At 44.2% G+C, this 144,179-nt stretch overlaps 1 pseudogene; it reads right to left on the reverse strand.

Annotated features, from left to right (window-relative positions):
- Positions 1-15,287: 15,287 nt before the first annotated feature.
- On the reverse strand, positions 15,288-61,862 carry LOC134342814 (RNA-binding protein 25-like; annotated as a pseudogene).
- Positions 61,863-144,179: the final 82,317 nt, after the last annotated feature.

A 144,179-nucleotide genomic window follows, 5' to 3' on the forward strand; every position in this document is an offset into this window, starting at 1 on the left:
CACCTGTCAATGTACTTTCCACTATACATCTATGGAAGTTTATCGATGTTCTAGATGTCATGTCAAATCTCTGCAAGCACCTAAGGAAGTAGAGGCGCTGCCATGCTGTATTCTGAAATAATAACATCTCAGAATTTAAAGTTGCTAATCCTCTCCACCTCTGATCCTCCAATGTCAACTGGCTGATAAACCTCTGGTTCCCTTCTCCTGAAGTCTATAATCAGTTCTTTGGTCTTGCTAACATTATTGTTGTTATGACACCACTCAGCCAGATTTCCAGTCTCCCTCCTATATGCTGATTTGTCACCACCTTTGATTGGGCCTACAACAGTGGTGTCATCAGCAAACTTGAATATGGCATTGGAGCTGTGCTTAGCCTCACAGTCATTAGTGTAAACCAAGAAGAACAGGGGGATAAACACACAGCCTCGTGGCGCACCTGTGCTGATGGAGGTTGTGGAGGGGATGTTGTTGCCAATCCAAACTGACTTTGATCTGCAAGTGAGGAAATCCAGGATCCAACTGCACAGGAGATTTTGAGGCCAATGTCCTGCAGCTTATTGATTAGTTTTAAGGGGATGACGGTATTGAATGCTGAACTGTAGTCAATAAAGAGTATCCTAATGTATGTATCTTTGCTGTCCAGATGTTCCAGAGTTGAAGAGCCAATGTGATAGCATGTTCGCAAAACACTTCATCACTGTGGATGTAAGTTCTGGTCTATAGTGCTTGGATTTTAATTTACAGCCCCTCTTAAAGAAGAACCCATCACTGACAATGATGCATATGTCTCAGCCAGGGGTCCCACAATTTCTGCTGTAACTTCCCATAACGTCTTCGATGTACCAGATAGGGTCCTAGAGTTTCATCTACCTTTGAATACAGTGGGTCCGATCTCACATAGCAATGAGTCTGAGTACAGGAAGGAGGGAGTCTAGTGGCATAGTGTCAAGACAGAAACCTCTCTCTCAATGTTAGCAAAAGGAAGGAATTCACTGACTTCAGAAAGTGGGGTAGGGTACACACTCCTGTCATTGGCAGTAGTGCTGAGTTCCCAGAGTTAAATATCGCCAACAGTTCATCCTGTTCCAGTCATGTTGTCACTGTAGCCAAGAAAGCACCTCTACATCCTCAGAATGCTAAAGAAATTTGGCATGTCGCCAATGATTCTTAGCAATGTGCCTCAGAAAACATCCTAACCAGATGCATTACAGCTTGGTACAGCACTGTGAACAAAGCCCAGGAAATTGTGCAAGCCAACCATTGACTCTGTCTACACTTCCTGCTGCCTCAAAAAAGGAGCCAGTCGTTCTCACCTCTCCCGTCAGAGAGAAAGTACAAAAATTTGAAAGCTGGTACCACCAGACTCAAGGACAGCTTCTAACCTACTGTTCATAGACTGTTGAATAATCCTCTCATATACACTTAAATATAAATTCTTGATTTCCTAATCATGATGCTTGCCTTTATTTGTTTACCAACACTGCAGTTTCTCTTTAGTTACTACATCATATTCTGCTTTCTTATTACAATCCTGATGGAAAAAGAAAACAGTTAGTGAAAAGGATTGCAAGGGGTTACTGGAAGATTGGCGGATAGCTAATGTTGCTCTGCTGTTTAAGGCTCTAAAAATAAATCAAGAAATTATGGGCCAGTGAATCTGACATCAGTAGTGGAAAAGTTATTGGAAGGTATTCTCAGGGGCCGGTTATGTGAGTACTTGTATAGACATGGACTGATTAGGGAAAGTTAGCAAAGCTTTGTGTGTGGTAGGTCATGTCTAACTACCTATAGAGTTTACCAAGGAAGTTGCCATGAAAGTTGATGAAGACAAGGCAGTTTATTTTGTCTACATGGACCTTAGCAAGGCTTTTGATGAGGTCCCGCATAGGATGTTGGTCAGGAAGGTTCAGTTGCTCGACATTCAGGATAAGGTAATAAATGGGATTAGACATTTGCTTTGTGGGAGAAGCCAGAGATTGGGAGTAGATGGTGCCTCTCTGACTGGAAGCCTGTGACTAGTAGACTGCAACAGGGATCGGTGCTGGTTCCTTTCTTGTTTGTCATCTATATCAACGATCTGGATGAAAATGTGGTTAATTGGATCAGCAAATCTGCAGAATACACCAAGACAGGGAGTTTAGTGGTCAGTCAGGAAGACTATCAGAGCTTGCAGCAGGATCTGAACCAGTTGAAAAAATGGGCTGAAAAATGGCAGATGGAATTTAATACAGACGAGTGTGAGGTCTTTTACCAACCAGGACCAAGGTGGATCTTACACAGTGAGTGTTAGGGCACTGAGGAGTATGGTAGGACGAAGGGGTCTGGGGATGTAGGTCCATAATTCATTGATAGTGGTGGCACACATAGATAGGGTTGTAAAGAAATCTTTTAGCACATTGGTCTTCATAAATCAATGTATTGTGTACTGGAGATGGGATGTTATACTGAAGTTGCATAAGATGTTGGTGAGGCCTAATTTGGAATATTGTGTACAGTTTTGGTCAACTGCCTACTGGAAAGATATAAATAAAGTTGAAAAAGAGAAGATTTACAAGGATGTTGCCAAGTCAGCAAGGCCTGAGTCATAAGGAAAGATTGAGTAGGTTAGGACTTTATTCCTTGGAACATAGAAAACTGAGGGGAGATTTGATTGAGGTATAAAAATTTATGAGGGGTACTGATAATGTAAATGCAAGCAGACTTTTTTCACTGAGTTAGGGTGGGACTACAGCTAGATGTCACGGGTTAAGGGTGAGAGGTAAAAGGTTTAAGGGAACATGAGGGGAAACTTCTTCACAGGGGTCGTGAGAGTGTGTAAATGATGCGTGTGAGTTTGACTTCATCAGTTAAGAGAAATTTGGATAGGTACATGATGGAGGGCTGTGGTCTGGCTGCAGGTTGATGTAGTCCCATTAAATGGTTTGGCACAGACTAGATGGGCTGAAGGGCTTGTTTCTGTTCTGTGCTTTTCTATGGCTCTCTCTACCTGCATCTGGACAGACGGCAGTTGATTCAAGGTAGTCAGTGTTGCTTCATGCATGGGAGAACCCTTACAAATAACTGACTTTATTGATTTAATAAGGCCTTTAATGAGGTGTCACGTGGTATGCTGCTCTGGAAGGTTAGATCACATGGGATTCAGGGAGAGCTGGTGAATTAGACGCACAAATGGCTTGATGGTAGGGAGCGGTTTCTCAGACTGTAGGCCCCTGACTAGTGCGATGCCTCAGGTTGATACTGGGCCCATTGTTATCTGTATCAATGATTTGATTAAGAATGTACACAGCGTGGTTGGTGAGTTTGCAGATGACACTAAAGTAGGTGGTATAGTGGACAATGAAGAAAGTTATCAGAAATTATAGAGGGATCTTGATCAGCTGATGAAGTGGGCTGAGGAATAGCAAATGGAGTTTAATACGGATTTGCAAAGTATGGCATTTTGGAAAGTTAAATCCGTGTAGGAATTTCACTCAGGTTGGTGGAGAGTTTTGTACAAAAGAATGACTTTGGAGTACAAGTACATGGTTCCCTGAAAGTGGAGTCATAAGGTAGACAGAAAGCTTTTGGCATGTTGGCCTTCATAAGTCAGGTCATTGAGTGTAAAAGTGATGGAGTCATTGCATTGTGTGGTTGTACAGGAAGCTGGTGAGACTCTGCTTGGAGTATTGTATTCAATTCTGGTCACTCTGCGATAGGAATGATGTTATTAAACAGAAAAAGTAAAGAAAAGATTTACAATGATGTTTTCAGCACTTGAGGGGACTGAATTATATGGAGAGGTTGGACACACGAGGACTTTTTCCCTTAGAACGTAGCCATTGCTCAGGTCAGAGAAGGAGAAGTCGGTGTTGGGGTCGGAGAAGGAGATGCTGTCACTGGGGTCGGAGTAGGAGACGCTTTCACTGTGGTCGGAGAAGGAGACGCTGTTACTGGGGTCGGAGAAGGAGAAGCTGATGGACAGGTTGGAGAAGGTGAAGCCATTGGATGAGCCGGAGAGTGTTGAGAGGAGCTGACATGAGTGCAGACCATGTTTCTGCTGCCAGCTACTCGGAGTCATTGGAGTTGGGGCACAAAGGCAATGTGCAGTGTAACCATGAGTGACTGTCTTGTATGTTTCTCTTGTGATCACAAGACCCTTTTGGATATTGATAATGTAAGATTCCACAGGTCCAATTCCCTTGTTTGGCAGTGAGACAGGCGATGAGGCAGCAGCAAGGACTAATCCTCAAGCCGCGGGCTTGCCAGCTGCTGTGCTCCAGGTGAGATGACATTGGAGTCAGTGTAGCGGGAAGTCCACACTCGGCTGCCATTAGCGCTGCCCTCCAAAGTTCAATCAGTAGAATGAGAGGGTGGATTCCCAGGAGCTGTACCATCAATTTGCATGTTGTTCAGGGACTTGGACCTGTTGTTTTCTTGCATACCGACGTGTGTTGTTTTTCTCTCTGAATGTTATGCACCTTGGCCCCAGAGAAATACCGTCTCATTCGACTGTATCCATGTACGGTTTGAATGATAATTAGACATGATTTGATTTTGATTTGAAAGTGAGAAGTGATCTTGTAGAGGTGTATAAAGTGCTGAGGGAGGGGCATAGATGGAATGAATGAATTCAGTCTTTTTCCCAGGATTGTACTAGAGGGCATAGGTTTAAAGTGAGAGAGGAAAGATTTAATAGAAACTTCAGGAGCAATTTTTAAATAAAATATATGAAATGAGCTGCCACAGGAAGCAATTGAAACAGGTATAATAACAACTTCCTAATGACAGTTGGACAGGTACCTATATAGGAAAAGTTTAGAAGGTTATAGGCCACATGCTGGCAAATGGGACTATCTTGGATGGGGAATTGTGGTTGGGAAGGAGCAGATGCACCAAAAGATGGGCCATGCTGTCTAGCTCTGAATTCTGAACTCAGTGAATTCTGTATGGCATGATCTTTCAGGCTGGCACACAAAATAAAAGCTTTTAACTATATTTCAGTATACAAATCAATAGTATACCAGCACCACTAGCATGAATTAAATATGGGTTTACAGACTGAAAACAGGAGGAGGAATAAATGTGTCCACATCAGGTTGTCAGACTGCTGTTAGTGGGGTACCAATGGCATTGGTGCATGGACCCCAGTTATACAAAATCTATGTTATGATTTGGCTGAGGGCACCAAATTAAGATTTTGAAGGTTGCTGACAACATAAAACCGAGTGGGCATATGATCAGTAAAGAGGCTGCAAAGGCTGTTAGAAGTTTATAGACTGAATGTATATATCTAAACTTTACAATGTGGAAAACACGTTATCCATTTTGGTTGTAATGCTAGGAATATTTTATGGGAAATATAGATGAGAATTGGATGTCCTCATACACAAGTGTGAAAACATGCAGTTTCAGCAGACAATAAGGTGAACTGTATGTTTGCTTTCATTCCTTGTAGATTTGAGTACAAGAGAAAATATGTCTTAATTCAATTGTACAGGGCTTGGTGAGACTACACCTAGTGTACTGTGTATAACTTCCTGCCTTCAAACCTCAAAAAAGGCATAAAATAAAAGTGTGGATCTTCACTGGACGCTTCTTTAGGTCAGTCATGTGGGAGCGATTGAGTAGGCTAACCTTCATTGTCTAGAGTTTAGAAGAATAAAAGGTGACTTCATTGAAACTTGCAAACTTCCTAGAGGATTTGCCAGGGCAAATACTGGGAAAACCTGCTAGCAGAATCTAGAATGGCAGAGATGTTGGGACGGCGGTGGTCACAGTCTCAAAATCAGGCTTGAACCATCTTACACTGAAATGAGAGCTTCCTTCCCTCAGCAAAGTGGTGAATCGTTGGGTTCTCCACCCAAAGGGCTCTGCAGGCATATATTTCACAACATAATTTTCTTCATAGTGAAGGAATTGAGGACATGGGGATAGTCAGAAACATTGTGCTTATGATACAATATCAGCGACAATCTTGTTGAATGGCTCAATGGTGTCGAATGACCTAGCACGGCTGCTGTTTCTGATGTTCTTTTGTTGTCCTGAGATGGAGAGTCTATTGGAGAAAAAAATGTGATAGGGGATTGCTGATGTGCAATCTGTGAGGAGGAACCTATTGGATCTTGTATGAAGGTAAATCTCTACTGCCTAATAGTGTTGGAAATATGTAATGGAGTAATTAATACCAGGAATCTGTGCCATGACATCTGCAAATGGTAATTCATTATATGGAATCTATAGTAGGGATTATATGAAGGGGAATCTATGATGGGTAATTTGGTATGAAACGTCTGTGATGCTAGTTCCACCATGGGGAGACTCAATGCAAAAGCTTTGGTTGGGAGCTTGTTATTTGGAGTATATATTATTGTGTCTGTGGTCAAAGATTTGTATTAGGGGAAGTCCAGAACGAGGGGCCACAGTTTGAGGATAGAGGGGAAGCCTTTTAGGACCGAGATTAGGAAAAACTTCTTCACACAGAGAGTGGTGAATCTGTGGAATTCTCTGCCACAGGAAACAGTTGAGGCCAGTTCATTGGCTATATTTAAGAGGGAGTTAGATACGGCCCTTGTGGCTACGGGGGTCAGGGGGTATGGAGGGAAGGCTGGGGTAGGGTTCTGAGTTGGATGATCAGCCATGATCATAATAAATGGCGGTGCAGGCTCGAAGGGCCGAATGGCCTACTCCTGCACCTATTTTCTATGATTTTTTTCTATGTTTAGGCAATTGGGAGTGGCTTCTTTGCTCTAGAATTTGTGATGTGGTGTGAAAGTCTAGAAATTGAATTTATAAAATTGAATCATTGCTGTTGAGTGTGTTTAATGTCTGATGATGAAAAGGGAATGGGAACATGCCTTGGATAAGCAATGATGCGAGATCTGAGAGATATTCGCCATGAGGTAGCCATATTTGAGAATTTGTGACCTAAGTCTGCGGAAGATTTCCATACTAGAGGTAATCATTGTGTGGGGGGTGTGGCGAAAAACAAAATGAAACTATGAATGTGATCTCCAGGGCTTTCAGGATGTTTGCTTATTTATAGAGATCTGCAGAGGTTGTGGTTTAATCCTTGCAACTAACTGCAAATTGGCAAAAGAGGTTTCAGTGGTTCCTATAGCGGTCAGTTTCAGTAAATTGGCTGAAGATGGTAATCTACTAAAAAGTTGCCAAAAAAAAGCTTGTAGACAAACTGCAGAAACAAAATATTTTAATAGATTAGCCATTGCTCTGCAAAATGGTGCCACAGCCTCAGAAAATGCTATGAAGGTAATTTAGTGATTATATTATCCCCTGAAATCAGAACAACTTCGTCTGTAATATAAATCTGCACTTGTGTATTTGCTGCTTTCTAAAATAAATTCAGTAAGTCTATTTTAAAATCTCCTCCATCAACTGCCCATCCCATGCAGCTTGCATCTTTAGTTTGCTGAGTGCTGGTATCCGGAGGCTGTGCTGCCAAGCTGCCAGTCTGCAGCGTCACACCTTACTGCCTTTAAAGATTGCCCTGCAGAGACAGAGGAAAATGGCAATTTTTACATGATGCAGTCTGGCAACCCCTGAGATTTAAAGTCAGAACTGGTGCCAAGGATTACCCTGGAGAATGAAAGATGGAAAGCAGAGGCCCACATTTCAGTGGAAAGTGTGAGCTCACTCTAACTTAATTTCAGGATGATAAACAAGAGTGGCATAATTTTAAAATATTCAGCTTCGCTTTTAATTTTTATTTTAAATTTTTGATAACAAGTTGAGCAAATTTTTTGAGGCTTTTGCCAGAAATTGCAGTAGATTGTGAAATGTAAATGAGATGGTTATTACACCAATGTTCATCAAGCTGAGCTGGAAAGACTTCAATAGCCTGATGAATATGCATGTGAATTTGTTAATTAAGTTAATTATTCTGCTGAAAATTCATTTGTCTTCCAAGGACATTTTCAAAATGATTTTAACATGCTTGTGCCATTAGTCATGCCTATGCTATTTAAAATCATCTTTGTCCACCCATGTAACTGCAACTTCACAAACATAGTAATGTATGAATTTTGTCTTTATTTTTGTAAATTTTTTACAATTCACGAATATCTTTGCATTGTTACGTTCTTCTATGAATTTAGTGATGAATGTTTTCCTTTGTAACTGTTGCAAGTTCTCAGGGGTTATTGATTTTCACAACAAAATAGGCCTTTGTCGCACAAGAATCACTAAAGCTTTGGCTTCAGTTTGCAGCAGATTAACTTCTGAGAATGCCAAAGGGGATCATTGTGTGCAGTGACAAGCAACGCAATGCTAACGTCCCGCCCTGTGCAAGAAAAATTCAGCTCGAAGCCAACATTGGAAAAACTTGATCAAATAGCAATCTGCTTTGAACATCAAGTATTTTCTTTTGCAATGCTTGTCAATAAAAAACCTCTAAAATCAGTATTGCAGGTTCAGATATAATGACAAAGCTTGGATTTACCTATCTAATCCTATTGAATAACGACCTTGTACAGCCCAGCATCCAATCCCCTAATGTGTTTTATGTCGAATTTTGTTAAATTTCTGTAACTTTCAAAAGGAAGCCAGCATTAAGGATCAGTGAGATATCTTGCCTTTATATCAAGCAGCTGGATGACTGAACAAGGAATCAAGGACTCAGATGGCATTCAGTCACAAATGAATGACACTGTCGGCAACAAAATATGATGTATGATTTTCTTTCAGCTTCCCAGTGACTGTCAGTGCAAAATTGCAGCACAGTAGGTTTTTTATCTCAGCCCTTTTCTCAATATATATTTCTTCTCTCCTCAGCTTGTACTACCTCTGCCTCCCACACACCCACCACTACTACCACCACCTTTAATGGAACATCATTCCCGTTCCAATTCATTTTCTCCCACATATTTTCGTTTTGTTTTGGCATCTTTAAATATCGCAGTGCAGAATAGGTGTTAGGCCAATGTCTCCCTCAATACGTGCTTTCCCAGTACGTCTAATTCGCCATATAAAGTTTATAACAGCCAAGGTCTGATTAGCAACAGCCAGGCTGCTCCTGGCTGCATTTCCTTATTTACAACCGGGTCTTGTTTGTTCCCCATCCCCCAAATAACTTGAATCTGCATAAACATGTTTATATTGTTTGGCAAGAAAACATATATCCAGAATAAGAATTATCTTTTGATTACAATTTCTTCAGAAGGAATAATAAACATATAGCTGATTCACAGTAATTATATTTTTGCCAGTTAATACAGAAATAACAAATAAAGTCATCAATATTCTGAATATGTTGAAAATTTTACATGAATTACCATATTTTTTTTAAAAGTGATGAATTCAGATAAATGTCTTGTTCCATTCTGCCAAATGTCTGAAAGCTATTCTGCTGATGTTGCCATCCAACTTGTCAAATCCGCACCACCACAGAGACGTTGATACTGTAAATTACTGTGCGTTTTTCATAGTAACCATCTCACAATGTTTTACAACCATACACATCCATGCCCAAAGCCAAGATCCCATGGGATCAGGGTAATTTGACAGATTAGATCAAAATTGGCTTAGAGGTAGGAGGCAGAGCGTGAGGGTCAACTGTAGTTTTTGTGATTGAATTCTGTGACCAGCAGCATACCACGGGGATCAGTGCTGGGACCCTTGATGTTTGTTTATGTACATGAACAATTTGGATGTGAATAAGGGAGATATTATTAGGAGGTCTGATAGTAGATAAAATGGGCAGATAGAATATAATATTGAAAAATGTTGGAGGTTTGATAAGACTAGGATATACATTGTAAATGGTAAGATCCTAAGGAGTACTGAGAAACAGAGGGTCCTTGGTGTGCATGTCCGAGGATGCCCATAAAAAGCAGCACAGGAGGATAAGCACTTCATAAACATGAGAAAGTCTGCATACACTGGAAATCCAAAGAAACACACACAAAATGCTGGGGGAACTCAGCAGGTCAGGCAGCATCTATGGAAATGAATAATCAGTTGATGTTTCAGCCCAAGACCCTTCTTCAGGACTGAAAAAGAAGGGAGAAGATGCCTGACTAAAAGAGTGGGGGAGAGGAAGGTGGATAGCAAAAAGGTGATAGGTGAAACTGGGAGGTGGGAGAGGTAAAGGGCTAGAGAAGGTGGCCTCACTTTGGCACAAGAGGAGGCCATGGAACAGGAACGGAAATCAGAATTAAAGTGATCGGCCACCAGGAAGTTCCGCTTTTGGTGAATGAGGCAGAGGTGCTCAATGAAGCAGACCCCCAATTTACGACAGATCTCACCAATGTCAAGGAAGCCGGATTGGGAGCACCGGACACAATAGATAACCCCAGTAGATTCACTGGTGAAGCGTTGTCTCACTTGGATAAGGTGTTAAAATTGTATACTTGCCTTCATTGACCAGGGAATAGAATCTAAATGCAGGAAGGTTATGACACAACAATATAAAAAAAGTAGAATGTGCAGTACCAGTTGCCAAAATATAGAATGGATCTGATTGCACTGGAGAGAGTGCAGAGGAAATTCACCAGGATGTTGCTTGAGAAGGAGAATTTAACTTTGAGGAGAGGCTAGATGTCTTTTTTTGTTCTTTTGTTTGAAGCAAAGGAGGCTTTTGGGGAAATCAATAGAAGGATACAAATTTATGAGGAGCATGAAGCAGAGGGGGAACAATTTTAAGATAGGAGATTGATTATAATCATATAACTAACAATTACAGCACGGAAACAGGCCATGTCGGCCCTTCTAGTTCATGCCAAACTCCTACTCTCACCTAGTCCCACTGACCTGCACTCGGTCCATAACACTCCATTCCCTTCCTGTCCATATATCTATCCAATTTAACTTTAAACGACAACATCGAACCTGCCTCAACCACTTCTGCTGGAAGCTCGTTCCACACAGCCACAACTCTCTGAGTAAAGAAGTTCCCCCTCATGTTACCCCTAAACTTTTGCCCTTTAACTCTCATCTCATGTCCTCTTGTTTGAATCTCCCCCACTCTCAATGGAAAAAGCCTATCCACGCCAACTCTGTTGATCCCCCTCATAATTTTAAACACCTCTATCAAGTCCCCTCTCAACCTTCTACGCTCCAAATATAAAGACCTAACTTGTTCAACGTTTCTCTGTAACTTAGGATCTGAAACCCAGGCAACATTTTAGTAAACCTCCTCTGTACTCTCTCAATTTTATCGACATCCTTCCTATAATTTGGCGACCAGACCTGTACACAATACTCCAAATTTGGCCTTACCAATGCCTTATACAATTTCAACATTACATCCCAACTCCTATACTCAATGCTCTGATTTATAAAGGCCAGCATACCAAAAGCTTTCTTCACCACCCTATCCACATGAGATTCCACCTTCAGGGAACTATGCACCATTATTCCTAGATCCCTCTGTTCTACAGCATTCTTCAATGCCCTACCATTTACCATGTATGTCCTATTTTGATTAGTCCTACCAAGATGTAGCACCTCACATTTTTCAGCATTAAACTCCATCTGCCATCTTTCAGCCCACTCTTCCAACTGGCCTAAATCTCTCTGCAAGCTTTGAAAACCTACTTCGTTATCCACAACGCCGCCTACCTTAGTATCATCTGCATACTTACTCATCCAATTTACCACCCCATCATCCAGATCATTAATATATATGACAAACAACATTGGACCCAGTACAGATCCCTGAGGCACACCGCTACACACCGTTCTCCAATCTGACAAACAGTTATCCACCACTACTCTCTGGCATCTCCCATCCAGCCACTGCTGAATCCATTTTACTACTTCGATATTAATGCCTAACGATTGAACATTTCTATGTAACCTTCCGTGTGGAATCTTGTCAAAGGCCTTACTGAAGTCCATATAGACAACATCCACTGCTTTACCTTCGTCAACTTTCCTAGTAACCTCATTAAAAAATTCAATAAGATCAAACATCACCTTTCACGCACAAATCCATGTTGACTGTTCCTAATCAGACCCTGTCTATCCAGATAATTATATATACCATCTCTAAGAATACTTTCCATCAATTTACCCACCACTGACGTCAACCTCACAGTCCGATAATTGCTATGTTTACTCTTAGAACCCTTTTTAAACAATGGAACCACATGAGCAATACGCCAATCCTCCGGCACCATCCCCATTTCTAATGACATTTGAAATATTTCTGTCAGAGCCCCTGCTATTTCCACACTAACTTCCCTCAAGGTCCTAGGGAATATCCTGTCACGACCCGGAGACTTATCCACTTTTATATTCTTTAAAAGCGCCAGTACTTCCTCTTCTTTAATCGTCATACTTTCCATAACCACCCTTCTTGTTTCCTTTAACTTACTCTGGAATGCATTGCCTTGCGAGCATGATGTAGACTATTTAAGAATTATATAGATAAACACTTGAAAGGCCATGCAGTAGAAGACCACAAAAATGAATTAGTATAGACAGACATTTTGTTTAACTCCAAAATATAAAACTAATTGCAAGAAGAAGGCGAGAGCCCGGGATATAGTTCATGTGCACTTTGTTTTTACTTTAAGCAAGATGCGCACGTATCTCATGGTAGCATCATACCATAAGACCATAAGACAAAGGAGCAGAAGTAGGCCATTCGGCCCATCGAGTCTGCTCCGCCATTTTATCATGAGCTGATCCATTTTATCCTATTTAGTCCCACTGCCCCGCCTTCTCACCATAACCTTTGATGCCCTGGCTACTCAGATACCTATCAATCTCTGCCTTAAATACACCCAATGACTTGGCCTCCACTGCTGCCCATGGCAACAAATTCCATAGATTCACCACCCTCTGACTAAAAAAATTTTTTCGCATTTCTGTTCTGAAAGGGCGCCCTTCAATCCTGAAGTCATGCCCTCTCGTACTAGACTCCCTCATCATGGGAAACAACTTTGCCACATCCACTCTGTCCATGCCTTTTAACATTCAAAATGTTTCTATGAGGTCTCCCCTCATTCTTCTAAACTCCAAGGAATACAGTCCAAGAGCGGACAAACGTTCCTCATATGTCAACCCTCTCATTCCTGGAATCATTCTAGTGAATCTTCTCTGTACCCTCTCCAACGTCAGCACATCCTTTCTTAAATAAGGAGACCAAAACTGCCCACAGTACTCCAAGTGAGGTCTCACCAGCGCCTTATAGAGCCTCAACATCACATCCCTGCTCCTATACTCTATTCCTCTAGAAATGAATGCCAACATTGCATTCGCCTTCTTCACTACTGACTCAACCTGGAGGTTAACTTTAAGGGAATCCTGTACGAGGACTCCCAAGTCCCGTTGCATCTCCGAACTTTGAATTCTTTCCCCATTTAAATAATAGTCTGCCCGTTTATTTTTTCTGCCAAAGTGCATAACCATACACTCTCCAACATTGTACTTCATTTGCCACCTCTCTGCCCATTCTTCCAATCTATCCAAGTCTCTCTGCAGGTTCTCCGTTTCCTCAGCACTACCGGCCCCTCCACCTATCTTCGTATCATCAGCAAACTTAGCCACAAAGCCATCTATTCCATAATCCAAATCGTTGATGTACAATGTAAAAAGAAGCAGCCCCAACACTGATCCCTGTGGAACACCACTGGTAACCGGCAGCCAACCAGAATAGGATCCCTTTATTCCCACTCTCTGTTTCCTGCCAATCAGCCAACGCTCTATCCACATACGTAACTTTCCTGTAATTCCATGGGCTCTTATTTTGTTAAGCAGCCTCATGTGTGGCACCTTGTCAAAGGCCTTCTGAAAATCCAAATATACAACATCCACTGCATCTCCCTTGTCTAGCCTACTGGTAATTTCCTCAAAAAATTGTAATAGGTTTGTCAGGCAGGATTTTCCTTTAAGGAATCCATGCTGAGTTCTGCCTATCTTGTCATATGCCTCCAGGTACTCTGTAACCTCATGCTTGACAATCGACTCCAACAACTTCCCAACCACCGACGTTAAGCTAACAGGTCTATAATTTCCTTTTTGCTTCCTTGCCCCCTTCTTAAATAGCGGAGTGACATTTGCAATCTTCCAGTCTTCCGGAACCATGCCAGAATCTATCGACTTTTGAAAGATCATCGCTAATGCCTCCGCAATCTCCACAGCTACTTCCTTCAGAACACAAGGGTGCATTCCATCTGGTCCAGGAGATTTATCGACCTTTAGCCTATTCAGCTTCCTGCGTACTTTCTCTGTCGTAAATGTGACTGCGCACACTTCTCTTCCCTGCCACCCTTGAGTGTCCGGTATACTGCTGTCTTCCTCAGTGAAGACTGATGCAAAATACTTGTTCAGTTCCTCTGCCATCTCCTCACCTCCCATTACAATTTCTCCATCATGATGTACACAATTCATGTATTTTTACATAAAACCCGTAATGAATCATTTAACCAAATAAAGAATGTTTACTTAAACAACATATTTACAATATTACTCAAATATTAGTGAAATATTAAATACACAACACTCCTCCCTGTTTAGCTATAAAGTCCAATTCAAAATATAGAATGCATTTCAACCAGATACACAGCATACTTTATAAGAATTCCACAGCAGGGTAAATTCTAAACTGTCCCATTCTGGACTAAAGATTTAATCACTGTGAAGGCTTTCTTACTCTTGCACAAAATCAGGCCCTTCAGCCCATCTATTCAATGCTGAACCATTTAAACTGCCTAGTTCCATCAACCTGCACCCAGACCATATCCTTCCATACCTCTACCCTCCATGTTCCTGCCCAAACTTTTCTTAAAGGTTGAAATCAATTTGCATTCACCACTTGCACTGGCAACAAGTTCCACACTCTCACCACCCACTGAGTGAAGAAGTTACCCCCGTGTTCCCCTTAAGCATTTCACCTTTCACCCTTAACCCATGACCTCTAGTTGTAGTCTCACTCAAACCTCAGTGGAAAAATACCTGCTTGCATTTACCTTATCTGTACCCCTCATAGGTTTGTATACTTCTATCAAATCTCCTCTCAATCTTCTATGTTCTATGGAATAAAGTTCTAACCTATTCAACCTTTCCTTTTAACTCAGGTTCCCCAGTCCTGGCAACATCCTTGTAAATTTTCTCTTTGCTGTTTCAATCTTATTTGCATCTTTCTTGTCGATAGGTGAGAAAACTGCACAAAATACTCCAAATTAGGGCTCACCCATGTCATATCCAATTTCAACAGACCATCACAACTCCTGTACTCAGTACTTTGATCTATGAAGGCCAATGTGCCTAAAGTTTTCTTTAAGACCCTGTCTAACTGTGTTGCCACTTCAATGAATTATGAACCTGTGTACTTTGTCTAGTTTCTAGTGAGTATCTCTGAATTTGCTAATTTCTCGAGAAATTAGTGCTCATTTAATCTCTTCCATTTCCATAGCACTTATGTCATCCTCATTTTTTTTCCTTTTTCCTCTTTCAAGTTTGTGCATCTTGATCTTGGGAAGGTGCGTCTCTTATTGGAGAATCTTTTATAAATGCTTCTATTTCTCCCTCTATGATCTCAGCTCTCCTCTAGGTTTCCTCATCCACAGCATCACCTGACAAATCCTCTGTTTTAGTATCTCCATTGACTCCTTGCTTTTTGACCTTCCATTCACCCAGTTGGGCTTTGGTCTTTGCATCCGCTTTTACAAGCAACTTTCTGTCTCCTACTTGAAATTCATACAATAACCTTAATGCACGCAGAATAGATTCTGGTCCTTTATACTCAAGAAAACCGAATGCTTGCAACTTTCCAGAAGCTATTTGAGGTCTCTTCCAACTTAAAACCAAGCCACATTATACTGCCTGTTTAATATATCAGAATCTTTCTCAGATTTGTTGCCGATAAAACCTGTTTTTTTTCTCCAAAAATACTTTATTCAGAAGTATTACAAAATAAAGTTATATACATATAAAAAAAAATTTGTTGACCCTGAGTCCTAAAAAACCTGTTGTAGTCAGATCACTGCTTTCGTCACTTTCACACTTGTTCTGAGCAGCGTGGTCCTTCCTTGGTCCAACCAGAGACACAGGTGGCACCAACACCTGTTTGTCCTCTGCTGGGCAACAATTTGTGGTGTTCAACATGGAGATGGTTGTGACATCATCCAGTATCTTTATTAATTCACACTCAGTTGACTATTACAGGAGATGTGGCATGCAAATGGTGAATCAATTTGTAGTTGTCTCAGCCAATCACGCCCCCGCAATGCTAGCCCTCCTGCTTTTACCTCATACAAGGCTAATGTGCCATGTTGGTTGTTGTATTTCACTGTTACAAAAATAATTCCCACAAGACTTATTATTTCTCCAGTAGAAGCTCATAATTGGGCATCTGCAGGTTTCAGTTTAGTGTGTTTGAAATGCCAGTCAAACTCATTTTGTGCAATGACTGAAACAGCTGAGCCAGTGTTCAATTCCATTTTAATTAATTTGCCATTCACTTCTAGTGTAAGCTATATTGCTTGTCTAGTATTAGTTTTCACATTGTAAATTTCAAAGCTATCCAGTTCTTTGTCATTGTCATCATTATCAGATCTTCCATCAACAGCTTGCAGAGTTATTTTTGAAACTGCCACTTGACTTTTATTTTTTCCTCTTCCCTGTGCAATCTATTTATTTTTTCTGCCTGAAATAGTCTTCATATGTGTCCTACTTTGTTGCATTTTTTGCAAGTTTCAACTTTAAATCTGCATTTGTTTGGTGTTTGTGAGCCCCTGCCACAACAGTGACGCAATTTGCTTGGCCAGGCCGAGTTCTGTTTAAACACTGCTATTTTTTTCATGTTCACTTTCATTGTCAATAATGTCTTTATATGTGTTTCCATTGATACAACTATTTCAACTACTCTTTTAAATGTGAGTTGTGTTTCAGTTAGGAGCCATTTTAGAATGATTTCTTGTAAGGTTACACAAACTAAATGATCTCTCAGTGTATCATTAAGTCCATCACTGAACTGACAATTCTCTGGCAAATTCTTCTATTCAGCCACCTACTCTGAAATAGAATCCGCTTCTTTTTGGTTCTGCTTAAGAAACCTAAAGCTATCTGCAATCAGCAATAGTTTCAGCTCCTAATGTTACTGTATTACTTTCATGATATCAGCAAAACTCATTTTGTCTGGTTTGGTTGGAACAATCAAATTTCAAAGCAAACTGTAGGCTTTTAAACCCAAAATACTCAGCAAAATTGTTACTTGTTTCTCATTGCCTTTTCCATTTGCTTTAAAATACTGCTCAATCCATTCAGTTTATTGTATCTAGTTATCTGTAGTGTAATCAAATGTGCCAGTCTTTCCAACGTAGCAGCCATTTCTGCCTTTTTTTATTATTACACCTTTTACTCAACGTTTATGAACACATGCATTCTTCCATTTTCTGCTGCTTCTTTCAACTTGATTGCTCTTCCCTTCTGAAGAATACATGCTGCACTGCTTTTTGTTTTAACTCAAACATCTCCCTGTGCTTCAACAGGTAGGTAGTCGTCTTTGGTTCATTTTAAAAATACCTAATCACCACTGTTATGTTTTGGAACTCTAAAACATAAAACTAATTGTGAGGAAAAGACTGAAGCCCAGCAGATAACTCAGGGGTATTTTGTTTTTACTGTAGCGAGACACACATGTATCATGTGGTAGTGTCATGACGTATGCAATTCATGTATTTTACATATAACCAGTAATTAATTATTTAACCAAATAAAGAATGCTTACTCAAACAATATATTTACAATATTACTCAAATATTACTAAACAATTAAATACATACCATACTTAATGGCTGGCAAGGATGCAGCGCATCAAAGGGGTTGTTACTGTATGGGTATATGATTCTACAACATTGTAAGGATGTAAACCATGATATTGCTCACAGTAAACGAAATGGTAAATGCAGGAATATTATGCTGCATGACATCTTTGCCAAATTGGAGGACATTCATTTCAAAGCACAAGTCAAACTGTTAAGCAAACAGCTTCAGAATGCAGAGTTTGTTTGTTACCGGACTCAAGTGGCACTGAACAGAAATCCAACAAATTCTTCCATATTTTTAAAGCATTTTTCTAGCTGGTACTACTACTACTTCTGATCATGATGGTGATTAATTCATTCATAGCATTCATTAATGATTGGACACAATACATATAGAAACATAGAAACATAGAAAATAGGTGCAGGAGTAGGCCATTCGGCCCTTCGAGCCTGCACCGCCATTTATTATGGTCATGGCTGATAGTTTGAGTGATTATTCAAAGAAATAGAAAATCTATAACAAGCTCATGTAGAGATATACAGCAAGTGTCACTACAGAAAATGGGCAATCCTCTCCTGTGGACAGTTCCTTTATAACACCATAAGATATAGGAACAGAATTAGGCCATTTGGCCCATTGAGTCTGCTCTGACATTTCATCATGGCTGATCCATTTTCTCTCTCAGCCTCAATCTTCTGCCTTCTCCCATATTCCCCCATGCCCCGACTAATCAAAAATTTATCAACCTTTGCCTTAGATATACCGAGTGACTTAGCCTCCACATCTGTGAATTCCAGATTCACCATTCTCTGGCTGAAGAAATTCCTCCTCTCCTCTGTTCTAAAAGGATGTCCCTCTATTCCTCCCACCATTGGAAATATCCTTTTCACACCCACTTTACTGAGATCTTTCATCATTTCAATAGGTCTCAATGAAGTCTCCCCTCATTATTCTGAATTTCAGTGAGTCCAGGCCCAGAGATGTCAAACGCTCTTCATATAATAAACCTTTCAATCCCAGAATCATTTTCATGAACCTCCTTTGAACAATCTCCAATGTCAGCACATCCTTCCTCAGTTAAGGGGCCTAGCTGTACCAAAACAGATTAGGTTTAAGTTGAGAAGGGAGGTTTAAAGGGTATCTGAGGGGCATTTTTTTCACACAAAATAATTGGTATCTGGAATGTGCTACCAGAAGAGAGTCTGAGGCAGGAACATTTCCGGACAGGTACTTGAATGAGCAAAGCCAAGAGGGATATGGAATTAATGAAGGCTGGTGGGTTAGTACTGATGGGCAATATAGTCAGCGATGATGTGGTGGGCCAAAGGTCCTGTTTATATTCTGTACAACTATGATTCTAAAATGATTTGTTGTGTTACAATCCTATAAGGTGGTAGATAAATAAAGGGATACAGAAAAATAGTTTATATTTTAGTTACTTCACAAAATTTATTACTTGAGTAAGAACATAAAATGTTCAAATTACACCGCAGGTCAGGTCAGACATTATCTGCAGTTAATACTTCAGATGAATGAGCATTTATTAGGTATGGAAAAGAGAGTGAAAAGCGATTGAGTGAACAAAGGAAATGTCTATGATAGTGTGGCGAACGAAGGTGTGTCTGGGTGGCACAGTGCTTTTGGATCCACCTAGTTAATAGGTGAATTAGAGCAGTTTGAGAACACAGAAAAGAGGATATGCTGAAACTGAGATGCAGAGGAGGGCATTTGCTGGAAATGTGAAACTAACGAGCATGCTGGGAGTACCCAGCAGATCAGGCACATTAGCAGTGAAAGAGAAATGGAAATAATGCTACTGGATTAGATGACTTTATGCAAGTAATATTGAGTTCAGACACAAACAGGATAGCTTGTAATCTGAAATTGTTGAATTCATTTTCATTTTAATTCTTCATTCCACAGCCACTCTGACCAAATGTTAAAAGGCCTAAATGGATTACATATGACAAAGTTATTTCCCATGGTAGGGGAGTCTAGGACAAGAGGGCACAACTTCAGGATTGGAGGATGTCCATTTAAAACAGAGACGCGGAAAAATTACTTTAGTCAGAGGGTGGTAAATCTGTGGAATTTGTTGCCCCGAATGGCTGTGGAGGCCAAGTCATTGGATGTATTTAAGGCAGAGATAGATAGGTTCTTGATTAGCCAGGGTATCAAAGGGTATGGGGAGAAGGCATGGAGTGGGGATGACTGGAAGAATTGGATCAGCCCATGATTGAGTTGCAGAGGAGACTCGATGGGCAGAATGGCCTACTTCTGCTCCTATATGGTTTGGCCTTATTCCAACAAAGCCCAAAATACTGTCGGCTTGAGTAAAAGCACGTTGTCTATCCTCTCAGCATGTTGCAGCCATAAAGGCCCAAAGTCGATTTCAACAGTTTATGATAATCAGCCTTTCCTTTTGTATAAGAACTGGGCAGTTCAGGTGTAATGACATCCATCTGTAATGTCTCATTCTCTCCATAGATACGACCTGATCTAGTGTGTATTTTCAATTCTCACTTGTTTTAGATTTCCTGCAGCTAGTCTGTTCCACCTCTTGTAATTCTGGCATCTCCTTCTTAATTTTTTCATTCATCTTTACCGAGATGGTTCCAAAAGCTGTTGTTACAATCTGGACAACACTGGTTTCATCCCTAGCATAGACATTCACTTTTAATTATTGGTCTACCTGTGAGTTAGGAACAAGTTCAAATCTAACAAAAAAAAAACAAGTTTTTTGAATGCCACATGCATTAGTTAGCAACATTTATTTCATCTTTAGATTAAAAAATGGAAAAAAGGTACATTTTTAAATATTCAGAATACATGAATGTCTCAATGTAACAGAACAAAATTGCTGTGTTTTTACTGAACATGGTAATGTGGGGCAGCATGGTAGCGTAGTGGTTAGCGCACTGATTTACAGTAGCGGAAACCCAGGTTCATTTACTACTGCTGCCTGAGAGGAAATCTGTCCATGGGTGCTCCCGTTTCCTCCCACAGTCCATAATACTTATTGTAATTTCTATCAATCCCAATATGGGTGAAGCCGTACAGGAATAGTGTGAAATTCAAAGCAGCACACACAGAATACTGGAGGAACTCAGCAGGCAAGGCAGCATCTATGGAAAAGAGTAAACATCTTGGGCTGAGTTTTGTGGCAGGGACTCAGCCCGAAACATGGACTGTGTACTCTTGTCCGTAGGTGCTGCATCAAAACTCAAGGCTATTGATGGCCTTGAACACTGAAGGAAGTATTAATTGGAGAGCTGAGACACAATCTGACATTGACTGGACTGTATGACTGTCTGGACCACTGCTGAGTACTTTGCTCTCCCAATTTCCTCCTATACTACATCCTTCCCAGACTTCCTCTTGGAACAACTCAGCCCAACAAGCCCCATTCCCAGTCAGTGCTCAACGTGTTTCCTCCATGATCTTCATGTTCTGCATGTAAACAACAGAAAAGGAAATTTGCTTGATAATGTCTACTTAATTTATTTTGTTTAGAGCTGCAGCACAGAACAGGCCCTTCTGGCTCAACCCAGCAACCCACCTACTTAACCCCAACCCAATCACAGGACAACTTACAATGAGCGAATAACCAGCTAATGGGTACATCTTTGGAAACGGAGCACTCAGAGGAAACACATGTGCTCACGGGGAGGTCTTACAAACCTCATAGATGCAGCAGTTGTACAGTTTCCTTTACTCTGACCTGCTTAGGCCTTTGATATCTGGTGTTAGTCTGATCTACCCAGTGGGAACTGAATGTATTCAGGTCACACACTGATATTACATCTTATTTAACTTTGTACTACTGAAGTACTGCAACATGAAGTACCGTAGAGTAGAATTTATGCACTTGTCCTGACCATATTCATATTCCTTATGATATAGTCAGCTCCATCTTGGGTACTAGCCTACAAAGTACCCAGGACATCTTCAGGGAGCGGTGTCTCAGAAAGGCAGCATCCATTATTAAGGACCCCCTGCAACCAGGGCATGCCCTTTTCTCACTGTTACCATCAGGTACGAGGTACAGAAGCCTGAAGGCACACACTCAGTGATTCAGGAACAGCTTCTTCTCCTCTGTCATCTGTTTACTAAATGGACATTGAATCTTGGGACACTACCTCACTTTTACAGTACAGGTGTCCCCCGCTTTTCAAACGTTCACTTTACGAAACCTCACTGTTACGAAAGACCTACATTAGTTCTCTGTTTTCACTAACAGAAGGTGTTTTCACTGTTACGAAGAAAAGCAGTGCACAATAAAAAAAGGCAGCACGAAAAAAATCAGCACACCGCACGCCCCGAGCAGCCACTTTCCCCTGGATTCGGAACGGCATTCTTGTCGGCATTGCTTTAACACATGCCTGTGAGCAGCCATTTGCAAGATGAGTTCTAAGGTATCGGAAAAGCCTAAAAGAGCTCATAAGTGTGTTACACTTAACGTAAAACTAGACGTAATTAAGCATTTTGATCGTGGTGAACGAAGTAAGGACAAAGTGAGTTTGGCTTGTGGAAGTTGACGAAGATGATGTTGAAGAGGTTTTGGCATCCCATGAACAAGAACTGATAGATGAAGAGCTGATGCAATTGGAAGAGGAAAGGATAACAATCGAAACCGAAAGAGTAATGATAAAGTACGACTTTAATTTTGAAAGAGTACGTCGGTTTAGGGCATATTTGCAAGATGGTTTGAGTCCTTACAAAGAACTGTATGATAGGAAAAATGCGCGAGGCTAGCAGTCAAGCAAGCCTTCCGCATCAGCCACAGCAGACATCAAACCTCGACCTTCGACATCGAGGCAAGCAGAGGTAGGAGAAGATGACCTGCCTGCCCTAATGGAAACAGATGACGATGAGATGACACCCCAGTGTCCCACCACCCCAACCCCCAGGCCGCAGATAGACAGCCGATTCGCGGAGAATGCAGTGGTAGCCAGGAGCCACACAGCACATCTTTAAGAAAAAAGCCGAAATAAACATGCTAATTAATTAGGTGCCGCCCGGCACGTAATTGTCGACCCAGATCAGAGGCGATTGCCGATTGCAGGATTAATGTGTTATTTGGCATGATTTGGTATGTTATTTTTGGGTCTGCGAACGCTCACAAAATTTTCCCATATAAATAAATGGTAATTGCTTCTTCGCTTTACGGTATTCCGGTTTACGAGCCGTTTCATAGGACCGCTCTACATTCGGATGGCGGGGGAAACCTGTATTTCTGTTTTTGCACGTTTTTTTAAAATCTATTCAATATACGTAATTGATTTATATGTTTATTTTTATTTATTTATTTATTTTTCTCTGCTGGATTATGTATTGCATTGAACTGCTGCTGCTCAGTTAACAAATTTCACATCACATGCCAGTGATAATAAACCTGGTTCTGATTCTGATTCTGATATAGATGGAGGTTGCTCAGCCCATCATGTCAGAGTAATCCTATATTTCATTCTCCCCTGCCAGGTTTCTTGTTGTTGGGGTGTATTCTGGAGTTAGGGGATAAAGCAAATATTAATTTCAGCAGCAACCGGTCTTCAGATTTAAATATGCATTCTGGACTGAGTTTAAAACACAGCTCTGATCAATGACCTAACTGGAGCTGCAGACTGGTGTTGATTGCAAACCAGGAAACACTCTTCACCTGCGATGTCTGCATATGCATGAATGCAGCCAGAGAGGCAATGGTGATTAACATTCAATCTAGGGTATCTGGAGTGTTGGTGTGAAGATTTAGGTGTTTGAAAATTATGTGTAACTCAAGTGAAGCATTGTCAACCCAAAGTATTGAAGTAAACAATATCACTGTAAGCACTGAAACTGTATGGAGTTACCATTGATCTTAAGGGTATAAAAAATGTGATATACTTTGAGATTAGAAGGTCTCTTCTTCCAAAAGTGTCTCCAGTATGATTAGGAAAAACTTCTTCACACAGAGTGTGGTGAATCTGTGGAATTCTCTGCCACAGGAAACAGTTAAGGCCAGTTCATTGGCTATATTTAAGAGGGAGTTAGATATGGCCCCTGTGGCTAGGGGGATCGGGGTTATGGAGGGAAGGCTGGTACAGGGTTCTGAGTTGGATGATCAGTCATGATCATAATAAATGGCGGTGCAGGCTCAAAGGGCCAAATGGCCTACTCCTGCACCTATTTTCTATGTTTCTATGTTTCTATCTCTGCTTGTGTGCTGAATAAAGACTTCTATACCCACTAGCTTTGGTGTCTTTATTCACAGTCACAACACTGCAATGTATTTACATGCCCATCAACTTGATCTGAATTGACCTACCACCCAACTACGTGTGTACACAACAGCAAATTTACAGTCTCCAATTAACCAACCAACTAGCATGCCTTTGCAGTGTAAGAGGAAACTGAGGTGTGTGGTGGTGGAATTGGGGGGGGAGGGGTGGATTAGAACATTGAACTACACCAATAACTGTGTGAGATCACGCCCTGAAAATGTCATTGTCCTTGACTGAGGTGAAGGGAAGATACAGTCATTGCCAGCACTTAAAATATATTAACACTAATACGAATTCAAATGAAAAATATTCAGATTCATCAAAATCTGTGTAAAATCTTTGTGGCTTCACAAGTCTGTCCTAAAGATTTTGGCTGAAATATTGATAACAAAAGCTACGAAGTAAGCTTATTTACAGGGAGATGGACATTTCAGAAATTGTCAAACTGACCAACCTTAACTATTTAGGTATTCCAAGCACATCGAAAGCATGATGAATTTCTCTAACACATTCATTTCAATTGAACCAAGCACATGAACATTCACTGAATGCCATAGTTTGCCTTTCTAAAATATCTCAAAGGGCTCCACGTGAATCATCGGTTATTTTGTAATCGAGCAGTTGTTATCTTCTACATAGCAAGATCCCAGAAGGAGTGTGATCATGCCATTAATTCATGTCTGCTTATAATTTAGAACATGTTTTACGCTGACTGACAGAGAATTGATAATCTTGTTGATCTTTCTGCTATTTTAATAGGTAGTTTAATTTTATAGGGATGCTGACCTAGCTAAATTAACAAGGAAGTCTCGCATGTGTGCCTGCACACTCATTTTTACATCAGGTCATTTTAAAATTCTGTGTATTTTTGTGGAGAAAGAAAATTAAAGATACCAAATATGCTGGAGGATATTGTTCCATTCACATCTTCATGATAATATTTTCTTTTTGAATTCCTCTCATTGTTTTGCATTTTTGTATGTTCCTCATGCCAGAAGGAGAAAACAAACTCCTACCTTTCCAATGATTAAGAGGAAAAGATGAACAAAATGCCTGCTCCAGCTCTCAGTAAGGCAGAACACGCAGAGTGTTTAGAGCAAGAGCGGGCAGAGCTTCTGGGAGATGTACAGACAGCATGTTTCAGATATGCAGAGTCGAATTCTTGGCATTCATCAAAGCTCGCAGCAAGAGTACCAGATTGTGCCTGTGTCCTCTTCTATATACTTGTTACAATATCAAGTAATTAAGTGAAATAAAATTATGATGCAGTTTGTTGATGGTCTAAATCTTATATTACCACCCAATAGTTCTGGTGAACACTTTAGTAACCTTGATAAAGATTCTTTGGGGATCTAAAGTTTCTGGTTAATGCAAGGAAAGAATTACGTGGATAGTAATTGTCAAATTCAAATTATAAGTTAGTTTATCTATAGAACATTTAAAGTGAACCTCATCGACTTTTATACTCCGGTTGCATCAAAGGCATGGATTACTTCACACATTCTGTTACAATGCTGATGCCACCAATCCGCATGTAGAATTAATGGGATTCATTCCTGTTAATGAAATGTCAATATATATACAATACCAACCAAAGATTATTTCATAACTAATGGCAATAGCATTAGATCTGTCATTTTAATGCCCAGTATATGATCAAAAATTCCTTGACTATTCCTCGGTCATTCTATATTTGGTTTTATCACTACAGATTTGTTGAGCTGAATTACAGTTAGCCAGGATTGATCATGGCATTCAAACAGAAATGCTATTTAAATATTGACCAGTGATAAATTTGAAGCTGTAGCTATAATATTCTGCAATTCTTTTGGTGCCCAGGATGGATGCATAATACATAATTTTCAGGATAGTCCAAAAGAAATTCTTAGGCACATATCTCATGTGCTCCATGACACAACTCTTGGTTAATCTTCAGACTTAAAAGTATTGTGTGACATTTATAACTGCAATGTTTTTGTCAGAGGGGCTATTCTGAGAACCGCTTGCTAAGGGAGACTGTAGGACTCTAACACAGTAAAGCCAATTCTTTGGTTGTGGCTCCCAAGTGCAAGGTTGCATGCCAGAATACAACCACATAATATCACCCCTAGCAATATAACAGGAGAAGTGGCAATCTGCCCATTATTCCTTTAATTTATTTTAATGAATTACCTGAAACAAAGCAAGACATCTTCTACATGTTTATAGTAAAGGAATGAAAACCCAGAGGCATTTAAGATATGGAACATAAAATGGAGAACATATGGTTTTCTTCCAGCTTAGAATCTGCATTTTTAATTTTAATTTATACTCACAACTAGATTTCCAGCACCAAGTGAAATTCACTGAATGCAGAAGCATTAACTTCTTCATTTGGAAATTTTTTGTTTAACAAAAAACAATCCATTATATTGATGTTTTCACTTTGTGTAAGAATAAGCTTATTTCGCTGATGTTTATAATTATTCTGAGTATTATAGCTCAAATGATCTGCAGGGATGATTTTTTTTTTGTGAGAAGCAACACATCAACCACAATAGCTCTCAAGTCTGCCCCAAGAATTCTGCCAAGCTGTCAGAGGACTCCAAGGAGAAGGCCTGACTGGCATCATCCTTCAGCTGCATAAAGGAAAATGCCTGGCTTCAGACCAGCGTAGTTACTAGATTGACAACAGAGCCAACCTGCTCAAAAAACCATAGCCAGCCAACTAGATTAGTGTGATTCACTAAAACAGACTGTATGCTATCCAAGAATTGTCAGAACCCCGAGCCTTTAGAGCCTTCATTTGTAGTGGGCTGTCTCAAAGTGTGCTATGGCTTCTGGCCCTTTCACTAATGGGCCAGAATTATATTTCACTAAAATATAATCATATTCTTTTTTATGTGCTGTACTGTAATGAAAATAAGTCTTTGAACAATCCTCATGGGACAAAGAAAGATCAGCAAGGCCATGCATATTTTCATCAGTGAAAGCAGTGCAAAGAAGATGCATCCCATGCTGCAGAGGTGCAACCTAGGGTTGCAATGTTGCTTCTTTGAAGTCTTGCATGAATAGCGTTTGTCTAAACCTGCCAAAGTGCATCTTGTAACCCATTAGCTGTAAATTATATTTTTGTTTATCAAATGATATAATATAGTAAGTTCTTCACAACAATCTGGCAGGGGTATCCCATTCTAGAGTAAACAGATGCGTGTAGGAATTCTTGCCTCTCTTTGTCTATCTTCCATAATCTTTACCATATTGCATTATTTGACATTATTGTCAAAGTAAAATTTATTATAAAAATTTATTACCTTAAGATTCATTTTCTTGCAGGAATTTTCAGGAAAAGAAATACAATCTAATTTACAAAAATGTACATAAACCAAGACTAACAAACGATTAATGAGCAAAAGAAGACTAATAGTGCAAATAAAAAATAATACTGAGGTGTAGGATCCATTCAGAATAGTGGTGAGTGAAGTTATCCATGCCGGTTCAGGTGCCTGACGGCTGTAGAATAATAACATCTTCGAGGAGCAATGCCTCAACAAGGTGGCGACCATCATTAAAGACCCCATAACCCAGGACATGCCTTCTTCTCATTGCTACCATCAGGAAGGAGGTACAGAATCCTAAAGGCATGCACTCAGGAATTCTGAAACAGCTCTGCCATCCAATTTCTGAATGGACATTGAACCCATGAATGCTACCTCGCTAGCTTTTTATTTCTATTTTTGCACAATTAATTGAATATACCACCCTATAATTCACATTTTTCTGTTATTATGTATTGTTGCTGCAAAGCCACAGATTTCACAACCTATACTGGTGATACATAACCTGATTCTGTTTCTGATAACTGTTCCCGAAATTGGTGGTGTGTTGTATTTGTATTGTATCATTTTTGATATTTAGAAAGTTTATTCTGTGGGATTTTGTTTTTCCTGCCCTCTGATGTTAGGAAGCTCATATTATGAGGTGCGTCTTCTCCTAGCTTTTGTTTATCTATGGACTTAGTTTTAGAGAAATTCCTCCTTTCATTCTGACTTGTGCCTGTGGCATTTTATTTCAGCAACTGTGCTACTCAACCAAGAAACTGTCAAGCCACTGCTCCCTCTGTTGGAATTACTGTGTGACTACATGGCCATTCACAATATACTGTACTGATAAAACACTAAAGATTCTGCAGATGCTGGAAATCCAGAGACACACAAAATGCTTGTGGAACTCAACAGGTCAGGCAGCATCTATAGGGAGGAATTAAAAAGTCCGCATTTCGAGCTGAGATCCTTCCTCAGAGTTGAGTTCCTCCAGTACATAGTGTGTGTTCTCTTTTATTCACAGCAGCTTGGAAATGGCAAAAGCCATTTTCAGCCAAACATATAGTTAATAGGGAATTTATCTTTCATGATATTTGAGCAACACTGGTAAGACTATATATCTTGCACAAGCCTAATTTTTCTATTATTTCTATATGACCTATCTTTAATTTAAGCATTTCAAGTTTTTTTTCAATTTCCCTTTGTCAGAATCAGGTTTAATATCACCAGCATATGTCATGAGATTTGTTTGTTTAAGTGGCAGCAGTACAATACAATACATAATAATAAAAGGACTGTGATTTACAGTAGATATATATAGTTAAATTAAATAAGTAGTGTATTGTTCATGGGTTCATGGATTCAATGTCCATTCAGAAATCTGAAGCCTATAGACCCATGTACCTCCTTCCTGATGGTAGCAATGAGAACAGGGCATGTCCTGGGTGATGGGGGTCCTTAATGATGGATGCCGCCTTTCTGAGACATCGCTCCTTGAAGATATCCTAGATGCTACAGAGGCTAGTGCCCATGATTTGAGCTGACTGAATTCACAACTCTCTGCAGCTTACTTTGATGCAGTACAGTAGCCCCCAGCATCCCCACCCCCCCCGCCCCGTACCAGACAGTGACACAGACAATTAGAATGCTGTCCATGGTACATCTGTAAAGCTTTGCGAGTATCATTGGTGACATACCAAATTTCCTCAAACTACTAATGAAATTGAATTGAATTGACTTTATTTCTTATATCATTCTCATACATGAGGAGTAAAAACCTTTACATTACGTCTCCATCTAAATGTGCAATGTGCAATCATAGTAATTTATAAAAATTTATAATAAATAGAACAGTTAATGTAACGCAGAAATACACTCAGATCAGTGTGAGTTCATCAGTCTGATGGCCTGGTGGAAGAAGCTGTCCCAGAGCCTGTTGGTCCTGGCTTTTACGCTGCGGTATCGTTTGCCGGATGTAACAGCTGGAACAGTTTGTGGTTGGGGTGACTCGGGTCCCCAATGATCCTTCGGGCCCTTTTCTCACACCTGTCTTTGTAAGTGTCCTGAATCATGGGAAGTTCACAACTACAGATGCGCTGGGCTGTCGGCACCACTCTCTGCAGAGTCCTGTGATTAAGGGAGGTACAGTTCCCATACCAGGCAGTGATGCAGGCAGTCAGGATGCTCTCAATTGTGTCCCTGTAGAAAGTTCTTGGAATTTGGGGCCCATACCAAACTTCCTCAACCGTCTGAGGTGAAAGAGGTACTCTTGTGCCTTTTTCACCACACAGCTGGTGTGTACAGACCACATGATGTGGTGATGTGAATGCCGAGGAACTTGAGCTGTTTACCCTCTCAACCCCAAATCCATTGATGCCAATAGGGGTTAATCCCTATATATATAGTCATCATCGTACCACCTTTGTAAATACATCGATAAGTTGAGCCCAGGATAGATCCTCAGATATGCTAACACCAAGGAACTTGAAATTGCTCACAATTTCAATTTCTGGTCCTTTTATGACTGGTATGTGTGCTCTTGTCTTACCCTTTTTGAAGTCCACAATCAGTTCTTCGGTCTTACTGACCTTGAGTGCAAGGTTGTTACTGTGACACCGCTTAACTAGTTGATATATCTCGCTTCTGTGTGCCTTCTTGTCACTATCTGAAATTCGGCCAACAATAGTTGTGTTGTCAGGAAAATTACGGATGGCATTTGAGCGGTGCCTAGCCACACGGTCATGGGTGTAAGGGGAGTAGAACAGTGAACTAAGCACACATCCTTGAGGTGCGCCAGTGTTGATTGTCAGCAAGGTGGAGATGTTATTTCTGGTCTGCACAGACTGTGGTCTTCCAGTGAGGAAGTCGAGGATCCATTTGCAGAGGGAGGTACAAAGACCCAGGTTTTGAAGTTTTTTGATCAGAAGTGTAGGAATGATTATGTTAAAAGCTGAGCTGTAATCAATAAACAACATGCTGACATAAGTATTAATATTGTCCAGGTGATCCAAGGCTGCGTGAAGAACCAATGAGACTGCACCCGTTGTAGACCTGTTGTGACAATAGGCAAATTGCAATTGGTCCTGGTCCAAGCTGAGACAGGAGTTGAAACATAACCATCCTCTCAAAGCACTTCATCACCATAGATGTGAGTGCCACTGGGTGATAATCATTGAGGTAGCTCACCCTGCTCTTCTTGGGCACTGGTATGATTGTTGCCCTTTTGAAGTGGGTGGGAACTTACGACTATAGCAATGAGAGATTGAAAATATCTTTGAACACACTCACCAGATGGTTGTTCACTTCCTGTTTAAATTCTGTTTACTTGTAAATGTCTCCTGATTCTGATGTGCCTAAGTGATTCATGCATCTTTGTTTTTATGTCAGGTTTTCCAAAATTTTCACCTAGTAGTTTAGTGCCTTCAAAGCCAATGTAAGAGAATCATATTTATTCGTGGCTTTGTTTATTCAGTGACAGAATTCACAGCATCAGAAATAAAAGGCAATTTTAATTAAGGAAAAAGAACAAAGAAAGATGCAATTAAATATTTTGTTACATATTTAATAGATTGTTCCAGGCCACCTCCTCTCCTCAGGATCTCACAAACGGCAATATAAACTGACTTCAAAGACTGGCTACTTTTAATGATTTATTTTGGCCAGAAAGCTCTATCATGTTTTAAGTAGTCTTTCTGCATCTATCAAAGCGAGCAGATAGAGAATTCCTTCATTTGAATTACCATGACATCTCCAAGTTAGAGAATTCCCTATGCCACACGGGTACTGGCACAGATTGTGTACTTAGGTCAGTGGGGTGGATATGATTTGGCATAACTTCCTGATTGAGGTGAGATCATGACCACAACAGCTGCAGCCATTGCTATGTCATCTTTTTATTCTCTCTTCAATTAGAGCTTAATTAAAGTTGCTTAGCAAAGGAACAAAGCAGAGACATCAATTCATTTATAAATGATTGAAACAATGTTAACCCTCCTGGTTTTATATTTGCCTAGAGTATAAATTAAGAATAAAAAGGATAAATATGCAATTATTCATATTTATATTATGCTGTATATATTCAAGACTTAGAGTAGTGTTAAAGCAGCTTTGGAGTCCGCAATTGGTAAAAATTTAGCAGGAATGTAGGCTGGATTCTTCAAGCCACAATTGGCAGTATACTTCTACAACTCATCGAATATCCTGGTTTGGGAAGGCTGACAAATCTCAAGCCAGTGCAAGATTTTGGCGGTACTTCACAACCCAGTTCAATTCAGAATCAGACCTTGGTGGTCGGTGCAGACCTGCTAGGCCAAAGGACCTGTTTGCATAAGGTGTTTACATAGGCACATGAATGTGAGGAAGATGGAGGGATATGGACATGGTGTCGGTACGAGCGATTAGTTATTGGGGGGTTTTGGTTTACTTTTCGGCTAGTTTGGCACAACATCGTGAACCAAAGGGCCTGTTCCTGTGCTGTACTGCTCTATGTTCTATGTTCTAAGACTATGATTCCAGAACAAGGAACTGAGAAATAGGTACATATATGTGACCTAAAACCCAACAAACACTGAAAGGATTGTTTGAGATCCTTGCTTTAGTAGTTCTAGGTCATTAGTTATGGTGATAAGTATCAAGCTTTTCATGCCACTATGACTACTCTGTAATAAACAGATCCCAGTACTACCTCACAAATCAAAGATATTCACAGTTCACAACATAAGACATTACTGTATGTGTATTCGGGTTGTATTGTAATTACAAGAAGACTTTTTATCTAACCTTGATGAAACTCACTGGACATTCCAACACTGCTGCCTCTTTAAGTCAAGTCAAGTCAAGTCAAGTTTATTGTCATTTAACTATATACATGTATACCACCAAACAAGACGTTTCTCTAGAACAGGGTGTAAAGCACGGTGGTACACATAACACAGGTGTAACACATGATAACCTAGAAAAGTAAGAAATAAATCTACAAATGAGTTATGCACAGATAACACCGGGCAACAATTCTTTTCAGAAATGTTGCTTCCTCAGATTTTTTTTTGTTTATGATTGACCACTTGAGGCTGAACACAAATATAATTTCAGACTATTTCTATCATTTAGGAATTTGGAGAAACAAGAAATTAGCTAAAAATATTTTATTGATCATTTTCATTTGTACTCAGTGTCTGAGGCTTCTCACTTAAGTGTCCAACAATAATCAGCCATTGATGGATTCAAGTTGCCCTGATACTATTTCTCCATGAACACAATAGACAATAGACAATAGGTGCAGGAGTAAGCCATTTGGCCCTTTGAGCCAGCACCACCATTCACTGTGATCATGGCTGATCATCCACTATCAGCATCCAGTTCCTGCCTTGTCCCCATAACCTTTGATTCCACTATCTTTAAGAGCTCTATCTATCTCTTTCTTGAAAGCATCCAGAGACTTGGCCTCCACGGCCTTCTGGGGCAGAGCATTCCATATATCCACCACTCTCTGGGTGAAAAAGATTTCCTCAACTCCATTCTAAATGGCCTACCCCTAATTCTTAAACTGTGGCCTCTGGTTCTGGACTCACCCATCAGCAGGAACATGTTTCCTGCCTGCAGCGCGTCCAATCCCTTAATAATCTTATATATTTCAATAAGATCCCCTCTCAGCTTTCTAAATTCCAGAGTATACAAGCCCAGTCACTCCAATCTTTTGAAATATGACAGTCCCACCATCCCGGGATATAACCTTGTGAACCTACGCTGCACTCCCTCAATAGCAAGGATGTTCCTTCCTCAAATTTGGAGACCAAATCTGCACACAATACTCCAGGTGTGGTCTCACCAGGGCCCTGTACAGCCGCAGAAGGACCTCTTTGCTCTTATACTCAATTCCCCTTGTTATAAAAGCCAGCATGCCATTAGCTTTTTTCACTGCTGGCTGTACCTGCATGCTTCCTTTCAGTGACTGATGTACAAGAACACCTAGATCTCATTGTGCTTCCCCTTTTCCTAACTTGACTCCATTTAGATAATAATCTGCCTTCCTGTTCTTACCACCAAAGTGGATAACCTCACATTTATCCACATTAAACTGCATCTGCCATGCATCTGCCCACTCACCCAGCCTGTCCAAGTCACCCTGCATTCTCATAACATACTCCTCACAATTCACACTGCCTCCCAGCTTTATGTCATCGGCAAATTTGCTAATGTTACTTTTAATTCCCTCATCTAAATCATTAATATATATTGTAAACGCTGCAGTCCCAGCACTGAACCATGCAGTACCTCACTGGTCACCGCCTGCCATTCCGAAAGGGACCTGTTAATTGCTACTCTTTGTTTTCTGTCAGCCAGCCAATTTTCAATCCATGTCAGTACTCTGCCCCCAATACCATGTGTCCTAATTTTGCCCACTAATCTCCTATGTGGGACTTTATCAAAGGCTTTCTGAAAGTCCAGGTACACTACATCCACTGACTCTCCCTTGTCCATTTTCATAGTTACATCCTCAAAAAATTCCAGAAGATTAGTCAAGCACAATTTCCCCTTCATAAATCCATGCTGTCTCGGACCAATCCTGTTACTACTATCCAGATGTGTCGTAATTCCAACTTTTATAATTGACTCCAGCATCTTTCCCACCACCGATGTCAGGCTAACCGGTCTATAATTCCCTGTTTTCTCTCTTCCTCCCTTCTTGAAGAGAGGGACAACATTAGCCACCCTCCAATCCACAGGAACTGATCCTGAATCTATAGAACATTGGAAAATGATTACCAATGCATCCACGATTTCTAAAGCCACCTCCTTAAGTACCCTGGGATGCAGACCATCAGGTCCCGGAGACTTATCAGCCTTCAGACCCAACAGCCTATCCATCAACAATTCCTGCCTAATATAAATTTCCTTCAATTCATCCATTACCCTAGGTCTTTTGGCCACTAATACATAGAAACATAGAAACATAGAAAGTAGGTGCAGGAGTAGGCCATTTGGCCCTTCGAGCCTGCACCGCCATTTATTATGATCATGGCTGATCATCCAACTCAGAACCCCGCCCCAGCCTTCCCTCCATACCCCCTGACCCCCGTAGCCACAAGGGCCATATCTAACTCCCTCTTAAATATAGCCAATGAACTGGCCTCAACTGTTTCCTGTGGCAGAGAAGACAGATCCAAAGTACCAGTTCAACTCGTCTGCCATTTCCTTTTCCCCCATGAGAAATTCACCTGCTTCTGTCTTCAAGGGCCCAATTTTGGTCTTAACTATTTTTTTCCTTTTCACATACCTAAGGAAGCTTTTACTATCCTCCTTTATATTCTTGGCTAGTTTACCCTTGTACCTCATTTTTTCTCCGCGTATTGCCTTTTTAGTTACCTTCTGTTGCTCTTTAAAAGTTTCCCAATCCTCCGGCTTCCCACTCGTCTTTGCTATGTTATACTTCTTCTCTTTTATTTTTATGCTGTCCATTACTTCCCTTGTCAGCCATGGCCTCCCCTTACTCCCTTTAGGATCTTTCTTCCTCTTTGGAATGAACTGATCCTGCACCTTCCGCATTATTCCCAGAAACACTTGCCATTGTTGTTCCACTGTCATCCCCGCTAGGGTATTGCTCCATTGAACTTTGGCCAGCTCCTCTCTCATAGCACCATAGTTCCCTTTGTTCAACTGTAATACTGACTCTTCCGAGTTTCCCTTCTCCCTCTCAAATTGTAGATTAAAACTTATCATATTATGGTCATTACCTCCTAATGGCTCCTTTACCTCAAGGTCCCTGATCAAATCCTGTTCATTGCACAACACTAAATCTAGAATTGCGTTCTCTCTGGTAAGCTCCAGTACAAGCTGTTCCAAGAATCCATCTCGGAGGGACTCCACAAACTCCCTTTCTTGGGGCCCAGCACCAACCTGATTCTTCCAGTCTACCTGCATGTTGAAGTCCCCCATAACAACTGTAGCATTACCCTTGCGACATGCCAACTTTAACTCTTAATTCAACTTACACCCTACATCCAGACTACTGTTTGGGGGCCTGTAGATAACTCCCATTAGGGTCTTTCTACCCTTAGAATTTCTCAGTTCTATCCATACTGACTCTACATCTCCGGATTCTATGTCCCCCCTCGCAAGGGACTGAATATCATTCTTCACCAACAGAGCCACCCCACCCCCTCTGTCCATCAGTCTGTCCTTTCGACAGGACGTGTATCCTTGAATATTCACTTCCCAGACCCTGTCCACTTGAAGCCATGTCTCTGTTATTCCCACAACATCATACTTACCAATTTCCAACTGTGCCTCAAGCTCATCCACTTTATTTCTTATACTCCGTGCATTCATATGCAATACTTTTAATTCATTACTCCCCTCACCTCCCATACCAATTCCTATTTCACTTGGCCATACTGTACAATCCCTTCTTGAGCTTTCTGCTCTGTTGATTCCGCTGTCATTCTTAACTTTTCTTATTCTCACTTTCCCTTTATCTCCATCCTTATATTTCCAGTTCGTCCCCTCCCCCCCACAACTTAGTTTGAACACACCCATGTTGCAGAGGCAAACCTGCCTGCCAGAATGCTGGTGCCCCGCTTACTAAGGTGCAACCCATTCCTTTTGTACAATTCATCCTTACCCCAAAACATACCCCAGTGGTCCAAGAATGTAAATCCTTGCTTGCTGCACCAGTTCCTCAGCCACACATTCAGATCCATTATCTCCCTATTCTTGACCACTCCTGCACAGGGAACTGGAAGCAAACCGGAGATAACCACCCTGGAATTCCTGCTTTTCAGCCTTCTTCCGAGTTCTCTGAAGTCGCGCTGTAGAACGTCTTTCCTTTTCTTCCCCACGTCATTTGTGCCGACATGCACCACCACTTCCGGATGTTCACCTTCACCCTTGAGGATTCCCTGCAATCAGTCCGTGATTTCCTGGATCCCGGCACCAGGGAGGCAGCACACCATCCTTAAATCCCACCTGTTGCCGCAGAAACCCCTTTCTGTACCTCTCACTATGCAGTCCACTACTACCATGGCTCTGCCTGACGTCTGTCTCCTCGGGTTTGCCTCAGCGCCAATTGTTGACTTGCAGACCCGTCCGCCTCTCAGACTGGCACTGAATCTGTCCCGACAACTTCCAAGAGGGAGAACCTGTTTACAAGAGGCACATCTCCTGGGGTCTCCTGTACTTCAAGCATCCTTTCCTTGCTCATCGCCATCCCCCTACTCTCTTCCTGTATCCTGGGTGTAACGACCTCACTGTAGGTCCTGTCCAGAAAACTCTCATTCTTCCGGATTAACCTAACATCATCCAGTTGTCTCTCCAGTGCTGCAACACGGTCCTTCAGAAGCTGAATCTGGACACATTTTCCACAGGTGTAGGACCCTGAGGCACCATCAGTGTCCCTGACCTCCCACATCATGCACGCAGTACACTGGATCAGCCCAACGGTCATCTCTTCTCCACTTCTCACCCTCTCCGACTGTGGTGTAGTCTCTTCCCTCAGCCTCCTCGCTGAAGACTCGTGAGCCAAAGACTCGCACTTTTCTCACAAGGCACTTCCCTCGACAAGGCCGCTCCCCTAGAGCGAGCCTTGCTTATATTAGCTGATAATTTCAGTAATCAGCTTCACCTACCTCGCCTCCTCCGACCTAGAAGGTCTGGTTAGCTCGCTGCTCACGACCGGCTTTTTAAATCAGCCGCTCCTTCTCAGCCAATCCCCGCACTCGCTCCTTCACCTGCCTCACCTCCTCCAACCTCGAAGGAACACAAGGCCCTGGTGAAACCTTTCACATGCTCGACATTGACAGCGCCAAAATTTGCGGGGAAAAAGTCTAAATGGGAATGCAGAAAATTAATCTTTAGTGATGTGCTACACTTCATGGGTTTGATTGCTTGAGGCATGATTGTCAACCAGCTGCCATGTAGTCTGGTGCTCTGTATTGGCGAAGAAAATTTTCAACAACATCCTTGCATGCCTTCAATGTGATTTTCTTCAGTCCCACTAGACACTGTTTGAATTGCCTGACCTGTTTGATTTGTCTTCCTTAATTTTGGATTTGAATTATGAATTGAAATAACAAATATAGGCATTTTTTTAAATGGCGTGTGATAGGGAAATTTCATGGTGATTTTCATGATCAGCAGCCAATTTCCATGAAATCCACCAAAAATTATTCAGGAAGCAAAATCCTTGTTGTCCAGTGTAATAGGGTATAGTGGATTAATAAACAAAACAAATATATGACACTCACATTACATGTACAGTAACTGTACCACTCTTAAAGGAACTGGAATTACGTCCCCAGTAACAAATGCTGCATTCAGTCATTTACCTACCATGTTGGTAGGAACACATAATTTTACCTAAAGTAGACTGAAGTGAACAGATTGTTATGAGGCACAATTAAACAGTCAAAGCAGCTGGCAGGTTTCTGATTGAAAATACGTGAATATAATGTTGTACCAGGTAATTAAAAAAAACTCACTAGGTTTCAACATTCGATCAATATCCTGGCAGCAATGGATCACTGAGTGCTGATAGTTACTCGTCCTTAGATATCATTGACTGGGCTCGATGTTGCTCCTCATTCAACTCAATAGTAGGCAGCCATTTATGGTCATTGATGCACCATAATATTATACGTTCACAGACTACTACACCTAAAGAGGAAGCCCTTTGGTCCAGTGAATCTGCACTGGCTATTGAGTCCAGTTAGTCTCGATCTGCTGACTCCCATATCCACATTTTTCTCCATTCAGTATTTATTCAATATTTTTACAATGGTTCCTATTAAATCTTACCTCCCATCCCATCAAGGGTAATTCATTCCAACTCTTGTAATAAGGTTTCTTATTTTCTTATATCGCCTCTGCTTTTCCTAGCCACCTTCAATCCATGCCCTCCATTTATTTGCACTTCAACTAGTAGAAAACACTTCTTCTTATTTATGCTGAAACTTCTTCCAGGCGTTTTTGCACTAAAGGAAGCAATGCCAACTTGCTTATAATGAATTATCCTTATTCTCAGAAACTTTCCATTAAAAGCTCTACAGTCTCTTAAAATCTTCCACAACTTTGCTAAAATGTGGCTCCCAAAACTGGACAGAGGTTTAGCATAACTTTGGCATTAGAGTCAGTACAGAAACAAGCCTTTTGTCACACTGTGTCTATTCCAACCATCGAGTACCAAATTCCACCTGATTTGCCCTTTTATACACTGACTAGTGTATATTCAAAGCATTAGAGTCAGTAAGTTCAGATGCATAGGGCTAAGGTTGGGAGTTCAAGCCTGAGTTCCAAAGTGGGGACTCATACCAGGAATGGACTGCACAGATCAGAGAGTTACACTGAGCAGGACTGAAGTCAGCTGTGTAGGTCTAAGCTAGGCCCACAGGCCAAGAGAACAGATCAGCTCAAATGCATGGTCCTGAGGTCAAGTGCACAGTCCTACGTTTAGAAACGTACAGTGTTTGATCTCACAGCCCTGGCTCAGCTGCCAGACCCAAAGGACAGGTCGTAGTAGGAGCTGAGACTCAAACAAGAAAAAGTCTGCAGATGCTGAAAGTCAAAGCAACACACGAAAAGGCTGGAGGAGATCAGCAGGCCAGGCAACATCTATGGAAAAGAGTAAACAGTCAACATTTCCAGCTGAGACCCTTCATCGGGAGCTGAGATCCAAGTTAATGTGTTGCTCTGAGGTCGTGTGCACAAGTTTGACATCTGCTGCACAGGCCTGAAGTCAGATGTGTAGTCCTGGAGCTTGGAACATGTAGACCCAAGGCTAGTTATGCCCACATGAAGTCCAGTCCACAGGTGAGCTGTCCAAGGTCTTACTTTGGTCAAGCACACCAACCTCTGGTTACATACACAACCGGAGTTCATGCCCTGTACATGCCAGGCTTCCATTGTACAGGTCCACACTCTTGAGGTCGGACAAACAGGCAGTGAGGTTGCGTATGCTCCTGAAACACTCTGGTTTCCCCAGCTGCGTAAGACAATCTCCAGCCCCACCAAACGTGTGAGATTGCGGTGCAGCCCCTCCCAAACCCCTTGTTTGTGTGGATGCTGTGTAATTCGCTACCCTGTTACAAATTAGTGCCATGAAATAACAGACAGTACACTCATACAATTAAAGGAATTATATTTATGAATCTTAACTAAAGGGTTAGTAAAGAATAACAAAAAGGGCCCATTCTTATTATACATTCAAATGTGCACAAGCTGGAGCTCATCGTGAACTTCTCTGTCACTCATGCACTGGGCCCTCAATCAACGTGAAAGCTCACACCACCTTCCGATCGTCACTCGCAATCCATCTCGGACAAGCGGGTCTCCCATCGGATCGTATGCTATAACAGGTTGTCCCCAGTGGCTTCTCTCAGACAAAAGTCCAAGGCCAACCTTATTGTCCCTCACCAAGAAAAACCTCCTGCTAATTGGATGGCACAAATTCCACATCATCTCTCATCTTCAACAATACCCAAACAAGCAGCTCGCACAGAACAGCACAAAATGCAATACATACAGCAAAACAGTATAAAAAATATGAACCAGGGCATTACACTCCCTTAAGTTAGGTTTATAAGTGCCAAGGTTCCATTGCACAAACCTGAATCAAGTGTACAAAGCTCAGCTTGGATGCATAGATCTTAGTTGATACAAGGCATCAGGAGAGCTCCACAGGTGAAATATGAGATGTATATGTGAAATCGACCGCACAGAGCTCAGTTCCACTGACATGACTGAGGTCTCGTTCAATTTCTCTTTGCTCAAGTGCACAGGCCTGAGTTTGAGACTGCACTGAGCAGTCATATCATTCCTATAGGGTGGTGAAGTAGAGTAGAGAGGGGACTCGATAGGAGCCTTAGATGGACTGTTTTATTTATAAATAGAGGCTACAGAGATGGTGTTTGTTTTCCATAGAGCAGAGAAGGTTCCGGGGGGGCGGGGGGTGTATTAAAGATATATGAAAAGTTATATAGAAATTAGATAGGTGGATGTAGAAAGCTTTTTCCCCTGGCAGGGTCTCTCAAAACAAGAAGGCTTGTGTTTACTATAAAGGATAAGAAGCTTAGAACAGATTTGAAGAAGAACATCACCCAAGGGTGATAGGAAACTGAAATCTACTGCCTGAGTGGGTGGTGGAGAAACACCTAGATAAGTATTTGAACCCTTATGTTCCCTGCAAGCTTACCGTCATACTATATTGCCCCTTCTTCATCAACCCCTTTGTTCTTCTGCTACCTTTTCTAGTATTTTTGTATTCCTCCTCCTTGGGTCTAACACTTACACTAAATTATTTTTAAATTCATGGTTTATTTTTATTTTACATCAGGAATTAACGATTGTTACAATTCATCCAGTCAGCAGACTGAAGGGAAAAGTTGAAAAAGACAACTTAACTGATGTTTGCTCCCAATATGCCTTGCGAACAAAGTCTACCATATAAAATGGAGGCAAATTGTAATGGACTGGCCATTTCAAGAAGGATTGTTTTGAGAAGGGGGCTCTGACAGGGAAGCTGAAAGTTCCCTAATTCAGGGTAGGGTCTTTCCTTTTCCCTTTTTCTTTGAGCCTGTATCCCTGACAACTAGTTGTACGAGAAGTGTGCCTCACTCTCTGATTGCATGGGTCAGTTGAATCAGAACTCACCAAGGAGCATATAGGAGACTTTATATATAGGAGTCAGAGAGAATTGTCACCCCACAAGTTCAGTCAGATAAATGGGTGATTGCCAGGAAGGGAAAGCAGCTACGGCTATTCCACTCTCTAACATGTACATCACGATAGATGTCGTTGGTAGGCAGGGGATGGTGGTAATGAGAATGCAACAGCAGCAACTGGGTCAGTAGTACCAATGTTTCCTGTACAGCAGGAAACATTGAAATGTAGTGAGAGGGGCACAGGTCAGTGCTTCTGTGGCCACAGGCGGTACTCCAAGATGGTGCGTTGCTTCACTAGTGCCAGGATCAAAGTTGACTCTGAGAAGACACAGGACATTCTGAAAGAGAGCAGCCAGAGGCCAGGGTCAATGGTGGTATGAATGACATAGGCAGCAAAAGAGATAAGGTCCTGCAAATGGAATTCACAGAAAGTTAGGTAGAAAGTTAAAAAGCAGGTCTTCTATGGTTGTGATCTCAAAAGGGGGTGTATGGGGTGTCAGGGAGGGGTAGCACCTCTGTTGGGGGAACATGTCGCGTCCTTTTCAAGGCAGTTAGTCCACCCTTGGTCCCCACCTGGCACTCAGCTCTCACCTGTGGCTCCTCGTAGCTATTTGCATGCGACGGCTTCGACAAGCCGGCTAAACCAGGTGAGGGTAGCCAACAGGTCTCAAACCCTCGGTGAGATAGGGAGTTGTCTATCCCAGCATGTGAAGACAAACTCCGGCAGATTGAGCGGACGAGACCAAGGGAAGTTCCGACGTTTAAGAAGGCGGTCTCTGAAAGTGTCGTGGAACGTGTAGAGCATGACAAGACACAGAAGACATCCTAGTCATCCACTGCGCCTAGTCCCATCTCCAGCTGTCTAGACTCTTGTCTTGCCACTGGATCCAGATGGAAATTGGGAAGAGAGAGTGAGACTGACACTGCACAGCTCTCCCTCACTTAAATCCAAATCAAGCGCTAGTCTCGACATCATCATAATAAGCCGGCTGGGCATAGTGGCATCAGTGCTGGACTTCCAGGCGAAAGGTCTCGAGTTTGAATCCGGCCGGATCCCATGCACGCTGTCCATCCGTGCTGGGTTGAGCGTCGAGCTAGCAACTCAACCTCGTAAAAAGTACTAATGGTGTCGAGGTCTTCATTGATGATGATGGAGGAACCTTATCTCAAAAAGGCAAGACACAGGAAAAGTTTTTATTAAATACCTGGTTCATTAGGATCAATTTAAAGTAGGTATGACTTATACACGTAGGATGGGTTGCACATTATCCTTACAGAGCAGTTTTCTTGTGTTACTCAGGAGGCTTTAAACTGTTGTGGCATGACATTAGGAACTAATTCAGTAATTCGGCAGGTGGAGATACTGAGAAGGGAGAGTTCAGTCAAGTAAGTCTAATAGCAATAACTAGCATGTCCAAGTTAGTGAGAAAAACAGCACTCTCGAACCAAAGTATTTTTATTTTCATCACAGATAAGGCACATGATCTGGGATTCCCTTAGATGCAGCAAAGGTTGTCAGGTGCATCCAGAGAGTTTCGTGAAATAATATGTAGATAGTCCAACAACGGATGATGACACACTCAACCTTATATTGAGAAATGATCCTGGTTAGCTGATCAAAGGATCAGTGGAGGAGCAATTTCATACAGCACTCGTGGTTCCATAGATCATTATGGACAAGACTGATCCTCCAGTGAAAATGCAAAATTGGAGGAGATGAGGAAAATAGATTTGTATAAGTTGTTTGAGGGTATATCCACACCTGACATTTAAATGCCAGCTGATCAGAGTTCAAGGCCAGCATGTTTTTGTGAAGGTGAAACATAGGCATGACAAGGTATGGAAAACTTGACTGACAAGAGATTCTGTAAATGTCATGGTCCGGATCGGGGTCCCTTTAAATTTACCTTGTTTATGTTACGATCCAGACTGTTGATTCCCTGTTTTCCCGTGTCCCTTGGCTTTGGTGATTAGAGGCAATTAGCGCCTGGCTGAACCGGTAGTTTATAGTCTCCGGCTTTCAGCTGTTCGGCGCGGGAGCGTCTGCAAAGTCATCAAAGGTACAGTGTGCCGATGTCATCTGGCCGGAGCAAGCCTAGTCTCTGCCGAAGCGAGTGCCGGTAATTCGCCCTTCCTCACCGGAGAAACGCAGTCCAGTTACCTCGCTGAAATGAGCCTGCAAAGTTTCCTCATCAAGGTGAGTCCGTCAGTTAACCCGCCGGAGAGAATCAGGAGCCGCTGTCTACTGTTCCCGGGCCGAGTCGAGAGCTCACCACTACCCGGAGGCTCCAAGTCAAGTCCTGGCTCCAGGGGCATTCAAGTACCAAGTCAAGTCCTGGCCCTGGCAATCTGTGATTTCTGTCCTACCCCCCTGTCTGAATGCCTTCTCTGACCCTCTCGCCTCTAGCCCTCGTCTGCAGCCCTCGCCTGCACCTCGGTCTAGTTCTATTGCCGGAGCTAGATAGGTACTGTCTGGTGTTCTTTCGTGTTGGTCTTGTCTTGTCCTTGCCTCCGTGGGGTAGGTCAGACCCTCTGGCCGTTGCCCCACGAGGGGGGTCATGTCTTGTCTTGTCTGGTCCTTGCCTCCATGGGGTAAGTCTGGCCGTCTTGCCGTTGCCCTGCGGAGAGTCATGTCTTGTCTCCTCTTGTCCATGCCTCCGTGGGGTAAGTCAGGCCATCTTGCCGTTGCCCCGCGGGGGGGTTCATGAGTCCTGACCCTATGTCCTGTACCCAAGGAGGGGTCCCGGCTCTCTGTTCTGTTTGTGAGTCCTGGCCCTATGTCCTATACCCAAGGAGTCTTGACTCTGTGTTCTGTGTATGTGTCCACGGTTCCATGTACCTGCTCTCCGAGATCGAGACTCTGTTTTCCATGTTCCTCCTCTCCCTAGCCCATGTCATGTCTATGTCTGGTTCTGGGGTCCGAGCCCGAGGCAAGACCCAGGTACTGGGTCCTTGCCCAGTCTCGGGCTCGGAATCCATACCCTAGCCTCTTCATGTCTCCTCTAGTTCCGGGATCCGATTCTGAGTCCAAGCCCAGACCCTTGGTCCCAGCCTTGTCGTAGTCCTGAGTCCTTGTCCAGTTCACTATTCCTGCTCCTGCCTTGCTCTCCTGGTATCGAACAATAGACTAAATCTAAGTAACCTCACAAGATGTGTCTTGCATTTGGGTCCACCCTTGCTCCCAATGCCCCCGCCAATGTGACAGTAAATTTAGTCAAAAAATGAAAGGAAGCAAAAATCAGAAGAGACCCTTGAAGAACATAAAGGAAAGCACTTAGGATTTGGTACCATGAATTGCTGTTAGCAAGTAAGATTAAGGCGAATTCCAAGGCATTTTATATGGATATTTGGAGCACGCACATAGCTAGGAAAAGAGTAGTTCCACTGAAGGACTAAGGAGGGAATTTAAGTGTAGAGACAGAGGAAATGGGTGAAGTCATTAATGAATACTTTGCATCAGTATTCACCAAGACCTAGATGGTGATGAGATTAGGGGGTCATGTGCTGATATTCTACGACGTGTCAATATTAGGAAGGAGGAGGAGCAATATTGATAAGCATTAAGGTGAGTCAGCAGGGCCTTATAGAATCTATCCCTGGATGCTAAGGAAGGCAAGGAACATTATTGGGACTTGGCAGAAATCTTCGTATCCTCTTTAGCCACAGACAAAGTCCAAGGAGACTAGAGAATTGCCAGTGTTGTCTTTTTGTTTAAAAAGGACAACAGAGAAAAACCAGGAAATTATAGACTAATGGCCCTTACTTCAGTTCTAGGGAAATTAGTGGAAGAGATTCTTAGGGGCAGGATTTACTCATATTTGGAAAAACATGGACTTATTAGGGAAAGTTGGGATGATTTTGCATGTGGGATATCCTGTCTCAAAAATATGATTGAGTTTTAAAGGAAGTGATGGAGATGATTGAGGAAGGTGCCCCATTGGATGTTGTCCTTGGGTCTCCATGGACCCCTCATTTAATAGTAGAGGCCTATGGCAGAAAAAAGTAGGGAACTCCTGATATAGAAGCTTCGCTCATATGCAATCCACAGTAAATTGGTAAATTGGATAGAAAATTGGCTTGATCATAGAAATTACTTCAGAAATTACCTCGGTTTACCCATAGCCCTCTATTTTTCTAAGCTCCATGTACCTATTCTGGAGTCTCCTAAAGGACCCTATTGTATCTGCCACCACCACTATCGCCGGCAGCCCATTCCACGTACTCACCACTCTCCACGTAAAAGACTTACCTTTGACATCTCCTCTGCACCTACTTCCAAGCACCTTAAAACTATGTCCACTTGTGTTAGTCATTTCAGCCTTGGGAAAAAGCCTCTGACTATCAGCACGATCAATACCTTTCATCATCTTATACACCTCTGTCAGGTCACCTCTCATCCTCCGTCTCTCAAAGAGAAAAGGCAAAGTTCACTCAACCTATTCTCTTAAGGCTTGCTCGCCAATCCAGGCAACATCCTTGTAAACAACACACACAAAAGTGGCAGCAGGCCAGGCAGCATCTCTAGGAAGAGGTACAGTTGACGTTTCAGGCTGAGACCCTTCGTCAGGACTAACTGAAAGAAGAGCTAGTAAGAGATTTGAAAGTGGGAGGGGGAGGAGGAGATTTGAAATGATAGGAGAAGACAGGAGGGGGAGGGATAGAGCCAAGAGCTGGATAGTTGATTGGCAAAAAGGATATAGGAGAATCATGGGACAGGAGGACTAGGGAGAAGAAAAGGGGGAGAGGCGGAAAAAAACCAGAGGATGGGGAAGGGGTACAGTGAGAGGGACAGAGGGAGAAAAAGGAGAGAGAAAAAAAGAATGTGTGTATATAAATAAATAACAGATGGGGTACGAGGGGGAGGTCAGGCATTAGCGGAGGTTTGAGAAGTCAATGTTCATGCCATCAGGTTGGAGGCTACCCAGACGGAATATAAGGTGTTGTTCCTCCAACCTGAGTGTGGCTTCATCTGTACAGTCGAGGAGGCTGTGGGTAGACATATCAGAATGGGAATGGGACGTGGAATTAAAATATGCGGCCACTGGAAGATCCTGCATTCTCTGGCCGACAGAGCGTAGGTGTTCAGCGAAACGATCTCCTAGTCTGCATCGGGTCTCACCAATATATAGAAGGCCACATCGGGAGCACCGGACTCACCCAGCTGACTCACAGGTGAAGTGTCCCCTCACCTGGAAGGACTGTCTGGGGCCCTTAATGGTAGTGAGGGAGGAAGTGTAAGGGCATATTTAGCACTTGTTCCACTTACAAGGATAAGTGCCAGGAGGGAGATCGGTGGGGAGGGATGGGGAGGACGAATGGACAAGGGAGTCGCGTAGGGAGCGATCCCTGCGGAAAGCAGAGAGAGGGGAGGAGGGAAAGATGTGCTTAGTAGTCGGATCACGTTGGAGGTGGCGGAAGTTATGGAGAATTATATGTTGGACCAAGAGGCTGGTGGGGTTGTAGGTGAGGACAAGGGGAACTCTATTCCTAGTGGGGTGGCGGGAGGATGGAGTGAGAGCAGATGTGCATGAAATGGGGGAGATGCGTTTGAGAGCAGAGTTGATGGTGGAGGAAGGGAAGCCCCTTTCCTTGTAAGCAGAACAAGTGCTACACATGCCCTTACACTTAACCACACAGTCACCTATCCAGCAGCTCTGAGTGTCCTATGGACTCGGACCCCAAAATCCCTCTGATCCTCCACACTGCCAAGAGTCTTATCATTAATACTATATTCTGCCATCATATTTGACCTACCAAAATGAACAACCTCACATTTATCTGGACTGAACTCCATCTGCCACTTCTCAGCCCAGTTTTGCATCCTATCAATGTCCCGCTGTAACCTCTAACAACCCACCACGCTATCCACAACATCCCCAACCTTTGTGTCATCAGCAAATTTACTAACCCATCCCCCCACTTCCTCATCCAGGTCATTTATAAAAATCACAAAGAGAAGGGGTTCCAGAACAGGTCACTGAGGCACACCACTGGTCATCAGCCTCCATGCAGAATATGACCTGTCCACCACCACTCTTTGCCTCTGTGGGCAAGCAAGTTCTGGATCTACAAAGCCATATCCCCTTGAATCCCATGCCTCCTTACTTTCTCAATAAGCCTTGCATGGGATCCCTTATCAAATGCCTTGCTGAAATCCATATACACTACATCTACTGCTCTACCTTCATCAGTGTGTTTAGTCACATCCTTAAAAAATTCAATCAGGCTCGGAAGGCATGACCTGTCTTTGACAAAGCCATGCTGACTATTCCTAATCATATTATGTCTCTCCAAACGTTCGTAAATCCTGCCTCTCAGGATCTTCTCCATCAACTTACCAACCACTGAAGTAAGCAATCAGTGATCTATAATTTCCTGGGCTACCTCTACTCCCTTTCTTGAATAAGGGAACAACATCTGCAACTCTCCAATCCTCTAGAACCTCTTCCATCCCCATTTATGATGCAAGTATCATTGCCAGAGGCTCAGCACTCTCCTCCCTCACTTCTCACAGTAGCCTGGGGTATATCTCGTCCGGTCCTGGTGACTTATCCAACTTGATGCTTTCCAAAACCTCCGGACATCCTCTTTCTTAATTTCTATATGCTGAAGCTTTTCAGTCCACTGTAAGTCTTCCCTACAATCACCAATGTCCTTTTCCGTAGTGAATACTGAAGCAAAGTATTCATTAAGTACCTCCACTAGCTCCTCTGGTTCCATACACACTTTTCCATTGTCACACTTGATTGGTCCTATTCTCTCACGTCTTATCCTCTTGCACTTGACATACTTGTAGAATGCCTTGGGGTTTTCCTTAATCCTGCTCACCAAGGCCTCCTCATGGCCCCTTCTGGCTCTCCTAATTTCATTCTTAAGCTCCTTCCAGCTAGCCTTTTAATTTTCAAGATTTCTATCATCACCTCGTCAAAGACATCATCAAAGCAAAAGAGAGGGCATATAATATAGCAGAAATTAATGGGAAGGTAGACAATTAGGTGTTAGTCACCCGATGTACACCCTGTGTCACTTTATGGGCATACAATCAATCTATGTGTGCAAGCTATCTTATGTTTTTATATTTAATGTATTTTTTTTTCGTGTTTATTATCTTATTGTATTTATTTTTATGCTGCACCAGATCTGGAATTATTTCAATTATAGCAATTATTTTGTTTTCTTTTACACATGTATACAGGAAATTGCCTTAAACAATTGTGAATTTTGAATCTTCAAAATTGAATCCACCGAATGGATCAATTTGCAGAACATTCAGGGAAAGCAAAAGCTGGGAGCTTACATTTCATGATAAACTCTTCATAGTGCTTGGTTGTACTCTTTTCTTGTTGCACTCTTTTCCTCCTGACCTGGGACATTTATCGGTTAAGTGCCATCAGTTGCACTTACTGAGAGAGTTCTCCTCCATGATCCTGACCACGATTCGCATACCACCAAAGGCAGATGTTAAGCAAGCACTCGATGTAATGAGTGCTTCGATTATCAAGCCTACCTTGATGCCTTTCGAATCAATGGAGTTCAATCAGGCTTGCTGAAAAAATCTCTGTCCAATTATCATCAACATATCACCTGCAGGACTAGGGGGTCCCAAAACACTGGACCATTGCTCAAGTTCAAAATTAAAAGTAAATTTACTATCAAAGTACATAAATGTCACTATATACTGCTCAAAGATTTATTTTCTTGCGGGCATTCACAGTAACTACAAAGAAACACAATAGAGTCAATGAAAACCCGCACACAACAAAGACAGACAAACAGCAAATCTGCAAAAGACAACAAACTGTACAAATACTAAAAGAGGGGAAAAGAACAAAATAATGATTAATAAGTATGCAGTAAATATCGAGACCATGATTTGCAGAGTCCTTGAATGTCAGTCCATAGGTTGTGGAACCATTTCAGTGATGTGGTGAGTGAAGTTGAGTGAAGTTATCCAGCTCTGGTTCAACAACCTGAAGGATGATGGGAAATAACCATTCTTGAACCTGGTGTGTGGGGCCTGAGGCTTCTGTACCTCCTTCCTCATGGCAGCAATGAGAAGAGAGCATGGTCTAGATGTTGAATGCTGCTTCCTTGTGGATTTACTCAATGGTGCGGAGGGCTCCACCTGTAATGGACTGGGTTGTATCTGTTATTTTTTGTAGGCTTTTCCATCCAAGGGCATTCGTGTTTGCAAACCAGGCCATGATACAACCAGTCAGTTTACTATCTACCATGCATCAAAATTGTCAAAGTTTTAGATGACATGCCACATCTTTGCAAACTTCTAACAAACTAGAGGCATTACCATACCTTTTTTTAGTGGCAATTATGTGCTGGACCCAAGACAGGTCCTCTGAAATGATAACAACGAGGAATTTAAAGTTGCTAACCCTTTCCACCTCTGGTCCTCATGAGGGCTGGCTCATGGACCTCTGGGTTCCTCCTCCTGTAGTTAACAATCAGCCTTTTGGTTTGGCTGACTTTGAGTGAGAGGTTGTTGTTGTGACACCACTCAGCCACACTTGCAATCTCCTTCTATACGCAGATTTGTCACCACCTCTGATTCCGCTAACAACAGTGGTGTTGTCAACAAACTTCAGTATGTCATTGGAGCTGTACATAGCCTCGCTGTCATAAATATAAAGCGAATAGAGCAGGAGACTGAGCACACAGCCTTGTGGTGCACCTGTGGTGATGGTGATTGTGGAGGAGATGTTAGAGTCATGGAGTCATAGAAAGTACAGCACAGATACAGGTCCTTCGGCCTATATAGTGCATGCCGAATAATTTAAACTGCCTACTCCCATCGACCTGCACCGAGACCATAACCCTCCATGCCCCTACCATCCATGTCCCTATCCAAACTTCTCAAACATTGCAATCAAGCTCACATGCACCTCTTTCACTGGCTGCTCATTCCACACTCTCATAACCCTCTGAGTAAAATGTTTCCCCTCATGTTCCCCTTAAACTTTTCACATTTCACCCTTAACCCATGACCTCTAGTTGTAGCCCCACCCAACCTCAGTGGAAAAAGCCTGCTTGCATTTGCCTTATCTCTACCAGTCATAATTTTGTATACCTCTATCAAATTCCAAGTAGTAAAGTCTTAACCTATTCAATCTTTCCACATAACTTTGGTCCTCCAGACCTGGCAACATCCTTGTAAATTTTCTCTGTACTCTTTCAACATATTTTTCCTGTGAACAAAACTGCAGACAGTTAGGCCTCGCCAATATGTTTTACAACTTCAACATAATATCCCAACTCCTGTACTCTGTACTTCGATTTATGAAGGCCAGTGTGCCAAAAGCTTTCTTCACAACTCTATCAGCCTGTGATGCCACTTTCAATGATTTATGGGCCTGTAGAACCACATCCCTTTATTCTACCACACTCCTCATTGCCCTACCATTCACTATATAAGACCTACTCTAGATCGTCCTATCAAAGTGCAAAACCTTGTACTTGTCTGCATTAAATTATATCTGCCATTTTCAGTCCTTTTTTCACCCATTGAAAGCCATGATAATCCTCCTCACTCTTAATAGCACGCTCACCGGCCTTTCTTAAACGGTGGAACAACATAGGCTACCCTCCAATCCTGTGCTACCACACCTGTCACTGCGGATGATTTAAATATCTCTGCTAGTGCCCCAACAATTTCTGCACTTCCTTCCCACAGTGTTCAAGGGAACACCTTGACATGCCCTGGGGACTTATCCACCCTAATTCGCCTCAAGACAACAAACACCTCTTAGTCTGTAATCTGTATCTTCCTCTGTAATCTGTATAGAGTCCAAGAAATCAATGCCATTTTTCCTTACTTCCATCAACTCTGTATCCATCTCTGGAATAAACACAGATGCAAAATTTAAGATCTCCCCCATCACTTTTGGCTCCACACATGGATCACCATTCTGATCTTCCAGAGAAAAATTTTGTCCCTGGCAATCCTTTTATCCATAGAACCCCTTAGGTTTCTCCTTCATCTTGCCTGCTAAGGCAACCTCGTGCCTTCTTTGACCCCTCCTGATTTCTCTCTTGCATTTCTTACATTCCATAAGAACCTCATATGTTCCTACCTGCCTATATCTGCAATGCACATCCTTTTTCTTTCCTAACCAGGACCTCAATATCTCATTAAAACGAAGGTTCCCTACAGCTGTAACATTTTCCTTTTATTCTGAGTTGATCCAGATCACTCTACAGGCAGGAATTGATGTTTCATTACCAACCTCTCTAAACACTTCATCACCATGAACATAAGTGCTACTAGGCAATAATCATTGAGACAGGTTACCACGTTCTTGTTGGGCACCGGTATAATTGAAGCCTGCTTGAACCAGCTGGGTACCTCAGTCTGCCTAGGTGAGAAGTTAAAAGTATCAGTGAACTCTCCAACCAGATGATTAGCACAGGTCTTCAGAACACAGCCCGGTACCCCAGATGTTTTCTGTGGGTTCACCCTCCTGAAGGATACTCTCATGTCGGTCTCAGAGACGGAAATCACTGGGTGGTTGGGGGCTGTGGGAGTTCGTGAAGTTGCCTCCAATTTTTGTTACTCAAAGCAAGCAAAAAAGACATTGACTCCATCTGGGAGCAGCAGGGAAGAGTTCGTATGAGAGATGCATGGGGTCCTTCATAATGCTGTTTGCTTTACGGATGCAGCGTGTGGTGTAAATGTCTCTAATGGCAGGAAGAGAGACCCTGATGATCTCAGCTGACCTCACTATCCGCTGCAGGGTCTTGCAATCCGAGATGGTGCAATTTCTGAGCCAGGCAGTGATGCAGCTGCTCAGGATGCTCTCAATACAACCTCTGTAGAATGTGGTGAGGATAGGGGGTGGGAGATGGACTTTCCTCAGCCTTCGCAGAAAGTAAAGACACTGCTGGGCCTTCTTTGCTATGGAGCTGGTGTTGAAGGACCAGGTGAGATTCTCCGCCAGGTGGACACCAAGAAATTTGGTGCTCTTAACGATCTCTACGGAGGAGTCGTTGATGTTCAGTGGAGAGTGGTCGTTCCGTGTCCTCCTGAAGTCAACAACCATATCTTTTGTTTTGTTCACATTCAGAGACAGGTTGTTGACTCTGCACCAGTCTATTAGCCGCTGCACCTCCCCTCTGTATGCTGACTCATCGTTCTTGCCGATGAGACTCATCACGGTCGTGTCATCGGCAAACTTGATGATGTGGTTCGAGCTGTGTGTTGCAGCAGAGTGAACAGCAGTGGACTGAGCACGCAGCCCTGGGGGGCCCCCCTGTGTTCAGTGTGATGGTGTTGGAGATGCTGCTTCCAATCCAGACTGACTGAGGTCTCCCAGTCAGGAAGTCTAGGATCCAGTTGCAGAGGGAGGTGTTCAGGCCCAGTAGGCTCAGCTTTCCAATCAGTTTCTGAGGAATGATTGTGTTGAATGCTGAACTGAAGTCTATGAACAACATTCGAACGTACGTGTCTTTTTTGTCCAGGTGGGTTAGGGCCAGGTGGAGGGTGATGGTAATGGCATCGTCTGTTGAACGGTTGGGACGGTACGTAAACTGCAGGGGATCCAGCGAGGGGGGGGCAGCAGGGTCTTGATGTGCCTCATGACAAGCCCCTCGAAACACTTCATGATGATGGATGTGAGTGCAACGGGACAGTAGTCGTTGAGGCAGGATACTGAAGACTTCTTCGGCACAGGGACGATGGTGGTGGCCTTGCAGCACATAGAAACGACGGCATTGCTCAGGGAAGTGTTGAAGATGTCATTGAGAATCTCAGCTAGCTGGTCTGCACATCCACTAAGCACTCTACCAGGAATATTGTCTGGTCCAGCAGCCTTCCGTGGGTTGACCCTGTACAGGGTTCTCCTCACATTGGCCATGGTAAGACACAGCACCTGGTTGTTTGGAGGAAGGGTGGTCTTCCTTGCCGCCACGTCATTTTCCGCCTCAAAACGAGCGTAGAAGTTATTCAATGCATCTGAGAGGGAGGCATCACCAGCACAGGCAGGTGGTGTTGTCTTGTAGTTGGTGATGTCCTGAATGCCCTTCCACATGCGCCGTGTGTCGCTGCTGTCCTGGATGTGGCTGTGGATTCGCTGGGCGTGTGCATGCTTTGCCTCTCTGATGACCCGGGACAGTTTGGCCCTCACTGTTGTTAGGGCTGCCTTGTCGCCTGTTCCTAAGGCGGACTCACGGGTCAATCTGCCATTGGCCTATTGTGACAGTAGCCAAACTGGAGGAAATTTAACCAAGACAAGTCATATTCTAGTAAGATAAATAGATACAGTGGCCACTTTACTTAGAACCTCCTGTTCCTAATAAAAATGGCTACTGAGTCTATGTTCATGGCGTTCTGCTGCTGTAGTCCATCTGCTTGAAGGTTTGATGTGTTGTGTGTTCAGAGATGCTCTTCCGCACACCATTGCTGTAACGCGTGGTTATTTGAGTTATTGTCACCTTCCTGTCAGTCATTCTCCTTTGACCTCTCTCATTAACAAGGATTTTTAACCCACATAACTGCCACACACTGGATGTCTTTTTTTTTGTTTTTTACACCATTTTCTCTAAAATCTGGAGACTGTTGTGCACGAAAATTCCAGGAGATACATAGTTTCTGAGATACTGAAACCACCCATTTCTGGCACCACAGTAATTCTACAGTCAAATTCACTTAGATCACATTTCTTCCTCATTCTAATGTTTGGTCTCGCAGCGGTGAGCTGGATATATAGAACAGTGAAAAGAATATTGGGTATGCTTGCCTTCATAACCCAAGTCATTGATATTGTGTTGCAGATGGACAAAACATTGGTTAGACAGCACAGGGTTATTATGCATTGTCTGGTCATCACACTATATGGTAGCAACAGAATACAGAAGAGGATCACTGGGATGCTGCTAAGAATTGAGTGCTGTAATAATAAGGAGGGATGCAATAGGCTGGGATTATCCTCAGAGAACAGAGGGGTGGCCTTATAGAAACATAAAATAATGTGTGGCATAGATTTACTTATTAATTACTAGAGGTACAGTGTGGAACAAGCCACAGCATCCACCTACTTATAACTAGCTTAATCATACGACAATTTACAGAGCCCAATTAACCTATTAACTGGTACATCTTTGGACTGTGGGAGGAATCCAGAGCACCTGAAGGAAACCCAGGCAGTTCACGGGGAGAACATACAAATACCTTACAGAGGGTGCCAGAATTGAACTCTGAATTCCGCAACCCCCCGAGCTGTAATGGCAGCACGCTAACCACCATGCACCCAGGGCACTCAATGGTCAGAATCTTTTCCCAAAGACAGAGCGAGCAGGTTTAAGATGAGGGGAGAGAATTTTAAAAGAGATCTACAAGAAATGTTTTCACACAGAGTGATGATTATCTAGATCGAGCTGCCAGAGCAGGTGGCAGAGGCAGAGTCAGTTAAAGTTTTTATAAAACATTTGGACAAGTACTTAGACAAGAAGGGTGTTGAGAAATACAGGCTTAGTGCAGGCAAATAGGAGTAGCACAGGTAGACATCATGATCAACATGGATGGTGAACCATAAAGGCCCATTTCTGTGCCGTAGGATTCTATGATTCTATTCTATCAGGGGTAACCCATCCAGTTGACATACGTCCCACCTTTCCTAAAAGCAGCCCCAATGTTCCATAAATCTATTCTACTGCACCACCTTCTCAGACATGCATTCATTTGATCTTTCCTCCTAACTCTTTAAATTCATGTTGAGGATTCCTTCCCCTTTGGTACTGACATGTACTTGACCACTGGCATTGCATCCTTGCGCTACAAAATAACCTGCAGCCACTCTGCAACATCCTCGACTTTGGCACCAGGTAGAGTGCATGTATATGTTGCAGAGGGTAAAGGGAGCTGCGGATGTTACTGAGGCAGCAATTTACAATTCCCTCACCTATCGCTTTGACTGTACTCGTGATTCTTGACCCTTCCTGTGCAACAAAGCCACAAGAGAGTCTGCAGGTTCTAGAAATCCAAAGCAACACACACAACATCTGTAGGAACTCAGTAGGTCAGGCATCTTCTATGTAAGTCGAAATTTCAGGCGTCTTCAGGACAGAAAACTAAGGGGATGGTGCCAGAATAAGAAATATGGGGGAAGGGGAAGGAGGATAACCAGAAGGTAATAGGTGAAGATAGGCCGGTGGGAAAGATAAAGGGCTGGAGAAGAAGAAATCTGATAGGAGAGGAGAGGGGATCATAGTAGAAATGGAAGGTGGAGGGGCACTGGGGAGAACTGATAAGCAATTAAAATGGCAGACGAACTGAATAAATATTTTGTAACAGTCTTCACTGTGGAAGACAATAGCAGGGCCTGTTACGATCTAACCAGGTTATTAGGAGAGACAAGAGAGGGGATTGCCTTGACAGAGATCCTTGGACATACTAGGGTCAGTATAACACCATGAGGGGCGTGTCATATGCATGTGGTGAAGATGATTGATGAGGGCAAAGGAGTGGGCGTTATCTATTTTGACTGCCTTAAGACATTTAGTGCCTGACAAATGTGTTAGAATTTTTTGAGGAAATTGCAGACAAAGGAGAGTTAATGGATGTTGTTTACTTGGATTTTCAGAAGGCCTTTAACAAGGGGTCATGGTATTTAAATCGAAACAAGATTAAAGCCCATGGTATTACAGGAAATATACTAGCCTGGATAGAAGATTGGCCGACTAGGAGGGGGCAAAAAATGGGAATAAAGGGATTTTTACTGATTGGATGCTGGTTACTAGTGGTGTTCCACAGGAGTCAGTGTTGGGACCACTTCTTTTCATTTATGTGTTAATGATTTGGATGTCAGAATTGATAGGTTTCTGGCCAAGTTTATGGATGACACAAAGATAGGTGGAGAGGCAGGTAGTGTTGAGGAAGCAGGGATTCTGCAGAAGGATTTAGACAGATTGGGAGAATGGGCAAGGAAGTGGCAGATGGAATACAGTTTCCGGAAGTGTATAGTCATGCACTTTGGTAGAAGGAATAAAGGCATCAACTATTGAGCAAGTTCAGAAATCAGAGCTGCAAAGGAACTTCAAAGTCCTCGTGCAGGATTCCCTAAAGTTTAACTCGCAGGTTGAGTTGGTGGTAAGGAAGGAAAATACAATGTTAGCATTCATTTTGAGAGGATTAGAAGGTAAAAGCAAGGATGTAATGCTGAGGCTTTATAAGGCATTGGTCAGTCAGCACTTGGACTTTTGTGAGTAGCATTGGGCCCCTTATCTAAGAAAGGATGTGCTGGCATTGGAGAGAGTCCAGAGGAGGTTCATGAAAATGATCCTGGGAATGAAATGTTTAACATATGAGGATTGTTAGATGGCTCTGGGCCTGCACTCACTAGAGTTTAGAAGAATGTGAGGGATCTTTTTGAAACCTATCAAATATTGAAAGACTAGATAGAGTGAACATGGAGAGGATATTTCTCTTCGTGGGGGAGTCCAGGTCCAAGGATACAGCCTCAAAACAGAGGAATGTCCTTTAGAATGGAGATGAAGAATTTCTTTAACCAGAGGGTGGTGAATCTGTGGAATTCATTTACTGTGGAGGCCAAGTCATTGGGCATATGTAAAGTGGAGGTTGATAGGTTACTGATCAGTAAAGGCATGAAAGGTTACAGGAAGAAGGCAAGAGAATGAGAGGGATGATAAGTCTTCCAAGGTGGAATGGCAGAGAAAACTCAATGGGCCAAATGGCCTAATTCTACTCCTACATCTTATGTCATTTGACAAAGTCCCCCATGGTAGGATGATCCAGAAGATTCAGTCACATTGGATCCATGCCAACTTCAAATTCAGCTTGGCCAGAGAAGAGACAAGGTAGTGCTGGAGGCGTGTTTCTCTGACCAGAGGTCATTGATCTGTGATGTATAGCAGGGATTAGTGCTGGGACCTGGGCTGTTTGTGATATACTGGATATAAGTGATACGGACAAAAACGTAGATGTGCCGATTTGTAATTTTTCCGATAACACCACAATTAATATAGCTGTGGATACTGGAGATAGTTGTTACAGGATATTGTAGGAGGGATATGAGCTGGAGATAAAGGTAGACAAATTTCATGTGAAGTATCATCTGGACAAGAGTGAGATGTTGTATTCTGGAAGGTCAAATGCAAGGGGAAGGAATACAGTAAATAATAGGACCACGAGGAGCATGGATGAGCAGTGGAATCTTGGGGTGCAAGTTCATGACTCCCTGAAAGTGACAACACTGTGCAGAGAGGATGGTTGCCATCTTTGATCAGAATGCTGAGTACAGAAGCCAGAAAGACATGCTGCAGTGGTATAAGACTTTGGTTCGGCCACATTTAGAGTATTGTGTACAGTTCTGGTGCATTACAGGAAGGTTACGGAGGAATTGGAGAGGGTGCAGAAGAGTTTCAGCAGAATATTTAAAGTTCAAGTTCAGGTTTAATGGCATCCATCTGTACATACGTACAGCTAAACAAAACAGTGTATATGGTAAATGGTACACAGACTGTGGTAGGGGTAGACAGCAGGAGTAGGGGCAGGAGTTGGTGGAATGTAAGGTAAGAGTTAAATGTGATTCCTCCTTGGTATATGCTAAAATAAAATGGATATCTGTAAGACAAAATGGCAAACAAAAGAAATTCTGCAGATGCTGGAAATCCAAAGCAACACACACAAAATGCAGGAGGAACTCAGCAGATCAGGTAGCATCCATGGAAATGAACAGACAGTCCGTGCTTCGGGCCAAAATCCTTCTTCAGGACTGGAAAGGAAGGGGGAAGATACTGGAATAAAAAGATGGGGGCAGGGGAAGGAAGATAGCTCGAAGGTGATAGGTGAAACCATGCTGGTAGGAAAGGTAAGGGGCTGGAGAGGAAGGAATCTGATAGGAGAGGAGAGTGGACCATTGGAGAAAGGAAAGGAGGAGGGGCACCTGGAGGAGGTAATAGGCAGGGGAGAAGAGGAAAGAGGCCAAAGAGAGGAGGAGAAAGGAATTTTTTTGTTCTGGAAGGAGAAATCAAAATTTATGTCAACAGGTTGGAGGCTACCCAGATGGAATATAAGGTGTTGCTCCTCCACCCTGGGGTGGCTTCGTTGTGGCACAAGAGGAGGCCAGGAACCAGAATTTGAATGTTTGGCCACTGGAAAGTTCTGCTTTTGATTGATGGAGAAGAGGTGCTAATCGGGAGTGAGATTGTTCTGTATAAATACAAGAGAATCAGTCCACAGCAATGCTTTGAGAAAGTTAAGGGAGTACAAGTCAATGGCCTTAACAGTGGAAAATGGTCAAAAACATATTTGTCTGGGGAAGGTAGATCATTGTGCAGGTCCAGGTACCAAATACATGGAAATACATGGGAATTCATGAGAAAGTACTGAGGTGATGATTATGTTATGCCTTGAAGGAATCTTAAAGGGTATAAAATAGGGCACTTCTCTGAGCAAGGGGAGAGCTTTGTCTTAGGCAAGGTCATGATTGGTGCTGGTGCTAAGAGTTGAAAAAGATATGGACAAGTACGTAGAGAGGATGAGAGAGAGAAACGGCTGCATGATAGTTTGTCGGCATTCCACAGTTCAGCTCGTTTATTGGACGATAAGTATTATTTTGCTTTCTGCATTACTACTAATGTTGTAGACAATTGTTTTTCTTTCTGTATGGCATTTGTGCACCTTCTAATGAAGTATTTTCTTGTGGCCTTGAATACTTATGCAGTGTCTCCCTTTGTTTCCAAATGCATGTTCGAATGTCCTGAGCTAAATCAGAGAGGAACACAGAACAAATTTTTATATGTTTTCATTACATGGAAGCCGACACAATAGTGACAGGACACACTTAAACAGGCAGGGAACGGAAGGTTATTAACATGTGCAGGGAGATGGGATTAATTTAATTTGGCATTATGTTGTGCTGGGCATGGGGCTAGCAACCCCATCCTGTAGAAACCCAGAGCAACAGAAACATCAACAAAAGCTCTAAAGATCTCAGCCCTGGGAGAGGAAGCATCTTCACCTGGAAAACATGTGAAGTCATGTGCTGAAAGCAGAAGCCGCAGGAACTATCAACCTTCTATTGACCCAGGACAGAGGGCTCTGGTGAGTTGCTGGTGGTGGCCTATGCCACAGTAGGAGTAATGGGCTTAAGGAGATCATGTTCTGCATAGGCATTGTGGGCCAAAAGGCCTTTTCCTGTGTGTTATTCTTCTATGTTCTATATAAGCCGAAACTGTAGTCATTCTACACTCACACTTTCTGCATGATGGAAGGTAGCTTACAAGCAAGCAGACATTTTAATACCAAAATAAACTTTATTCATATATAAAAATATTTACAAGAATAAACTGTGCAATGCCTTTTTATTCTTAAATTCATCGACAATGCCTTCAATACTTTTCGATTGCATTCCTACACCAATAGCTCTGCAGACACTCATGTGGCCCTCTGGGGAGGTACAATAATTGAAAGACTTCAGCCAACCTTCACCCAACATCTCCGTGTGTTTCTCTGGGAACAGTCCGTAAACCAGACAGTACTCTGTCACACAGCTGTTTGGGATGAACCATAACACAGGCCCTTGCATCTTTCTCCATACCTCTTCACAAACCCACAGTCCACAAAGAGGTGAGCAACATCTTATCTACTTTACAGTGATCCCCTGGGCAGTGCAAAGTGGGGGTTATGATCTGAGCATGCAGGAAAGATCAGACTGGAAGGGCTCTTCTCAACACAAGCCAGGCAGGGTCTTGGTGCCTTTGGATGACGTCTGGCATCGATGCATTCTGACAGGTGGTATGTACAGTTCGCTCAGGGAGCAAACCCACTGTGTCTAACAAGGACATTCCATGCTGACCACGGCCTGATGGACTTTTGGTCAACGGTGTTGGTCCAGAAGAACTATTCCATGAAGTACAGGTCTACGCCCAGTTGACTGGAGCATTGCATAGCAACATCTAGCTTACTGGGCTATTGCACAGCAATGGGGCCAGACCCATCCTTTGCAAAACCAGGGTCAGATAGAACTTCAGCACATAGTTGTACTTGGTGCTCACATACTTAGATGCTCGCATACACAGCCTGATGGAGCTGGACATCAGGGTGGGGGAAACTTTGGGTACATTTTTGTCCCTGTTGTCCACGGACATGCATTGTGACCTGTCTGGCCCACTCCCCAGATGAACCTAAAGACAGCCTGGGTGATTCTCAAGCTGGAGGAGCGGGGGATGGACCACAGCTATCCCAAGTACAGCAGCTCTGAGAGCATCTCACACTTTATGACCAGGTTCTTCCCAGTTATCAATAGGGAGTGTTCTCCCCACAGACCAAATATCTGTATTACCTTCCCAATCCACTCTAGCCAATCCTTGTTGGACACTCGGCCATCCAGACCAGATCTCCAATACTTTTAGGTATTCAGACCTGAAGGTGAAAGAGACACTGAACCGTTCAGGCCAGTTGCTGAAAGTCATGGCCTCACTCTCTGCGAGGTCATCTCTGGCCCATGATGCCAACTCAAACTGTTTGCAAATGCTGGTCAACCTGTGAACAGACCTCAGATCCAAGCAGAAGATAGTGATATTGTCCATATACAGGGAGGTTTTCACTTGTGTCCCTCACTGCCCAGCAACGCCACCCCTCTATGCTCTTGCCCTTTCTGATGGCTTTGGCGAAGGGTTGTTTACAGCACACAAACAAGGCAGCAGAGAGTGGGCAACCCTGCCTGACTCCAGACTTGATGGAGAAGCTATCAATTTCCCACCCATTGATTTCATCTGGACTACAGATATCTGTGTAGACCAGTTGGATCCAATTCCTGACTTCCTCCCCAAACCCCATTTTGCAAAGTATATCCATCATATTGATGTGTGATATCCTATCAAAGGCTTTGTCCTGGTCCAAGCTAACCAGGCAGTGTCCACACCTATGTCCTGCATGGAAGCAATGGTAACTATGAGCCATACAAGACCATCAACAATCTTCCTGCCAGGTACAGCACAGGTTTGGTCCAGGTGGATCACTTGTCCCAGAACATACCTGACCCTATTAGCAATGCTTTTGGCCAAGATCTTATAGTCTACATTCAACTGTGAAATGGGTCTTCAATTCCATACCTTCCCTCTCCCCCTTCTGCTTATAGATGAGGATAATGATGCCTTTCGCTATGGAGTCTGACATGCTGCCAAATATATAACCACATAACAATTACAGCATGGAAACAGGCCATCTCGGCCCTTCTTGTCCATGCTGAATGCTTACTCTCACCTAGTCCCACCGACATTGCACATTTTGAGCATGTCTGGGCCCATCCAGTCCCACAGAGCAGAGTACAACTCAGCTGGGAAGCCGTCACTTCCAGGAAATGAGTGGAGCCAGTCAGCTGCTCCAGGGTTAATGCTTGTTCTAGACTCTCCTGCTTGCTGTCATCTTAACACCTCTGTGACCGACAGCAGGAAGGTCTGGAAGGCTGTGGTGTCTGCGGCCTTTCTGTTATACATTCTGGTGTGGAAGGACCTGCAGATCCTCAGCGTGTCTCTCTGTGAGGATGCCATGGAGCTGTCCTCTTCTGTACGATGGTGAATCACAGAGCTCCCCTGTGAACCATTTGGAAGAAGAAAGATCTCATTCTATTTCATGGTGCAGACCCTGGATGGGAAGATGATCTCAGACAATTCAGAGGTGAAGAGCTGTGCTTGCCAGCATTTCACCTCTCATAATTCCTCTTCCTCATCCACCCCCTTCAAATGCAGAAGGAGAAGTTGCTGCACAGTTAACACAGTTCCTACTCACCCTGCCTTGCTTTCTGAAACCCGGTGCAGATGAAAAGCCTCTTGATGTTCTCCTTGGTCACTTCCTACCAGCCAACAGGGGAATCAAAGAGGAGTTTTTAGGTTTTCCAACCTGCGTACTCCCTCTCTAGTTCCTCAAAGTTCTCTGGAATCACCAGCTTGATGTTCAGATTCTGCATCCCCCGCCTGCCTTTTGGTCCTCCTATAGGCAGCAGGAGGCTTGGACGATGCAGTGGTCAGAGGAGAACACCAGGTGACGTCTACGGATCTGACCATGATGGCTCAGACACAAACAGGAGGTCAATCCGGGAGCGATCGTGAGCAGGTGGGTTGTGGCTGTGCTGTAGGCATTCTGTAGCTTAGCTATTTTAACCATTTCCATCAGGAATCTGGAGGAGCTGCCCAATTTGCAGTCTGCACTATCGGATTGTCCAGCCACATCAATGATGCAGTTGAAGTCATCGGCCAGAACAACCATCTGGGTCATCGACAGCAGCGACAAGAGCTGCTGGAGGATGGTCAGCCACTTGCTCTGCATGGGTGAGGTGTGAACATTAATTAGCTGGAGTAAGGTGTTTTGGTCCATTACATCTGCCACAGGGAGGCACCTCCCAGCCACCTCTCTGACCTGGATGTTTGAGGAGTTGCAGAATCTCCAAGCCGGAACCGAGACAATCATTGACCCCCGACCACACAGACAAACCAGGGGACTATCATTGCAACCACTTCCAGTAGTTGTGAAAGTGTAGTAGCCTGCACGCCTGTAAGAAAGTCTCAACAGCCTTGACCTAGGCAAGATATTGCTAGGCATTGGCACATCGCACTGTGCTCTTCACACTGTGAATGTTTAAAGATGCCAGTTTTATGTCCATGACTGTGTTCTGGAGTCACTGCCTCACTGTTTGTGAGCTCAGGTACAGAGGATGGTCCTACCCCCTGGGTGTGGCGATGCTGGTGGTGTGCCTGGGGGAAGGCTGGTCACTTACAGGCACAACATCCTCCAACATCCTGCACTGGTCAACGTGCCTCTCTGTGCTGTGGTGCACTGGACACAAACTCCCAGAGCTGGGGGCCAATAGCTTCTGTACAATTCTTAGTTTCCCAGAGCTGGTATGTATTGGGGGCTGTGCCGCTCCCAGTCTCCTGAACCTGTGAGCTTATAGCCTCTGTGCTGCCCCCGGTTCCCCTCACTGAGATCTTTCAATGCCACCCTGACAGTGTTTCAGATCCCAGGTCCTCCCATCGATGTGCTTGCATATGCAGCTATTCTGACTGAGTGTTAATTCCTGGAAAGGGGTGGGTAACAGACTGGATTTCCAATCAGTATGAGGATTCACCCTTACATCAGCAAGTTAAACTCTTACTGGCGACACTTAATCGCGACGAGTCCTTCTTCAATTCTCCTTGTCAGCATCCATAGAGGTCCAGCACAATACTACACTTGATCTTATCAATTCACTTGATACTTAACCAATTTCCCTCGGGATCGATAAAGTATGACCATGACTATGACTATGACTAGGACTAAAGGCCAAGGAGAGCCTTTCTGATCACAGTCCCTCCTCATAAATCAAGAAAGCTGGTAAGACTAAACCTTCTCATCCTTTAACTTTGACTCACTGAAGTTCATTTGAACCTAATGAAATGCCATCAGGGAATCCAGAACATGGTGAATAAATTGCACTGCTCTTTTGACATTTAGAATTAAGTGATTTTAAGTGTAGGTTAAAAGCAATGCGTAAAAGTCGATGTGTTTATTTTTATGAAAATAAGCTCAAATCGTGAACTGTGCTTCAAGTTATGCAAAATAAGTGTGCAAAGACCTTTGGTTTATTGGCTTTTTTACATAAAAGCAGTAGGCTAATCAGCAGTCACATCCTCTTTGAAGATTTGGCACTACAGGCGTTCTGCTATAAAATGTAGAACTGAAGTGTAAAACCTTGTTGTTTGAAAGGGTACAGAGATGGCAGATAGTTCAGCAATTTATTTACAAGCTTATGCAGAGAACACTAGTGTGTGTGCTGTACAGTAATGATTCTAACCAGCAGCCCTTTCTCCATGGCTGACAGATGGCTGAGAGTATACTATAAAAGGATGTAATTTTAGGGAGTTTTGTGTATTGGTGGACATAACTGTGAACTAGGCTGGCTAACTCTAATTACAGAAATATCCTACCAAATATCAGGGCTAGAATGTGTACAATATTACAAACAAATGACAGGAAAACTTGCGGAATGACAAAATTAAATGGTAAATGAAGTTTAACGCATAAATTCAATGTTGTTTATTTTGATAGGAACATTGGAGGTGTAAGACTAATTTGGCTAAAGCACCTATCGGGTCACAGAATATAAACACGTCTAACTCTGAAACCTGAGCCAGGGGTTATACAGGCTAATGGCAGCAAACCAAACTTCAGTGCACATTTCTTGAGTGGGAATTAAAAGGTAGAGAAGACATATAGATTGTTGATTGGACTACAGAGAGTACCAGGGTTCTGGTAGCCATACTATAAAGGAGTCTCCTGACAATAGGCAACAAATTGATTGCTTTCACCCAGGCTACACAGTCAAACTGCAATAAAAGCCTGCAGGCCTAATCCACAACCAACAACCAACTCCAACAATACAGCAACCTGCTTCCAGATGGCTACAGCTTTCTATTCACATAGAAAAACGATCGGCTGCTGGCTGAGGGGAGTCTGCTGAAATCCCTCTCTTCCTTCAGGATAGTACTCTGTAAAGCAGAGCTTGACTGGATTCACATGCAAATCCACAAGAGGATGAAAAATTTGGATAGCATTTAGAACATAGAACATAGAAACATAGAAACATAGAAAATAGGTGCAGGAGTAGAACATAGAACAGAATAGCACAGTACAGGCCCTTCGGCCCACAGTGTAGTGCCGACCCTTAAACCCTGCCTTACATATAACCCCCCACCTTAAATTTCTCCATAATAGAGGAAAATGTGCTTCCGTGGAAAATGAAACCTGCTCCATCAGCCACTGTCATGTAGGCGGAAGTAAATGCTGATGTAGAAACATAGAAACATAGAAAATAGGTGCAGGAGTAGGCCATTCGGCCCTTCGAGCCTGCACCACCATTCAGTATGATCATGGATGATCATTCAACTCAGAACCCTGTACCAGCCTTCTCTCCATACCCCCTGATCCCTTTAGCAACAAGGGCCATATCTAACTCCCTCTTAAATATAGCCAATGAACTGGCCTCAACTGTTTCCTGTGGCAGAGAATTCCACAGATTCACCACTCTCTGTGTGAAGAAGTTTTTCCTAATCTCGGTCCTAAAAGGCTTCCCCTCTATCCTCAAACTGTGGCCCCTCGTTCTGGACTTCCCCAACATCGGGAACAATCTTCCTGCATCTAGCCTGTCCAAACCCTTTAAGATTTTATGTTTCAATAAGATGCCCCTCAATCTTCTAAATTCCAGTGAGTATAAGCCTAGTCGATCCAGTCTTTCCTCATATGAAAGTCCTGCCATCCCAAGAATCAATCTGGTGAACCATCTTTGTACTCCCTCTATGGCAAGAATGTCTTTCCTCAGATTAGGGGACCAAAACTGCACACAATACTCCAGGTGTGGTCTCACCAAGGCCTTGTACAACTGCAGTAGAACCTCCCTGCTCCTATACTCGAATCCTCTTGCTATGAATGACAGCATACCATTCACCTTTTTCACCGCCTGCTGTACCTGCATGCCCACTTTCAATGACTGGTGTATAATGACACCCAGGTCTCGTTGCACCTCCCCTTTTCCTTGTCGGCCACCATTCAGATAATAATCTGTTTTCCTGTTCTTGCCACCAAAGTGGATAACCTCACATTTATTCACATTAAATTGCATCTGCCATGAATTTGCCCACTCACCTAACCTATCCAAGTCACCCTGCATCCTCTTAGCATCCTCCTCACAGCTAACACTGCCACCCAGCTTCGCGTCATCTGCAAACTTGGAGATGCTGCATTTAATTCCCTCATCTAAGTCATTAATATATATTTTAAACAACTGGGGTCCCAGCACTGAGCCTTGCAGTACCCCACTAGTCACTGCCTGCCATTCTGAAAAGGTCCCGTTCATTCCCACTCTTTGCTTCCTGTCTGCCAACCAATTCTCTATCCACATCAATACCTTACCCCCAATACCGTGTGCTTTAAGTTTGCACACTAATCTCCTGTGTGGGACCTTGTCAAAAGCCTTTTGAAAATCCAAATATCACATCCACTGGGTCTCCCCTATCCACTCTACTAGTTACATCCTCAAGAAATTCTATGAGATTCGTCAGACATGATTTTCCTTTCACAAATCCATGCTGACTTTGATGATTTCACTGCTTTCCAAATGTGCTGTTATCACATCTTTGATAACTGACTCTAGCACTTACCCCTCCACCATGTCAGGCTAACCGGTCTATAATTCCCCAGTTTCTCTCTCACTTCTTTTTTAAAAAGCAGGGTTACATTAGCCACCCTCCAATCCTCAGGAACTAATCCAGAATCCAAAAAGTTCTGAAAAATTATCACTAATGCATCCACTATTTCTTGGGCTACTTCCTTAAGCACTCTGGGATGCAGACCATCTGGCCCTGGGGATTTATCTACCTTTAATCCCTTCAATTTACCTAACACCACTTCCCTACTAACATGTATTTCCCTCAGTTCCTCCATCTCACTGGACCCTCAGTCCCCTACTATTTCCAGAAGATTATTTATGTCCTCCTTAGTGAAGACAGAACCAAAGTAGTTATTCAATTGGTCTGCCATGTCCTTGTTCCCCATGATCAATTCACCTATTTCTGATTGTAAGGGACCTACATTTGCCTTAACCAATCTTTTTCTTTTCACATATCTATAAAAGCTTTTACAGTCAGTTTTTATTTTCCCTGCTTGCTTTCTCTCATAATCTTTTTTCCCCTTCCTAATTAAGCCCTTTGTCCTCCTCTGCTGGACTCTGAATTTCTCCCAGTCCTCAGGTATGCTGCTTTTTCTGGCTAATTTGTATGTTTCTTCTTTGGAATTGATACTGTCCCGAATTTCCCTTGTCAGCCATGGGTGCACTACCTTCCCTGGTTTATTCTTTTGTCAAACTGGGATGAACAATTGTTGTAGTTCATCCATGCGATCTGGAAATGATGTGCTCCTGACTCTCTGTGGGCAGCTGCATAGTCAGAGAGGCCCAGCACTCTTTGCCAATGCCTTGCAGTCCACTTGGCAGGTAGGATGATGTACAAGGCATTTCTTCCTGCATCTCCATCAGCCACCTTTGTGTCACCCAGTTGAATCCTCATCTTGGTGCTCCAGGGCAATACCGATGTTCAATCTCTCCTGTGATAAATTGGTACAGTGCCCTCCCTTTAATTCCAATCTATCTGGTCCCTTTCCAATATGTGAAATGTGTACGTCTGTCTTATGTGACCTCTTCAGGTCCTGGCACAATAAAGCAGTCTTTTCCTTCTCTGCAGTGTTCTTTGTTCTTGTGTAGGAAGAATAGATGGTTCAAGTTCAGATTATAGACAGATATTTATTGATCCCAATGCTGGCTAAGTCTTCCTAAAGTCCATCACCATTTCTTTTATCTTACTCATGTTGAGCTGCAGATTAGTCAGCTTGCACTATTTGACAAAGACCTCCACCAGAGCCCTGCAATCATCCTCCCATCCTCCCTTTATACACTCTACTAATGCTGAGTCATCAGAGAATTTCTGCAGATGACATGACTCAGTGTTGTATCTAAGGTCCGAGGTTCACAGGGTAAGCAGGTAAAGAGCCAATACAGTCCCCTGTGGGGCCCCAGTGCTACTTATAGTCATGTCTGACACACAGCTCTGAAGCCGCACAAACTGTGGTTTGCCAGTCAGGTAGTCCATTATCAGGATACAATGGAAGTGCCAATATGCATTTCCCCCAGCAGTGAGGCTGTATGGTATTGAAGGCACTTGAGAAATCAGAAAACATAATTCTCACAGTGTTCCCCTGCTTATCTAAATGGGAGTCAGCTCTGTTCAGCAGGTAGATGACAGCATTGTCAACTCTGATTGCTTCTGGTCGGCAAACTACAGGAGATCGAGGGCTGATCTGACCAGGAGTTGGAGGTGAGCCAGGAACAGCCTTTCTAGGGTCTTCATGACGTGTGAGGTCAGAGCCACTGGATGGTCGTCATTTAGGACTTTCAGTCAGCCCTTCTTAGATACTGGGACCACACACGAGGTTTTTCAGTCAGGACCCTTTCCAGGCTGGGACTCAGATTGAAAATACACTGGGGAACTCCACACAGCCGCTCAGCACACTCCTTCAGGACCTTGGAGTTCACACCATCCAGTCCCAATGCTTTGCCGTGTCTGAGTTTCCCCAGAGCCCTTCTCCCTGCTCAGTGGTGAAGGTGAGTCCATGATGACTGTGAAGATGATGCAGAGTAGGGTTGGGGGAGGTGAAGATCGGGATGATAGCAGTTGGTATGTGGAGGTGTGGATGGTAGTTTAGGGCAAGGAGGGGATGTAGATAGTGGTAGCCTGTGTTGTTCATCCACATGTTGAATTCTAGGGAGAGGATGGAGGAGGGGAGGCGTTGGTGCTGAGGGATGGGCGCCTCGTCACCTGGACTGGTGTGCTGAGGGGTGTGTGAATAGGAGGACAATTGTCAAACCTATTGAAGAATTAGTTTAACTCATTACCCCACTCACAGCTGCATTCTGAGGCTGTACAGCTCGGCTGATTGAAGCCAGTGATGTTCTTCATACCTCTCCACTCCTCCTGAGTGCTTCTCTGTCCAAGCTTGTTCTTCATCTCTCTCCTGTGTTCCTCTTTAGTCACCTTGATCTTCTCCTTCAGCTCCCTCGGAACATGTTTCAATTCCTCCCTCTCTCCTGATCTAAAGGCTGTCTTTTTGTGGTTGAGAAGAGCCTTTAGATCACTGATGATCCATGGTTTGTTGTTAGGGAAGCAGTGAACAGTTCTTGATGGTATTGCAGTGTCCCCACAGAAACTGATGTAGCCAGTGATGCAATCATTCAGACCATTAATGTCCTCCCCAAATGGTTCACAAAGCACATTCCAGTCAGTAACCTCAAAGCAACCCTTCAAGGCCTCAATTGCTCAACTTTAATTTTCATTCTACCATACATATGAATACAGCCAAATGAAACAACGTTCCCCTGGGACCAAGGTGAAAAACACAGTACCAACAGCACACACCACACAGCACATACAGTTATGATAGCGAAAAACATACAGTCACAAAAAATATATTGCCCTGTCCCTGTATGTAATGGCCTGTAGATTGATGGCGCATGGGTGTTGATGCACGAGCAAGCACACAGCATTGCTTGTCATGCGCTAGTGCAGCTGCCGATGATCACCATCCAGCCTGTCTTCCACCGAGCGAGCACTGGAGAGCAGCAACGATGGGACGAGCCAGCCTCAACTCAGCACTGACTCCAGCCCTCTCCCACACCACCTCTGGCATCTCATCCCCTGGGCAGCTGCAACAGGCAACCAGTAGCATGAAGGCGTGATCCGTGCAACAACCAAGGTCACACAGCTTCCCCACTGTCAGTATCACCAATGAACCAGTGAATCAGACTTGCAGTATTCTACATTATCAATGCCCAACAGGGTCTTACGATCACAAGAGAAACACCTAAGACAATTACTTGCACCGTTTGTTGGACTGCGCATTGCCTCCATGCACACCACCACAGAAGATGCAAAGGATGAACAATTACACCTTTGTTTGGACCCGGAGGGGCCACTATGACCGAGCATGCCACCACCTCACTGAAAGGAACCCACCACCTCACCAGAAGAGTGAAATAGTGGGTTTGTGAGTTTCATCTGGGAGCTTACAGTGACAAATGCATTATAAACAATGTAAGTGAATGGCCCTATTCACAGGAGAGGAGGCCACTATACACACTAACATATATTGACAAAACATTCATTACAATAAGTCTGGAAGTGGATGGCCACGGACTGGAAGATATTTGCATGATACATGGAAGCAGAGCTTCTTCAGTGGGTACCAGCTGCTGTGGCTGGGCTTTCACAAATCAAAGTCAAAGTAAAATGTATTGTCAAAGTACGTATATGCTAGCTACCATGTACTACCTGGAGATGCATTTTCTTGCAGGCATTAACAGAAAAATAAAGAAATACAATAGAATGTATGTAAAACTATGAATAAGTAAATGTCCACCAAAGGATTTCTTTCCTGCACATTGCATCAGTTGCCCATTCGTTTTCTCAACATTCAGGAAGCTGAAACTTTCACAAGTGAGATGCGGTTCAAATCATCAGAATACCATGATTACCTTGACATGTATTCAGTTCATGAAACTTCCGTAATATCAGATTAATTGCTCAGAGTCATCACCTATTCGCTCAGCTAGAATTGGGTGACACCCTGGAATGGAAAGGAAGGATACCTTTCTTCCTCCTAATTCACAAGCCTGTAGAGGTTGAGGTCCGTGAGAGCGCGATTACTCTTCCTCTCCACTTATGCCTCTCTGTCTACTAGTTTAGATTATGAGAACACTCAATCCTCTTTTATTGTCATTTAGAAATGCAAACAAGACAGACCAAAGACTAACACTGACAAAACCACATAACTATAACATATAGTTACAGCAGTGCAAAGCAATACCATAATTTGATAAAGAACAGACCATAGGCACAGTAAAAAAAAAGTTCTCAAAGTCCCGAGACGATCGACTCCCAAGTCTCCGATAGCAGGCGGCAAACGGGAGAAACTCCCTGCCATAAACCTCCAGGCACCGTCAACTTGCCGATACCTTGGAAGCAGCCGACCTCAGCCGACCCTGAGTCCAACCATCCGAAAACTCCGAGCTTCTGAGCAGCCTCTCCGATACAGCCTCCAGAGCGCCATCCTCTGCCGAGCGCCTTCGACCTCTCCCCGGCCGCTGAAACACGCAAAGCCAAGGATTTCAAGGCCTTCAGCTCCAGAGATTCCAGTTACCACACACTAGCAGCAGCAGCAAAGCAGTCATTTCAGAAGTTTTCCAGATGTTCCACTGTGCCCTCACGTCTGTCTCCATCAAATCAGGATTGCGCATGATCCCCTACTTGACAAGTAACAGACATCATCGCCAGAGTGGTCGTGTGTGCTGTCGTCGTGCCGCCATCTTGTCCCCCCTCCTGGGAGGAGACCAAAAAGCTACCAACACACAAACCTAGCAGTGTGTTACTGGGTAGAGATTGCAGCTGAAGAACAGGAGTCCTGATGCGATTAAACCCCAGTAAATACCTGACGTTCATTGAGTGAACTATGCTGCTTCACATATAAGAAAGTGTTAGGCACTGCAAATGTACCTGTGATAGGTGAGAGGAAGGAAATAATCAACTTCTCTCTGTCATCAGATGTTCGGTGATGCAAATAGAAATCCCATCATATCATTATGCTTGCCCTCAGTAAAACAAAAATATCTTGGACAGATGATGACAGAAATTAAAAAGAAAAACATTCTATACATCATATGTGTTAGTCACAGGATTTTTGTTTACTGTTGCAGTTATTAAATATTCATTATATAGATTTACCCAGGGTGCCTCGGCATGATGGGCCTAAGTAACTGTACAAAACTGGATCAGCACTGAGCTTCTCCGCATCCCCGAGGTGTCAACCAAATGGATCATGATACGATTGGACTTTCTCCTCCTTGAATGATAGCTTGAATTAAATCACATTACGGCATTCACACACTATTATGCTGTTTACTGAATCTGGGTAGTTACACATTGCTAAATCAAATGGGTTCTATTTCCATAAGATAAGATATAGGAGCATAATCAGGTCATTTGGCTTATCACATCAGCTCCACCATTTTATCATGACTGATCTATCTTCTCCTCAGCCCCAATCTCCTACCTTCTCTCCATATCCCTTCATGCTCTGACTAATCAAAAATCTATCAACTTCTGCCGTAAATATACCCGATGACGTGTCCTCCACACCCACCTGTGGAAACAAATTGCACAGATTCACCACTCTCCGGCTAAAGAAATTCCACCTCCACCTCATCTCCTTATGAAATGGACACTCCACTATTCTGAGGCTGTGTCCTCTGTTCTTAGACTCTCCCACCATAGGAAACATCCTCTCCACATCTACTTATCGAGGCCTTTCGACATTCGATAGGTTTCAATAAGCACTCTTCATTATTCTGAATTCCAGTGAATACCGGCCCAGAGCCATCAAATGCTCCTGATATGATAAGCCTTTCAATCCCAGAATCATTTTCGTGAACCTCCTTTGAAACCTTTCCAATGTCACCACATCGTTTCTTAGATAAGGGGCCCAAAACTGCTCACAGTACTTCAAGTGAGGCCTCACCAGTGTTTTATAAAGCCTCAACATTACACCCTTGCTTTCATATTCTAGTCCTCTTGAAATGAATGTTAACAAAGCACTTGTTTTTCTCATCACTGAGGCAACCTGCAAATTAACCTTTAGGAACCAGAAAAGGCTCCCTTTCTTCCCACTCTTTGCCTCCTGCCAATCAGCCAATGCTCTATCCACGCTAATATCTTTCCTGTAAAACACGGCCTCTTCAAAGTTCAAAGTACATTAATTATCAAAGTATATATACATTATACAACCTTGAGACTCCTCTCCTTATAGGCAGCCACAAAAAGGAAACTCAAAAGAACCCATTTAAAAAGAATGACAAACACCCATTGTGCAGAGAGAGAGAAAAAAAACAAATTGTGCAAACAATAAAAGTAAGCAAATAGCACTGAGAATGAAAGTGAGTCCCCAAACACGAAGCCCGGAGCAGCTGGAGCAGGCCACAGCGTCAGACTCATTTCAGTACATAGCGGAGTAAGCACCACGTAGCCCACAGACACGAAGCACCACGTAGCCCACAGACACGAAGCACCACGTAGCCCACAGATACAAAGCACCACGTAGCCCACAGACACGAGGCACCACGTAGCCCTCAGACACGAAGCACCACGTAGCCCTCAGACATGAAGCACAACGTAGCCCTCAGACACGAAGCACCACATAGCCCACAGATACAAAGCACCACGTAGCCCTCAGATACAAAGCACCACATAGCCCTCAGATACAAAGCACCACATAGCCCACAGATACAAAGCACCACATAGCCCACAGACACGAAGCACCACGTAGCCCATAGACACGAAGCACAACGTAGCCCTCAGACACGAAGCACCACGTAGCCCACAGACACGAGGCACCACGTAGCCCCCAGACACGAAGCACCACGTAGCCCTCAGACACGAAGCACCACATAGCCCACAGATACAAAGCACCACATAGCCCACAGACACGAAGCACCACGTAGCCCACAGATACAAAGCACCACATAGCCCTCAGACATGAAGCACCACATAGCCCACAGACACGAAGTACCACGTAGCCCTCAGACACGAAGCACCACATAGCCCACAGATACAAAGCACCACATAGCCCTCAGACATGAAGCACCACATAGCCCATAGACACGAAGCACAACGTAGCCCACAGACATGAAGCACCACGTAGCCCACAGACACGAAACACCACATAGCCCTCAGATACAAAGCACCACGTAGCCCTCAGATACAAAGCACCACATAGCCCTCAGATACAAAGCACCACGTAGCCCTCAGATACAAAGCACCACATAGCCCTCAGATACAAAGCACAATGTAGCCCTCAGACACGAAGCACCACATAGCCCACAGATACAAAGCACCACATAGCCCTCAGATACAAAGCACCACGTAGCCCTCAGATACAAAGCACAACGTAGCCCTCAGACACGAAGTACCACGTAGCCCTCAGATACAAAGCACCACATAGCCCTCAGATACAAAGCACCACGTAGCCCTCAGATACAAAGCACCACGTAGCCCACAGACACGAAGCACCACGTAGCCCACAGACACGAAGCACCACGTAGCCCACAGATACAAAGCACCACGTAGCCCACAGATACAAAGCACCACGTAGCCCACAGACACGAGGCACCACGTAGCCCTCAGACACGAAGCACCACGTAGCCCTCAGACATGAAGCACAACGTAGCCCTCAGACACGAAGCACCACATAGCCCTCAGATACAAAGCACCACGTAGCCCTCAGATACAAAGCACCACATAGCCCTCAGATACAAAGCACCACATAGCCCACAGACACGAAGCACCACGTAGCCCATAGACACGAAGCACAACGTAGCCCTCAGACACGAAGCACCACGTAGCCCACAGACACGAGGCACCACGTAGCCCCCAGACACGAAGCACAATGTAGCCCTCAGACACGAAGCACCACATAGCCCACAGATACAAAGCACCACATAGCCCTCAGATACAAAGCACCACGTAGCCCTCAGATACAAAGCACAACGTAGCCCTCAGACACGAAGTACCACGTAGCCCTCAGATACAAAGCACCACATAGCCCTCAGATACAAAGCACCACGTAGCCCTCAGATACAAAGCACCACGTAGCCCTCAGATACAAAGCACCACGTAGCCCTCAGATACAAAGCACCACGTAGCCCTCAGATACAAAGCACCACATAGCCCTCAGATACAAAGCACCACATAGCCCTCAGATACAAAGCACAACGTAGCCCTCAGACACGAAGCACCACATAGCCCTCAGATACAAAGCACCACATAGCCCTCAGATACAAAGCACCACATAGCCCACAGACATGAAGCACCACATAGCCCTCAGATACAAAGCACCACGTAGCCCACAGACACGAAGCACCACGTAGCCCACAGACATGAAGCACCACATAGCCCTCAGACACGAAGCACCACGTAGCCCTCAGACACAAAGCAGCACATAGCCCATAGACACGAAGCACCACGTAGCCCACAGATACAAAGCACTACGTAGCCCAGAGATACAAAGCACCACATAGCCCACAGATACAAAGCACCACGTAGCCCTCAGACACGAAGCACCACATAGCCCACAGACACGAAGCACAACGTAGCCCTCAGACACGAGGCACCACGTAGCCCTCAGACACGAGGCACCACGTAGCCCTCAGACACGAGGCACCACATAGCCCACAGACACGAAGCACAACGTAGCCCTCAGACACGAGGCACCACATAGCTCACAGATACAAAGCACCACGTAGCCCACAGACACGAAGCACCACGTAGCCCACAGACACGAAGCACCACATAGCCCATAGACACAAAGCACCACGTAGCCCTCAGACACAAAGCACCACGTAACCCACAGACATGAAGCACCACATAGCCCATAGACACAAAGCACCACGTAGCCCTCAGACACGAAGCACCACATAGCCCACAGACACGAAGCACCACGTAGCCCACAGACATGAAGCACCACATAGCCCATAGACACGAAGCACCACATAGCCCACAGACACGAAGCACCACATAGCCCATAGACACAAAGCACCACGTAGCCCTCAGATACAAAGCACCACGTAGCCCACAGACATGAAGCACCACCTAGCCCACAGACACGAAGCACCACATAGCCCTCAGATACAAAGCAGCACGTAGCCCTCAGACACGAAATACCACATAGCCCACAGACACGAAGCACCACATAGCCCACAGACATGAAGTACCACGTAGCCCACAGACAGGAAGCACCACATAGCCCAGAGACACAAAGTACCACGTAGCCCACAGACACGAAGCACCACATAGCCCATAGACACGAAATACCACATAGCCCACAGACACGAAGCACCACATAGCCCACAGACATGAAGCACCACATAGCCCACAGACACGAAGCACCATATAGCCCACAGACACGAAGCACCACATAGCCCTCAGACATGAAACTGGAGCAGCCGAGCCAAGCTACAACCTCAGCCTCAGTGAAGAGCAGAGTAAACGCTGTGGAGCAGTGAGCAGAACTGGCCTGACCTTCACCTCTGCTCCCAACACCCGGCCTTTCAATCCATCTGGCCTAGCGTTTAAATCATCAAAACATCACGTCATTCCTCGCTCTAAGACTCTTAACTTGTTCAGCAGCCTCATGTGTAGCACCTTGTCAAAGGCCTTCTGAAAATCCAAGTACACAATATCCACTGATTGTCTTTTGTCTATCCTCCTTACTACTTTTTCAAAGATTTCCAATAAATTGGTCAGGCAAGATTTTCCCTTAAGGAGACCATTTTATCAACCTATTTTATCATGTGCCTCCAAACAACTTGAAACCACATCCTTAACAATTGACTCCAACATCTTCCTAACCACTGAGGTCAGACTAACTGAGGTCAGACATAATATTCTATCTTTTGTCTCTCTCCTTTTTTGAAGAGTGGAGTGACATTTGCAATCTCCCAGTCCTCCAAAACAATGGCAGTATCCATTGATTCTTGAAAGATCATTACAATCTCTTTCAGCCACCTCTTTCAGAACCTTGGGGTGTAGACCACCTGATCCAAGTGACTTATCTACCTCCAGACCTTTCAGTTTCCCAAACACCTTATCCCGAGTAATGGCAACTTCACCCACTTCTGCCCCCGACACTCTTCAACTTCCGGCATACTGCTAATGTCTTTGACAGTGAAGACTGATGCAAAATACTTATTCACTTCATCTGACATTTCCTTGTTCCCCATTACTGGAAATATGATATCTACTCTCACCTCTCTTTTACACTTTATACATCTGAAGAAATTTGTGGGATCCTCTGTAATATTATTGGTTAGTTTACCTTCATTCTCCATCTTTCCTTTCCTTATGACTTTTTTAATTGACTCCTGTTAGTTTTTAAAAGCTTCCAAATCTTTTAACTTCCCATTAATTTTTGCTCTATTATACACCCTCTTTTTGGCTTTTACATGGCTTTGATTTCTCATCAGCCACAGTTGCTTCATCCTGCTTTTCAAATAGAACATAGAACATTGAAACCCACAGCACATTACAGGCCCTTCGGCCTACAACGTTGTGCCGACCATGTATCCTGCTCCACAAAATGCCGAGAATTTCCCCACCATATAGTCCTCTATTTTTCTAAGCTCCACGTATATCTTTACAAGTTTCTTAAAAGACCCAGTGTATCCTTCTCTACCACCATCACCAGCCGTGTATTCCACACATCCATCATTCTCTCTCTGAAGAACTTACCTCTGACATCCCCCTTGTACCTACTTCCAAGCACCTTAAAACTATACCCCCTTGTGTTATCCATTTTAGCCCTGGGGAAAAGCCTCTGGCTATCCACACAATCAATGACTCTCATCGTCTTATACACCTCTATCAGGTCACCTCTCATCCTCCATCACTCCAAGGAGAAATGGCCAAGTTCACTCAACCTGTTCTCATAAGGTACACTCTCCAATCCAGGCATCATCCTTGTAAGTCTCCTCTGCAGTCTCTCTATAGTATCCACATCCTTCCTCTAGAAGTGACCAGAACTGAACACAATACTGTAAGTGGGGTGTAACTAAGGTTTTATATAGCTATGGCATCACCTCACGGCTCTTGAACTCAGTCCCATGGTTGATGAAGGCCAACACACCATATGCCTTCAACACTGTCAACACTGTCAGCTCGAGCAACAACTTTGAGTGTCCTATGGACTCAGACCCTAAGATCTCTCTGCCCTTTCACACTGCCAAGAGCATTGCCATTTATATTATATTCTGTCTTCAAATTTGACCTACCAAAATGAACCATTTCACACTTATGTGGGATGAACTCCACCTGCCTCTTCTCACCCCATTCTGCATCGTATCAATGTCCTGCTGTAATGTCTGACAACCCTCCAGACTATCCACAACACCACAAACTTTTGCGTCATCAGCAAACTTACTAACCCACCCTTCTACATCCTTATCTAGGTCATTGATAAAAATCACAAAGAGGAAAGGTCCCAGAATAGATCCCTGTGGAACACCACTGGTCACTGACCTCCATGCAGAATGCAAACCATCTACAACTACCCTTTGCCTTCAGTGGAAAAGCCAGTTCTGGATCCACAAAGTGAGGTCTCCTTTGATCCCATGTCTCCTTACTTTCTGAATGAGCCTTGTAGGGGGAACCTCATCAAATGCCTTACTGAAATCTATATATACTACATCCATTGCTCTACCTTCATTAATGTGTTTTGTTACATCCTGAAAAAACTCAATCAGGCTTGTAATGCCCAACCTGTCCTTGACAAAGCAATGCTGACTATTCCTTATCAGACTATATCTCTCCAAATGCTCATAAATCCTGCCTCTCAGAATCTTCTCCAACAACTTTCCCACTGCTGAAATAAGACTCTCTAAGATTTTCTGGGTTATCCCTACTCCCTTTCTTGTACAAGGGAACGACATTTGCAACCCTCCAATCCTTCGGTACTTCTCCCATCCCTATTGATGATTCAAAGATCATCACCACAGGCTCAGAAATCTCCTCCCTCACTTTCCTCAGTAGCCTATGTATACCGCATCCAGACCCAGCAACTTAGCTAACTTAATGCTTTTCAAAAGCTCCAACATATCTTCTTTCTTAATGTCTATATGCTCAAACATTTCAGTCTGCTTTAAGTTATCCCCACAATTGCCAAGGTCCTTTTCCCTGATGAATACTGAAGCAAAGTATTCATTAAGTACCTCCGTTACCTCCTCCAACTACTCCATGCACACATTTCCACTATTGCACCTGATTGGTCCTATTTTCACATGGCTCATCCTCTTACTCTTCACATACTTGTAGAATGCCTTTGGGTTTTCTTCAATCCTGTTCAGCAAGGCCTTCTCATGGCCTGTTCCAGCTCTCCTAATTTCATTCTTAAGCTCCAACCTTGCAATTTTCTAGAACTCTATCAGAACCTTCATAAGTTTATCTCTTCTTCTTAACTAGATATTCTACATCCTTTCTACACCATGGTTCTTTAACATTCTCCTGCCTCAATGGAATATTTCTGCCATGCATTTCCCTGAAAACATTTGCTCCTAATTTATGTTCCCAAGTTCCTGCCTAATATTCCCCCTACCCTAATTAAATGTTTTCCCAAATTGTCTGCTCCTATCCCTCCCCAGTGCTATCATAAAGGAGATAAGAGTTGTGATCACTACCTCCAAAATGCTCTCCCACCAAGAGATCTGACACCTGACCAGGTTCATTTCCCAATACCAGATCAAGTATAGCCTCTCCTCTAGTTGGGTTATCTACATATTGCATCAGGAAACCTTCCCTTGTTCTAAGGAGATGCCAGTCAATATTAGGAAATTTTAAATCATCCATCACAACAACCCTATTATTATTGCACCATTCCAGAATCTGCCTCCCTATCTGCTCCTCGATATCGCAGGGGTCTATAAAAAACTCCCAGTAGAGTTATTTTTAAAGTCTGTCCTGAGCCTTGTGGCCCATCATGCTGGTGCTTATGCCGGTTTCTGTGGCGTGAAGCGACTGAGAGTACAAGACTCCCCCCCTCAAGATTGGATGCCAGTCTATCGTGAGCATTTGCCCCCAGCATTTGCCAGTACCCATTTTCAGCTGGGTGGACTGGAACAGTGTGTGGTTAAGTGCCTTGCTCAAAGACACAACACGCTGCCTTGGCTGAGACTCGAACCCATGACCTTCAGATCCTGAGCCCAACGCCCTAACCGCTTGGCCACGCGCTACAGTAGAATTATTGCCCTCTTCCTATATCTGACTTCCACCTACAATGACTCAGTAGACAATCCCTCTATGACTTGTTCATTTTCTGCTGCTGTGATACCATCTCTGATTAGCAATACCATTCTCTCAGCTCTTTTACCTCCCTCCCTGTCCTTTTTGAAACATCTGAAGTCCAGCACACTCAGCAGCCATTTCTGCCCCTGAGATATCCAAGTCTCTGTAATGGCCACAATGTCATAGTTCCACATATTGATCCATGCTCTAAGTTAATCCGCCTTATTTATGATACTCCTTGCGTTAAAATAGACTCATCTCAAACTGTCTGGCTGAGTACATCATTGCTCTATCATCTGCCCATCCTTCCCCACAAACTCCCTATAAACTGACACTACTTGTGCGCCAACTGCCCCATCCTCTGCCTCTGCCTCTTCACTTCTGTTCCCACCACCCTGCAAATCTAGTTTAAACCTTCCCCAACAGCATTAGCAAACCTCCCTCCCAGGATATTGGTTCCCCTCCAGTTCAGGTGCAACCTATCCCACTTGTACAGGTCACCCCTTGCTATGTCACCTCTTTCTAATGATTTATGACTTTTAATGATCTCCTTTGGCCAGCTGGTGGTGCAGTGAGATCAGCACTGGACTCTGGAGCGAAGGTTCCAGAATTCAAATCCAGGTTAGGCCACCCCCGAGCATGATCTCCATCTGTGCCGGGTTGAGTGTCGAGCTAGCCACTCAGCCTTGTAAAAAGAAGAGTCGAGTCAGGAACGTTCATAACGTGACACAGTTAACCCTGACACCATGTGCCAGACGAGAATGGCTGAATGTCTGGTACGACACGCTTAAAAAAAAATTATCTCCTTGTTGGTCTTTGCACAACGTCTAAGCACATTCCACCAATACACTGAGCCAGCTTTCCATAGGCGTTGTGTTTTGTCACACCATGCACGTCCATTATGTTTGTAGATTTAAAATAGTCTTCTTACCTTCAAGTCTGTTTAAACTGGTGACAGTATGGAAATTACCAGTTTCTCCCTGTTCAACCATGCAAATAGAAATGGCATCATATCATTATGCCTTCCCACAGTAAAACAAAAAAGTCCTGGACAAAAGAAATGAAATAAAAATATTGTATGTATCATACATGGGTAAATCATAGCATGTTTTGTACTGCTGCAGTTATTGATTGCATATTCAAAATACAGATATGTACATCACTACAGCTAATATGCTTCCAGTGAGTAGAAATTGTGTCCTTCAAGGGAAAAAATGGCAGCAGAGAGCAAGATACAGAGCTATGGGCAAACAGAAGCAGATGGCTTTAGTTCTGATTAGTCTAAAAAGCAGATACCAACACAATGAGCCAGATGGCTTCCTTCAGTGCTAGAAATGCCTGAATGGCAAACATAGCTGCGGTACTGTGATTGTGGAGCAAGCAGTTCCATGCTGTGTCATTTATTAAAGGCATCTGAAAATAATAGAAACTATATCAAAGGACAGATTTTCCTGAATCTGCTCCCAAGTTGATTGCATCCACTAGGCAAAATGAAAAGCTTAAGGCACAAGGATTTGAATAAAATAGCTGATAATATCAGCAAGATAGGTTCTTCACAATTGATACTGAATTTTACTGTGCTCAAGTCATCCCATGAATCTGGGAAGAGCACATAGAACAATACTGCACAGGAACAGGCCCTGTGGTCCACAATGTTGTGTTGAACTAGTTACACTTAATACCTTTTTTTATTTTTATTTAGAGATATAACATAGTAACAGGCCCTTAGGACCCAAGGAACCCACACTGTCCAATTATACCCACGTGTCCATGTTAACCTACTAACCCATACGTCTTTGGAACATGGCAGGGAACCAGAGCACCCGGCGAAGAAAACGCACACAGTCACGAGGAAAATTCACAAATTCCTCACGGACTGTGGCAGAAATTGAACCTGGGTCATGGTGGTACATGAACCATTACACAAGCATGCTGTCCCTACTGCACATGTCCATATCCCAACATTTTCTGCATATCCACTTGCCTATCCAAAAGCCTCAAATGCCTTTATCAGATCTACCTCCACTCCGGGCAGTGTATTCCAGGCATTCAGCACTCGCTGTGTAAAAAACTACCCGGCATTACCTTTGAATATTCCACTTCTTACTTTAAATGCATGACTTCTGGTATTAGGCATTCCAGCCCTGGGAAAAAGATACTGGCTGTTGCTGTGTGGTGGTGTGACTTATTTGCCAGTCGAAAGCCACCTCTGCCATGTCGATCGTGATTGGGCAGTTTAAAAACTGCAGCTGCTCTTCCCATTGGTTGGTTGGCAAGCTGCAGCACCTAGTGTCTAGTTTCAAACACCTCAGGGGTATGAAGAATAGCACATGTGAGAGGTTCACTCTTTTCCTTTGTCTCTGGAGCACGCTGCACACCTTGGGAAGGTATGCTCCATGCGTACTTTTAACTAAGTATCCACTTGTTGAACATTTAGTTCTGTAGTTTGTGAAACTTGGGGGAACTTAAAGGTTTGGTCAAATTTTTTTGTTTGTAAATAAATTATTAATATGCTTATTCGTAGTCAGTGTTTTCTGTCTCACATCACCAAACCCGTGAAACTGCATCAACGTTACAGCCACTTCCCATTTATGGCTCTTGTAATTTTGTAAACTTCTATCAGATCTCCCCTCTGTCCCCACCACTCCAGAGAAAACAACCCAAGTTTGTCCAGCCTAATCACTATAATCCAGGCAGCACCTTAAAAAAACATTTGATAATGGGGTGACCAGAATTAAATGCAGTACTCCAGATGTAGCCCAACCAAAGTTTTATAAGGTTACAAAAAACTTCCTGACTCTTGAATTCAGTGCCTTGTCTAAAGAGAAGAAGTATTCCAAACACGTTCTTTACCACCCTACCGACTTAAGCAGCCACTCTCAGAGAGCTATGGGCCTGGACGCCATGATCACTCTGTACTTTCCTTTCACATTCAATCTCCCAAACTATAACACCTCGCACTTGCCCCGGCTAAAGTCCATCTGCCACTTCTCCACTCATATCTGCAATTAATCTACATACCGCTGTATGCTTTGACAAGAATCTACACTATCCACAATGCCACCAACCTTTGTGTCATCTGCAAACTGATTAAGTCACTCATCCACATATCACAAAACAGCAAAGTTTCCAGTATGGATCCCTGGGAGACACTACTAGTTACAGGCCTCCAGCCAGAATAAGACCTACCAACCATTCCCCTCTCACTCCTATGAACAAACCAATTGTGAATCCAAATGACCAAGTCACACCGGATCTCCAGAATTGTAATCTTCTGGATGAGCCTCCCATGAGGGACTTTGTCGAATGCCTTGATAAAATCTATGTAGCCAACATCCATTATTCCACCTTCATCAGCTCCTCAAAACACTCAATTGGACATCCCCTGCACAAAGTCATACCACAGGTACAGGAAAATCTCAATGTACCCCTGTAAACAAGAATTAAGCGCACTTTCCCATTTTAATATTAATTAGATCATTCAATATATCTCTTCCTGTTTTCACAGATTTAGGCAACTGAACCAACCATTCAACATTCCAAACAGCCCTTGAATTTGATAATATACATTGAGAGTGAAAAGATATTTTGGAAGAATAATTTGAACTTTAATTTTTTCAGATGAATCATATGTTTGTAATTAAATCTGTTCCCAAGCTATTGCCAAGAAAAATTGTTTTAATACTTGGTTGGTGATCTCACATTCTATGAATGTGGCAATTTGAAGGTTTAATTTTGCACTCAGACAACACTTCCGAAGACAGGATGTGTTCTTGCTTTATTCAGATCTACAGCTGTTCTCTGTCACTCTCTCTCTCCATTCTAAAAGACCTTAACTCTAAGTTTATGAATGGCTAAAGGCAGTTGTTTTCTCCTCCTCCTGCCATTATGCATGGACAGTTCAAGATTCAAGACTGTTTAATGTAATTTCCTGTATACAAGTGTAAAGGAGAATGAAATAAGTGTTACTCCGGATTTGAAGCAAAACAAAAAAACACTATAAGATAAAGAACACATTAAGTATAAATGCATAAGATAATCTATATACACAGATTAATTGTATGTTCATAAGGTGATGCTAAGCACAGGATATGAGAAGGGGTGAGTTAGTGTGTGGTATGAAGGGGTGGGTTAGTGTGTGGTGTGAAGGGGTGGGTTAGTGTGTGGTGTGAAGGGGTGGGTTAGTGTGTGGTGTGAAGGGGTGAGTTAGTGTGTGGTATGAAGGGGTGGGTTAGTGTGTGGTATGAAGGGGTGGGTTAGTGTGTGGTGTGAAGGGGTGGGTTAGTGTGTGGTATGAAGGGGTGGGTTAGTGTGTGGTGTGAAGGGGTGGGTTAGTGTGTGGTATGAAGGGGTAGGTTAGTGTGTGGTGTGAAGGGGTGGGTTAGTGTGTGGTATGAAGGGGTGGGTTAGTGTGTGGTATGAAGGGGTGGGTTAGTGTGTGGTGTGAAGGGGTGGGTTAGTGTGTGGTATGAAGGGGTAGGTTAGTGTGTGGTGTGAAGGGGTGGGTTAGTGTGTGGTGTGAAGGGGTGGGTTAGTGTGTGGTGTGAAGGGGTGGGTTAGTGGGTGGTGTGAAGGGGTGGGTTAGTGGGTGGTATGAAGGGGTGGGTTAGTGTGTGGTATGAAGGGGTGGGTTAGTGTGTGGTGTGAAGGGGTGGGTTAGTGTGTGGTGTGAAGGGGTGGGTTAGTGTGTGGTATGAAGGGGTAGGTTAGTGTGTGGTGTGAAGGGGTGGGTTAGTGTGTGGTATGAAGGGGTGGGTTAGTGTGTGGTATGAAGGGGTGGGTTAGTGTGTGGTGTGAAGGGGTGGGTTAGTGTGTGGTATGAAGGGGTAGGTTAGTGTGTGGTGTGAAGGGGTGGGTTAGTGTGTGGTGTGAAGGGGTGGGTTAGTGTGTGGTATGAAGGGGTGGGTTAGTGGGTGGTGTGAAGGGGTGGGTTAGTGGGTGGTATGAAGGGGTGGGTTAGTGTGTGGTATGAAGGGGTGGGTTAGTGTGTGGTGTGAAGGGGTGGGTTAGTGGGTGGTATGAAGGGGTGGGTTAGTGTGTGGTGTGAAGGGGTGGGTTAGTGTGTGGTATGAAGGGGTGGGTTAGTGTGTGGTATGAAGGGGTGGGTTAGTGTGTGGTGTGAAGGGGTGGGTTAGTGGGTGGTATGAAGGGGTAGGTTAGTGTGTGGTATGAAGGGGTGGGTTAGTGTGTGGTATGAAGGGGTGAGTTAGTGTGTGGTATGAAGGGGTGGGTTAGTGTGTGGTGTGAAGGGGTGGGTTAGTGTGTGGTATGAAGGGGTAGGTTAGTGTGTGGTGTGAAGGGGTGGGTTAGTGTGTGGTATGAAGGGGTGGGTTAGTGTGTGGTATGAAGGGGTGGGTTAGTGGGTGGTGTGAAGGGGTGGGTTAGTGGGTGGTATGAAGGGGTGGGTTAGTGTGTGGTATGAAGGGGTGGGTTAGTGTGTGGTGTGAAGGGGTGGGTTAGTGGGTGGTATGAAGGGGTGGGTTAGTGTGTGGTGTGAAGGGGTGGGTTAGTGTGTGGTATGAAGGGGTAGGTTAGTGTGTGGTGTGAAGGGGTGGGTTAGTGGGTGGTATGAAGGGGTGGGTTAGTGTGTGGTATGAAGGGGTGGGTTAGTGTGTGGTATGAAGGGGTGAGTTAGTGTGTGGTGGTGTTGATCAGCCTTACTGCTTGGGGTAAGTAACTGTTTTAGAGTCTGGCAACTGGTGTGGATGCGATGTGGCCACCACCCTGATGAGAGTGGGATAAACAGTCCATGAGCAGTGAGAGTGGGATCCTTCATGATGTTACTGGCCCTTTTCCACTAGCTTCCTTGATGGCCAGTAGGCTGGTGCCAATGGTCCAGTTTTGACTACCCATTGTAGAGCCTTCCTGCCCACTGTGGTAGTTTCCGCACCAAGCAGTGACGCAGCTCGTCAGAATGCGGTCCCTACTGCACATCCATAGAATGATGTGAGTATAGATGTGCATAGTCCAGCTCCCTTCAGCCTCCTCAAAAAGTAGAGGCATTGGTGAGCTTTCCTGACTGTGTAGGATATGTTCTGGGACCATGAGAGATTGTGTATGATGTGCACTCCCAGGAGTTTGAAACTGTTTGCAGTTTCCACTGCTGTGCCACCAATGTAAAGGGGGGGGCGGTGCTGGCACAAGTTCCCCTGAAGGTGATAACCATCTCCTTTGCCTTGTTGACTTTAAGGAAGAGGTTATTTGCCTGACAGTCTGGTGCATTACAAGAGTCCACTTAGAATTGGCAGAAGGTGTGACTGCCTCAGTAAATTCCATAAATATGAAGCACAATTACACTCTAAGAAATAATATTTTGAGTAATTAGCCTTCAGGTTGATCAAAGCTCCTACAATTTCCCCTTGACATGGAGGCTTTGAGTAATTTCAGAGTGTACTGAATGAGAGAGTTTTCAAAAGGTGAGGCTGTGGCACTTCATCTACTGTTACTTATGACCCTGACCCCAAACAATTATGGCAAGCATTCAGTCCATGATGACAGACAAGAACAGCTTGTTTATCTCAACAGCTTGTTGTATTCAGATAAGCACAATAACAGACAGAGTGCCATTGCTCGGTGACAACCCCTTCAGTCACATACAGACAGGGGAGGTGATTGCCACACACCCAGGTTACAGTCAGGGTGACCCATAAACATACAAACAAACATCTGTATAACCCGAGCTAAAATGTAACAATAAATGAACTTGAACATCCCACCATAATCCCATTAAAGCATTTTAAAACAAGAAGACTAAGTAGCGCTGACCACAAGGAATGCTGGGGTGAGCTGTCAACCATGTCCCCCCTGAGCAGTCAGTCATCCCTCACACCCTCAGGGCCCATAAAAAATTCCAAGAGACCTGGTGGTGGTCACTACTGCCGCCTGGGCGCTGAGGAGGATCTCAATTCCACCCCCCAGGAGAAGTGCTGTTTGGTGAGACAAGGGACAGAGCACCTGGAGTGTCACTTCTTACCTTCAGCCTCGCTGGGGCGGTGGTGGCCAAGGGCTGAAACAGTGCCAGTCGGTCCCGGTGCAGCACGACCACCTTCCGCTGCTCAGGCAAATGCAGCCGATATACTGCATCAGAGATGCAGACAAGCGCCTCTCCCAGCCCCTTCCAGTGGCTTCCCAGCTTGGGGGATAGTCCCGTCTTCTGGGAGGCACAGAAAACCCATACTAGGTCACCCCAGTAACTTCCTGTCCTCAGCTGTGGGTATCATAGGCCCATTTTTGGCAGCTGCTGGCTGTGCTTTGATTCTGCTAAGCCAGCCTCCCCGGGAATCTCTAGCTCAGGAGGGGTCCAAACACCAGCTCCACTGGCATGTGTAGCTCGTGCCCGAACAAGAGCACAGCCGGCATACACCTGGTGCTCTCCTAAACTGCTGTCGGGGTGGGTGGCGATCCCAGTTGTGCTGGTAACAGCTGATGAGGATGGAGCCAGAGTGCAGTTAAAGCGCTCCAACAGCCCGTCGTTTTGCAGGTGAAGGGGGGGGTGGTCCACATTTTCCAACCACCAGCAGAGTTCACCAAACACCTGCACCCCTGGTCTCTGTGGAGTTCCTCAGAGGCACCGAAACTGCAGAACTCCTCCACGATTCTCTTAGCGGAGGTGATGGCACTCTGGTCCAGGATCACGTACGCCTCTGGCAACTTCATGAAGTAATCCAAGGCCATGAGAATGTAGTGGTTCCCTACATCAATGCAGGGAAAGGGACCCAGAATGTCCACCCCTATGCCTTCCATTGGGGCCCCCACCAGGTACTGCTACATTGGCATCCTAGACTGGCAGCCCAGCCCCTTCTGGGATGTGCTGGCATCGCAGCAGTGCACGAACAGCTCCATATCCTGCTTGCACCCAGGCCAAAGGAAGCATTCGTGCAACCTGCCCAAGGCAAAGACCAAGCCCCCACCAGCCCATGCACCGAACACAGCACTGTGACGTGCAGCCCCAGGCTGCAGGGAAATGGCCACCACTGGAACAGCAACCTGTCACTCAGCTCCACCGTGCCCCACTGAGAGTACAAGGCTTTGGTCTCTGAATCCAGGGTGGAGCTCTCCCCAGCCTCGGCTGCCAACCTTGTGCTCCACTGTGCTTTTCCCCACTGTGATGTCCAACCAGCTCTTCCCTCGCATCGCCGCACAGTCACCGGTGACCGTAGCCAACCAGACTGGTGTCGTTGTCCACCCAGGCGGAGATGGCTGGTCCATGCTGGAGAGAACACCGGGACGGATGGTAGTGATGGTTGACCCCGTGTCGACCAACATGCGGCATCTGATGCCCTCCACCACGCAGGCATCAACGCGTAAGCCTTGCTCTTCACCAAACGGCCCGCCCGGAGGGGCGACAACGGAGGGGTTCTGCCAGAGGTCTCGGGCAGCACCGCCCTCAGGGTGTTACCAGATGGCTGCGCTGGCGTGGGGCAGTTCCGGGCCACATGGTCTGAGTCGTAACACCAGTAGCAGAGGTTGCTCCTTGGTACACAGTGGGGCCAGCAAAGTGTTTGTTGTACCTGTCTCACAGGCTCCTTTCCCACCTCAGTAACACAAGTCAGGGCTCACAGCATGTGGGACAGCACTGGAAAGCCTTCTAGCCTCTCTGCTCCTGCCAGCGATGATGGTGATATGCTGCCGAAGGCACTATGGCATCACCGCCTTTACAAAGGTGGAGAAGGCAAGCTCTTCCTGGGCCACGGGAGAGAACTGGGGGTAGCCATGCTGAGCACAGTGGCAGAGATCTGCTTTGAACGCCCCAGGCCTTCTCCCACATGGTGCTGTCTGCTGCCCAGTTCTTCCCTCATTGCTTCCTCCAGTAGCCTCTGCTTTAAATGCTGCTCTAGAGTCACTACAAGGGCCCTGTGGTCACACTGCTCAGCTGGTGTTAGGTCAAGCAGGGCCCATAGGGCATCGCCCTTCAGTGTCAGGACAAGGTTCACCACTGCCTCAGTGAGCATCTCCTCAGTCACATACAGAAGGGGGAGGTGATTATCACGCACCCCGGTTACAGTCAGGGTGACCCACAAACTCACAAGTGGATAATTGTATACCCAAGCTAAAATATAACAATAAATGAACTTGAACATCCCACCATAATTCCATGAATGCATTATAAAACAAGAACAGTAAGCAGTGCTGGTTGGTAGGAATGCTAGGGCGAGCTGTCAACCATGCACAACCCCACCAAGCACCACACAATGTTCTTACCCCTCAGAAAATATGGTGGCACCTACTTACAATGTTCTTGGCCATTTGTAACCTATTCATGAGAAGTCATAGTTATTTCTTATACACTGGTTTGGTAAAACTTGTGGAAATATATGATCTAGACGGTGATAGTGTACTGTATGCTAAGTCTGTTCTACTAATGAATAAGTTTAAGCTTGGTTTTCAATGCCTTCAGCTGCATTTTCCTGTCCATTATCCATCATCATTGGTTCTTGAACAACTGGGAAAGTAATAGCAAACATAAGTTTACTCAATGAATCAGCATTGACAGCTATCAAAAGAGAATTCCAAAGATTTATGAACATTAGAGAGAGGCAGTGCCTCAGTCTTATGGCTGACCCTTGATATATGACTTGCCATTCCTCATTGCATTAAATTACCTAAAATCTCCAGAAACAACTTTCAATTCTCCGTTAGAAGTAGGGGAACATTTAAAAGCAAGCATTTAGTATTCATGTTGTTTGTTACTATAATATATGGTAATTGAAATTCATTGGAATTTTTTTCTTATTTTTAAGCTTTTTCTTGGGGTCACAGGTAACTTACATCCACTCCAGTTCTGCAGGTTCTAAAATGACAAATGAGGCCAGTGCGGGACCTGAGATTTTGCTACAGGTTACACCAGAAGTGCTTAGATTACTTAAACACAAGAGATTCCGCAGATGCTGGAAATCCAGAGCAACAACCACAAAGTCTCTGAAGATCTATCCTGGGCCCAACATACAGGTACAATTGCTAAGAAGGCACAACAGTGGCTAGATTTCATTAGGAGGTTGGGAAGATTTGGTTCTCACAAAAAACACTTACAAATTTTCACAGTACAGTTGTACCATGGACAGCATTTTAACTGGCTGCATCACCGTCTGGCATTGGGACGTGGGGGTGGGGGCTACCGCACAGGATCGATATAAGTTGCCGGGAAGTTGTAAACTCAGTCAGCTCCATCATGAGCACTAGCCTTCTCAGTACCCAGGACATCTTTAAGGAGTGGTAAAGGCGGCCTCCATCATTAAGGACCCCCATCACCCAGGACATGCCCTCTTCTCATTGCTACCATCAGGGAGGAACTATAGGAGCCTGAAAGCACACACTCAGTGATTCAGGAACAGCTTCTTCCCCTTTTCCATCAGATTTCTGGATGGACATTGAACCCATAAACATTACCTCCCCACTTTTTTTGTACAACTTATTTGAATTCAGCAGGTCAGGCGAAATCTATGGAACAGTCGACATTTTGGGCCAAGGCCTTACATCAGGATGAAAGGACAAATTTACCAGAGCTCTTTGAGGATTTAGCATGCAGAGATGATAGAGGGAAATCTGTAGATTTAACGTATGTTGATTATCTGATATATAAAATGCTGGTGCACATGGTAAGAGGAACATAGTTTTATAGAAAGTCTATTAGAACAGATATTTGGAAAGTATGTTTTTTTTCAGGCTAGATGGATGCAATTAGTCGAGTGCCCCGAGGATAGGTTCTTATCCCTGTATTATTTATCATTTCTCTTGATAGGCTGTGCTGGTCCAAAGAGCGCTATTTGAGCTCATTCTTACCCTCGGCCATTAGGCTCCATAATAACTCAACCTATAGCTGGGGAAATGATGACCCCCTCCTGTTAGACTGTTAGAAGTAACTTATTTTTTATTCTTTCTTACTTCTCTTCTAATATTTGTGTATTTGTATATCTGTGCACTTGTAATGCTACTGTGACAATGTAATTTCCCTTTGGGTTCAATAAATTATCTATCTATCTAACAACCTGAAGATGGAAGGGGATAAGGAGTCTAAGTTTACTGCTGGCATGAAAACAGGTGGCAAGCTACTTCACAATCAGATCATTAGAAATCTACAACAGCATATTGATTGGATGAGTGGGCATAAACTTGGCAAATTAAATATTGGAAAGTATGATGTTATATACTCTGGTTAGAGGAATTTATTAGTGGACTATTATGTAAATAAAGAAAGATTACAAATGCCCAAACTGCAGAGGGATTTGGGTTTTCTTGTTTAAAAAATAGCAGGCAGCTGCAGTAACTGATTAAAAGGGAAAAGGCATCTTCACTGTAAGAAGACTGAAGTTTAGAAATAGTGAGTTGTACAGGGTACTAGCATGGCTGCACCTGAGGTACTGTGCAGAGTTTTCATCTCCTTATCTAAGAAAAAATATACTAACATTGGAGGCAGAGATTCATTCATGGTGAGACCCGACGCAGACTGGGAGACCGCTTTGCTGAACATCTACGCTCTGTCCGCCAGAGAAAGCAGGATCTCCCAGTGGCCACACATTTTAATTCCACATCCCATTCCCATTCTGACATGTCTATCCACGGCCTCCTCTACTGTAAAGATGAAGCCACACTCAGGTTGGAGGAACAACACCTTATATTCCGTCTGGGTAGCCTCCAACCTGATGGCATGAACATCGACTTCTCTAACTTCAGCTAAGGCCCCACCTCCCCCTCGTACCCCATCTGTTACTCATTTTTATGCACACATTCTTTCTCTCACTCTCCTTTTTCTCCCTCTGTCCCTCTGAATATACCTCTTGCCCATCCTCTGGGTCACCCCCCCCCGCCGTCTTTCTTCCCAGACCTCCTGTCCCATGACCCTCTCGTATCCCCTTTTGTCTATCACCTGTCCAGCTCTCGGCTCTATCCCTCCCCCTCCTGTCTTCTCCTATCATTTTGCATCTCCCCCTCCCCCTCCAACTTTCAAATCCCTTACTCACTCTTCCTTCAGTTAGTCCTGACGAAGGGTCTCTGCCTGAAACGTCGACTGCGCCTCTTCCTATAGATGCTGCTTGGCCTGCTGCGTTCACCAGCAACTTTGATGTATGTTGCTTGAATTTCCAGCATCTGCAGAATTCCTGTTGTTAGAGATTCATTAGTGTTTTTTGTACGAATGAGAGAGTTGTCCCATCCCACATGGCTAATGAAATTAGTTTATTCTTCAGGACAATGAGGAGTAATCATATCTGAACATGTAGGATCAGTGGGGGGATATTAGGGCAAATACCAAGATGCTTCTATTGGAAGCATGAGCATGTAGACATAGTCAAAGGATTAAGAAGTGGTCATTTAAAACTGAGCTATTTGGGTATCTTTTGAATGCCATGGGGTGCCTGCTGCAAATGATTGAAGTCTCGGAAGCAGATTCTAACACACTTCCGTCTGATAGACTGTGACTTTTATGTTGGCTTTGAGGACTTGATCTTCAAACAGTCACACTGAACAAAATGATACATTTCATTATTTGTTATCAGCTATCTTCTTTGAGACTCAGCTCCCACTCTGTAAAAAGTGAACAATGTTGGAGCTCAGCTTCTTAACATATACGTTTGTACATACATAAGCATCTTCTACATCTTGTAGCTCATTGACTAAAGTTGGTTCGAGAAGTCTTGTTTCTAGAATGGAAACAATGCAGATTGAATAATCTTCCATTAGTGTTGAAGATTAGCACAATTCCAGCAGAGAGATTCTTTAAATGAAGAGTGCTGAGGTGAGAAAAAGCGAATGGTAACAGAGCAATGATGTTTAAAGCTTAGCAAACATCTGCACTGAGATAGGGTTGAATAGATCTGTTTGGAAAATGTCAGGAAGAAAACTTCAGATGAGGATGGTTTCTTTCAGGCAACCAAATGAGAGGAGTTTCCTCCATAGTTTCTCTCAACTGACACAGTTTCTTGTGGGCAGAACTCACTTTGTGATTAGAACATTGTGATGTAGGTGGCTACCATTAGTAACCACACTCACCTACATTTATTCAAATACACTCAGCAGTAAATGTTTGGTTACATATTCCTACACCACTGGTAGCAGGAACATTGGGAAGAGTCCAGTCAGGAAGAGCAACCAGACTATCACCCAGGAGCAGGGTAGCAAAACAGTGTGCAAGGGCTGCAAATAAACCAGAAACAATTGGCCACACACGGGAAACATGGGCAAGTATGCCCAGTGACAGAGCAGGATCTAATATTCAGAGGGAGGAAATCAGGAGATGGGATAGGAGAATTGGAGGATAGGTTATGCTACAGGATGATGGGGTCTAATGGCAGATGAGAGCATGGCAAGCAAGGATTGTGGCCTCCCCCTGCATCAAGGATACTTCAAAAAGTGATGATATAAACAGGCAGCATCCATCGTTAAGGAAACCATCACCTAGGACATGCCCTCTTGTCATTGCTACCATTAAGGAGGAGGTACAGGAACCTGAAGACACACACTCAATATTTCAGGAATGGCTTCTTCCCCTCTGCCATCAGAATGGACAATGAACCCATGAACACTACCTCACTTTATTTTATTACTATGTATTGTAATGAACTGTTGGCACTAAACAACACATTTCACAACATGCGCCAGTAATATTAAACCTGATTCTGATCTGATAGTCAATGTACTGTATGTGCATCAATCTAGCTATTATATGTGCCATTTTGTGTATAAGGATTCATATCCACACAGTAGAGTATGGCCTTAGACAGCTTACCATGAACCTTACTCATTCTAACCCCTATCCTGCATTAAACACGGAAGCGGCTTTCTCTTCTTAATATGTGATTAAATTTAAAATTCATTGGAGCATGAATCTTATCTGCAGAAACTAAACGCTGGAGAGAAAGCATTAAACACCCCCACTTAACTTCAATATTTAGTAAATTCAAAGGATTCAAAGTATATCTCTTATCAAGATATGTATAATTTATATAATCTTGAGATTCGTCTGCTTACTGGCAGCCATAAAGCAAGAAACCTGAAAGAACCCAATTAAAAAAGAGACCAACACCCAATGAGCAGAAAAAGAGGGGAAAAAACACAAATCATGTAAACAATAGAAGTAAACAACAACACTCCAAACCAAATTGAGTCCGTAGACACAAATCCCGAAGCAGATGGGATAGGCCCAAAGCTTCAGTCTCAGTTCATCATCTCGCGGGGCAAATCACCGCAAAGCTCGCAGGCACAAAATACGTAGCAGTCCACAGCCTTGGCACCGCGGAGACGAGGAGTGAACATTGCGGAAGAGTGAGCAGAAGCGAGCCAGACTGATTAGTTTATTATTGTCACATGTTCTAGGGTACTGTGAAAAACCATGTCATTGGTACAGATAACTTCATAATAACAGTGCAATGAGGGAGAACAAAGCGCTTGGAAAGTATAGGGGGGATGTCAGAGGGACGTTCCTTTACACAGAGAGGGGTGGGTACGTGGAACACACTGCCAGGGTGATTGGAGAGTAAGATATATTAGGGACATTTAAGAAACTTTTAGACAGGTGCATGGATGATAGAAAAATGGAGGGCTATGTAGGAAGGTAGGGTTAGATTGATCTTAAAGTAGGTTAAAAGGTTGACACAACACCATGAGCAAAGGGCCTGTACTGTGTTCCATGTTCTATCTGTTATGTTTGTGGTACTGGGAAGCCAGGTGGCTGTGAATAACACACAGGAGAAACGGAGAGGTGAGAAACAAACATGCTTCCGCTTATTTTACTGTAAGTCATCTACACAGAATCCCCTCTCATGTTACATTCAGTACGGGGAAGCTCAATATCAACCCAGAAGGATCAACATACTGTATACGTGAATATATTACGTATCCTCCCCTCTTCTTTTAAAGGTTTCTCCCCCTTCCCTACACAGACCAGCTGCTGAACCATTAACATTCAATGGAGTAATCATCAAATTCAACCAACAACAGAAAATATTTTTTTCTGAACTAGGAAAAGAGGGTAGACTGCCTCTATGCCCAGACATAACCCTAGGGGTTATTCTGTCCCATGTGTGGAAAGTTAGTCACAAAACTGGAGATTCAATCTGTCTGGAGGTCGCCTGTTCCTGTGAGGGAACTGACGACCTGGAGGATGACGCCAAAGACATTTTATCTCTTGGTGGTGTATGTATAGATCTTGACTTGGGCACTGCATTGTCAGTAGGGAGAATACTCAGAAAGCACAGGTGATGGAGGAGCAGTGCCTGTGTTATTTGATCTTAACAGAAGTTTTGTAGTTGTTGTCTCAGAATCCTGTCCCATTTCTACAGCTGGATCCGGATTGGTCAGTTTGTGTTGGGTTTCAGTAGCTTCAGAGTGGGAACAGCTGATCAACTTGTCTTCTCCAGATGTTGTGGTTACTAGTTTCCACTGTGTATGACACATTACCAGTTTGTACCACCACTGTCACAAGTATCAACTCTGTTCCAGAGATGTAGTTCCGGGCAAGTACACTCTCTCCTGTAGTGAAACTTTTGTACTAATTTGGCACATCTCTCTGCTTGGGTTTTCTGTTCATTTAGCACAATCTGGTTTTTTTGGGGGTCTAAGCAGGTTAAGCCAGTGTTTTCATCAGTGCAGCAGCTGGTGCCATTTTGGTGGTGGTGTGAGGTGTGTTATGATATGTCAGCAAGAAAGGTTGAGGGATCCACTTCCCACTGAAGAGTTGAGGGCTTGTTTCAATGTTTGTACGAATCATTCAGCAGAGCCATGAGTGACTGGGTGATATGGTGCTGACTTGATGTGCTGAATACCATTTGCTCCCATAAATGGCTTGAACTCTTCAGACAGGGGTTTTGAGCCATTGTCACTTACAAGCTGCTGAGGAAGTCCAAAACAGCTGAAGATGGAGTGTAGCTCCTCAATGCATTTTTCAGATGTAATGCTCTTCGTGATGGCAGCATCAGGCCATTTGCTGTGTCTGTCCACTATGACCAAGAACATGGTCTACTGGTCCTGCAAAATCTATGTGAATCCTCTGCCATGGTTCTTCAGACCATTCTCATGGATGCAGAGGAGCAAGCTGAGGAACATTTCTCATTCACTGTCAATGTGAGTATGCTTTGGCTTTTTCTTCAATAGTTACATCCAGTCCAGGTTATCAGAAGTAGCTGCATGCAATTTCTTTCATATGCACTATGCCACAGTGTTCTGCATGTCGCTGGTCAAGCATATGTTTTCTTAATGGTGGGGAACGACAACACAGTAGCCCCATAGTAAACATCTTGTTTGGACTTGCTTCCATCGAGCCTGGTAAGGTTTCATTTCTATGGTTGTTTCTGCTTTTGGTTCATGAGTTACCACGTCCACCACTCTAGATAGAACAGGGTCAGTACGTGTGTGTTTCTAGAATTGCACCAGAGTTATCAGAGCTGTAGGTACTTCCTTGAAGTAAAAGATCTCTTCAGGAGATGTCTCTGGAGCTGTAACAGCTAAGGAAAGTCTGGATAGTCCATCAGCTTTCAAATGGTACCTGGACCTCCTGTACTTTATATCATATTGATGTGCAGATAGTAACAGAGCCCAATGATGCATTTGACTAGCAACCCATTTTAGCGGACCAAAAATTAACATCAGTAGTGTAAATCATCAACCAAAGAGGAATCAATGGAATTTCTTAACTCCAAATACAATTACAAGTGCTTCCCACACAATCTAGCCATACTGGCTTTCTGCCTTGTTTAATGTCCTTGATGCAAAAGCAACTGGATGCTCTTCACCCATTATGACATCTTAGATAGCTGTCCCCACACTGTAGGGTGATGCATCGCAGGACAGCTGTATGTGCAATGACAATATGATTTAAAAGAAAACAGTAACAGGATGCAGAAAGAGCTGCTGCAATTACAGAGAAAGTCAGTACAGACAGGCAATAAGATGCAAAGCTGTAATGAGAAGGTTTGTGAGCTCAAAAGTCATATCATAGGGAACAGTGGGATAAAAGCTGTCTTTGAACCTGCCAGTACATTCATTCGGGCTTTAGAAACTTCTGCCTGATGGGAAGGGCGAGAAGTCCAGGGTGAATGGAATCTTTGATTATGCTATTTGCTTTACCAAAGCAGAGAGAAGTGTAGACAGAGGAGAGGCTGGTTTCTGTGATGTGCTGAGTTGTGTCTGCAACTCTACAGCTTCTTGAAGTCATAGGCTGAACATCTGGATAGAATTGGTGAGGGGGAAATGGAATGGAATTTATCTAGCCTCTTGAGGAAGTAGGGGTGCTGGTAAAGTTTCTAATGGCATTGTTGGGCCAGAGCTGGCTATTGGTGATGTTCACTTGAAGTACTCAATCTTCCCAGCCTCAGCACCATTGATGTAAACAGGGCTGTGCGTGCACTACCCCACTTCCTGAAGTCAATGACCAGCTCTTTTGTTTTGCTGACGTCGAGGGACACCACGCCACTAGTCTCTCTATCGCTACCCTGTACTCCAACTCATCGTTATTTGAGATTCAGTTCACAAAAATGATGCCACTTGAAAACTAGTGCATGGAGTTAGAGCAGAATCTGCCTTAGCATCCGTGAGTGTATTGGGAGAAGATTTAGGGGCTGAGTATGCAGATTCATAGGGCAGCAATGTTCAGGAACGTTGTGGCAGAATTATTGCTACCTATCCCGACTGATTGCTTTTTTTTATGGTCAGGAAGTCAAGGATCTAATTGAAAAGCAGGGTCTAAGAGTTTGGAGATGTATTGCATCTGCTTGTGAAGTAAACCAGCAACACACACAAAATACTGAAGGGACTTAGCAAGCCAGGCAGCCGAAGGGTCTTGGCCTGAAACGTTGACTGTTTACTCTTTTCCATAGATGCTGCCAGGCCTGCTGAGTTCCTCCAGCATTCTCTTGTTTGTGAAGTAAACCTGTGTTCATTTTTCAGGAACTGGACATCATTGGCAGGTCCAACATTTGGTTTTCACCTCTAATAGCCCTTGAGAAGGTCATCATGAACCACTTTGATTGAACTAAGGTGGTCCTGGTGAAGGTATTCTCAGAGTGTTGTTAGATAGGGTTTTCCAGAATTTAGACACAGCAGTGACGAAAGATCAATGATAAATTTCCAAATCAAATAGTGTGTGGAGGGGGAAAGTAAACTGCAGGAGATGGCATTCTCATATGCAAGCTTCTCTTATTCCTTTTGGTGGTAGAGGTGGCAGGTTTGAGATGTGCTGGTGGAATAGCCAGACCAAATAACTGCAATGTATTTTGTCTACGATGCACACTTTTTGCTGGTGATGGAGAAAATGTGTGTTTAAGATAGGTAATGGAATGCTAAACAAATAGGCTGTTCTGTTTGCTTTGTCTTAGGCTTCTTGAGTGTCATTGGCACTGCTTTCATCCAGGCAAGTGGAAAGTCGTTCACCCCATTGCTGGCTTGGTACTTATTCATTGTGGGAGATCTGAGGATCAGGACGTTAGTCACTTGTAGAGGATACCCAGCCTCTGAACTTCAAAGTAGATTTGTTATCAAAGAATGTATAAATTATACGCCCTTGAGATTTGTTTGCTTACAAGCAAAGCAAGCAACCCGAAAGAACCCAATTTTTAAAAAATAAGACCAACCCTGCCAGTGCTCACGGAGAAAGAGAAAAAAAAAACGAACAAATCATGCAAACAACAGAAGCATTCTGAACCAAATTGAGTCCTTAGATCCAAATCCTCAGAGCAGCCCAAAGTAGGCTATCATATTAGCGGAGCAAATCACCGCAAAGTTCACAGACACAAAGCACAGCAGTCTCAAAGCCTTAGTGCGGTGGAAAGAGGAGGCCCAAGACTATCTAGGGCGGTGTTTAAGCTGTCCAAGCCTTGCACTAGGACCCGGTCCCGCCACCAGCAAATCGCTTTGGGCCTAGATTTCGCCACCTGAGAAGCCGCTCAGTTCGGCACCCAGAGTGATCCAACCTCGCCAACTCTCGACACCTTGTATTTCAAGTCTATCTGGGCCGACGTTGTCACAATGGGTGGGCATTGGGAGCAAGGGTGGACCCAAATACAAGACACATCTTGTGAGCAACACACATCAAAGTTGCTGGTGAACGCAGCAGGCCAGGCAGCATCTCTGGGAAGAGGTGCAGTCGACGTTTCAGGCCGAGACCCTTCGTCAGGACTAACTGAAGGAAGAGTGAGTAAGGGATTTGAAAGTTGGAGGGGGAGGGGGAGATCCAAAATGATAGGAGAAGACAGGAGGGGGAGGGATAGAGCCAAGAGCTGGACAGGTGATAGGCAAAAGGGATATGAGAGGATCATGGGACAGGATCATGGGAAGAAGGACAAGGGGGCGGTACCCAGAGGTGGGCAAGGGGTATATTCAGAGGGACAGAGGGAGAAAAAGGAGAGTGAGAGAAAGAATGTGTTTATAAAAATAAGTAACAGATGGGGTACGAGGGGGAGATGGGGCCTTAGCGGAAGTTAGAGAAGTCGATGTTCATGCCATCAGGTTGGAGGCTACCCAGACGGAATATAAGGTGTTGTTCCTCCAACCTGAGTGTGGCTTCATCTTTACAGTAGAGGAGGCCGTGGACAGACATGCCAGAATGGGAATGGGATGTGGAATTAAAATGTGTGGCCACTGGGAGATCCTGCTTTCTCTGGCGGACAGAGCGTAGATGTTCAGCAAAGCGGTCTCCCAGTCTGCGTCGGGTCTCGCCAATATATAGAAAGCCACATCGGGAGCACCGGACGCAGTATATCACCCCAGTCAACTCACAGGTGAAGTGTTGCCTCACCTGGAAGGACTGTTTGGGGCCCTGAATGGTGGTAAGGGAGGAAGTGTAAGGGCATGTGTAGCACTTGTTCCACTTACACGGATAAGTGCCAGGAGGGAGATCAGTGGGGAGGGATGGGGGAGACGAATGGACAAGGGAGTTGCGTAGGGAGCGATCCCTGCGGAATGCAGAGAGAGGGAGGGAGGGAAAGATGTGCTTAGTGGTGGGATCCTGTTGGAGGTGGCGGAAGTTACGGAGAATAATATGTTGGACCCGGAGGCTGGTGGGGTGGTAGGTGAGGACCAGGGGAACCCTATTCCTAGTGGGGTGGCGGGAGGATGGAGTGAGAGCAGATGTACTTGAAATGGGGGAGATGCATTTAAGAGCAGAGTTGATAGTGGAGGAAGGGAAGCCCCTTTCTTTAAAAAAGGAAGACATCTCCTTAGTCCTAGAATGAAAAGCCTCATCCTGAGAGCAGATGCGGCGGAGACGGAGGAATTGCGAGAAGGAGATGGCGTTTTTGCAAGAGACAGGGTGAGAAGAGGAATAGTCCAGATAGCTGTGAGAGTCAGTAGGCTTATAGTAGACATCAGTGGATAAGCTGTCTCCAGAGACAGAGACAGAAAGATCTAGAAAGGGGAGGGAGGTGTCGGAAATGGACCAGGTAAACTTGAGGGCAGGGTGAAAGTTGGAGGCAAAGTTAATAAAGTCAATGAGTTCTGCATGCGTGCAGGAAGCAGCGCCAATGCAGTCGTCGATGTAGCGAAGGAAAAGTGGGGGACAGATACCAGAATAGGCACGGAACATAAATTGTTTCACAAACCGAACAAAAAGGCAGGCATAGCTAGGACCCATATGGGTGCCCATAGCTACACCTTTAGTTTGGAGGAAGTGGGAGGAGCCAAGGGAGAAAGTATTAAGAGTAAGGACTAATTCTGCTAGACGGAGCAGAGTGGTGGTAGAGGGAAACTGATTGGGTCTGGAATCCAAAAAGAAGCGAAGAGCTTTGAGACCATCCTGATGGGGGATGGAAGTATATAAGGACTGGACATCCATGGTGAAAATAAAGCGGTGGGGGCCAGGGAACTTAAAATCATCGAACAGTTTAAGAGCGTGAGAAGTGTCACGCACATAGGTCGGAAGGGATTGAACAAGGGGGGATAAAACCGTGTCGAGGTATGCAGAAACGAGCTTGATGGGACAGGAGCAAGCTGAGACAATAGGTCGGCCAGGACAGGCAGGCTTGTGGATCTTGGGTAGGAGGTAGAAACGGGAAGTGCGGGGTGTGGGAACTATAAGGTTGGTAGCAGTGGATGGGAGATCCCCTGAGCGGATAAAGTCAGTGATGGCGTGGGAGACAATGGCCTGGTGCTCCTTAGTGGGGTCACGATCGAGGGGTAAATAAGAGGAGGTATCCGTGAGTTGTCGCTGTGCCTCGGCAAGGTAGAGGTCAGTATGCCAGACTACAACAGCACCCCCCTTATCAGCGGGTTTAATAATAAGGTTAGAATTAGTGCGGAGGGAGTAGAGAGCAGAGCGTTCCGAAGGAGTGAGGTTGGAATGGGGACAAGGTGCGGTGAAGTCGAGACGGTTGATGTCCCGTCGGCAATTAGCAATAAAGAGATCCAGAGCAGGCAGAAGACCAGAGCGGGGTGTCCATGAAGAAGAGGAGGGTTGAAGACGGGAGAAGGGGTCATCGGTGGGGGTGGAAGAGTCCTTGCCGAAGAAGTAGGCTCGGAGTCGGAGACGGCGGAGGAAGAGTTCCGCATCATGGCGAACACAGAACTCGCTGAGGTATGGGCGAAGGGGGACAAAGGTGAGGCCCTTACTGAGGACAGAGCACTCTGCCTCCGACAGTTGAAGGTCGGAGGGGATGGTAAAGACCTGGCACGGATGACAGCTGGGATCAGAAGGGGGAGGGGGGAGGCTGGGGGTGTCAGTGGAGAGGGGAGGGTTGGAGTGAGAGGAAAATGGAGCCTCTGAGGGCCCAGGAGCTGACGGTGAGATCTGAGGGAGATGGGGTTGCAGAGTGGTGGTGGGGGAAGGGGAGACGGGAGTCACAATAGCAGCACATAAAGACCCGGCCTGGAGTTCAAGGCTGGAGTCGCAGTTGGTAGTTGCACAATCACTTTGAATGTCTCCATGGTTGTTGCTGGAGTCCGGGTTTTGAATATGCCCTGGGGTGTTGGAGCCGGTGAGATCAATGGCAGAAGCCGCAATCTGAAGTTCATGCCTGCTAGTTTCATGGCCAGCAGGCTCTTGTGAGGTTACTTAGATTTAGTTTATTGTTTGATACCAGGAGAGCAAGGCAGGAGCAGGAATAGCAAACTGGACAAGGACTCAGGACTACCACTAGGCTGGGACCAAGGGTCTGGGCTTGGACTCAGAATCGGATCCCAGAACTAGAGGAGACATGAAGAGGCTTGGGTATGGACTCCGAGCCAGAGACTGGGCAAGGACCCAGTACCCGGGTCTTGCTTCGGGCTCAGATCCCAGAACCAGGCATGGACATGACATGGGCTAGGGAGAGGAGGAACATGGAAACACTGAGCCTCGGTCTCGGGAGAACAGGTACATGGAACCATGGACACATACACAGAACACAGAGCCGGGACCCCTCCTTGGGTACAGGACATAAGGCCGGGACTCACGTACAGAACACAGAGCCGGGACCCCTCCTTGGGTACAGGACATAAGGCCGGGACTCACGTACAGAACACAGAGTCGGGACCCCTCCTTGGGTACAGGACATAAGGCCGGGACTTACACACAGAACAGAGAGCCGGGACCCCTCCTTGGGTACAGGACATAGGGCCGGGACTCATATTCAGCAGGACACTAACATGAGACTGGACAGTACAAAACAACGACAGGCAGATCCTATCTTGCTCCTGCGATAGAACTAGACAGAGGTGCAGGCGAGGGCTAGAGGCAAGGGCTAGAGGAGGGAGGAGCAGAGAAGGGATTCAGACAGGAGGTATGGACAGGAATCACGGTCTGCCAGGGCCAGAACTTGAGACTTGGATGCCGCCAGGGTCAGGACTTGACTCGGTACTTGGATGCCGCCAGGGCCAGGACATGGTACTTGGAACTGCCAGGGCCGGGACGTGGTACTTGGAGCCTCCGGGTAGTGGCGAGCTCTAGACTCGGCCTGGGAACAGTAGACAGTGGTTCTTGATTCCCTCCGGCAGGTTAACTGATGGACCCACCTCGGTGAGGAAACTTTGTAGGCTCGCTTTGGTGAGGTAACTTGACAGGGTTGCTCCAGTGAGGAAAGGCGAATTACCAGCACTCACTTCAGGCGGAGACTAGGCTTGCTCCGGCCAGATGGCATTGGCACGCCGTACCTTTGGTGACTTTGCAGACGCTCTCGCGCCGAACGACTGAAACCAGGGACTATAAACTACCGGTTCAGCCGAGAGTAAGTTGCCTCCAATCACCAAGGCCGAGGGACACAGGAAAACAGGGAACCAAAGGGAAACAGGTAGTCAACGGTCCGGATCATAACATAAACGAAGTAAATTTAAAGGGACCCCCATCCGGACCATGACAGACGTTTAGATTGGCCAAATGGCGTATTGTACCTCACATTAGGACACGGGCCTCAACGTGGTGAATTGCTCTGGGCCTAGAACATGTCACGCAGCAATCGCTTTGGACTTAGGTTTCGCTGCCGAAGAAGCCATACTTGACCTCTCCAAATCGACTCAACACTTTCAACCTCGCACCCAGGTTAAATAGACAGGTATTGGAACTCTTCTGTCTCATTTTCTCCCCTCTGAATCATCCACTCCAACCAGCACAGCTCCAACTCCAAGCGTGCGTTGATTTTGCAGCGCACCAGCAGGTAACATCTCGCAAATTCGCTTTGCTTTTGCTCGCTTCTTCATTGTTTGCGGTGATAGTTTACTACAACTTACTTTTTTAAAAAGTGTTATTAATGATGTTTTTCATCGAATTCCTTTGCTTTTAAACCACCATCTTCATAGTGCCATCTTAAACTCCACTGCAACTGGTGATCCATAGGGTGTTGTGATGGAAATAATGATAATTCTATGAAATGTTAAGGATAGGCGTTTAGAATCTCTCTTATTGAACGTGGTCAGTACCTTCACCTTTGTAGTAGAAATGTGACTTTAACACTTATATCTTCTGAGCAAATACAGCAGATATGAAAAAAGAAACATGACGTAAAGAAGTTTCAAAAACAGTCCTTCACCACCAAAGAAAATACCCTGAGATCCACTGTGCTTTCCTGTTTCTATTTATGCACTCATACAGTTCTAGCTAAAATTGAAAATGCCACTTTACAATGCTTATCCCTCTTCTGAAAATCCAAACTTCAGCTAGAAAATAGCCTACAAGAACTTCACTAAAAACTTTGGACTATTACAGTGAAATTAATGAAATAATATATGTATAACCTCTCACACACTGAGATTCACTGAAAAAACTACCCAGACAGTGAAAAAAAACAATAACAAATGAAATTTTGGGTATCCAAAAATGTTGCGTATCTATGTAACCAATTAAAGGGTTGTAACAGGAGGTGTGACTGGTCTGGGATCAAAAAGGCTCAGGAAGCCAGGCAGGATGAATGAGATACTAAATAGTGCTTTACACAGAGTAGCCACTTCATTTGGTACCCCTGTACACTTGATCAATAATACAAATATATCTAATCAGCCAATCATGTGGCAGCAATTCAATGTGTAAAAGCATGCAGACATGGTCAAGAGGTTCATTTGTTGCTCAGACCAAACATCAGAATGCGGAAAAGGGTGATCTAAGTGACCTTGACCCTGAAATTGTTGTTGGTGCCAGATGGGGTGGCAGTTCTGGGAGCAAAACTGCCTTGTTAATGAGAGAGGTCAGAGGAGAATAGCTAGACTGGTTGGAGCTGACAGGAAGGCAATAATAACTGAAATAGCCATGTGTTACAACAGTGGTGTGCAGAAGAGCTAAGCAGCAGAGCACCACAAACATACACTTAGAGGGCACTTCGTTAAGTACAGGAGGTATCTAATAAAGTGGCCACCAAGTGCATTCATCACCCAGGAAGAAGATGCTGATGACTTCTCAGCAGAGGAAGATGTCAACAGTATTCTGGATGAGATAATAATTGATATAATACCAAAAAGGCTAGTTGATGTTAAAATAAATGTCACCGGGCTCAGATGGAAGGCATCCAAGGCTGCTGGTGGAAATAAGAGAGGACATTCCAGAGACCCTCAACATCACATTCCAACCCTTTATAGATTTCATAATCCTGCTCTGGGGATAAGGTCTGCAACCATAGGCTAGTTTTGGTAGAGAAACTTCTAGAGACAATCATCATGGACAGAGTTAGAAGCCATATTACTTAAGGAATGGCAGCATGGATGTTTGAAAAGGAAGTCACGTACAATCAATTTGACAGAAATTGCTGATGAAATGACAGAGAATGTCATTGAAGGAAATATAGATTTTAAAAACCTTTTGTTAAGTAAGTATTTAATAAGATTGGATATTCCATTAGATTGTGAGACATTGGAGCAGTGTTAGGTCAATTGCCTCATCGGGTCAGGGCCGCCATTCCATTATGGCCGATTTATTATCCCTCTCAACCCCATTCTCCTGCCTTCTCCCCATAACCTTTGACACCCTTACTAATCAAGAACCTGTCCACCTCCAGTTGCCTAACCTGCTGAGTTCCTCCAATATTTTGCTTGTATACTGCTAATACAGATCAAATCATTACAGGGAAGTCCTTAGAAAAGTTTACTAAAATGAGCTCATGGAGGGAAGTGATTCTCTTGGGGGAAAGGGTGAAATACCAGAGAGCATAGAATAAAAGTGGCAAAACTATCACAATAACATGAAGGAAAACGTTTATGTGAGGTGTGCGGTGAGGGCTGGAGTACAGATAGTTTAAATTGCAGTATTCTGAATGAGCTGGATAGGTATCTGAAAAAAGTATAAAATACAGTGCAATGGGAAGTGAACATGGGAGTGGGACTAATCAAGTTGATCTTGTACATAGCTGGAAAGGACTTGACTGTCTTTATGGCCTCCTTTCAAAGTTCAAAGTAAATGTATTATCAGTGTAAGTATGTGTCACCATATACTACCCTGAGATTCATTTTCTTACAAGCATTCACAGTAGAACAAAGAAATCGAATAGAGTCAATGAGGAACTATACACAAAGTCTAGCAAGCAAACAATGTGCAGAAGAAGATAAATTGTGCAAATAAAAAAACAACCAACAATAATAAATATGTAAATAAATAAAGACTTTATAAACTGCAGGGAGTAGTTCTTGTCCTGCAGCCATCAGGCATCTTGATTGGCTTCACTCACCCCAGCACTGAACGAACTCCGCCGCCTGTGGACTCACTTTCAGGATCTCTACACTCATATTCTCCGTATTGTCTGTTTACATTTTTTATTAATTGCACAATTTGTACTCTTTTGCACATTGGACGTTTGTCAGTTTTTTTTCTGTGTGTTTTTTTGTGGATGAGATTACAGTTGTGTGTTTTCATGTAGGTACTGGCAGGAAAATGAATCCCAAATGAATCTCAAGTTTGTATATGTTGTACATACTTTAATAATAACTTTACTTTGAAAAGTTACTTGGAACTTTGAACTCTGAATATTGAGAACGTGAGCTGTAGAGTCATTGAAAGTGAGTCTGTAGGTTGTGGAGTCAGTTCAGTGTTGAGGTGAGTGAAGTCACCTGGTTCGTGAACCTGATGGCCGAAGGTTAATAACTGTTCCTGAGCCTCTTGGTGTGAAACTTCTTTATGTCTTTCCCAATGGCAGGAACGAGAAGAGAGCATGGTCTGAATAGTAGAGGGTCCTTGATGATAGAAACATAGAAACATAGAAAATAGGTGCAGGAGTAGGCCATTCGGCCCTTCGAGCCTGCACCGCCATTTATTATGATCATGGCTGATCATCCAACTCAGAACCCAGCCTTCCCTCCATACCCCCTGACCCCTGTAGCCACAAGGGCCATATCTAACTTCCTTTTAAACATAGCTAATGAACTGGCCTCAACAGTTTGCTGTGGCAGAGAATTCCACAGATTCACCACTCTCTGTGTGAAGAAGTTTTTCCTAACCTCGGTCCTAAAAGGCTTCCCCTCTATCCTCAAACTGTGACCCCTCGTTCTAGACCTCCCCAACATCGGGAACAATCTTCCCGCATCTAGCCTGTTCAATCCCTTTAGGATCTTATACGTTTCAATCAGATCCCCCCTCAATCTTCTAAATTCCAACGAGTACAAGCCCAGTTCATCCAGTCTTTCTTCATATGAAAGACCTGCCATCCCAGGAATCAATCTGGTGAACCTTCTTTGTACTCCCTCTATGGCAAAGATGTCTTTCCTCAGATTAGGGGACCAAAACTGCACACAATACTCCAGGTGTGGTCTCACCAAGGCCTTGTACAACTGCAGTAGTACCTCCCTGCTCCTGTACTCGAATCCTCTCGCTATAAATGCCAGCATACCATTCGCCTTTTTCACCGCCTGCTGTACCTGCATGCCCACTTTCAATGACTGGTGTATAATGACACCCAGGTCTCGTTGCACCTCCCCTTATCCTAATCGGCCACCATTCAGATAATAATCTGTTTTCCTATTTTTGCCACCAAAGTGGATAACTTCACATTTATGATGGATGTTGCTTTCTTGTGGCAACGCTCCTTATAGATGGGATAATTTGTCCTGTGATGGACTGGGCTGTATGAGCTACTGTTCATTAGTTTTTCCATTCTTTGGCTTTGAAGTGTTTCCATACCAGGCCATGGTGCAACTGAGCATCTATAGAAGTCTGTCAAAGTTGTACTCTGCCACCTCTAAGACAGTAGATGTGCTAACATGCCTTCTTTGCAATGGTATTTGCATGCTGGTCCCAGGAGAAGTGGTGGTGGTCACAAGTATCTGCTGTTCTCGTCCTTCTAGATGGTAGTGGTCGTGGGTCTGGAAGGTGCTGCCTTAGGAACTTTGGTGTGTTGTTGCAGTGCATCTTGTAGATAGTACACACTGTTGCAACTGTTGGTCGTTGGTGGAGGGATTGGATGCTTGTGGAAGGGGTACCAATCAAGTGGTCTGTCTTGTACTGGATGGTGTCAAGCTTCTTGAATGTTGATGGAGCTGCACTCATCCAGGCGAGTAGCGAGTATTCCAGTAAACTCCTGAACTGAGCCTTGTAGATGGTGGACAAGCTTTGGGGAGTCAGGAGGTGAGTTACATTCCACAGGATTCCTAGTTCAATTTCCTGTCAAGGGTAACCCCCAGGATGTTGTTAGTAGGGGATTCAGTGATGGTGATGCCACTGAAGGTCGAGGGGTGATGGTTAGAGCCTCTCTTGTTGGAGATGGTCATTGCCTGGCACCTGCGTGCTTGAATGTTACTTGCCATTTGTCAGCCCAAGCCCGGATATTCTCCATGTCCTGCTGCATTTGGGTATGACCTGTTTTACTATCTGAGGAGTCACAAATGGTGCAGAATGTTGTGCAGTCATCTGCAAACATCCCCACTTCTGATCTTATGACAGAAGGAAGGTCATTGTTGAAGCAGCTGAATGTGGTTGGTCCTAGGACACTTCCCTGAGGAACTCCTGCAATGATGTCCTGAGGATGAGATGATTGACCTCCAACCACCACAACTACCTTCCTTTGCATCAGGTAGGAATCCAACCAGCAGACGATTTTCCCTCTAATTCCCATTGACTCCATTTTAGCCAGGGCATACTTGGTCTAATGCTGCCTTGATGTCGAGGGCTATCACTCTCACCTCACCTCTGGTATTTAGCTCTTTGGTCCATGTTTGGACCAAGGAGATGATGAGGTCAGGAACTGGTGGCCTTGGCGGAACCCAAACTGGGTACCCGTAAGCAGATTATTGCTGAGTAGGTGCTACATGATAGCACTGTTGATGACCCTTCCATTACTTTGCTGATGATTTGGAGTATGCTGATAGGGCGGTAATTGGCTGGGTGGACTTGTCCTGTTTCTTGTGTACAGGACATACCTGTGGCAATTTTCCACATTGCCAGGTAGATGCTGGTGTTGTAGCTATACTGGAACAGCTTGGCTAGTGGGGTGGCAAGTTCTGGGCCACAAGTCTTCAGGCTATTGCTGGGATTTTGTCAGGGCCCATAGCCTTCACAGTATCCAGAGCTTTCAGCTGTTTCTTGATAGTGCTGGGGACTTCTGGAGGAGGCCAAGCTGGATCACTTACTTGCACTTCTGACTGAAGATTGTTGCAAATGCCTCAGCCTTTTCTTTTGCACAGATGTGCTCGGCTCCTCTATCATTCAGGATGGGGATACTTGTGGAGCCTCCTCCTCCAGTGATTGTCCACCACCACCCACGGCTGGATGTGGCAGGTCTACAGAGGTTAGGACTGATCCGTTGGTTGTGGGAGCACTTTGCTCAGTCTATTACTTGCTACTTATGGTGTTTGGCGTGAGAGTAGTCCTGTATTGCGGCTTCACCAGGGTGACATCTCGTATTGAGATATGCCTGGTATTGTTCTCAGCATGCCCTCCTGCACTCTTCATTGAACCAGGTTGATCCCCTGGCCTGGTGGTGATGTTAGAGTGGTGGATATGCCGGGCCATGAGGTTACAGATTGTAGTTGAGTACAATTCTGCTGCTGCTGATGGCCCACAGCACCTCATAGGTGCCCAGTCTTGGGCTGCTGGATTTGTTCAATGTCTACCCCATTTAGCACGGTGGTAGTGTCACACACCGCGGTGGAGGGTTTCTTCAATGTGCGGATGGGATTTAGTCTCCACAAATACTGTGTGGTGTCACTTCTACCAATGCTGTCATGGACAGATGCTTCCACGCAGGCAGGGATGGGGATATCTGGTATGATGATTCGGATGGGGATGAGAACAATGAGGCGCACCCCCTCAGACATGTAAAAGTTAGGGAGGAGTGCCAGAATGCTGATGAACATGTAGGTTTCTGCAAAAAAATGAGTGAGGCATTTTATGTTTAAGGAAAACAGGAGCAACTCATTTATTGTAATCCAAACACTGAACACAAAGCATGGTAAAGGTACTTCACATAATTACATCATTACATCAGGTCAGCCTCTGAAAGTGAACCCCAACTCAATGTCGATGGTTGTGAATTAAGTACCTTTCCACCAATTACATATCCCTACACAGACCCCCAAGAATTCACTAAACAGGCATTGTGAGCCTGTCCAGAGCACAAACAGGGTCCTATGTTCCACGGGTAAAGGAACAGCAGGTGATTCTAGCTCATCCAGAGGTGTGTTAACGCGCTTACGGTCATGTTGTGACGGCAGGGTCATTGTAGCAGAATACTCCAAATCTCGATGGGCTGGTTTAAGGCAATCTACAGAAACACATTCAGGTTTACCCTTCTTTTCTCACTGTTCCAGAAAGCGGAACAGGCTATCATAAGGGGGCCTAAGAAGGTGTTGGTGTGCATCATGGCAGACAAAAACAAACGAGGTGGAATGTAGGTCAACAGGGACCCAAGGGTGCTGTACACCATGATGGGAGATAGGAATAGGTGCAAAGGAATTTAATTTACTGGAACGCTGCTGAGAGGCCCACCAGACAGTCGTTGAATCAGGAATAACATCACCTGCCACTTGTAAGGTATACCAAATCTGTCACAGATGACTGCAAGTCCTCTTTTGGAGCTGTTCTGATCCCCAGCAGGACCCATAGGAGATGATCTGGCCAACACTCATCCATAAGAGGAAGCCCTCAGAGCAGCCTTTAAGGAGGCTAAAACCGTTTGCATAGGTCATTGGATTGTGGGTGATACACCGTGGTGTGATGGTGCATCATGCTGAGGCTCTGGGCCATCACAGCCCAGAGGTTTGATATGAATTGGGGACTGCGGTCAGAAAGATTATCAGTTGGGGTGCCAAGCCAAGCAACCCAGCTGCTGATGAACACCCAAGCCACTGTGATGATAGAGCGACCTGGTGGTACAATCCACCATTGTAAGGAGATACGTGAAACCACAGGAGGGGGTGAGAAGGACTAGCAGGGCCCACATTAACATGGTCAAACCATTGCTCAGTGACCTCAAAAGGTGCTAACAGCACCTGAACATGACAGTTAACTTTTGCCCGCTAGCACTCCACACCAGCTGCTCTCCCATCATGCACTTCCTTACTATGGCCGTGCCACACAAACTTCAGTGTGAGGCCTTCCGGCCCCGATGCAAGAGGCCACGTATGGAGTACGCCTCTAGTTTGCAGTCACTATGGGTCGAGGGCAACCTGTTGAGACGTCACACAGGAGAGGAAGCTCAGCTTTCTTGAACTTAATGTCAGCCAACCACAGGCCCGTGACTGCTGTTTAGTATGCCTGGACCTTTGGGTCAGTAACTTGGTTGGCTGCCATGTTGGCATAGTCAACCCCTATGTGTACGGTCTCAATGGCTGGCCGTGAGAGGCAATCAGCCACGGCACTATTTTTCCCCTTGATATTATGTTGTATATCAGTTCTGAACTCTGATGCGTAAGCCAGGCGGAGTTGCTGCCGTGCAAACCAAGGGTCTGATATTTTGGCCATCGCGTGCACGAGGGGTTTGTGGTCAACGAGCACTGTGAAATGGTGACCCTCTAGATAGAGACCGAGAAGCTCACGGTCAAACATGCTGTACTTCCTTTTGGGGGAACAGAGCTCCTGACCGAAGAAGGTGAGTGGCTGCCACATGCTTCCAACCAATTGTCATGCACAGCACCAAAGGCTTCATCTGAAGCATCAGTAGTAGTGGCTATGGGTTAGTTGGGGAGAGGGTGTGCCAGTAGGGTCACGTTGGAAAGAGCTCATTTAGTGTCATCAAATGCTCTGGTCATGTCCACTGACCAGTCAAGTACTTGATTAGTGGTATTAACTTTAAGTGCACTATACAGGGGGAGCATAAGCTCAGTAGCTCACAGAATTGCACAGTCATAGAAATTCACCATATATAAAAACAGTAACTTTTTAATAGTGCAGGATGGTAAGAAATCCATAATAACCAATACTTTTGATGGAAGGGGTTTGCACCTTCTGCAGAGATGTGCTGTCCAAGGAAGTCAATGGCTGCCAAGCCAGACTGGCATTTAGCAGGATTAATAATCAACCCGTGTAGGCTTAAGTGCTTGAAAAGTGTGCAGAGATGAGATACGTGTTCAGATTTGGATGCACTGGCAAGAAGTATGTCATCCAGGTAAACAAGAAGAAAATCTTAAGTCTTTTAATACAGAGTCCATCTGCCATTGGAAAGTCTGTGCTGCATTTTAGATTTTAGATTATGAGGACACTCAGTCCTCGTTTATTGTCATTTAGAAATGCATGCATGCATTAAGAAATGATACAATGTTCCTCCAGAGTGACATCACAAAAAGAGCAGGACAAACCAAAGACCAACACTAACAAGACCACATAATTATAACATATAGTTACAGCAGTGCAAAGCAATACGATAATTTGATAAAGAGCAGACCATGGGAACGGTTTAAAAAAAAGTCTCAAAGTTCCGATCGACTCCCGATAGTCCCCGATAACAGGCGGCAGAAGGGAGAAACTCTCTCTGCCATAACCCTTCAGGAACTGACAACTGTCGATGCGTTGGAAGCACTGACCACAGCGTCTGAGTCTGTCCAAAAACTTCGAGCCTCCAACCAGCCCTTCAACACCGAGCACCATCTCTGCCAAGCGCCTCGACCCCGTCCCAGCCACCGAGCAACAAGCAAAGCCGAGGATTCAGGGCCTTCCCCTCCGGAGATTCTGGATCACACAGTAACAGCAGCAGCAAAAAAGGTATTTCAGAAGTTTCTCCAGATGTTCCTCCGGCCTCTCACGTCTGTCTCTACCAAATCAGGATTGTGCATGGCACCCTACTTGACAGATTACAGATATCATTCACTGCGTCGCGCCGCCATCTTATCCTCCATTTTTCAGTCCAAATGGCAAACACAGAAACTCAAGGAGGCCAAACAGGGTTATCACAGCTGTTTTGGGAATGTCCTCTAAGCACACAGGCACCTAATGGTTGCCCCTAACTAGACTGACTTTGGAAAAAATTAACTTTCCATTTAAACGTGACAAAAAGTCTTTGATCAGTGGTAACAGGTAACAATCGTGGGTGGTGACCTTGTTAAGGCATTAGTATTTGCCATTTGGTTGGCAACCACCATTGGACTTAAAAACCATATAGAGAGGCAAAGCCTAGAGGCCATTCAACCACCGTAAAATGCCAAGTCTTTCAATGTTGGTAAGCACAACCTTCACGGTTGCCATCTTTTCTGGGTCCAGTCTACGTGCGCGGGCATGGATTGATGAGTCAGTTGTGGAAATGTGATGCTTGGTGAGGTCTGGGAATTTGCCCAGCAGTCTAGTAACTCACATGCATATGCTTGACAGAGTCGTTGTGGGGAACTTACTGGGGGAGCAGGGTAACAACCCAAAGTCCTTGACATCCACAAGACGGCACTTCTTAAGATCAACTAACACTCTTGGGCACACAGGAAATCTGCACTGAGCTGAGGTCTGGCCACTTTAGCCAGGATGAAGTCCCATGTGTAATGTCACCCACTGAAAGAGAGATTCAACCGTTGTGTCCCCTAGTCTGGATCTTACTGCCGTTGGTGGTCTCCAGCAAGGTTTCACCACTCTTTGTCTTCTCATCAATAGACGATGCTGGCAGTACACTCACCTGAGCACCCGTGTCACACAGGAAGCATCGCCCTGAAAGGGTGTCCATAATGAACAGTAGACGACCCTGCCAGCTGAAACCCACAGTGTTCACAGACCTCTGATGTCTCAATGAACTGGTACTGTCGAAGCTGCAAGGCGGTCAGCGCTTCCTAGCATTCGTACCAAAGCGAGAGTGGTAAAAACACAGGCCTGGCGTTGTCTGTTTTGCAGCTGCAGGTGTCCTTTTGTTGGAGTCCTTGAATATGCCCTATCCCCCAGCGTTAAAGTAGCTCACTATATATATGAAAACAACAGGAATTCTGCAGATGCTGGAAATTCAAGCAACATACATCAAAGTTGCTGGTGAACGCAGCAGGCCAAGCAGCATCTATAGGAAGAGGCGCAGTCGACGTTTCAGGCCGAGACCGGTCTCGGCCTGAAACGTCGACTGCGCCCCTTCCTATAGATGCTGCTTGGCCTGCTGCGTTCACCAACAACTTTGATGTATGTCACTATATATATGATGTGCTTTTGTGGGGATTCTCTGAAGAGGAGGTTTCTGAAGCCCTTAATATTTTGATCACATGCAATCGAGTGGATAGGAAATTAACTCCAATAAAATAAAAGGCCCAGCTACAACTGTTCATTTTCTACGATTCCAATGGACTAAGGGCAACAGGATAATTCCGGAGAAGGTCAGAAATAAGGTCCTAGGTATAGCATGCCCTATGACAAAATAAGGCCTTTGGGGATAGCAGCAGCATCACATACCCCACTTGACTGTGATCCTTCAATCTTTAAACCTTGTGACCAGAAAGACATTGAGTTGTGTATGGGGCCCTGAGCAACAATGAGTTTTTGAGGCTGCAAAGGAGGCGGCCTCTGCGGCCTCGTCCCTGTCCTCATCCAGAGGTTCTCCTCCTGGAACTGCAAGTTTCTGTTAAAGATGATATGGCTGTCTGGAGCCTCTGACAGAAGTATGGAGGAAGGAATATTCCTCTGGCTTTTTTGGTCCGAAAGCTTCCTGATCCTACCGCCAGATACACTGCATTTGAGGAACAGCTTCTTGCCTGTTACTGAGCTTTAGAAAAGACTGAAACACACTTGTCTCCCTTCAGCCTGATCTTCCTATTATGGCAACGCACAGAAAATGCTGGAGGAACTCAGCAGGCCAGGCAGTATCTATGGAAAAAAGTATAGTTGATGTTTCGGGCCGAAACCCTTCATCGGGACTGGGAGAAAAGATGAGTTAGAGTCAGAAAGTGGGAGGAGAAAAGGAAGAACCACAAGGTGGTGGATGAAACTGGGAGGGAGGAGGGGTGAAGAAAGAGAGCTGGAAAGTTGATTGTTGAAAGAGATACAAAGCTGGAGAAGGTTGAAAGAGATACAAAGCTGGAGAAGGTTGAAAGAGATACAAAGCTGGAGAAGGTTGAAAGAGATACAAAGCTGGAGAAGGGGGTATTGGATAGAAGAGAGCAGAAGGCTATGAAAACAAGGGAAGGGGGAGGAGCCCCAGAGGGAAGTGATAGGCAGGTAGGGAGATAAAGTGGGAGAGGGAAATGGGATTGGGGAATGTGAGGGGGCATTCCCGGAAGTTCGAGAAATCAATGTTCATGCCATCAGGATGGAGGCTACCCAGATGGAATATAAGGTGTTGCTCCTCTGACCTGAGTGTGGCCTCATCACGGCAGTGGAGAAGACAATAGATTGGTATGGGAATGGGAAGTGGAATTAAAATAGCTGGCCTGGGAGATCTCGCTTTTTCTGGTGGACAGAGCATAGGTGCTCGATGAAGCAGCCTCTCACTCTACGTCGAGTCTCACCGATATACAAAAGGCCTCACCAGGAGTACTGGACAACAGGCTCACAGGAGATGTGTCGCCTCACCTAGAAGGACTGTTTGGGGTCCTGAATGGTAGTGAGGCGGTAGGTGAGGACAAGAGGAACCATACGTGCACGATATGGAAGAGATGCAATATGGGGTGGGTACTCTGACACACTCACCCATAAGCTAGGGCATGCACAATGAAGTTCAATCATCGACTGCAAGTGGTATATTTCTGAAGAGGCATCAAACGGACCGGACGGAAATGGTAAAATACACGAATGAGAAAATCTGCAGATGCTGGAAATCCAAAGCAACACACACAGAATGCTGGAGGAACTCAGAAGGTCAGGCAGCATCTATGGAAAGGAATAAACAGTCGACGTGTCGGGCTGAGACCCTTCTACGGGACCTTAGAAGGGTTTCCTTCCCGAAGAAGGGTCTCGGCCCTGGCTTGCTGAATTCCTCCAGCATTCTGTATATGTTGCTTTGGTAAAATACTTGAACTGGTTGCTGGGTCCCCTCAGGCTATGTCACTGAAGCTTGAAGTTACTCTGGCCTGCTGTGTGGGGAGTTCCCTTTCATCTGCTCAACAGCAGCATAGGTCAGTGATATGGCAGAACGGTCGGCATTGTGGGAAGGGTGCTACCTTTAACCTTCTCACCCAACACGCTCTGAGGAGGAAAGGCCTGAGGTGTTGAGTCAATATGCAGAGCTTGTAGCAGTGCAGACTGTTATTATGCATGAAACAGGTGAAGATCATATTATATTGATACCTGGGCTGTTGCTAACGGACTTGCTGTCTACAAAGAAGAGAAAATCTGCAGATGCTGGAAATGCAAGCACACACACAAAATGCTGGAGGAACTCAACAGGTCAGGCAGCATCAATAGAAAAAAATACAGTCGACATTTTGGGCTGAAACCCTTTAGCAGGACTGACTTGTTGGCGAGGTAGAGCCAGTAGTCTTATACTGTTATGGGGTGTCTCTTTTGGGAAGCGGAGTTGCAAAAGGACATTTAGGTCTGATCATCGCATGTTACCATTACAGTTTACTGTGTCGACACCCATTTGAGAGATGATTTGCCGATGATAAGATTTAACAACATTGCTGACAAATTCACTTGTGTTGACAAGGTGACATCAAGCCCCCAGTCTCAAATAACGTTATTGCCACTTGGTCAGTGGGCCCATGATGTGGTGAAGTTAAGATGGTGATAAACGGCAAATCCTTTGCTTGCATCTTCAAAAACAGCTCTTCTTCTATCTTTGATATCTCTCTTTTTTTTCCTTTTCAGAGTATTGAGGGGGTTCTCTTGAAGACTTTGACCTGGAGTTACACTTTGACTTTGGTTCTTTGAAGGAATGGGACCCGCTCTCAGGGCCTCACGACCGGCTGCTTTTTGATATCCCAAGGACGCGGCCTGGAAGACTAGCACGCCTTCAGGGTGCTGGATTTCATAGCTCTGGGGAAGGGCTGTTTCTAGGCCGGTGCCGCTGACTGAGGCGTCGTGGGAGAACGCAGAACATCGGGAGCAGCGGGTTAGCTGCCGGGGGTTGTGTGTCCGGAGAGCTGTGCCTTTTTGGTGCCAACTCTCCCTCCGGGTGCAGAGCTCAGAGAAAGTGACGCATCAGACTTTCAATATCATAAATCAGGGAGTTGTTTGATGTCTTTCCCTCTCACTGTGAAACGGGGGCATCGCTTTTTCCCTTATTAAGGAGAGAGCGAACCTGTGGTATGTCGAATTATTGGGTAAATATGTAGTTTTTGGGATACTGCAAGTCTGTGTCTTTCTTGATGCTTTGCTGCACACTTGTGCTCGGTGGAGGGTGCTGATGCTTCTTTGCTGGTGGGCAGTCGGCGGGGTCATCGTCTTGCTGCTTGCGTGTTGGAGGGGGAGTTGGGAGGGGGGTTTTGGGGCTGTAACGTTTTAACTGTCTTTCATTCTTTGGGGCATTCCTGTTTTTCATGGATGCCTGTGAAGAAAAAGAATTTCAGGATGTGTATTGTATACATTTTTCTGACATTAAATGAATCCACGAGTCTTCTGGTCATCTGGGGGTACAGGCTACCATGGAGTGGTCACGGCAGCGGGGATTATTCCTTCCCACTGATAACACTCGTACAGCGGTTGTAGGGAGTTGTGTGCTATGTTTAGAAATTAAGAACTGACAGTGTTTAAAATGACCCGTGGTTGCTATTCGTCATTGGCATGCCCCGCTCAGATTTGGCAATTAGATTACGTTGGTCCCCTTCCTTTACTTAAGTGCCTCCTCAGTTATTCTGGTCTTTTGTTGGGAATCCCTACTGTTAAAACTAATCAGGATGGCACCCTTCAGGATTAGAACATCTTGCTTCTGCATAAGGCAAACCTTTTGAAATTCAATCCGATGATGGTTCAGGGTACAAGAGTGGGGTGTCTCTAATGGTGTATGGTGGGTCTTCCATGTCCCCTATTATCCTTAGGCCAGCGGTTTGATTGATCGAATGAGTGGCCTATTAAATCAGCAAATTCATCTTCTTACTACTGCCGATCCCTTGTCTGGATGCTTACCTGTTCTTCCCCATGCTTTGTATAATTTGAACAACTGCCCTTTGTGTGTGTTGCTTTGAAAGGAGGTACTCTTTTCTGTTAATGACAGGACAATCTTTTCCTTTTGTTCCTGATGGCACAACTGAAAGTGCTGATAGAGCCGACTCAGTTCTGCAAGGGAGGGAGGGGGGTAAAGTGTTTGTGACATACCCGTCTTCCCCTCCAATGCAGGGTGAGATTATTGCCGACGGGCAGGGAAGTACACCCTGGTGATGGTACAGGATAGAGCCATTGTGTGTGTGTGTGTGTGTCTGTTTGTCTGTCTGTGTGTGTTTGTGTGTGTGTGTGTGTGTCTGTCTGTCTGTCTGTCTAAGGGTTTTGCAATATTCCTGCGAAACGACTGTCATATTGATTGCAATCTGACTCTTGCATCCCCGAGTACAATGTGATGTTTTTAAACCTATCTCAAACTGTTTTAATTGTCAACAAGATGCTGTTAACGTCCCTTAAGGATGAAAATATATACTTCAATGTGAATGTCGAGGTTAATAATAATTGGATCTGTATAATTTTTCATGATAGTATTCGTTTTCAGTCATCCAAGTGATATGCATTCTTCATTTTAAGCAGAAGGAGGAGTAATATATGTCTTTGGCTTGCTCAGCCATTTAAGAGGGTGAAATGTGTTGTGGTGTATTAAATTTTGTAAAAATATTAGATGAAAGTCTGAACATTTCCAAGTATCTCTTTGTGAGCTCACAGCATGTAAGGTGTCTGTACAAGTTAAACACTAGGTTTGTTAAATGTTAGCTAATAGTGGCTGGGTTCTTTCTTGGCCTCAAGGCACTTGTGGCATGGGAACAAAAGACCAAATAGTTTGACTGTCTCTGCATGTCTCACTAGGCATCTGGAATGATTCCCTATTTATTGAGGCACCTTTCACTCCGTGCCTAGGACAGACCCACGGTGATTTCACAAATCGGAATTCAGAGTTCCCCCAACAACAGTGACAACCAAGTCCCCCCAGTGACAGCAACAAATGAGTGGACACTATAAATCGTGAGCCCTGAAATCTTGGTTATTTACTATGTCATATTTAATGTGATTTATTTGTGCTTTCTATTTTGTGATAATAAATTAGGCTTAAGTTACTTAGTTGTGCTTGTATGCTTATTACCACATTTCCTGGTCACTCGAATTGGTTTGATTCTTTGAGTCTAATCAGCCAGCCCATAACATTACCAGTGACATTATACTGTTGTTCATTTAACTATATGTCGTATATGAACCTTATGTCAACTAGTACATCTGCAGATGTTTTTGTCTCAAAGTTCAAAGTACATTTATTATAATACAATTCTTCCTCCCACAGGCAGCCATGAAACAAAGAAACACATGGAACCTATTCCTAGAAAAAACATTGATCATTCAGCACATGAAACAAAGAACAAGTGTAAATGGCAAGAAGCAACTGAACGACACATTGAATATCAACATTAAACCTGGAGTCCACAAGTATTCAGTTTAGTTCAGTTCGGGACCACTAGCCAACTGCAGGCCGTAGAACTAGTCTTCACTGAAACACACTGGTCCTCACCAATCAAACCGCTCAAAAACAGCAAAAAAGGAGCAACCGGAATCCAGTAACATGAGCCTTAAAGTCCCCCAAAATGAGTCCCCAGCCACGAACCTCGCTGATCAATCCTTAAAACGTGGAACCCAAGACTCCTGCATTTTCCTTTGACAGCAGGTAGCGAGAAGGGAGAGAAGGGCAATCAAATGCAGGCAGACGGCTCCAAGCACAGGCCCACACTCCATTTTCATCTCCGTTGACATCTCAATCGGTGAGAAGCAAAAGAGTCGATCCTGGGCTCACACCTTGTCTCCAGGCTTCACACTCCACTCCAAACCTCGCTGAGCTCTCTCAGAAAGAGCAAAGCACCAGATCATTCAATTGGCCCCAAAACACACATCAAAATGTAAATCACAGGTTCTAATCACATGCAGCTTAGCAGTAGGATCATACTTGAAAGAATAAGTAAAAGAAGTAGTTTTGTGAACTGTCTGCAGGACGTCGCTGTTGGTCGCATTGTTTGCTGGCGCCATTGAAGTATAATATCTGATAATATTGTTGTTAATATTATTTTATGTGCTGTGTGTGATATATGTACTGTGTTTTGCAGCTTTGTCCCTGAGGATCATAGTTTCATTTAGCTGTATACATGTGCTTGTTTGAATGACAATAAACTTGAATGTAGGACAGAAAAATTAGAGGGCACAGGTTAAAGTTGAGAGGGAAAAATTTAAAGGGAATCTGAGAGGGAAGTTCTTACTTACAGAAGATGGTGGATATATGGAACAAATCAGTAGAGGTGACTAAGTCACAGTGCTTTAAAAAAAGTGCAACACACAAAAGAGCTGGATTCCAGCCTCTGTCTGTTGGTCCATATTTCCAGCATCTGTGGTCTCTTATCTCTCTCTTTAAAATATTTTGAACAGCCATGGTATTAGCTTAAATAATTATCTTCTTTAACTTGGCTACACAGTTTGATCGGGTGGTTAGGAAGGCATATGGCACGCTTGCCTGTATTAGTCAAGGTATCGAATTCAAAAGTCAGAAGGTTATGTCTGGTCTCTGGTCTTTCTGTTTTTGTTCCCATTCATCTGTAGTGGCCATCATCGATCTGTGTCCCTCTCCTGGTTCACACACACTTCATCCAGCCTCTCCCTCTTCCATCTGGTTCCATCTGCCCACAATCGCACCCTTAATGGTTCCCATTAACACCTTTCCAGATGCAGTGCAGATTCCAGCACTGGTAACCTTCGTGTTCCTGCTTATCACCCCTCTAGCTGTCTCCACCTTCAGCTTCCCGTTCCCCTGCCAGGCGCCATCTGTCCTTTTCTCTTCTTTTTCCTTGACTGCCTCCACTTACTAACTGTCAGACCACTTCCCACAAACCGGAATAATGATCAAATGATCTTTATTAGCAAGTTAATGAGGGATAAAACTTGATCTGGACACCAGGGAGAGCTCCCATTCTGAGAGGGACTTCAGGTTAACATTTCATTTAAAAGGCAGTATCTCAAAGTGTCATGTAACCCCTTGCTGCTGGTTAAAATGTTTTCTCCTCAGTTCTGAGCGGGGGTTTCTGTAAATAAAGAAATCAGAATTAAACATCAACACCATGTATACTTTACAGATTGCAAATAATTACTGCTGAGAGGAAACCTGCAATCAAAGTGGCAGCATCTCATTTTGAAGTTGTGCTATGATACAACTTGCATTTTTTTATATTTCAAAAATAACTTTATTCATAAAAATAAGTACAATTAAATAAAAATCAATACACAACACTTTTTACATTCGCAGTATCATCCAGGCTCTACGTTCATAAGGAGTATCATCAACTCTGGTAAAATTAATTTTTACCGCTTGATCATGATTCTCATTACTTCCAGTAAGATGGTGCCACGTTCCATAGCAGAGGCTTCCACAGGGTCAACTAAAGGTGTTATTGTCCTTTTTAAACATTGTTTTAACGATCACAAGAACCTGCCAGACTTCAAGAACTTGGAGTACTGCATGTGCACCCCACCCGCGAGTTGCCTGTTGGTGGAGAGACGAAAGGAGCTCCTCTTGATGCGGATTGCGCTGCTGCCTGCATCGGAGAGGTGTCAGGGGTGTGGTGCACGAAGGTGGTGTGCAGTCTAACAGCAAGTGAGCATCTTAGTTGCTTTTCTTGTGATCACAAGACCCTGTTGGACATTGTTGGGCCTGAAGCCATGGTGTCTGGGGGTTGGGGGTGGGCACAGCATCCGGGCTGGTGGAGTCTATTGTAGTCAACTATGGATTGATGGCACAAGTTTCTTTGTCTCTTTTTTTAATTGCGTGATTTTGATACTATTTTGGGTCTCTAATGTGTGTTTTGTGCTATATGTTACTGTACTGTGCTTTGCACCTTGACCCCGTAGTAACATTGTTTCATTTGGCTGGATTATATGGTTGAAATGTCAATTAAACTTGAACATGTTAATGTGGGGTGTTGCAAGTCTGATTCATTGACGGACAGCAGGAGAGCTGCGTTCCTCAGCGGTAGTGAGGACCACAACTCAAACCATGGTATCAACTGTTTACAGCCACCCAGGAGAGAGGCGTCTGAGTCAGTGCCCTCCACTGGAGGTGGTGTGGTGTGGTGTGGCATCCAAGCTGGAGTCAGCGCTGTCTCTAGGGTTCACTCGGCAGAAGACATGCTGTATTGTGTTCGACTGCAGACTGCTGTGACATTCACAGGCTCAGGACCCTGGACTATATTTTTTGTGTGACTGTATTTTACTGATACTTTGTATGTACTTGCTATCATAAATGTGCCTCATGAGCCTTGCGCTGTGTGTGACTTTTGGTACTGTGTTTTGTACCTTGGCCCTGGAGCGGCGCTGTTTCATTTGGCTGTATTCATGGATATTCATGTATAGTTGAATGACAATTAAACTTGAACTTTACACATTTATGGTGTCATCAAGTTAATATATTCTATCTACAAAGCGCCAAGTCCACTTACGTGACCTTTTTGAACAAAATCCCTTCATGTTTTTATGGGGCTCTCAGTGCCCAGTGACAACAAGGCTTTAAATTGCTGTCGTTCCCCATAAAGCTGGATCAGGCTTCAGTGCATTCCTTTGCAAATATTACTGCAGCCTGGAATCTGCCAGGTGGCAGCATTGTGTGATACCGGAAGACCAACGTGTTCCAGGCAGATCAAAGTTCAGCTCTCACCCCTGTTAATGATCTTCCAGCAACACAATGCTTGTTTTAGTTTATGTCCCTAGGATCAGACCATAGATCAGAGAGTCCTCTGTAAAACAGCTGTTTGTGATTAACCATAACAAGGATCCTTTTCTCCGACCTTCTTTTAAAATGCAGAGTCCACAAAGTGGTAGATGATCATCTCATCCTCATTTACTTTGTCTCAAACCATGTAGAAATGATCTGATGGGGATGGCCCCTTTTACTGGCAGCAAAGCAAGCTCTTGGTGCAGTGAGTGAGTTCCAGTGTTGAAGTATTCTGCCAAATGTTTTTGACAGTTTGCTCAGGGAAACATCCCACGTGATTTATTGTGTCCTTCTCCTACAGCCTGCAGCTTGTTATGTACCTGATAGGCTAATTAAAGGTTTTTTTTTCCAAAGGAACATCTCCACGAAATAGTGCGGCAACGTCCAGTTGAATTGAATATTGTTCGGCAACAAAGCACGACCTAAACACAGGCAGAACCCCTCTAATATCAGCTTGAACGTTGCCATCTCTCTGTCCTTTGTTGTTTGTCTGCTGTTAAAGATGGTACTGGTGAACTGCGGCAAAGTTCTGTGGGCTGTGAACAATACTTCAAGATATACTTTTAAATATACCTCTTTCACGCCAACCACACTGTTCCAGCTGCTGCCATCCGGGAAATGGTACCGCAGCATAAAAGCCAGGACCTACCGGCTCTGGAACAGCTTCTTCCACCAGGCCACCAGACTGATTAACTCTTGCTGACACAACTGTATTTCTATGTTATGTTGACTATCCTGTTGTACATACTATGTATTATAAATTACTATAATTGTACAGTTGAATGGAGACTGTAAAGATTTTTACTCCTCACGTATGTGAAGGATGTAAGTAATAAAGTCAATTCAATTCAATTCAATTCAAATTCCTGTCACTGCAATCTGCAGTATGTAATTTCCCTCTAAGTAACGTACTTCTAATTCAGCTTAATGATCTACAGATTTCACGATGGTCTGACAGTCTCGGCAGACCAGGCAAGTAAGGGACCTTAAAGTGCACGAAGGTTCACAGGCTTGCCCAGAAGTGAGGTAGGGAGGGGGGACTCCAAGCCGGGCTGAAACACACAGGGATGAGGCCCCCTCTGCCCAGCATCTTGTTAGCAAATGTGCAGTCGCTGAAAAACAAAACTGAGGACCTGAGGGCAAAATTGCTGTATCGGAAGGAGCTGAGAAACTACTGCATTCTATGTCTGAGTAAAACTTGGATGTCTCCCTGCATGCCAGACACAGTAGTCAAACCATAACAACATACATCAAAGTTGCTGGTGAACGCAGCAGGCCAAGCAGCATCTATAGGAAGAGGCGCAGTCGACGTTTCAGGCCGAGACCCTTCGTCAGTCAAACCATAAGGCTTCTTGATTTACTGAATGGACCGAACTGCTGATTTGGCAAAGGCAAAAGGTGGAGGTGTGTATTTCATGATAAATTCTCACTGGTGCTCCAATATGGTAGTTTTGTCGAACTCTTGTTCTCCTGACCTTGACCACCTAATGGTTAAATGCTGTCTGTTCTACTTATCTAGGGAATTTTCAATTGTGATCCTCACCAGAGTTTACATACACCCAACTATAATCAAGTGCTTAAGATACCACATGATGCTATCTCCAAACAAGAAACAGTTCACTCTGATGCATTTCAAATCACAGTCGGAGTCTTCAAACAGGTTTGTTTGAAGAAAATCCTGGCCAATTACCATCAGCATATAACCCGTAGCACCAGAGGTCCCAACACACTGGACCACTGTTACACTACAATAAGGGATGCCTACCATTCAATTCCCAGGCTGTATTTCAGTAAATTAGATCACTTGGCTGTCCATTACAAGACCATAAGACATAGGAGCAGAACTAGGCCATTCAGCCCATTGAGTCTGCTCCACCATTCAATTATGGCTGATTGATCCTGGATCCCTCACAACCGGCACTAGTCAGGGAGAAGAGTTTTAAAAAGGAATGTTTCGTGGGGCTCAGCACATTAGCAGTAGACCATTTGATTCGCAGAGAGAGAGAGCTTCACACAGGTCAGGGGGAAGAGTTTAAAAGAGCGTTTTGCAGTGCTCAGCGCATTAGCGGCAGACGAATCAATTCGCAATTCTTTAGCAGGAGCAAATAAAAGTAAAGCAGGGTCAAAGCAGAGCGGCCATTGTGTGAGTGGACCAGTGTAGGAGTGGGAACTTGAGGCTTTGGCTCAAGAGGCTTTGGCGAGGAGGCGCACGTAAGGCTTTTGTAATGGTTGAAGATAAAAATTACTAAATTACAGCTAATTAAATAAAGTAGGGATGATGCAGGATCAGGTGATGTGCTGTAGCTGCATGATGTGGGAGCTGGTGGACCCCATTGTGGTCCCTGGTGACCACATCTGCAGCAAGTGCTGGCTGCTCAAGGAACACAGGCTCAAAGTTGATCGCCTGGAATCTGAGCTTCAAACACTGCAGCACATCAGGGAGGGGGAGAGTTATCTAGATTCTCTTTTACAGGAGGTAGTCACAGACTAGCTGCCTCAAATTCTCTGTGGTCAGGGGCAAGAGGGTGTGACTGCGAATGAGGTGAGTAGTGGGATCCAAGAGCCAGTGCTGGAGGAGCCTCAGCCCTTGAGCTTGTCCAACAGGTCTGAGATTCTTGCTCCCTGTGTGGCTGAGAGTGGGGGGTGTAGGAAGGATGGCACCATGGTTCAGGGAGCCATTCAAGAGGGGGGAAGAGAAGAGAAATGTAGTGGTAATTGGGGATGGGGATGATATAGTCAGGGGAATAGACTGAGTTCTTTGTCATGAGGATAGAGCATCCCGAAGGTTGTGTTGCTTGCCTGGTGCCTGGGTTCAGGACATCTTATCCGACCTGCAGAGGAATTTGCAGTGGGAGGGGAAAGATCCTGTTGTCGTGGTCTCTGCGGGTACAAAAGACTTGGGTAGAATGAGGAAAGAGGTTCTGCTGAGGGAATTTGAGCAGCTAGGGACTAAATTAAAAAGCAGAACCAAAAAGGCAGTAATCTCTGGATTACTAATGGAACCACGTGCAAATTGGCATTGGGTCAAGAAGATTAGAGAGCTAAATGTGTGGCTCAAGAATTGGTATGGGAGAGGTGGGTTTGAATTCATGGGAAACTGGCACCAGTACTGGCGAAGGAGGGAGCTGTACCAATGGGACGGGCTCCACCTGAACTCTGATGGGACCTGGATCCTAGCGAGTCGGAAAACTCGGGCTGAGGATAGGGCTTTAAACTAAATAGTGCGGGGGGGGGCAGGGGTTCAACAGATTGGAGAAGTAAAAGTGTGGATACAGATAAAGCAAAAGATAAAAAAGAGAAAAGTAAGAGTGGAGCGAAGAAAGGTCAAGTGCAAAAGAGTAAAAGATTTTAAAAGTACAATGAGTGGAAGGGCACTTTATTTGAATGCCCATAGTATTCGAAACAAAGTCAGTGAACTTGTGGCACACATCAGTACAAGGGGCTATGATTTAGTGGCCATCACCTAGATGTAGTTGCAAGGTGGACAGGATTGGGAATTAAATATCCAAGGATATCAGGTAAAATGGAAGGATAGACAGGAAGGTAAGGGAGGTGGGGTAGCACTCTTAATTAAAGATGAGATCAGGGTTATAGTGAGAGACGATATAAGATCTAAGGAGCAGAATGTTGAATCCATTTGGGTAGAGATTAGGAATAGTAAAGGGGAAAAAAATCACTGGTGGGAGTTGTCTATCGGCCACCGAATAATAACATTACAGTGGCACAGGCAATAAACAGAGGGATATCTGAGGCATGTAAAAATGGAACAGCAGTTATCTTGGGGGATGTTAACTTACACATAGATTAGGTGAATCAAATTGGTCGAGGCAATCTTGAGGAGGACTTCACAGAATGCATCCATGATGGTTTTCTTGAACAACATGTTACTGAACCTACAAAGGAACGTGCCATCTTAAATGTGGTCCTGTGCAATGAGACAGGTGAAATTAGTGATCTTGTAGTTAGGGATCCTCTTGGAAAGAGTGATCACAGTATGATTGAGTTTCTCATACAAATGGAGGGAGCAATAGTTTGATCTAAAACCAATGTATTATGCCTAAACAATGGAGATTACAATCGGATGAGGAAGGATTTGGCTCGTATAGACTGGGAACACAGGCTATATGGTGGAATGGTTGAGGAACAGTGGAAGGCTTTCAAAGAGATTTTTCACAGTGCTCAACAAAAGTATATTCCAGTTCAAAGCAAGGATGGTAAGGATGGGGAGAGCCAGCCTTGGATAACTAAGGAAATAAAAGAAGGCACCAAACTAAAAGCTTGTGCGTACAAAGTAGTCAAGAGTAGTAGGAAAATGGACAATTGGGAAAACTTTAAAAAGCAACAAAGAATCTCTAAGCAAGAAATGAAGAAAGGGAAGCTTGATTATGAAGGACAAGAAAGGGGAGTTAATAGTGGGTAATGAGAAAATAGCAAAGGCTTTGAATTACTGTTTTGTGTCAGTCTTCGTGGTGGAGGACACATCTAACATGCCAAAGAGAGATGTTATGGATGCAATGGGGGGGGGGGGGGTAAGGACCTCGATACAATAACTATTACTAAAGAGGTAGTGCTGAGTAAACTTGTGGGCCTGAAGATAGGTAAGTCCCCTGGTCCTGGTGGAATGCATCCCAGGGTACTGAAAGAAATGGCAGAAGTTATAGTAGAGGCTTTGCTGATAATTTACCAAAATTCTCTAGTCTCTGGGCAGGTCACAGCAGATTGGAAGATGGTAAATGTCACACCACTGTTCAAAAAAGGACTTTGGCAGAAGGCAGGTAACTATAGGTCAGTTTGTTTAACATCTGTAGGTGGCAAAATGCTTGAAGCTATCAATAAACAAGAAATAGCAAGGCATTTGGAAAGAAATGGATCCATCAGACAGACGCAGCATGGATTCAGCAAAGGCAGGTCCTGTTTGACAAACTTCCTGGAGTTCTTTGAGGAAATAATGAACACAGTGGACAGAGGGGAACAGATGGACATTACTTACTTGGATTTCCAGAAGGTGTTTGAAAAGGTGCCACATAAAAGACTTATCCATAAGATAAGGATGCATAGAGTTGGGGGTGATGTATTAGCATGGATAGAGGTTTGGTTAACTAATAGAAAGCATAGAATTGGGATACATGGGTGCTACTCTGGTTGGCAATCAATAATGAGCCGTGTGTCACAGGGGGTGGTGCTGGGCCCACAACTGTTCATTATAAACATTAACAATGTAGAAGAGGTATACATAGGCTAGGTGAGTGGGCAAGGGTCTGGCAGATGGAGTACAATGTTAGTAAATGCAAGGTCATCCACCTTGGAAGGAAAAATTAAAAAGCAGGTTATTTAACAGGTAAAGAATTGCAGTGCAGAAGGACTTGGGAGTGCTTGTGCATGAATCACCGAAGGCTGGTTTGCAGGGGCAGCAGGCTATCAAGAAGGCAAATGGAATGTTGGCCTTCATTGCCAGAGGGATTGAATTTAAGAGCAGGGAGGTTATGCTGCAACTGTACAAGGTACTAGAGAGGCTGCACCTGGAGTACTGCAGGCAGTTCTGGTCTCCTTACTTGAAAAATGATATACTGGATTTGGAGGTGGTGCAGAGGAGGTTCGCCAAGTTGATTCCAGAGATGAGGGGGTTAGACTAACTGGAGAGATTGAGTCACCTGGGACTGTATTGACTGGAATTCAGAAGAACTAGAGGAGATCTTATAGAAACATATAAAATTCTGAAAGGGATAGATAAGGTATGACAGAGAAGTTGCTTCCACTGGTAGGTGAGACTAGAACTAGGAGACATAGCCTCAAGTTTCCGGGGAGTAGATTTAGGACAGAGATGAGGAGGAACTGCTTTTCCTAGAGAGTGGTGAATCTGTGGAATTCTCTGTCCAATGAAGCAGTGGAGGCTACCTCAGTAAATATATTTAAAACAAGGTTGGGTAGATTTTTCTATGGGGAAGTTGGGGAATTTAGGGTTATGGGGAAAGGGCATATAGGTAGAAATGAGTCCATGGGCAGACCAGCCATGATTTTATTGGAAGGCGGAGCAGGCTTAATGGGCTTCATGGCCGACTCCTGCTCCTATTTCTTATGTTCTAACCCCATACACTTGCCTTCTCACCATACCTTTTGATGCCCTGACTGATCAGGAAACGATCAACTTCTGCCTTAAATATACTCATGGACTTGACCTCCACTGCTGTCTGTGGCAGAGCATTCCACAGGTTCACTAAAAAATTTGTCTTTACATCTGTTCTAAAAGGTCACCCCCTCAATCTTGAGGCTCTGCCCTCAAAGTTCTGGGTACCTCCACCATAGGAATCATCCTCTCCTCATCCACCGTATCTAGTCCTTTCAACATTCGGTAGGTTTTAATGAGATCCCCTCTTCCTCCCCCACCCCCCGCATTCTTCTAAATTCCAGTGAGTACTGGTCCAAAGTTGCCAAATGCTTACCGAATATGCCCACAGGAAAATGAATCTCAGGGTTGTATATGGTGATATATATGTCTTTTGATAATAAATTTACTTTGAATTTTGAATTTTAATACCAGAGACAGGTAATGCCTCAGTGACACTTGGTATTTGCACTCTTCAGTCCTGCAGACAGCTTGATGCAGCTATACACAAAGATGGCCATCAGGGTGATAGCAAAGTTGGCTACATTTTCCCCTCTTTCTCTTGTGTCTCATGCATCATAATCTGTCATAGATCCAGCTTGGATCCCCAGATGAAATGGAAGATGACTTGGGTGACTGACGTGGCGGAGAAGGAGGATATGATCCACACTTCACCACTGAGAGCATCTTGTACCTGATGACCAGGATCACGGCCACCATCAAGAAGGAGCACCACTGCAGCTCCTCGACAGCAGATCCACAGCACCTTCATGTAGTTAGGAATAAAGGATTGGTCAGGGCCGTGGCCTTGCTCTTCCTTTGGCTCACCAGGCCAGTTCAGAATGCTTGTGGATGCTAATTAATCTGCAGACACTCTTATCGTGGATCTGCGCAGAAGACTGTAATAACATATACTGTACGCCTTGAATTATCATGGCAATTATATATAAATCATTGAATAAGAGTACAAATTGAATCAATTGCTGATACAAACAACCATACTTAACATGGAGAAAGTTCAAGTTCAAGTTTAATGGTCATCCTACCATACTTACGAATACAGCCAAATGAAACAGCATTCCTCTGGAGCCAAGATGCAAACCACAGAACCCACATTCACACACAGTGCACAGCACATATAGCGCATATAATTATGATGCACAGTTACAAAAAATAATAGAATAAACCAAGTCCCTGAGCGTCATGACCTGTAGATTGGTGATGCATAGATGTTAATGGATGTTGTCCTGAAGCCACACTTCTGCATGACAAGCCTATAGCACTTCTTCATATTGAGCAATGGAGCCACAGACTAACGCAATGCAGCTGAGCAAACACTGGAAAGCGGCACCAGTGAGGGGGGCTATCCTCTAACTCAAAATGGATTCCAGCGGTACACAGCCAGCTCTGGTTTTCCTTTCTCCAAGGCACAACAGCCAACCCCCAAGACATGAATGAGAGCTGGTTCCACCTTGTTAGTCATGCCAATGAACCAGTGAATCAGTCTTGCAGTGTTCTGCATTACCGATGTCCAACAGGATTTTTGTGATTGCAACAAAACCTGCCAAGACAACCATCTGCACTGTTTGTTGGATCATGCGCTGCCTAGCATCTTCTTCCCTGGGTGACTGAAGCAGTCTGTGACGCAGTGAGCAACAAGTCCAGCTCCACTGCTACTCACCAACCAGTGGGGTAGATGTACAATGCTTGATGCTCTTGATAACCAGCAGTATCTTGCGGTTGTGAAAAAGACATAAAGGATTGAACAATTACACCATTGGTTGGACCCAGGGTGGCTGCTGCGTCTGAGCGCGACACTGTCTTGCCAGGGAAACACATATTGGGAATGTATGGTAGACTCAATATTCTTCACAAAATATTCTTTATTAAAATTAGTAGACAGCATAATCCACATGGTACAATCACCTCTCTGCCGGGCTTCCTAACTTCTACTAGTACCACTGACCTGTGGATTTGTCGATAAGGTATGAAGATCTAAAACTTCCAGTATTCCAGAGAGTACTGCAAGTGGGTGATGCATCTGGACACCCATGGCCACCTACAGCAAAACCAAACAAACGACAGGATGGGTTGCACATTTTCAATCATGAAATTAATAATTTAAGGTCATATGGAATGGGCACAGAAAAGGAAAGCAAAGCTGATACTTCATACTTTATACTTTATTGTCGCCAAACAATTGATACTAGAACGTACAATCATCACAGCGATATTTAATTCTGTGCTTCCCGCTCCCTAGATTACAAATATTAAATATTTAAAATTTTTAAAATAGTAAAAATTAGTAAATATTAAAAATTTAAATTATAAATCACAAATAGAAAATAGAAAAATGGAAAGTAAGGTAGTGCAAAAAAACTGAGAGGCAGGTCCAGGTATTTGGAGGGTACGGCCCAGGTCCGGGTCAGGATCCATTCAACAGTCTTATCACAGTTGGAAAGAAGCTGTTCCCAAATCTGGCCATACGAGTCTTTAAGCTCCTGAGCCTTCTCCTGGAGGGAAGAGGGACGAAAAATGTGTTGGTTGTGTGGGTCGTGTCCTTGATTATCCTGGCAGCACTGCTCCGACAGCGTGCGGTGTAAAGTGAGTCCAAGGACGGAAGATTGGTTTGTGTGATGTGCTGCGCCATGTTCACAATCTTCTGCAGCTTCTTTCGGTCTTGGACAGGACAACTTCCATACCAGGTTTTGATGTACCCTAGAAGAGTGCTTTCTACGGTGCTTCTATAAAAGTTAGTGAGGGTTTTAGGGGATAGGCCAAACTTCTTTAGTTTTCTCAGGAAGTAAAGGCGCTGGTGGGCCTTCTTGGCAGTGAATTCTGCTTGGTTGGATCAAGTCAGGTTATTTGTGATATTGACCCCAAGGAACTTAAAGCTTTTGACCTGCTCCACTTGCGCACCACCGATGTAAATTGGGTTGTGCGGTCCGCTACTCCTTCTGAAGTCAACAACAAATTCCTTCACCTTGCTGACATTGAGGGAAAGGTTATTGTCTTCGCACCATGCCACCAGGTTCTTAATTTCCTCTCTGTACTCAAACTCATCATTAACTGAGATACGGCCTACAATTGTTGTGTCATCAGCAATCTTATATATTGAGTTTAATGGAAACTTGGCTACACAATCATGGGTGTACAGTGAGTACAGCAGGGGGCTGAGTACACAGCCTTGTGGGGCTCCGATCTCAGAGTGATTGTAGAGGAGAGCTTGTCCCCTACTTTTACAGCCTGAGTCCTGTCTGTGAGGAGGTTGAAGATCCAGCTACAGATCTGAGTGCTAAGGCCCAGGTTCCGGAGCTTAGGAATCGGTTTATTTGGAATGATGGTATTAAAGGCAGAGCTGTAGTCAGATCATTGATCAGTACCAGCTTTGCACTGTGAGACAAGCAGAGCAGCCTTTGTTGGTGCCGACCAGTGTTAGAGTGGAGAAGATTTGACTCAGCAGGCTTTGGCGACAACAGGCTTGGGTGAGCTAAGTTTCTGATAAGTTTCTTCTTCTTCCTAATTTATCTGTTAGTGCAGTTAAAAAAAGGGCTCCCGGGGCTGTGTTGTATTCTTTGTGTGAGATGTGGAAATCTGGGAGACCTCCAGCCTCCTGGATAACCACATCTACACCAGGTGCAGTTCAATAACCTTCAGCTCGAACAGGAGACAAAGGTGGTGATAGATAGGAGCTACACGGAGGTAGTCACCCCTAAGTTACAGGAAGCAGGTACCTGGGTGACTATCAGGAGGGGAAAAGGAAATGGGCAGCCAGTGCAGAGTATCCCTGTGGCTGTTCCCCTCAGTAATAAGTATACTGCTTTGGATAGTGTTATGGCAGACAGTGTACCTGGGGAGGCACAGTGACTAGGTTTCTGGCACTGAGTCTGCCACTGTGGCTCAGAAGGGAAGAGGGGAGAGAAGGCTGCAGGAGAGCTAGGGGATTCCATAGTTAGAGGAGAAGATATGAGATTCAGTAGACGTTAAAGAGATATGTGGATGATGTGCTGCTTCCCGGGTGCCGGTGCCAGGATCAAAGATGTCTCAGATCAGGTCCATGGCATCCTAAAGGAAGAACTTGAGCAGCAAGAAGTCTTGGTACATATTGGCACCAATAACATAGGTAGGAAAAGGGTGGAGGTCTTGAAGAGAGAATTTAAGGAATTAGATAGAAAGCTAAAAAGCAGGACCTCCAGGGTATTCATCTAGGATGATTTGGCTGATGAATGCATGGCTGAGGAACAAAGCGCAGGAGCAGGGCTTCAGACTTTTGGGATCTCTTCTGGGGAATGTATGACCTGTACAAAAGGGATGGGTCACACCTGAACCTGAGGGGGACCAATATCCTTATGGGCAGGTTTGCTAGAGTTGTGTGCAATGAGCCTGTCAGGAAGGACAAGCATTTGCTAGGGCAAATTTGCAGTCAATGGGATGAGTTGCAGTGTAATATGGAGATGAAATCAGAAAGGGCAACAAATATTTGAATATACACAGTTGACGGAATAAGGTAGATGATTTGTAGAGCATTTAGAGACTGTTAGGTATAATATTGTGGACATTTCTGAGTCATGGCAGTTAGAGATTGGTAGGTATGACTTTATGGGCAGCACTGAATCATGGCTAAAAGAAAATCATAGCTGGGACCGAAACATCCAAGGATACACATTGTATCAAAAGGACAGGCAGGTAGGCAGAGGGGTGGGGTGGCTCTGTTGGTAATGAAATCAAATCTTTACTAAGAGGTGACATAAGATTGGAAGATGTAGAATGCTTGCGGGTAGAGTTCAGAAACTGTAAGGATAAAATAACCCTGATGGGAATTATATACAGGCCTCCTAACAGGAGCAAGGATATGGGGTATGAATTACAAAGGGAGAGAGAAAACACATGTCAAAAGGGCAATGTTACAATAGATATGCAAGATTTCAATGTACAGGTATGTTGGGAAAATCAGGATGGTTTTGAATCACAAGAGAAGTTCTAAGAGATGGCTTTTTAGATTAGCTTGTAGTTGAGCCCACTAGAGGAAAGGCTATGCTGGACTGGGTATTGTGTAATGAACTGGATTTGATCAGGGATCTTACGGTAAAGGAACCTTTATGAGTCAGTGATCATAATATGATAGTCTTCACCCTGCAATTTAAAAGTCAAATGTATCAGTATTACGGTGGAGTAAAAGGGACTTATAGAAGCATGAGAGAAGAGCTGGCCAAAGTTGATTAGAAGGAGATATTAGCAGGGATAACAGTAGAACAGGAAGAAATCAGAATAGCGCAGGATAGATATATCCAAAAGATGAAGAAGTATTCTAAGGATGGATGATGCAACCATGGCTGACAAGGGAAGTCAAAGACAGTATAAAAGCAAAGAGAAGGCATATAGTAGAGCAAAAAATACTGGGAAGTTAGAGGATTAGGAAACTTTTAAGAACTAACAAAGCTACTAAAAAGCCATATGGTGAGAAAAAAATAAAATATGTAGGTCTCAAACAACAGGAATTCTGCAGATGCTGGAAATTCAAGCAACATACATCAAAGTTGCTGGTGAACGCAGCAGGCCAAGCAGCATCTATAGGAAGAGGCGCAGTCGACGTTTCAGGCCGAGACCCTTCGTCAAGACTAACTGAAGGAAGAGTGAGTAAGGGATTTGAAAGCTGGAGGGGGAGGGGGAGATGCAAAATGATAGGAGAAGACAGGAGGGGGAGGGATAGAGCCGAGAGCTGGACAGGTGATAGGCAAAAGGGGATACGAGAGGATCATGGGACAAGAGGTCCGGGAAGAAAGACGGGGGGGGGGGTGACCCAGAGGATGGGCAAGAGGTATATTAGGAGGGACAGAGGGAGAAAAAGGAGAGTGAGAGAAAGAATGTGTGCATAAAAATGAGTAACAGACGGGGTACGAGGGGGAGGTAGGGCCTTAGCCGAAGTTAGAGAAGTCGATGTTCATGCCATCAGGTTGGAGGCTACCCAGACGGAATATAAGGTGTTGTTCCTCCAACCTGAGTGTGGCTTCATCTTTACAGTAGAGGAGGCCGTGGATAGACATGTCAGAATGGGAATGGGATGTGGAATTAAAATGTGTGGCCACTGGGAGATCCTGCTTTCTCTGGCGGACAGAGCGTAGATGTTCAGCAAAGCGGTCTCCCAGTCTGCGTCGGGTCTCACCAATATATAAAAGGCCACATCGGGAGCACCGGACGCAGTATATCACCCCAGTCGACTCACAGGTGAAGTGATGCCTCACCTGGAAGGACTGTTTGGGGCCCTGAATGGTGGTAAGGGAGGAAGTGTAAGGGCATGTCCCACCACTAAGCACATCTTTCCCTCCCCCCCCCTCTGCATTCCGCAGGGATCGCTCCCTACACAACTCCCTTGTCCATTCGTCCCCCCCATCTCTCTCCACTGATCTCCCTCCTGGCACTTATCTGTGTAAGCGGAACAAGTGCTACACATGCCCTTACACTTCCTCCCTTACCACCATTCAGGGCCCCAAACAGTCCTTCCAGGTGAGGCATCACTTCACCTGTGAGTCAACTGGGGTGATATACTGCGTCCGGTGCTCCCGATGTGGCCTTTTATATATTGGTGAGACCCGACGCAGACTGGGAGACCGCTTTGCTGAACATCTACGCTCTGTCCGCCAGAGAAAGCAGGATCTCCCAGTGGCCACACATTTTAATTCCACATCCCATTCCCATTCTGACATGTCTATCCACGGCCTCCTCTACTGTAAAGATGAAGCCACACTCAGGTTGGAGGAACAACACCTTATATTCCGTCTGGGTAGCCTCCAACCTGATGGCATGAACATCGACTTCTCTAACTTCGGCTAAGGCCCCACCTCCCCCTCGTACCCCATCTGTTACTCATTTTTATGCACACATTCTTTCTCTCACTCTCCTTTTTCTCCCTCTGTCCCTCTGAATATACCTCTTGCCCATCCTCTGGGTCACCCCCCCCCGCCGTCTTTCTTCCCGGACCTCCTGTCCCATGACCCTCTCGTATCCCCTTTTGTCTATCACCTGTCCAGCTCTCGGCTCTATCCCTCCCCCTCCTGTCTTCTCCTATCATTTTGCATCTCCCCCTCCCCCTCCAACTTTCAAATCCCTTACTCACTCTTCCTTCAGTTAGTCCTGACGAAGGGTCTCGGCCTGAAACGTCGACTGCGCCTCTTCCTATAGATGCTGCTTGGCCTGCTGCGTTCACCAGCAACTTTGAAATATGTAGGTCTGCTAGCCAATAATATCAAAGAGGATACCAAAACATTTTTCAGATATATAAGGAATAAAAGAGAGGGGAGAGTAGATATTGGACCACTGGGAAATGACGCTGAAGAGATAGTATTGGGGAGGACAAGAAACTGGCAGAAAAACTAAATAAATATTTTACATCCATCTTCACTGTGGAAGAAACTAGCAGTATGCTGGAGGTTTGAGAGTGTCATAGGGCAAAAGTGAGTGCATTTGCTATTAATAGGGAGAAGGGGCCTTGGGAAACTGAAAGGTCTGAAGGTAGAGAAGTCACCTGGACCAGATGGACTACACCCCAGGGTTCTGAAGGAGGTAGCTGAAGAGATTGTGGAGGCATTACTAGTGATCTTTCAAAAATCACTACATTCTGGCATGGTTCTGGAGGGCTGGAAAATTGCAAATGTCCCTCCACTCCAGCAAGGGCTGGAGGAAAAAGAAAGGAAATTATTGGACAGTTAGCCTGGCTTCAGCGGTTGGGATGATGTTGGAGCTGACTGTCAAGGGTGAGGTCTCAGGGTGCTAAGACACATGATAAATTAGGACAAAGTTCAGCGTGGTTAACTTAAGGGAAAACCTCGTCTGACAAAATTGTTGGAATTTTTAAGGAAATCACAGACAGGATAGACAAAAGGAGAATCTGTGGATTTCAGAAGGCCCTTGACAAGATGTTACACATGAGGCTGCTAAACAAGATGAGAGCATGATAGAGCATTGGCTGATTGACAGGAGGCAAAGAGTGGGAATAAAGGCAGCCTTTTCTGTTTGGCTGCTGGGGACTAATAGTGTTCCACAGGTGTCGGTGCCGGACTGCTTTTTATGTTATACATCAATGATTTGGATGAAAGGATTAATAGCATTGTGGCCAAGTTTGCAGACAATATGAGGCAGGTAGTGTTGAGGAATCAGGGAGGCTGGAGAAGGACATAGGCAGATTAGGAGAATGGGCAAAGAGGTGGCAGATGGAATACAGTGTCGGGAAGTGTATGGTCATGCACTTCAGCAAAAGGAACAAGAGCATAGACTGCTTTCTAAACGGGGAGAAAATTCAAAAATCCGAGGTGCAAAAGGACGTGGGAATCCTTGTGCAAGATTCCCCAAAGGTTAACTTGCTGGTTGAGTCAGAGAAAGGCAAATGCTGTGTTGGCAATTTTTTGAGAGGAATAGAAAATACCCCCTCAACAACAGATATATCAATTTAGCAGCTATATTTTCTTTAGTCAGAGAGTAGCTGTGGAATTCTTTGCCACGGGCAGCTGTGGGGGCCAAATCTTTATATATATTTAAGGCAGAGGTTGATAGATTCTTGATTATTCAGGGCATAAGGAGATATGTTTGAAGGCAGAAATTTAGGGCTGAGAGGAAAATTTAATCAGCCTCGTTGAAATGGTGGAGTGGACCCGATGGGCCAAGTGGCCTAATTCTGCTCCTATATCTTAAGGTCTTATAAAAGCAAGGATGTAATGCCAAGGCTTTATTCTCTCTGGTGAGGCCTTACTTGGAGTGTTGTGAACTGTTCTGGGCCATTTACCTAAGAAACGATGTGCTGACACTGGAGAAGTTCCAGAGGGGGTTTATGAGAATGAGGAGGATATGATGGCTTTCAGCCTTTACTCAATGGAATTTAGAAGACTGAGGGGGGATCTTATTGAAGCCTATCAAATGTCAAAAGGCCCATAGGGAATGGATGTGGAGAGAATGTCTTCCTATTGTGGGGGAGTCTCGGACCAGAGGGCACAGCCACAGAATAGAGGGACATTCATTTAGAGTGGCGATGAGAAGGAATTTCTTTAGCCTGAGGATGTTGAATCTGCGGAATTCATTGCCACAGACAGCTGTGGAGACCAGGTCATTTGGTGTATTTAAGGCAGAAGTTGATAGGTTCTTGATTAGTTAGGGCGTGAAGGTTATCGGGAGACACCAGGAGAACGGGGTTGAGAGGGAAAATGGATCAGCCATGATGAAATGGAGGACAGACACAAAGGGTCAAATGGCTTAATCCTGCTCCTATCTCTTATGGTCTTATGGTCATGTGAAATGGAAGCACTGACTTGAGAGGCCAGGTGGCCTGCTGTTTCATTGCAACAAAGGTTTGTGTTTCCGGTTTGGTAAGGCAGAAAGACACAAATCCCCGTCATCTACTTAGAACCAGAAAACTTTGTTTATTAGGACAGAATAGCATGCGTTAAAACACTTATCTAGTTATGCACAAACTCTTCTCTCTGCAGCATATCTTCAATTCTGCTCGTTACTAGCCCATCTGTGAAGCCCCGCAAAAACCTTTGAGCCCCTAACTCCTCTACTTTTATGCCCATTCCACTGTTGCAGTAAGTGAACCAGCTGAAACCACTGAACCAGAACCAATCTTCAGTTGTCACCACACTTCACAAATCCCACCCCTTGGCACACCTGACTTTCATGTTCCCACAGCTGGATTCTCTCTGACACCATGTTGTATTCCCACTGTACATTGCATTTTCACGGTCCCTGTCACGTACATTCAATGGCAGACCACAGTGGTGGTGCTGGGCTTGTTGGAGATCAGAGTTTCCCTTGGAGAACTTTTTTTGGATTGTAGGGGCTGGGATTCCCAACCTTTTTTAAACCATGGACCCCTACCATTAACAAAGGGGTTCATGGTCCCAGGTTGGAAACCCCTGTGGTAGGGCAAGGTGGTTAGGTAGCTGAGAGATCAGTGATGAAAATGAGTCAGCAACTGGACCTTGGAGATTGGCAGTGATATCAAAGACTAATATGGGGAGTTACTTGATGGAGGCACCAGATGAGAAGGTATAATAATATTTCCGGTAATGAACACTCCTGGGAAAAATATGGTCCTTCCATATTGTTTCAAAAGAAGAATGACTTGCGAAATGTCATTCTCTTGTTATCAGACGTGATTTCTTTGCACGTTTTTAGTGATTTCAATCAGGCAAGTGAGTGGGAGGAAGTTTCGGTCTCTAATTGTCCATAAAAGTCTTGTGAGCAACCATGGGATATAACACCTCAAAGCAAACTTAAAATGGATGGCTGTCTCTTTGCTAGCATGGACCTCAACACAATGGCAAGTTCCAGCACCCATTGCTGAGTGGTAGGCAGAAATGACTGCAGATACTGAGAGTGATTTGGTGCAATGTGACTGTGACATAATCAGTATTTTTTGTTCCCGGGATAGGGAATTATCATCAAACTAAAGCAAAGCACAGTAGATGCTGGGAATCTGAGGAAAATGCTAGAACATCACAGCAGCTCAGGCAGCATATATGCAATGAGAAACCAAGATAACTTTGCAGATTCTTGAACTAATTTAAGTTAAATTTCAGTAGAGTCATGGAGCAGCTGTACACAATGAATGTAATGGTTAGCCATAACTTGTTAAAGTAACAATGCTCAATAAGAATATTTACGGAGAAACAACCCCATCTATCTGGTCCCTCCTCATAACTAAAGGACTACAGTCCTAGTGAATCTCCTATGCAGTCTCTTCAGTGCATCCACATCCTTCCTATAACGTTAGTTTGCACTATGAATTAATGAGTGCAGTTCCAACTGGAACTGCACACGATACTCACAAGCTCAAACTAAACATTGTTTTGTAAAGTCACACCATAATATCCCAACTTTTAGATTCCATACCTAGAAGTAAGAAAGTAAACAGGCATCTGCCTTCTTCATTACACTTTCTATCTGTATTGTCACTTTCAAGGAATTCCTGACCTGAAGCCTAAACTCCTCTGTTCATCAAAATCCCTGTTGGTCTACAATTTACTGTGTATGTTCTACCCTTACTTGATTTCCCAAAAAGCACTTATTGGATTGAAGTTTCACCTGCCAGCAATCTATCCAACTATTCACCTGGTCTGTATCCTGTTGTTGCCTGAGACGTCCTCACTCTTCATAACACCACCAATCTTAACTCAGTGTTTACGTTGGTAAACATGCTGTGCACGATAATATATTCACAACTGCAGTTAGGACATAACACATTTTATTTGACTTGCTATGATTAAAATATTTGTAAACATGAACTTAAATTGTTAATATTGAAGAGTATACACAAAACTGATTAAACTTGAGACATCATGCACATATGGATTGCTTTTGAAGAAGCAAGCACTTTCTAACCAATAGGGTCTTTGCCTATGGCTAAAACCTTTTCTTTTATTTCTTAATGTTCTGTGTCTGTTTGCCCTGTGCTCTGGCTTTAACTTACTTCTCCATTCATCTTCTTCCTCATCTGCTTTCTCACCTGAGATACTGATGTGACCTTCACATCAGTTGGGATGCTACATAATCTGATCCTTCCTGCTCTGGCCACATTAATGATGAACAGGAAACATTACTAACATATTTTCAAGACATTCTAACTCAGGCTTGGAACTTTGAAATTGTTTTCCACAGAACATTAGATTTTTTTTGCAAATGCTCCATTTCTAGCTGAAGTGTATCTTTCCCTTCTGGAACTTCATGAGTACTTTGAGTACTGTGGACAATGGCACTCTGACTTATCTGCTCCTTTTATACCATTATCACTATTTGGCTTCCTGCAGTTTCTCTGTTCCGTAAACTGCTGACAATATTTCCTATTGCCTCAAATCTCATGAACTTCTTCATGGCCCATACCCATTCAAACATTCTAATATCGCAGGGTCCCAGATATACACTCAGTCGCAACTTTATTTGGTACACCTATACACTGGCTTGTTAACAGACATATCTAATCAGCCAATCATGTGGCTGTAACCCATTGCATAAAAGCATCCAGACGTGGTCAAGAGGTTCAGTTGTTGATCAGACCAAACATCAGAATGGGAAAGAAATGTGATCTAAATAACTGACTGTGTAATGACTGTTGGTGCCAGATGGGGTGGTTTGAGTATCTCAAAAACTGCTGATCTCCTGGGATTTTCACAACCGTCTCTAGAGTTTACAGAATGGTGTATAAACAGAAAAATATCTGGTGAGCTGCAGTTCTGTGCACAAAAATGCCTTGTTAATGAGAGAGGTCAGAGGAGAATGGTCAGACTGGTTCAAGCTGACAGGAAGGTGACAGTAACTCAAATAATCACGTGCAACAACAGTGGTGTGCAGAAGAGCATCTCTGAATGCACAAGTCATCAAACCTTGAAGTGAATGGACGACTGCAGCAGAGACCACAAATATACACTCAATAAGTGACCACTAAGTGTACAACCAAGATCCCTTATCAAAGTCAACTACCATCACTACCATCAGAGTTGCTGTCACCTGTTCCATATTGCTGTCCTTGATTAGCTCAGCCAAGGTTATTGGATTGTTGTTCCAGGTCATTAGTCTGTGCCTAATGCAAGCTTGCATGAGACCACCTGGTACCTCATTTTGCAAGCTAGCTGGAAGGATCCAAAGGTTGAGGCAGTAATTACTGAGGTGGACTGACTGATTTGTCAGCATTACACTTTCCTAGTTGTATACATATATGTGCCTAAGGTTTTTTCACAATAATGTATAAAGTCCTGGACAGCATTTGGTTGTAATGTGCTACTTAGCTCTTCAATAATCTCATCAAATGCACATTCTAAGATAATAAAATAGGCTTTTTCAGTCACAGTCCATGAACACTAACTCACCAATCCTCTTTTAAACTACGTATTTATTTACTATTTGTAGTAATATGTTTTGCCTGCTGAACAAAACAACAGATTTCACAACTTATGTTGGACACCACCATAGCGTAGTGGTTAGTGTGGCACTATTACAGCTCGGGACATTGGAGTTCTGAGTTCAATTCTGGCATCCTCTGTAAGCAAGTTAGTATACTCTCCCTGTGAGCACGTGGGTTTTCTCCAGGTACTCGGTCCTACAGTCCAAAGATGTACTGGTTAGTAGGTTAATTAGTCATTGTCTTGTGATTAGGCTTCAGTTAAATCAAAGGGTTGCTGGGCAACGTGGCTCAGTGATCCGGAAAGACCTGTCCCACACTGTATTTCTAAATAAATTAAATATGCCAGTTACAATAAACCTGGTTCAAATACTCATTCAAAAGATGCATTTAATGTACTATTATCTTCACCTGTAGAGGGCAGAATTGGCTGAATGTTGCCTATTAAGCAAAGAGAACATTTCAATTGTGGCTTAAACTGATGAAAATTAACATTTTAGGTTTGCCATCAGTTCAAATCTGATTCTCTTTGAGCTGCTGTGGAATTAGAGCTCAGCAGGTGGAAAATTAAATGTTCATCAAAATTTCATTACAAAGTAGCCCAAAACCTCAGAATGAATGATAAATAAGAGAAAATCTGCAGATGATGGAAATCAAAGCAACACACACAAAATGTATGAGGAACTCAGCAGGCCAGGCTGCATCTATGGAAAAGAGTAAACAGTCAGCTTTTCAGGCTGAGTCCTTTAGAATGTAGCAAACATTATTTTCAACAGCAACCAGGCTTCAGATTTGAATGTGAATTGTAGATTGAGTTTAAGATGCAGCTCAGAACAATGCTCTTCCTGGAGCTGCAGGCTGGGGTCGATTACAAACCAGGAAACACTCTATTGGCCTGAAATGTCTGCATATGCAGAACGCAGCTCAGAGAAAGTGGTGATTAACATTCATTTTGGGTGTCTGGAGTGTTGGTGTGAAGATGGAGATGTTTGAAAATTATATGTAATTCAAAGAATGCATTGTAGGTACATTGTAGAATTGTCCTGCATTACCCTTGATCTTTAGCTTATTAAAATGTAATGTAATACCAGAAAGCCTCTTCTTTCAAGAGTGTCTTCAGCATGATGTCTGCTTGATTTACTGAATAAAGACTTCAATATCACCAGCTTCAGTGTCTCCTGGTGACATTGTTCACAGTCACAACACATTCTCAGGCACTGGATTTAGGTTCCAGTCTCTTCCAGTTTTGATTTCCACCACTGCCAACATGTTTGTAACAGTTAGCTCACTCGCTAGTGACCATGGACTGGAGTTCAATTCTTGCTGCTGTCTGCAAGAAGTTTGTACGTTCTACCCGTGACTTTGTGAGTTTCCTCTGCATGCTCCAGTTTCCTCCTGTATGGTCAGAGTTATTGAGTAGTGTGCAGGCTACAATGGTGCCAGAAGTGTGGCCCCCAGCACAATCCTCAAACACTGCTGGCCATTGACACAAAATGATGCATTTCATTGTATGTTTTCATGTTTCAATGTACAGTACAAAAAAAAGCTAATAAAGCTAATTTAGAGTAAAAAAAAAGGGGGGGAATAATGAGATAATGTTTATGGCTTCATGATCTGTTCCGAAATTTGATGGCGACGAGGAAGTAGCTGTTCCTAAATTGTTGTATGTGGGTCTTCAGGTTCCTCGATGTGAGTAATGGTAAGAGGGCATATCTCAGACTCCTTAGTGATGGAATCCACCTTCCTGAGGCACTCTCTCTTAAAGATGTCCACAATAGTGGGGAGGGCTCTGCCTGTGATGGAACTAGATGAGTCTGCAGCCTTTTGTGATCCTGTGCATCGGAGTCTCTATACCAGGTAATGATGCAGCCTGTCAGAATGCCCTCTCAGGTTTTAGTCTTGCCTGTGATGCCCAGACCTGAAAAGTCAATACAATTTAAAAAATAGATTGTCTCCTGTGTTCATAATCAATGTGAAGGAGTCAATAGGATGATCAACAATGGTGTAAAGCAGTGGTCCCCAACCTTTTTATGCCATGGACCCCTACCATTAACTGAGAGGTCTGTGAGCCCCAGGATGGGAACCCATACTGTAAAGGAAAGGCAGCAATTGAAGATTATCCCTTGTTGTTGAGAACTGGGTAGCTCAGATATTGAAGAAGGGACCACAAAGGAATGGGACATTGGTCCAGGTCAGGATGGTATGTGAATTCAATTCCGTTTTGGCTCCAAGCTACTGTAATGATCACTTCAAATGTTGCAAATATTGGACTTCACACACGAAATGCTGGAAGAACTCAGCAGGCAGCATCTGGGAAAAGAGTACAGTCGACGGTTCGGGGTGAAACCCTTCCTTGTGCTGTTCAAATGAACAGACATTATAACACCAGTGCCCAACGACGTATGTCAGGTTATACATGCAGATGTCCAGCGAGAGGTGCATGACGATTAATATCAGCACTGTGTTCAAGATTCAACATCATTTATTGTCATTCATCAGGACACGAGTGTAAAAGAGAACAAAATGATGGTTACTCTGGATCTGAAGCAGCATAAAAAAGCAATGCATATAAGTAACACAATAAATATAAATACATAAGATCAGCTTATATACAGAGACTGACTATGTACATAAAGTGACACTAGTTACAGAAGTATCTGTTCATAAGTTGATTCTGACAGGAACTAATAAATCAGAATCAGCTTTAATATCACCGGCATATGTTGTGAAATTTTTTTTAGATTTTTAGATTATGAGGACACGCAGTCCTCTTTTATTGTCACTTAGAAATGCATGCATTAAGAAATGATACAATATTCCTCCAGTGTGATATCACAGAAACACAAGACAGACCAAGACTGAAAAACTGACAAAAACCACATAATTATAACATATAGTTACAACAGTGCAAGCAATACCGTAACTTGATGAAGAACAGGCCGTGAGCATGATAAAAAAGTTCAAAGTCTCTCAGAAGTCCCACATCTCATGCAGACGGGAGAAGGAACAAAACTCTCCCTGCTATACCCGGCCACAGTCTGACTCTGAGTCGTCCGAAAACTTCAAGCCTCCGACCAGCCCTCCGACACCGAGCACCCAGCACCATCTCTGTCGAGTGCTTCAACCCTAGCCCCAGTTGCCAGCAGCTGGCAAAGCTGAGGATCTTGGGGCCTTCCCTCTGGAGATTCTCGATTGCACAGTAGCAGCGGCAGCAAACCAGGCATTTCAGAAGTTACTCCAGATGTTCCTCTGTGCTCTCACAGCTGTCTCCATCAAA

This window comes from Mobula hypostoma, chromosome 1 (genome assembly GCF_963921235.1).
Source record: "Mobula hypostoma chromosome 1, sMobHyp1.1, whole genome shotgun sequence".
Lineage (NCBI taxonomy): Eukaryota > Metazoa > Chordata > Chondrichthyes > Myliobatiformes > Myliobatidae > Mobula > Mobula hypostoma.